This window comes from Pseudorca crassidens, chromosome 16 (genome assembly GCF_039906515.1).
Source record: "Pseudorca crassidens isolate mPseCra1 chromosome 16, mPseCra1.hap1, whole genome shotgun sequence".
In the NCBI taxonomy this organism is placed as follows: domain Eukaryota; kingdom Metazoa; phylum Chordata; class Mammalia; order Artiodactyla; family Delphinidae; genus Pseudorca; species Pseudorca crassidens.
In genome coordinates this window covers 74,258,409-74,399,375 of record NC_090311.1, presented here as the reverse complement: position 1 = coordinate 74,399,375, position 140,967 = coordinate 74,258,409, and the positions used below count along the sequence as shown (strand labels likewise).

The following is a 140,967-nucleotide window of genomic DNA, read 5'->3' as shown; positions in this document are numbered from 1 at the left end:
ATTTCTAAATATTTTTCTTTAATGAATCGCTTTTGTGTATAGAATATTTTATTCCATTATATCTTTTTTTTGCCATTTATGTATTGGATAGCCCCTGATATGTGTATATTATTTTTGTTAGTTGTAACTGTACAGAATTCTACTTTTAGATGATTCTTTCCGGTTTATTGGGCAACCAGTCATATCTGCATTAATGATCATTCTGCCCCCTCCCTTCTCCTGTGTCCCATTTCTCCCTCTTGATTGGCTGTGTCCTGGCCTCACCCCATTCAGTGGTCGTAAATCTATGATTCTGTTGCCTTTTGGGTTGGTGCATGTTTGCTGTATCCCCATCTATTCCCATCTTCTCAGAGTGATGGCTGTTGAATTGTATTCTATGCCTTTGTAGCATTTATTAAGGCTTATGTTTTCTAGTCTTCAGGGGTTAATTTCCATCATTTATATATTTTTAGAAAATCGTTCTTTTTATCTAGGTATTCAAATTTATTTGCATAGCAGTTTGCGAAGGAGGCTCTTTTAAATTTCTCTCGTCTTTGTTCCTTGTTTCATTTTATTTTATTAACTCTTTATTACGGAGAATCCCAAACATACATAAAAGTAGACAGAATTTTATAATGCACCCCTATGTACCATCATCTGGTACGTCGACCTACAGTCCTTCCTGCCCTCTCCACACCCCAACTAATTCCCCTTTTTGTTATTTTGAGGTGAATCCAAGATATCATATCATTTCATCCGTAAACATTGCGGTACATATCTTACCTCAAAAAAATAGACACTTTTAAAATATAACCACAATACTGTTATCACATCTGAAAAGTTAACCATAATTTCTTATTTTCATCAGATATCCAATCAGTGTTCAAATTTCCAGTTGTTCCCCAAAAGTTCTTTTTACAGTTTATTTGAACCAGATCCGAGAAAGGTCCACTCTTTTAATCTATCACTGCTGTCCCACCCCATCCTTTATTCTCTGTAATATTCGTTGAAGAAATGTTTGCCTGTAGAGCCCATCCCCCTGCCCGCACCTGCGTTTGGCTGGTTGCACGCGCATGGTGGTGCATGACATCTTACCCTGACCTGGGTATTTTCTGCAGATTGGCTGTTGGATCCACGGGCCACAGGACTTTTACGCCTATCACAGTGTGTGCTTCTAATTCGTGGAGCTGGTGAACTTTTCCTTGAAGGGACAGGCAGTAAATATTTTCAGCTTTGTGCACCACAGGGTCTCTGTTACAACTACTCAAGTGAAAGCAGCCACAGACAATGTACAAACAAGTGAGACTTTAGTTATACAGACTGGCAGCCCCCTGGACAAGGCCCATGGGTTGCAGTTTGCTGGCCCTTGACCATGGATCACAACAGCAGGAAAAGCCCCCTTGACTCTGCCCGATGTGGGCCCACGCCTCCTGGGACTGACGCCCAGTAGGAGGACACGAGGGCAGCATAGAGCGCAAGTGGAACCCTTACGGTGCTTCCCATTTCTTACATGAATCTGACGTCTGCCTGCTAGAAGGATCCCCAGGAAAAAAAGACTTCTTTCTCTGAATACATTCCAAGGGCAAAGCTAATGGCCTGGGCAAGGGGCTCTCTCTTGAGGAAGCTGGCGATGGTGACGGGAACAAGAGAGGGATTCCCTGGCCTTGTCACCTGCCTCCAGCTGCCACACAATCACTACTATGGCCCTGGCCTTCCCAGGGCCATCCTGCCAGTCCCAGGTGCCCAGGCCGAGGCAGCGTACCCCAGGGATGCTTGGGGCGCTGCCTGTTTGGGGCAGTGGTAAGCAGCTCCTCTGCTGGCTTAGTGGGACCTCTCCAGGTATCCTTCTCGGTATGGGGTCCTACTTTCCTACCACCTGTCTTTTAGGCTCCGCCCCCTCCACCAGCTGACAGGCCGCCCAGAGAGCCCACCTCTCCTTCCTCTGCAACATGGACCCCTACTGTCAGCGTGGGCGGTGGGGAGGTCTAGCTGCTCCAAGAGGCCCAAGGAGAGTCCCAGAGAGGCCACAGTGACGCTTCCAGTGAGTTGACCTCGGCAGGCCCCCGGGTGTTCCTGGGGTGGACCTGTCCAGGTGCAGAGGTTGACGAGGACCAGCAGGGTCCAGGTGGACACATGGTGGGCAGGCATCCACAGAGAAGCCAGGCTCAGAGGTGCTGGATGGGCAAGGCTGACCCATGTACTCGTCCACGCCCTGTACCCCTGCATCCTCTGGGGTCCCAAGGTGAGCGAGGCAGAGCTGGCTTCTAGGGAACCCTGGCCCCTCTTTGCTGGCACCCAGGGCTGTGGAGTGGACTAAGGGGAACAACTCAGAGACCAGGGGGACCCCAGGAGCCCCACTCACCTGGGGCTGGCAAATGTCCTCCAGACATCCCATCTCAGACAGCTCGGTGCACAGGAAGAGGCTTTGAACTTCACTTGTGAAGGCCTGGGAATCCTGAACCCTGTTCTCAGAGGACGTGGACGGTAGCACAGTCAGGTGCCATATACACATCCACACATCCACACACACCACACACACTGCATACACATATGTATACACACACCATATACATACCACACATCACACACACACACACACCCGCTAAATACTTATACTATGGCACACACAACATATGTACACACACACACCGTACACTTGTACATATATCACACGTGCCATACACACTGCACATGCCACATACAGACGTGTACACACATGCACACATATACACATGCACATACATGTACCACACTACACATGCCACACATACATACACCACACCTACCACATGTACACAGAAATCACACACACACATGTATACACACACCCCATATATACATATACACACACTACATGCACACAGCACACACATCTATGTACATACCACATACGTACACATACCACACACACACACCAAAAAATACACACACACACACACACACCATACATATACCTACCACATACCACACACACATGCACACCCCGAGAGGGAAGTCAGGACATCCCAGCACCATGGTCCCTCATGAGAAGAGGCCAGGCCGAGCAACAGGAGTCCTGGGGTCAGAGTTCCTGCGGTGATGCCTCACATCTCAGACCTGAGTCTTTTTTTAAAAACTGTATGGAAGTTGAGTTAATTTCTGCTGTACAGCAAAGTGACTCAGTTATATATATATATATTCTTTTCCATTATGGTTTATCACAGGATATTGAATATAGTTCCCTGTGCTATATAGTAGGACCTTGTTGTTTATCCATCCCATATATACTAGTTTACATCTGCTAACCCCAAACTCCCAGTCCTTCCCTCCCCCTTGGCAACCACCAGTCTGTTCTCTATATCCATGATTCTGTTTCTGTTTCAGAGATAGGTTCACTCGTGTCATATTTTAGATTCCACATATAAGTGATATCATAGATATTTGTCTTTCTCTTTCTGACTTACTTCAGTTAGTATGATAATCTCTAGGTCCATCTATGTTTCTGCAAATGGCACTATTTCATTCTTTTTTATGGCTGAGTAATATTCCATTTTCTATATATAGCACATCTTCTTTATTAATTCATCTGTTGATGGACATTTAGGTTGCTTCCATGTCCTGGCTATTGTAAATAGTACTGCTGTGAACATAGGGGTGTGTGTATCTTTTCGAATTATAGTTTTGTCTGGATACATGCCCAGGAGTGGGATTGCTGGACCGTATGGTAACTGTATTTTTAGTTTATTAAGGAACATCCATGCTGTTCTCCATAGTGGCTGCACCAATTTACATTCCCACCAACAGTGTAGGAGGGTTCCCTTTTCTCCACACTCTCTCCAGTCTATTTGTAGACTTTTTAATGATGACCATTCTGACCAGTGTGAGGTGGTACCTCACTGTAGCTTTGATTTGCATTTCTCTAGTGGTTAGTGATGATGAGCATCTTTTCATGTGCCTATTGGCCATCCGTATATCTTCTTTGGAGAAATGTCTATATAGATATCCTGCCCATTTTTTGATTCGGTTGTTTGTTTTTTATTATTGAGTTGTATGAGCTGTTTGTATATTTTGGAAATTAAGCCCTTGTCGGCTGCATCATTTGCAAATATTTTTTCCCAGTCCGTAGGTTGCCTTTTCATTTTGTTTATGGTTTCCTTTGCTGTGCAAAAGCTTATAAGTTTGATTGATCCCATTTGTTATTTTTGCTTTTATTTCTAAGAAATAAAACTGACCTAAGAAAACATTGCTATGATTTATGTCAGAGAATGTCTTGCCTATGTTCTCCTCTAGGAGTTTTATGGTGTCATGTCTTATATTTAAGTCTTTAAGCCACTTTGAGTTTATTTTTGTATATGGTGCGAGGGAGCGTTCTAACTTCGTTGATTTATATGCAGCTGTCCAACTTTCCCAACACCACTTGCTGAAGGGACTCTCTTTTCCCCATTGTATATTCTTGCCTCCTTTGTCGAAGATTAATTGACCATAGGTGTGTGGGTTTATTTCTGGGCTCTCTATTCTGTTCCATTGATCCATGTGTCAGACCTGAGTCTTTTACCTCTCCAAACCTCAGTTCCTTCACCTGTGAACTGGAGAGTGTCTGTCTTTGCCCCAAAGCCGTCATGAGGGTGAGTAGAATGGAAGTGTGCATGGTGACACTTCCTACCACGCATACCCACCCCCCTGCCAGGATGTACCAGGGAACGAGAGGCCCTCATCCTGGATGAGTCTGTGCCACTCAGCCTTCAACAGAGGAGGGAAGTGCTTCTCCAGAGAGGGGGACTGGCCCCAAGGCAAGGCCCAACATGGTGTGAGCCTCTTCCCTTTCGTCAGAGGCCTGGATTCAAGTGGCCTTGACCCCACTGTCACTGCTGGGCCTAACGGCAACCTGTGTGGGGAGAGTTCCAGACTTGGGGGTTAGAGCCCATCATACGGCAATTTTGCCGTGTTTTTGCAGGTCCAAGGTTGGGGCTCAGCTCCAAGTGTGCCCAACGGGAGGAGGTGGTCCTGTGCGGCTCAGGCCTGGGGTCCCCTCCAGGGACAGCTGGGTGGGCAGTCAGGGGACCCAGACCACAGGCTGCCACACCAGGGTCTGCTCTGCTGAGATCTGGATGGCGAGGTGTGTCCCCCAGTGCCCCCAGCAGCTCACGCCCTTCTCTCTGGCAGGGCCTTTCGGGGGCTCCTGTGTCCCACGTGAGCCCTGGTGGGTCACTATCTCACCTGGGGCGTGCTGTGCCAGGTGCTGGGTGCAGCCCTCTTCAGCCAACCCTCCTGAAAACCTACAGAAGCAATAAACGGGAGAGAGGCTCAGGGAGGTCTCTTGGGGTGATCGTAAACTGGGGTTTCCTCACCCTGACCTCGAGGAAGGGAGAGGTCAAGGGCATCTTTCTGGATCACCAGGAAACCAGGAAGCCTGCGCTTGGTGGTCTGTGTCCCTGCCGGGAAACGCAGCACCTCTGACTTTCTGTGCTGCCTGGAAGCCAGACTTTCCTCTTGGCCAAGGGGGAGCCCAGGGAGGCCGATGAGCTGCAAATGTGCCTGTGAATCAGGGTGAATGCTGACCCTGGAGAGGTGTGAGGGCCCGGGGCTCGGCATCCTCGGGTCTCAGGCTGGATGCGACTGCGGAGGGCTGGGCCAGGTTGCATGGGCCCTGCAGCAGACCACACACAGGCTGAGGAGCTGGTCGGGCAGTTCAGCGCCAGGATCTGGAACTCTCATTCCTTTATCAGAAAATTGCCACGTTCCCTATTAGGAAGGACTGGACATTATCAAATTTAGTTCTATTGACTTCTTTTCAGAACATATTTAATTTGTGCCAAATGAAAAATATCCTTGAATAGGGTGCTGTGTCCTGTGGAGCCGCTCTCGGGCCCTCCCAGGTGCTTTGCAGGGAAAGGAGCCGCAGCCCCAGGGCGCCCACCTTTCACCTCCTTGGCCACAAGGAGCTCCACCCTGGCAAGGGAGGAGGGGACAGCCTAGGTGGGCGTGTCCAGAGCCTAGAGGAACTGGGCTTTGCTGGCTCCAGGACACATCAAGGAAGCTTCATCAATGTGTGACCCAAACAGGCTGGGGCTTGGTCTTTAGAGCAGCATGGGAAGCATATGACCCAGGGTGGGAAATGAGTGATGCCCACGGTGTCCTGGGGTTGCCCGGACCAAGCCTGACCCAGGTCAGTGCAATCACATCGGTTTGGGGAAAGGACTGAAGCTAGCGAGAGGGAATGACTCCGTAGCTGGTGTTGGCTGCCCGCCCCCCACAGCATCCCCAGTCTCCCTCAGACCTCATCGCCGCCATCAGTGGTCCCCAGTCATCAGATTCTGGCCTGGCAGAGAGCAACCCAGTCACTCTGGCTTGATAAAGGCGACATCAAATGAGAAAGGACAGGACCATGTCACGGGGCCATGCCCACAGTGCGTAGCAGCCGGAAAAGGCTCCCTGGTGAAGGGATGCTTACAAGCATGAAGGGTGGAGTGGGGGTGAGGGAGGAGGGCTCCAGGCAGGAAAGAGCAGGGATGGGACTCCAAGGCCAAAGGCCCCTGCTGCCTAGGGCAGGACTGACAGGCCCGGCACGGCGGGTGGGGAAGTGAGAAGAGAGCAGACAAGCAGGGCCACCTGGCTTCGGCTGGAAGAAGAATGCCACCCAGGAACGGTGGCCAGAGGCACATGTCCTTGGAGAGAGAGCTTTGTGTCTGGCGGGGCTGGCCCACATGGCACTTTTGTACCCCACGTTTTATTACGAAAAATATCAAACACAGATGTTGGAAGAGTTGAAAGAGTAGCACGAGCCCACCTGGACTGAGCAGCTGTGAATACTGTTAACGCTTATTATCTCCTCTCTCCCTCCCTCTCTCTCCTTGCACACACACACATACACATACACATACACACCTGTACACACAGATGCACAGATAATTTTACTAAATGATTTGAAATTAAGTTGCAAATGTCATGACACTTCAGGCCTAGATATTGATATTTCAGCCTGCATCACACAAAAGGGAGGACATGTCCTTATATTCCATTATGAGACCTTAGAAAATTAAGAATGACTCCAAAATATCATGTAGTCTCCACTCAGATTTCCCAAACTGATCTAGGAATCTGTTTTATGTCCTTTTTTAAAAGTCCAAACCAATCTGGGACCATGCTGCCATTTGGTTTTGTCCCTGTGGTCTTTCTAGTTGAGAAGTGCCCTTGTTATGATGTTGTCTTTCCAAAGAATCCAGGGCCCATTGTCTCATGGAAGACCCACAGCCAGGATCTGCCTGTTTCCTCATGGTGTCACTGAACTTGTTCCTCTGTCCCCTATATTGCCTGTAAACTAGAAGTTAGGCCTGGTATCTTGATTAGATACTTCTTAGCCCATTTGAGGGAGACTGTCCTGCAGACAGGGCTTCCTTGGTGTGGACGAGGGGTTCCCAGTGAGGTCACCCACCGCCGGCCCCATTGCATGGTGAGGTGCTGACTGCCAGACCTCCTCATTGTAAGGGCTCAGTTTCCTTGAAGGAACATCTTCTGTCTGATCTCTTGGATTGACAGAGCTGGGGCCCCATAGGAGCTTCCAACTTGGGACGCCAGCATGCCTGCCTGGACCAGAGAGGACTTCCTTTTACAACTGCCCAAGATACCCCACCAAGGGAGAAGTAGAGGCTGAAATCCAGCCAGGTCCTGCTCTCCAAGTGGGCGCCTGGCTGAAGACTGGCTTGATCTAGGTAGGGCCGAGTCAGGAGGGAATGTCCTGTCAACTGTGGGCCATACTACTGGCTCTGACATCCTGGGGTCAGGAGAGGGGTGTCCCGAGTCCCCACCCCCACTTGCCAGGTCTCTTACACCATCCAGTGGACCCGCTACCACCCTGAGTCCGTGCTCTAAAAGTAGATGCCTTCCTCTGGGGTGGAGTGGAGGGGCAGGCAGCAGGGAGTCAGCGTTTATTACTGCTCCAAATCACCCCCTAATCTCCTGGAGGCTCTTGCACGGATGCACGCAGGGCTGGGCAGGGTGAACAAGGGGTGGGCTGGGTGGGAGCAGCAGGGGAAATCGAGGAAACAGGCCCTAGGCTGGGACACCCAGAGAAAAGGAGAGGTGGGTGGAGGCTGCAGTTTGCGCGGGGTCTTCTCTTTCTTGTTTCTACACTCTCCCCAACCCGTGTAAGAGCGGGAGTTGGCCACCAAGACCATGACTCTCTGTCTCTCTGTCTCTGTCCTCGACACACACAAACACACACATAAACAATACACCCATGTTCATGGGGACTTTCATCACTGGGAGGCGGGTGTTTCTTGGCAGGAGTAGGGGGCACAGAGCAGGTGGTGAGAGGGAGAGAGGGTCTCCCTGGGGCCCCTGGAGAGAGGGGGCTAGAAGCAGCAGCTGGTGGACTGGGAGAAAAGGAGGCCCTGCAGCTTCAGGCTGGGCCTGCTGGGGCCCCAGACATGACTGCAGAGCCCTGGGGAGAGGCTCAGAGCACGTTATCGAAGGGGTCGGTTCCTCAAGACAGCCCATTCTGAGGGTCTTTGCTCTTTAGCATTGCCCCTGCAGGACAGCTCTAGTCCCACTTTACGGAAGAGCCTGAGGTTCAGGGAAGGAGCCTCCTCGTGGCTCTGCCTCCATGCTCTGCCATCTCTGAGTTCCAAAACTCATGGCCTTCCCCTTGGCCTCCCACAGGCCTTTCCAGAAACCTTGCCCAAGGCCAGGACGCTGGGGCTCAGCCCGCACTCCTGAACAAGCGAAAGAGAAAGCTGAACACTGAGGGCCCGGTCCCCCATCCTCTCTGGGCTCTGAGTGCCTGGGGGTGAGGCGGACACCCCGGGAGGAGGGGGCTAGGCCCTGGCACACCTGCGACGGTGGGCAGCCTGCAATGGCCGCTGGACCTCCCCGCATGGTGAGGCCAGGCCTGAGAGGCTGTGTGGGACGGGGGGAGGCTGCTTCTCCAGCAGCGGTGCCGGCCTTCCTCCAAGCTGCCCTGGGCTGACCCTGAGCGATTTGAAAGGACCCCTGAGATTTCCCGCCAGCACGTGCCCTGGAGCTGAGCACAGCCCAGAGTAATCAAACAGGCCGTCAGTCTCAGGAGCCTGGAACCTCCCCTGCAGGCAGCCCGACCCTGCAGAGCCCCAGACACCCCCACGTCTCCTCCCTGAGGCTCTGCACCTCCCAGAACCTCCAACACCAGCTCAGAGCCACTCTGGAGGGGACAGGCGTGGGGCAAACAGGGAGAGGGACGGTCCTGGGGGCAGAGGGCAGAGGGAGGCAAAGGCAGGGAAGTGCCCTGACCTGCAGTGGGAGTCAAAGGTGTTTCCCACCTGCCCTGGGCCCAGTGAACCACCCACACGATCTACTTCCCCACACCAGTAACCCCGGGAGGGAACTGGAAGCATCAGGGCCAGCGACAGACAGACTGGCAGCCCTCGTCCCTCTGAAGTTCAGAGAAGAGACCACGGAGTCAGGAGCAGGATTTAAAGCCAGGACGCCCCCCGCCCCCACCCCCGCCCCAGTGCCAGTGGGCATGGGCTGATTCATCCCTGGGGACATGCACAGGGCCACCATTGACCACATCAGCGCCCTCAGTCCCAGCGTGAGCAGAGTAGAGGCGCTGACCAGATGTGAGCTCAGGCGTGCGGGACGCAGGGTTCCTGGGCAGAGGTACAGTCCGCGGCCCAAATATCCCATCTTCCAGAAGAACAAGGAACACGACACCTCCCATGAGTATAAGAAGACCGTTTTACCAGGCTGTGCGTTATGGATGGGGTCACAGATTGGACCTACTGATAAACACTCGCTTTGGGGACACATCATGGGCAGATGAGAAATTCCCGACGGCGTGATGGTCAGGGTCCCTGTGCCCCCGTATAGCAAGGGGAGGGAGATGGATTCCCCCACCAACCACCCGCCCACCCAAGGCCTGTGTATCGACAGCCGACAGTGTATCAGCCGCTGCTGAGGGCGATTGATGGGGTCTGTGGCTATCACTGCAGCCGCTTCGTGAGCACAGGGAGCATTTCAGGCGGCATCTGGGGTTAATGCAGCCTTCCTTATCTCCAGCTCCACTGGGAGAGAGGACGCTTTTCTGTGATTCAGCTGCCAGCTCTCCCTCGGGCTGGCAGATAAGACTGATAGAGTGAGGCTGTGCCCCTGAGAAGCAGAGCTTGTGGGCGTAGCTCTGAAGGGGACAGAGGCTGGGCCCCAGGCAGGGGCTGCCTCACTGTCTGGACGGAGGGCCAGGGGCAGGCTGGGGCCAGCGTGTGAGCATGGGGGCTGGGAGGCAGGGTGCCCCATTCAAATCCGCACTCCATCTTCCTGCCCTGGGCTCCTGGACAGGTTATTTATCCTCTCTGAGCCTCAGTTCTCTCATCCATGAAGTGAGGGTGGCGATGCTGATAATATCTCATGGGGATGGGTGCTAGCACTCCCTGCTAGCCACAGGGTGACGTTTTGTGGAAGTGCTTGTTATTAGGAGGCCTGAGGAAAGACCAGGGCATTTGGCTCAGTTCCTGAGAAGACCCCAAGAGGGCAGGCAGTGGAGCTTGGGGGTAGCGCCTCCCTGACTCAGATCCTTTGGTGGGAACTTCTGCTTCCTGCAGACCCCTGGAATCAGAGCACCTAGATGGACACTAGACGGGACTGAAGGCCACAGCAGGACATCATCCTGTCCTCTGAGCCCTCTATCTTGTGGGGAAGCACACTGCCCACTGGGGCTCTTCACATTTGGGGAGGCGGGAGTGCAAACTCCAGGTTCCACTTCCCTCTGTTTTTAACTTTAAAACTTTAGAACAAGTTGAGTGAATAAAGAGCTGGGCAAGTGCTCACTTGCATTAAACTCCTTACATGCTACTTCATGTTGATTCTCATACGTTACATAGAGTTTTATGGTTGACCAAGAGCTTGGTCATCCTCAACTTCCCTTTGCTTGCTTACCCTGGGAAGAAGACAGGGCAGAGACAGGCAAAATTACTTGCCACTGTTTTACAGAACACAGGCTGTCCAAACCACAAGGCCTTAGAGAGTACCTAGGTGCCCTGAGAACTAGAGGAGATAACTCCACCAGGGCCAGAGATCAGACCTGGAGGGACAGGGGTGGTGGGGGGCACCCAGGTGCCTGAGTTCTTAAAACAGGGTTTCTTCCTTCCTCGTCAATTTCATTAGTATTTTAAAAAACAGAAATAACGTTCAGCCTTATTTGTGCTTGTTTCTTCTTAATTTTTTTAAAGTTAATCTCTGCCTTTTAGCACTGCTTTACTTGCTTTTTCTGTTTTTTTAATTTAAAAACTTTAAGATATTTCTTGCTGTTCAATTAATGTATTCAAGGCTATATATTTTCCTCTAAATACCAATTTAGCCGCATTCCACAAGTTTTAATATATAGTAGTTTATGTATTATATCCTGCCCTACTATGCTAAATCGTTTGAAATTTCATCTTGAATTCAGTCATTTAGGAGCACATTTCTAAATTTCCAAGAACACTTTTATGTAAGTACTTCTTAGTTTTTGATTTCCAACTTACTGCACTGTGGTCAGAGTGTGGGCTGTATGGTATCGTTCTTCAAACGTTCATGAGACTTTCTTTCCTTTTATTTAACTAATTTTTTGTCACGTTGAGCTATCCATTTCTGATTTTGAAGTATTTTAAAGCTTCCACTGAGGGGTGAATTTGTTAGTTTTATGCGAATCTTGCAAATTTGCAAGATTGCATTACTAAGTGCACACAAGTTCATGGTCAGTGAGTCATATTGGTGGACATAATTGTAGTGTCTTTCTTTATCCTCATTAATGCTTTCTGCCTTGCATTCTGTTGCGTCTGAAATTACTATTGCCATGTGAACTTTTTTTGACATTTTGGTCTAGGACTTTCAGGATATATATTTTATCCCTTTACCTTTTTTTATGATCTGATTTTAAGTGCAGTCATGGGAACCAAGTTCTGCTCTGACGTAGGGACCTTAACTGGTCCTGAACCCTCAGGAATAAAGAGCCTAGAAGTGTCTGTGCTTCAGTTTGTGCTACACGCACACTCCTGCACATACACGCCTCACACACATCTACACACACACACACTCGAAGCAGTTTTAATTAACAGAAAATTTCCACTTAAAAATAGCTACTCGTTCCTTCCTGGGCATTATAGACCCTGGAGGAGATGAAGGAGATAACTGTAATTAGCACAATTCATTATACACAGAAGGAGCTTTGGTGTGACCCTTCTCTCTGGGGCCTTTGTTTTCCCTTCACTAAATGAGGCCCATCGGAGGGCATTTCCTGCTGAGCCGCTTCTAGCCACCCTGCTGGGGCCTGCTGGGAGGGGAAGTGCTCCCTGGGGGCTTTGGTTAGAAGGATGTTAACTGCGGGAGGAGGGGTGGGAGGGACTTTGGAGCAAGTGGCCAGTGAGGTCTGTGGCCCGCTTATCAGTCAGCCACTGGCCAGTGGGATCTGTGGCCCCCTTATCAGTCAGTCACACACACACTGTGCACGCATGGACACAGGGTTCTGCCTCCAGGTGTCAGACCAGGCAATTTAATTCAACAGAAATTGAGCAGCCAGCAATGTGACATCATGGTTCCTGGAAACTGAAATTGTAGCCATAACTCTAGCAACTTTTTATGTCCTTTAAGTGTTCTAAACAAATTTTTTTAATGTGTATCTTTTCGGTGCTCTGGGCTTTGTTTCGTTACCTTCACAGGGGCTGGCCTTCCTGGGTGAGGCCCACCTGCTTGTTAGCAGCCTCTCTCTGGCCTCACTGTGGTCCCACCAGTAATTAAGCCTTTTAAGAGATGTGGGAGCTTCAATATCAGTAATTCAATCTTCCCTGTTTACTGATCTCTGCCATTAGTAGAGTTGAAAGCAAAATGTTTTAATTAAAAAGATTGGCAATAAGTTGGTGTAATGCCGTAATTTGCACAGGGCCCTCTAGAAAATGACTTGTCCGGTCTGGGTTGCTATGACAACTAATGGACGTGATCGTTGCAGTGTGAGAAGCAGCAGGGTGCGGTGGGCACAGGGAGTGGGAAGAGGGCCTTCTGAGGGGACAGAGCCACAAGGTGAGAAGGCCAGGCCTCTCCGTGAGCTCCAAGGGAGTCTTTTTACTCAGAAATTCCTTCTGCCATCTTTGCTGCCATCCCATTTGGCTTGAAGAGTCCATGCCCCTGGCTTGGCGACTCACCAGAGTCTCTAGGTACCCAGGCTAATGCCGTCACTGACCAGTGCCATCTGGGCTGGACAGTCTAGCCCAGAGTGGAGGGTGACACCCGAAGCAGCTCACCTTTGAGCAAGCTGGGGGAGCCTCCCTGCCTCCGAGCTGGGCAAATACACAGAGGGGCAATGGCAGTTTCGGGGGAAGGCACTGTGTGCTGACCCCTCCCACACCCCTCTCCCACACAGGGGAAGTTCACGGCCACGTAAAGGGACACTGGTACTGGTACCTGGCCTCAGTTGCTGAACGGCAGCCGGGACAGCCGGGGCGCAGACATGGGAAGCCAACATACTGCAGGTCTCCCTCAGATGCTTGGAGGGCTGCACAGGAGACGCTCAGCGTCTTAACTGTGGGAGCAAAGCCCCTTGTGGGAGCAAAGGAGGAGAGGCCTCATGGAAAGGGACCAGGAGGGTCTGGATCTTAATTCCTTATCTGTGAAGTGGGAATAAATGTATCTCTCAGCGACACTCTAAGGATTGACCAAGACCCCACGTTGAGTTCGACAGCTCTGCGGGTGCATGCATGGGGGTGGGGGGAGGGACCAGGGGTCCTGCCAGTCACACTCTAAGGTCCCTGTCCTCCACTCAGCTCTGCATCGAGGGCCACAGGGAAAAGTGGGGGGCTCTGAGACAGCAGATGCAAACCATTGGAAGTCTTGGCTTGAGCACCAGGAGAGGGGCTCACGACCTGTCCATGAGGAGCAAAGAGGGTGGGGGAAGTGAAGGGTACACAGGTGAGATAGAGAATGGAAAGGGCTGGTCCTCGATGCCTTGAGCCACAGCTGAGAGGGGAGCAGGCACTGCTCTGTTCCAGACACCCTGATTTGCGCTGTGCCACACCTCCCCCTACCCTGCCAGGGCGGGGTGAGAGTGGGACTCTATTCTGACGGGTCCAGGCCAGGCAACACTCGCCAAGGGGCGGCCGTGAGCATGGTGAGGTCGTGATCTTGCGCACTGGGGGGATGACCCGTGGGCAGAGGCTGGGCCGTTTCTGCATGGTAAGCTTAGGTGTGGGCCCCAACGGTGGTGGGCGCCATGTGAGAGCAAGTGGCTCTCACTCAGGTGGCCTACGGTTGTCAGGCACCCCAGCGTCCTCCACCCTGACCAGGGCCACTTCATTCACAGACCAGCCCCAAATCAGGTGCCCAGGACTGCTGTGTCCCCACCCTGTGTTGCCCACCATAGGTGCTCCTGGACATTCACTTCCACTCCCTCCTGAGTCATCCCAGACTGGAGGGCAGGCTGGCGGAGGGCAGGGCTTTCTGGAGCTGGGGAGGTGGGGAGGCAAGGAGGCCGGGGTCCTCAGCTCCGGCGCCTGAAGCCTCGTCTGACCGAGCGGAGAGCCCTCCTTATCAGCAGCCAGGAGGGCGATCGATCATGCTCCGCCGCGCTGGTGTGGAAGGACAATAAAACAGATATTGACCGCGATCCTAATCTGGCAGGCGTGCGCCCCACAGAATAGAGCGCGCTGAATGATGGGCCCAGATGCAAGTGGAGGCAAGCCCACTTCTGAGCAGGAACGAGATAAGAAAATGCCGTGGTTTATTCAATTTAATGGAATAGCGTTCAGAGGGTCTACTCTTTGCTAAGTGCTATGGGGGTACAGAGACAAATGAGATAAAGTCCAGCTTTTTCTGTCCTGACAGGCAGGCACAGGGCCCCATCCTGGTGGGAGTCAGAGGAAGCAGGGTGACATGTGCTCTGGGGCCCGCCTGGGGTCCAGACTCAAGGCAGGGGTAGGAAGGGCAGCGTGTGTGCAGGGCGGGGGAGAGCTGTGTGCAGCTGTGTGAACTGGCAGGTCCCAGGTGGAGCCAGGCGGGTGAGCCAGAGCTGGCTGCAGACTTCGCCTTTCTCTCCATCGCTCACATCACATAAGTCGGGCACTTCGATTCCATCCCTGTCCCCTTGCCCGGCTATGGTCTCATTCAGCACCTCCACTCCGTTGCCACCTTGTGCTGGCTACTCGGACTCGTGCCCTGGGCCCTCCTCTCCCTGGGCCCCGCCTCTCTTCAGCTGGAGACTCGCCTGCCAGCTGCACGCTTTGCATCCCCTACAGCATCTGGTACCCAGGGCCCAGAACCAGACTAAGGTCCACCTCAGAGCTCCCTGCCTGAATTGACCTGTCCCTGCTACTCAGGTCAAACCCCTTTGAGTCCCCTCACCACTGTCCCCTCACCCCTACATCCAATCCAAGGAAGCTCTGTTGCCAACCTCCAGAACGCCTGATCACAGCCACCCTCACCTGGACGCACCTCACCTGAACCCCTCTCTCACGTGGACTCGTCTACCCTGTCACCTCGGCGGCTACCCTAGTCCAACCAGACTCTGCATACCCCCCTCCCACCCCCAACACCTGCAACACCAGGATCTTCCCAAGTGCATGCTGGTCCCGTTGCTTCTGGGCTTAACCCCGTCAGTAGCTGCCGATGCAGCCACGACAAACCCACCCACCTTGCTCCTACTCAGCCCTCTACCAGCTCTCGCTCACCTTCCAATTCCATCTCCTCTCCTACCTCAGCACCTGCATCAGATGCTCCAGCCACTGCTGCTCTTGTCAACCTCACCACGTCCGTCCAGCCTCTGGGTTTTGCTTGGCTGTACCTTCTGTTAGGAACGCTTTATCTCGTATCTCTGCAGGCCAGCTCCTTCCCTCCACTCAGATGTCCCCTCGGGGGCTTTCTCTCCAGCCCAGCCAGAACCCCTCCCTGGGGCCCCCTCTACTCACTCTTACCACCCCCTGAGCCGAGCTGCCTCGTGTATTCGTTTACACCCCGATGGCGAGTCTCCCCTTCCACCCTGACGTGTCAGCTGTTTGACTCTTCATCTCATTCGCCGTGATGCCCAGAGCAGGGCCTTGAAGGTGCTCAGTGCCCCAGATACGCTGACTGAACGGCCTCCTGTGCCTCTGTTTCCTCATCTGTAAAACGGGGGCAATTATAGTCGTGGGGATTAAATGAAGGCTGCATCTAGGGCTTTAGGCCAGCGTTTGGTCTGATTACTATTAATGCCATTAATGTTGAGCCGCTTCATCTGTTTGGGGCAGTGCAGTCAGGGAGCACAGGGAGAGCAGACAGCACAGGGCCATGAGGCCACCGTAGACTTGGCTTCACTCAGAGCAGAATACACCTTAAACAGAGTCCCTCTTTTTCGTGCTTCTTGTGTCTGCCTGCCATTTCCTCCCTCACTCAGCAGTGTCCTTGGTCAGCCTGCTCTGCTGGCTGGGGCTCCGATCTCTTTGGCTTGGGGCTGAGGAAATAACACGGGTGGCACAATTGAGCGTCCCGACGGTCCCCACGTACATATGTGCCGCGCAGACCCCAGTGCCAGACTCATCTCCAAAGAACCAGGTCCCCGATTTGATTTGGCTTTGGCCTCCCAGCACCTCTCGCCTGTAGCCCGGGGCCTGTCTTTTTAGAGGATAATTGTAGGAAGTAATTCTATTTGAGGAACAATCACTCCAGCAATATGATGGTGTACTCAAAGCTAATGGATCCAGCGTCCTTGCATACTAAGGACATGTTTCCACTGAGCACAGGGTGTTCTTCGAGAGAAAGGTCTCATTACCCATCAAGGCTCTGCCCTCTGAGCTATCACCAGGCAGGCTGAGAACAGGAGCGTCAATGGGAGGCGGGGGCTCAGAGGGGCTGTGTGTGCTCAGCCCCTTCCAAGGTCCGGGGCAGCCAGGGGCAGAAGCTCAGCCTGCAGGGGCCTGGGCTGTGGGCAGCTGCTCTGCACACCAACCTCATCTAACTTCAGTCTGCCCTTGAGAGATTCCCACTGTTAGCCCATTTTACAGGTGAGGACATTGAGGATGGGAAAATAAAGGAACATACCCAAGTCCACGCAGCTGGTGAACGGGGAAGCTGCGAACCCTCTAGAAAATTGCTCATACACCACCCCCCACCCCACTCCCACTCTCCTTTGGCCGACTCAGTTTCCCCCTTCCTGCCTGGCTCATGGTACTGCCCCCTCACTGTCCTCCCTGCATTTTCTCTCCCCTCCAATCCGTCCCGCCCACCACCAGCTTAAACTTCTAAATGCAAAATGTTCTCACTCCCTTCTTTTTTGGTGTCTTTTTAAAATTTATTTATTTTTATTGACGTATAGTTGATTTACAGTGAAAGTACTGCTGTACAGCAAAGTGATTCAGTTAAACATACATACACATTCTTTTTTCTTAATATATATTCTTTTCTATTATGGCTTATCATAGGATATTGAATATAGCTCTCTGTACTATACACTAGGACCTTGTTGTTTTTCCATTCTACAGTCTTTATAAAAGCTTACATCCGCTAATCCCAACCTCCCCCTCCATCCCTCCCCCAACCCCCTCCCCCTTGGCAACCACAAGTCTGTTTTCTATGTCCGTGATTCTGTTTCTGTTTCAGAGATAGGTTCGTTTGTGTCATAGTTTAGATTCCACATATAAGTGATATCACATGGTATTTGTCTTTGTCTGTCTGACTTACTTCACTTAGTATGATCATCTCTAGTTTCATCCATGTTGCTGCAAATGGCATTATTTCATTCTTTTTATGGCTGAGTGATATTCCATTGTATATATGTACCACATCTTCTTTATCCGTTCCTCCATCGATGGCCACTTAGGTTGCTTCCATGTCTTGCCTATTGTGAATAGCGCTGCTATGAACATACGTAGGCATGTATCTTCTTGAATTATAGTTTTGTCGGGATATATGCCCACTCACTCCCCCGGTTAAAATTCTTCCCTGCAATTCAAGAGGTGTTGGAGCTCCACGATGCTGTGCTTGCACCCCTGCAACTAGTCCCTGCCTGTCTTGAGTTCACATTCGCCAGCCCTCTCCTGGCCACACTGCACCCCAGGCAGTGTGCTATTCAGGCCTGGACACTTTCATTCAACAGTCATTGATTGAGGGCCCACTGTGTTTCAGGCCCGACTCTGGGCACTCGGACACCGCAGCGACAGGACAAACAAGAAACCTGCCCAAAGGACTGCATTGTTCACCGAGGACAGCCCGCATTGAGGAACCAAGCAGGACAAGCACCGGAGCTAGGGCCCTGGCCAGGCGTGGCCTGGAGGATTAGAGATGAGCACGGGGCCAGCGGAGGCAGGACCTGGAGGACGAGCAGGGCAAGGTCAAAGAAGTTGCTGTGGGGAGGAGGACGGCCACTGCTGGGTTCTGACTTAAGCCTCAGAAGGACTACTGTGGCTTCTGGGAGAGGACAGACTGTAGGGCAGGGAGGCACAGAAGAACAGGCATTGGCTAGTGCAGGAACTGAGTAAGAGACGTTAGGGCTTCGGTGGGGTGGGCAGGGAGGTGAGCAGAAGTCAGGTTCTGGTGTATTTGGAAGGTGCAGGCCACAGGATCTGCTGGAAGATGCACCGTGAGGGATGGGAGGAAAAGGCACTGGGAGACACCAGGACTTGTTACTTAAGAAACTGGAAGGTCGGAGCTGCCATCAGCTGGGGTGGGGGGAGGGGAGGCTTGCTGGGGAGGGAGACCAGGCAGGTGCCTTTTGAAAACCTACTGGGCACCCCAGTGGAAGTGTGTGTGACTGGACACTGGATCTGTGAGCCCGCCGTGACATCACCGCTCTGGGCCCTTGTCCCTGGCCTCCCACAGGGTCAGCACAGCACCAATGCAGCAAATCCCCTAGGGATCCTGGCGGATGTGATGGGACCTGGGTACCACACATGGGCCTGACACGCAGGGTTGCCTAGTGCCTATATTGTCCCTGAGGGCTGTCCCTGCCTTAGTGGACATTCTCTGGGAGCCAGTGCCCTGATGGTGGTGAGGTGAGGGACAGGTCTGTGCCTTGGACTGGAGCAGGGGGAGGGTAGCCTGGAAGCCATGGCCCTCAGACACCTGCTGGCCCCTGTGCATCCGAGCCCTCCACTCCCAGGATTGCTGCTGCATGCCTTCCCTGGGACCAGGCCCCTGGAGGTTGAACTCCTTGCCTGTCACTGTTGAGGGATGACTTTTCTTCTCTTCACAAGCGGGCAAATTAATTCATACCATCTATTTTCCCGACTCAGATCAAAGGTTGTCAAATTCCTTTACCCACTTAATGATCTGTAATATACCTTTCTATTTCCTGACCAGGCTATTAGATGCATTAGAATTCATAATAGCCTCCTGACAGCATCTGTGCACCTGTGTACATGTGCAGGGTCAGGCAGGACCCTAGGAGGCCCCTCAGCCAGGATACAGACTTTTTCAAGAGAGTCTTCAAACCAGGTCTCAAGCCATGTGGCATTCTTGGTACCAAACAGATTCTGTGGTTCATCGAAGCTAAAAATATATGACATAGATTTTTATGTTCCACCACTGCCTATTCCATGCCCATGGCAGACATTATTAATCAATTATAGGCACTCTTCACCCCAGAGTTCAGACATGGCTCCCCTACACAGCCATCAACAGATGATATTAGTGAGCATGGACAAGGAAACTTCTTGACCATCTAGACAAGAGAAGTTAATTAATGGCTCGTACCACCCTTCCTTCCTCCCTCCCTCCCTCCCTCCCTTCCTCCTTCCTTCTTTCCTTCCTTCCTTCCTTCTTTCCTTCCTTCCTTCCTTCCTTCCCTCCCTCCCTCCCTCCCTTCCTCCTTCCTTCTTTCCTTCCTTCCTTCCTCCCTCCCTCCCTCCTTCCTTCCTTCCTTCCTTCCTTCCTTCCTTCCTCCCTCCCTCCCTCCTTCCCTCCCTTCCTCCTTCCTTCTTTCCTTCCTTCCTTCCTTCCTCCCTCCCTTCCTCCCTTCCTTCCTTCATTACAACTTCTGAGCATGGATAACATTAGGTGACTGTGTTCCTCCAGCTGAACTTCCTCCAGGCTGTTAAAGTGGACCCAGCCCAGGACTGTATTCCAGGGTCAGGAAAGAGCAGCCCCAAGCCTGCCTACCTCCTGTCCTACAGGGCTGTTGTGTAGACCACCCCAGATGCTTGCTAGACAAGGCCGGGATTACTGGCAGTCACCAGCAAACAAGCTGTGCTCCGTTGGTTTATGATATTGGAGAGTGAACATCAAGGCCGACTGTCAAGGCTGAGGAAAGCCTATGGCCGCCTGTCCTGCCTCCTTCCCTGCGAGGAGGGGTTGCTCTCAGCCTGAGTGTGACAGCGGGTTGGGGCACAGATTCCCCACGAGCTCCCTGGTTGTTTGAGAACCGTGTCAGCACTGGCCCCTCTGCTGGCCTTGGCCCACATGGGCCTGCCCGCTCCCTCCCTTCTGTCCTGGCTCACAGGGCACGGCCTCCTCTCCCAGCTCGTCTCAGCTGGGCCCGAGGGACAGGCTGTTGGGAAGAGCAGAGGAGGCCAGGATGGGGGCCTGCAAGTGGGCTGAAGAGTTGCCTCCAGAGGAAGCCAGGACCTCACTGTCAGCCCGGCTCCGAGAAAAGGGCTTCAAGAAGAGGGGAGGACGGAGCTAGAGGGAAGTTTGGGGAATGGAGGTGACGCTGAACTGGCTGCCAGCTTTGCTACATGTCCCTTTGTCACCAGCCCCTTCTGGCCCCTGGTGGTTTCCGTCGACCACAGCGTGGTCTTCCTGGACCTGCAGCCATGCTCTCTGGAGCCGTGAGGCCCGCTTCCCTCACCCCTGCCTCGACCTGAGCCTTTTAAGCAAATCAGCAATGTAATTATTGATCCGTAAGAGAAAAGGAATTAATACGGCCGCCCACATCCTTTGTACAGAAGAGTATTTAACAATGAACTCTGCTTAAACTTCATAAGAGCCTCTTCAGCAAATCAGCGCACAAGTATTGATCTGGAAGCGCGCCTGTGAATCCCAGCTATCTGCCTCTCCCACTGAAGGGCCATTAGTTTGTCCTGCTGGACTCCTTTTTATGTTTATGGCCTGGCGCTTACCTCCCGGGACGTTTCTGCTGCCTCTCAGCAAGGGCTGCGCTGCCCTGTTTTGCTGACCCTCCCTTTTCCTGGAGTCCGGGCTATTGACTCAGGAGCGCCGGGCGGGTGCTCTCAGGCCGGGAGTCCTGCAGGCTCCTGCTGGCTCCGCACCCAGAGGCTCACCCCTGCCCCTCCCGCCCCACAGCTGGGGCACCTGAGCCCCTCTTCTCACTCAGCGTCCCATCAACCCCAGGCATTCTGGTCTCCACATTGCAGAGCAGAAAACCAAGGCTCGAGGTGTCCCCACCCTCCCAGGATTAAATAGATGGTGAGGGCCGGGCGCTGGAATTCAAGCCAATAGCCTGAACAACTTTCTTCTTGGAAATGGGAGTCCAGGGTTGGCATTGCCCACAGTAGAGCAAATTGGGCCAACTGTCCATGATACCACGGGCTGTAGGGCAGACGTGTCCCTCCCCAAGGAGGCCAAGGAGGCCAGCAGGGCTCAGCCTGGGCACCTGCTGAACCTGCCTCCAACAAGATGACTTTTTTTTTTTCTTTTTGATTCAGGGAACAATCTTTAATTGATGCTAAATCTAGAAGAAATTTTGATAAGGATCAGGATGTTTTTATCATCTTAAATGGTTCTCTCACAGATTGCTTAATTTTTTTTCAATATTTTCTTTTTTTAAATTGAAGTATAGCTGTTTTACAATGTTATATTAATAACTGCTGTACAGCAAAGTGATTCAGTTATACATATATATACCTTCTTTTTTTTTTTAACTGTATTCTTTTGCATCATGGTTTATCATAGGATATTGAATATAGTTCTCTGTGCTATACGGTAGGACCTTGTTGTTTATCCATTCTATATGTAAAAGCTTACGTCTGCTAACACCAACCTCCCACTCCATCCCTCCTCCAACCCCCTCGCCCTCGGCAACCACCAGTCTGTTATGTATGTCCATGAGTCTGTTTCTGTTTCACAGATAGGTTCATTTGTGTCATATGTTAGATTACACGTATAAGTGACATCATATGGTATTTGTCTTTCTCTTTCTGACGTACTTCACTAAGTATGGTAATCTCTAGTTGCATGCATGTTGCTGCAGATGGCATTATTTTGTTCTTTTTTACGGCTGAGTAGTGTTCCACTGTATATATGTACCACATTTTCTTTATCCATTCCTCGTCGATGAACATTTAGGTTGCTTCCACATCTTGTGTATTGTGAATAGCGCTGCTATGAACATAGGGGTGCATGTATCTTTTTGAATTATAGTTTTGTCCAGGTGTATGCCCAGGGGTGGGATTCCAGCAGGATGACTTTGACCCTTGACACTTCCTGTCCACCCTGGACACTTTCCTTTCCACCCTGGACCCAGCCTATCAGCCCACCCATGTGCCTATCACTGCATATTCATGGCCAGGGGGCCCCGTCCTGGCTAACTGGGAAGTGGCGGGGGCCACCTGTGGGGAGGGTCAGTCCTACCCTCCATGGCAGTGCTCTGAGCCCCTCATCTGCCCAGCCCCGGGAGCCAGGCCACCTGTGCCTCTTGGCCTTTTCATGTCCACCCTCTTAGCTTAGGCTTTGATTTGGGGGGGGGTGCCGGCGGGAGCCTGGGTGAGGAGTCTGGGTCTCTGGGTTTGGCCCAGCTCAGGGCTGACTTCTGGGGGGTCCAAAACCCATGCTTCTCTGGCCGCGGTGGCTGCCTCAGTGAAAGGGGCTCAGGCTGTGGTCTCTGAGACCCCTCCAGCCCTGGCACTCTGCACGGCAGCAGAGCAGGGGCCCAGAGAGCCCCACGCTAAGACCCCAAGTCACTGGCCCAGTCCCTCAGAAATGCTCAGCGCCTAAGTGTGCTGCCCCGGGAACTGGCTGCAGGATCGTCCTCCCCCTCCTCTCCATGAAACACCAGCTCCCTCCTGCCCTTGTCCTGGCTTCAGCCTCAGTGCCTCTCTTCCTTCTCTGGTCTCCTTCACACCGTCCTCTCTGTCTCTCTTTCTTCTGTCTTTGCCTCCCTGTCTGTCATTCTTTTTCCTTTCTCTTAGTCTCTTTCTTATTTTCCTCTGCTTCTCCTTCTGACATCCTGTCTGTCTGTCCAACCCATCCCCACAATGACCCATGTCCAGTTTTCCCTGGACCAGGATTGGTGATGTTCACGGCCAGGTCTCAGGAAGGCCCTCGGTGCTGGGATGCCTGAGCCTGGAACGGGTGATGGGCTGCCCTGCACGGGGGCCTCTGCCCCAGTGGCTCGGAGGTCTCCTCCTGCTGGGAGGCTCCTGCCCTGCCGCGGCATCACAGGGAACCGCGTTGGGTGGGCTCCCCTGAGGTGAGCTCACATGGTGCCCTCCCTGCCCCTGCAGGCCTCACTGTTCCCACCCACGTTTGCTGAGCCTTACAGGCCTGAACAGCCTGGAGGCCTGGGTCTGGGTTCTGGAGAATCTCCCCAGCATTCAGTGGATACCATGTTTCACAGCATCCCTTCCTCACGCCCCTCCACTCCTGGCTGCTGCTGGCAGGGAGAGGCAAGGTCAGGTTTGAGGGGTGACCAGGACTCTGCCTCTGTGTGGACCATCAGGGGCTGAGGGTCACTGCCAACCGCGGGCCAGGCTGGACGAGGTTCCAATCTCAGGCTCAGACAGCTTCCGTAGAACGCCGGTTCCCAACGGCATAGGCTCTGGTGAGAGAATATTTAGAGGCCCTTGACATGTGGGTACTGCACCCACTGGGAAGGGCGCCCTACTGGGCCATGGGCTGGATGCTTAGGCCTTAGTTGCCTGCACCCCTGGGGGAAAACTGGGGTGAGCCAGGCAGGGGCGGCCTGGGTGCCAGGCTCCATGCGTGTCCGCAGTTGCGGAAGAAGGGGCACCATGCCTCAGAGCACCCTGCCAGCTCAGAGGCTGGGACCCCAAGCTTCGTCAGGCCACCTTTAGGGCCTTCCTTAAATTCAGGCTGCATTAGGAGGGTGTTCAGACCTCGGCACAGGGGATCGGAGTAGCATCGGGTCCTCAGGTTTCTCAAGAAGGAAGCTGAGGTGTGGGCAGCTGAGGGTCCCTGCTGGCAGGGGCAGGTGGCCCAGAGGGGCCGTGCAGAGAGCATTTTGAGGAGCCGCCGTGCAGCTTGCTCACTTCAGCCTGTCTCCTGGAGGCTGTCACTTCTGCAAGGGCAGGGAGAGTTCCAAGAGGGGCTCTGGAAAAGGGTCGGCCCCACCCTCCCGGAGCTGCCAGCCCTCCTGGTTGGTCAAGGCATACTGGGGCCCGCTGAGCTCGCTCTGGAGCACCCTCCCCGGACCTCCCTAGGCTGGGCCCTTCCTCCGTGGACAGTTCCATCCAGGTCAGGGGCCTGCCCCGCAGAGCCCTGCCCTCCTGTCCCCTCACCTGCCACCCCCAAGTCCAGGACACTCAGAGAGCCGGTCAACAGTGGTGTGTGTCAGGAAGCGCAGCCCCCCTTCTTGACTACTCTGCATCCTGCCGCCCTGAGATCAAAGGGTGTCTCCCGGGTGGCAGTTCCTGTCATCAGCCTTAATGGAAGCTCTCCCTATTAGCACACGGGCCGGGACGAGAGGCAGCCAGGAGGGCAGTGCGAGCCTCAGACCTGGGCCCTGGCCTGGGAAGGAGCGAAGGGGAAGGCTCAACCCCCTCCGCCCCAGGTCCAGCACAGGATTTAAGAGTGCTCACGCCTGGGCCTTGCCAGAACACAGTCTGCAGGCGGGACTGCCCTGGGCCCCTGGTGTCTCAGAGCTGCCCACGTGGAGGGGACGTGGGGTGATAGGGTAGGGGACAGGTATATCCTGCCTCTGCTTTTCAAAATCTCAAAAGGGTGGCCATTCCCCACAACGACCCTCATGAGTGTGCAAAGAGCATGGGTGGGGCAACAGCCTGGGCCCGGGCCTGAGTCCTCTCTGCGGCCCGAGGCCTGAGGTCCCCCCTTCCTTAATCCATCTCCCCATGGGTGTAGCAAGGATGGGTCTCATGGCTGTCTTTGCCCTTGTCCTTCTGTGAGCCCCGTGCTCAGGCGGGGACAGCGTGTCACAGACAGCGGTCGAGGCCCTGCCCAGAAAAGCTTGTTGGGGGCCCACACCCGCATCCCTGGCAGAGTTCGATCTGGGCCGTGTCCTAGGCAGGGCACTCGGGGACAGCTCGCAGGAGGGCTGTGAAGACCTGGCAGTTGTCCGCGGGGAGAAGTGAGGACCCCTGACATTTCTGCTGCGCTCCAAAGGCCTCAGGGCCAGTGGTGCGTAAGACAAAGGACAGGAGGGGCGAAGGCTGGTAAGGAGGGTCTCTGGCCAGGCCCGGAAGGGCCCTGCATGCCCACTCTGAGACGAAGTGTCCTCAGCGGTCTCGGAGGTGAGGGACGGCCGCGCAGCACTGCCCCGCAGCCCTCACTTGACTCTCCTCACTGGGCCTCCAGCAGCACGCTGTCACCATTCCCACGGAAGCACCTGCTGACAGCAGCATCCCGAGGAGAACTTGTCACCTTGTGGCCAGTACAGGGCTTGGGCGATAAGCCCGCCCTCGTGGCACCACCACAACCAGCACCCCACTGGCTCCAGGCTGTGAAGCTGGAGGGCCGCCAGGCTGGCCCAAGGGCGCTAGAAGGCCCGTGAGACACACAAGCACCTGGACGTTGAGCCTGACCAGGGAGTGGAGCCCAGGGCGGGCAGCAGACGGACAGCTGGCTCACGACTCAGGGATCCGCAGCCTGGCCAGGCCCAGCTGGCTGTGCGGCCTTGAGCAGGCCCCTCCCTAGCAGTCAGGGCCTGAGGGTCGCGGCACAACCCCATCCTTCGGACACACTGTGGGCTCACTGGGGCCAGGGCCCCTTTGTCCCTCGTCCCTCCCAGGCTGGGTCCGCTGTCCGAGCCTTGGAGCCTCGCCAGGCCGGGAGGTTTGTGTCTGTCAGCTCCTAGCATTTAGCTGCCTCTAGCCAGGACCCCTCTGTAATTCAGTGCAGTGATATGTGGAGACACTGTTACTGACAACACGCCTATCGGGAGAGAGATGGGGGAGGGTGCTGACCAGCTGCACCTTCCTCCATGTTGCCTGGCCAGGGGCTGGCATCCCGTTTTCACAGACGGGAGGTGGTAACTCCAAAGACAGGGGGTTGATAGAAGCCCATGTGGTTATTGCGTGTGACCTCCTTTCATTCCCTGGGAGTGGGGGTGGCACAGGGGCAGTGGCTGGCCTCTGGGACTCCTGATTACAGAAAGTCTGGGTCCCTGCACTGGCCAGGCTGGAGGCTCAGGCCAAGGGGCCATGGGTAGGCTGCACCCTTGCACCCGGGGCCAGACCAGGCCAAGGAGCCGGAGGGCTTGTGCAAGGTGGTGAGGCAGCGGCTGTCAGGGCTTTGCTGTAGAGGGGAGGGGGCACCTGGGGGGGCTGGTCAGCCCCTTGGAGAAAGAGCCCACATCTCAGCCACATGAGCGGGTACCTTAGCTGTGGACCTCCTTCCCGCATCCCCAGCTCGCACCACTACCTGCTCTGGGCCGCAGGGTGAACCCCACGTGATTCAGAGGCCAACGTCACTTCCTCTGAAACACCAGCTCAGAGACAACAGCTTGTGGGCCTAACCCCCAAACTTTCAGCTCAGGAGGACGTGAACACTCCGGGGTGGACCCGAGAATGTCGTGAGGACCCCTTGTCACCTCTAGGCAGGGACAGGCCCAGAGGGGCTCACCGTGGGGGCAGATGCAGATCCCCAGGGAGGAAGGAACTCCTGCTCAATAGCAGGCCCATCACACCCAGTGGTCAGCCAGCCCAGACCAGCTCGTGGTGAGATGTTCCCCTCGGGGCCCGCCCTGCAGCCCTGCAGATCGCTCTCCGGTCTGCGTGGGACATGCACCCAGGGCCACCCGTGTCCACCACCTACGCTGGGGGCTGCTCCACAGAGATGACCGGAGGGCAGGCCTGAGGGGGCGGGTAGCAGGTGGCCAGGGACCCCCAGAACTGCCCGCGTCAGCACCAGGAGGCAAGCCCCACCTTGTCTCTTCATCCAAACAGGTCCAGGTAAAGGCCGTTTCCGTCCTGGGAAATGTGGCTGGTCAGGAGGCAGGAGAGAGCCTGCGCCGTCCTGCAGGCCACAGAGACCAACGGTGGGCAGCTCTGGACGGGACGAAGCCTGCAGGCCAGCACTCTCGTGAGAGCTCCCCTTACACAGGTGGGATCTGCCTGGCGTGTCAGCCACCCATGAGGACAGTCTGTGACACGTGTCACCTGAGCTCGCTCAGGGTGAAGGTGAGCTTCAGTGGCTAAAGGATCAGCCGACTGCAACAGCCGAGGCTGAGGCTGGGGAGTGGCACAGGTGGGGGTCCAGTCCCAGGCAGGGGAGGGTGAGGTGAGGCAGGTCAGAGAAGGTCATGGCGGCCTATGGCCGCCAGTCGGAGGGGCGGGGACTCAGAGCCAGCCCCCCACATTCACCGGGCTCTGGGCTGCCAGCTGGGCGCAGCTGTGGCCGGGGGTGGGAGGGAGACCTGCTCCTCCCAAAGCAAAGTGGTCAGGGAGGAACTCAGGCCCGGCCTGGCCTTTCCAAGGTGCAATCGACCCGACGACCAAGCTATTGGGACCTCTGGGCGTTGAGCTCAGGGGCGGGTTGCCTGTAAGCAAGAATCCCGCGTGCTTCATCAGCAGGCTGCCTCATGCAATAGGTAGCAGCTCGTTAACGCGCACTCCCAGGATGGAGCCCGAAGAGGCACAGGAGCAGGCCTAGGTGGTTCCCCGGTGCGCCAGGCGGGGACGAGGGGTCTGCGCCCCACGGCAGAGCCTGCGGGCCTCTCCTTCTTGCTGCCCTTCCATCGCTACCAGGCCTGCAGTCGAGGTGGGCAGCAAAGCTGGCACCAGCACCAGCACTGGGGGTCACTTACACCCCCATCCCTTCTGAACCCAGATGAGTCGTCAGGATCTTTCTCAACTGGGGGCCCCGGGGGCCTTAGGGGGGCTCGCAGCCCCTCCTCCTCAAAGCCACTTTGTGAACCTTGACGAGGACTTGAACATTCAACGGAAGATCCTTCACCGTCCGTTGAAGAGGCCGCAGGAGGCAGAGCCAGGATCAAATCTCAACTCCACCCCGTCTCTGTGCGACTGTTGTAGGGCAGGTCTCCTGCTGCGGGCCCCAGCTTCCCTGTCCCCAAAACGGGCACAGCAAACTCCATTCCAGCCATCCTGGAGACCTTGGAAATCCTCTCCCCTTACCCCACCCCGTCCACACGGGGCTTAGAAAAACTGGGCAACATATAACAAACAACATTTAAATGCACGACTGAGCTTTCGAGGCAGCGAGGGGCATTTCCAGAGACAGAGATGAAGAGCGAGAAAGCACAGCATGTGAACCCAGGCACTGATCTGATTCTGTGCCAATGAGAGCAGGGCCGGGGACGGCTGCCTAGCCCAGGACTGGGGCTTGAAGACACACACAAAAGACCGACTGCACCCCACAACCTCAGCATCCAGCTAGCTGGACCTGCCTTAGAGGGCTGCCAGCAGCTAAACCTTCACAGAAAGCTTTAGAAACTGTTAACAATTCTATCACCCAATAGCTGCACACTTCATTTTCATCAAGGAAACAAATGTTTCTTAAATTGGTAAGTTTGCCGTATTGGTCAGCTGGCAAAGCCTGTCTTCAGCAAATTGATTTTTTGAAAAACCGACTTTCAGCAAATTGACTTTCCATGAATTAGCCCTTTGGTGAATGTAGCCTCTTGGCCTGCTTCCAGTTTTAAAGGTCCTCACAGGAGAGGAGTCAAGAGCTTGGACCCTCTTCCCTGGTGGCACAGTGGTTGAGAGTCCGCCTGCCGATGCAGGGGACACGGGTTTGTGCCCAGGTCCGGGAAGATCCCACATGCCGCGGAGCGGCTGGGCCCGTGAGCCATGGCCACTGAGCCTGTGCGTCCAGAGCCTGTGCTCCGCAACGGGAGAGGCCACAACAGTGAGAGGCCCATGTACCGCAAAAAAAAAAAAAAAAAAAAAAAAGAAGAGCTTGGGCCCGTAAGAGAAGGTGGGAATGGATATACTGAGCAGCAAAGTCCAGCACACTCGCACGGAGCAGGGCAGAGATGCTGACTGTGTCTAAGAAGAGTCTGCATGTTCTAGTAGACAGGGAAAGAATTTCAGGGCAACTTATTAAAGTAGTAGAAGTAGAAAATATGACCTCTGTGTTAGTTTCCTGTGACTGCTACAACAAGTTACCACAAAATTGGTGGTTGACAGCAACAGAAACTTCTTCTACAGTTCTGGTGGCCGGAAGACAGAAACCAAGTGTCAAGAAGGCAGCGTAGTTCTCCCTCCTGAGGATTTATGGGAGAATCTTTCCTTGCCCCTTCCAGCTTCTGGTGGCTGCCCTAGCTTTCCTGGGCTTGTGGCCACATCACTGCAGTCTCTGCCAGTCTTTAAAAAGCCTTCTCGTCTGTGTAGGTTTGTGTAAGATCTCCCGCTGCTTCTCTCTTATAAGGATATATGTGATTGCATTTAGGGCCCACCCAGAGAACCCAGGATAAACTTCTGCTCTCGAGATCATTAATTTCAGGACATATTTGCATATAAGGTAATATTCTCAGGTTCTGGGAATTAGTGCGCGATTGTGTCTTTGGGAACTATTATCAGCCAACCACGACTTCCAAACCCTTAAGAAGAGGAAAAGGGAAGACAGAAAATTTAGTCACTCTGATAGGAGTTAGGAAGGAGAGGGAAAATAGAAGTCTAGAAAAATCCAGGACAAAAATTAAGAGCTGGAATGAAGTTCTCATAGATCAATAAAAACAATAACCACAAGTGTACTCCACAGAGACTGTCAGATTGGACACAAAAGCAAAATCTAGGCTTCTGTTGCTGACAAGTGTCACACTGAAGCATAGAAAGGTAGAAGGCAAGAGGTTAGGGGAATCCTGTCACATGAGCACTAAATGTGGATGTGTTCATCCCCAAACAATATGGACTTTCAGATACCAAGTGTCACGGGGATATATATGGCCACTGGGAGAAGACACAGGAGAAAGTGAAGCTCGCTTTCCTCTACTGAACCCTCACACCTATGAGGTCAAGTCAGTCATGGCATGTGGCCTGGCTTTGCAAAGAAAAAGGCATTTCCTTGAAGGTTGTGGTGTCATGGTCAAGATCCGCTCAGGACAGCCTGGCTCCCAGAGAACAGCCCGACCAACCCCGTCCTTCTAGGGACGGGGCCGTCCAATGAGAGGCTGCAGAGCAAAGCTTGACTCCTTAAGTCAGGAACTGCCTGAACCATCTTCATCTCTATGAGTCATTTTCATCGAGACAGTGTGTGGAGGGAAAAGAGACCCAAGTACGTTGAGAGACTGTTCGAAGGCTGACATTGCTTAGGATGAGACTAGGTTAAAAAGCGAGTTGATTTACAGGAAGTGATAACAAAGCTAAAGTGATTGTGGACAAGACACAAAGGGAGAAGGAGGGGCTGACCCCTGGGGTCCAGTGTGGGGCAGTGACCAAGCACCTGGCTGGCCTTGGCATGTGGGGCCTGGCAGGAACCTGCTCCTTTCCCTCAGGGGCCTCATCTGGAAGACAGAGGAGGGGTGTGCGGGTCTCTGAGGCCTGGCGGGTGTGAACTGTGTGGACCTGGGTCTCGCCGTGAGCGGCCGTAGGCCAGAGCTTTCCCTGCCAGGGATGCTCATTGTTTTTCTCAACAGCCTCCATCTCTGGGTCCTGAGCCCTCAAGGACCCTGTCAAAAGTGTGCCAGCCTTAAGCAGAACCCTGGATCCACCCTCCAGGACCTTGAAGGCCATCCTCTGTGGTTGGAAGCCTGCTTAGGGCCACACTCACCCCCATCACACACACACACACACACACACACACACACACACACACACACACACACACACACACACACACACACACACACACACACACACACACACACACACACCCCGGGACTTTGGACCCAGTTCTACAAATCTCAGCATGTACCAGAATTACTTCAGTATGTAATGGCCCATCCTGATTTTTAGAAGGAGCCGTTCTTAAACTGCATGTGAAGATCATTCTGTCTGGAATCTTACGGCCAGTCTAGGGGTTGCCATGTGGGGGTCATCTCACCATGGCATTGGGAGACTTGCCCCCTTCGAGGACATCCAGCCTCCCTAACTGCCTCTTCTGGACAATCCCCTGCGAGGCCAGCCCCTGGTGGGTTCAAGGGAGAGACATGGTTCTCTCTCGGCAGGAGAGAGTTGCCCTCTTCACCCTCGGGGTCCCCCACTCTGCATGCTTCCTCTTCACATCCCAAACTGTTCCGGGGACCCCAGGCTGGCAGGCCGCCCAACTTCAGAAACAGCCGTGAGCCCAGTGAGAGTGGGGAAACACACCATCCCCTAGCGGGAGGCAGGCAGCAGAATAGGCTGGGGCTGGGAGCCAGAGCACCTGGGTTCAGATCCCGGCAGCACCTCTGACTGACTGTGGGACCTCTCCGAATCCCAGTGCCCTGGTCTACACTGCATGGGTCACTGGTCATGGACAGTACACCCACGTACGGAGGAGGAAGGAGGTTCAGAGTGTGAAGGGCATGCCCAGGGGACGTGCTGTTAACTGATCTCATCCACATCCAGGCCCTACAGCCAAAGCCTGTCCCAGAGCAAGGTGTATGGCTGGGAGCTGGCGCGCACTCGGGGCTCCTGGGCCTGGAGTCTCAGAACCTGTGATAGTGAATTCTATGCGTCAGCATGACTAGGTCGGTGGGGTGCCGGGATATTTGCTCAAGCAGTATTCTGAGTGTTTCTGTGAGGGTGTTTCTGGATGACATTAGCATGTTTTAAATTGAAGTATAGTTGAGTTACAGTGTTGTGTTAGTGACATTAGCATTGAATCAGAAGACGATATAAAGCAGATTTCCCTCCCTGATGCGGGTGGGCCTCATCCAGTCAGTTGAAAACCTGAATAGCACAAAAGGCTGAGCCTCCCCAGAACAAAAGGGAACTCCTCCTGCCTGACTGTTGAACTGAGACATCGATCTTTTCTGACCTTCAGACTTGAAATACTGCGTCTCAAGCCTGTCAGACTAGAACTTATCCCATCAGCATTCCTGGGTCTCCAGCTGCCAACTGCAAATCTTGGGACTTCTCAGCCTCCACAATCAGGTGAGCCAATTCTTTATAATAAATCTCCCTAGATAGATGCATAGATAGATAGATGATAGATAGATGATAGATAGATGCATAGATAGATAGATGATAGATAGGTAAATAGGTAGGTAGATAGATAGATAGATAGATAGATAGATAGATAGATGGATAGAAAGGGTATCTTACCGGTTCTGTTTCTCTGGAGAACCCTAATACAGAGTCCAAGAGTGGGGGATGACCCTGGGCCCACTGTACCCAGAAAGGATCCACTCTTCTGTGCTTCCAGGAAGGGTCCCTCAAGTAGGGCAGGACCCCACTGCCTCAGCCAGCACTTCTGGGGTCTGTGAGGTCGGCAGCCATGGGCTGAGGGAACCGCCCCCAAGGTCAATGCTGCTGTGAAGAGAGGCAGCCTGGGCTGTGAAGTTCAGCGGGTTGAGGTGTAAACCTGACTCAGACCCTCAACCAGCTGTGGCCTGGGGCAAGCTACCTACCCTCAGTTACCTCTCTGTGAAATAGGGATGTGAGAGCTCTTGCCTCACAGGGTTGTAAATACCCAGTGTAGTGCTTGTCACACAGCTGACACTGGATAAGTATTAGCTGGTGGCAGAAAACCTGGAACGCAAACAGCTGGCCCCCATAAAAAGGCCAGACTTGTCCCATATCTAGCCGTGGACAGAGGGTTGAGCCCCATTGCTGAAGAGCCCAGGACTGCATGCCAAGAGGCACCTGGCCCAGGACACCTGCAACTGTCCATCAGATGCATCTACTGGGAGTGGGAGCCCCAGGGGAGACAGAAGGTGCAGCCCCCGAGACCCCGACCTTGAAATCCTTGTTCCTCTGTGGTTTGTGTGCCCAGCCCCTCTGGGAGTGCCCAGGAGGGTAAGCCCGTACTCCCCACTGGGAGGCATCCAGGGCCTGCATCTGTGCCATGGGTCATACCCTGGAGGTTGGACCTCATGGAAACCTCAGGTCCCCAGCCAAGAGTAACACCCGCAATATGCCTGTCCCATGACAGCTGGCCCAAGAGCTAACTTCCAGGGATGTGTTGGTCACCTTGCACTTTCAACCCTCAATGCCAATCTTGTCATCAGCTTGTCATCAGTGGTCTCAGACACCTTTGAGGACTGCTCAGCACCACGATCCAGCTCCACAGTGGGCCCAGTATGTCCCTGGCTTCAGAGGGGTTCTCCAGGGGAGGGGTCCTGTGAGCCCCAGTCCCTATAGGCCCCACTTCCAGGCACCTGTGCTGTCTGTGCCTCTTGCTGATCATAACCCTGCTGCCCCAGACTCACAGCCCAGAGCATCTTTCTCTGTACAACATTCCTACTGGGGCCATTGTATCAGTCAGCTAAGGCTGCTATCCAACAGAAATTTATTTCTCACAGTTCTGAAGGCAGGGTTGGTTTCTGGTGAGGCCTCTCTTCCTAGATTGTAGGCAGCCACCTTCTCCCATGTCCTTACATGGCCTGTCCTCCATGCATGTGGAAAGAGGGAGAGAAAGAGGTGGAGAGCTCTCTGAGGTCTCTTCCTCTTCTTATAAGGACACGAGTCCTGGGACTTCCCTGGCGGTCCAGTGGTTAAGACTTCGCCTTCCAATGCAGGGGGTGTGGGTTCGATCCCAGGTTGGGGAGCTAAGATCCCACATGCCTTGCGGCCAAAAAACCAAAACACAAAACTGAAGCAATATTGTAACAAATTCAATAAAGACTTTAAAAATGGTTCACATCAAAAAAAAATCTTAAAAAAAAAATAAGGACACCAGTCCTATCAGATTAGGGCCCCACCCTCATGACCCCATTTAACCTTAATTACCTCCCTTTAGGCCCGGTCTCCCAGTACAGTCACAGTAGGGGCTAGGGCTTCAACATATGCATTTGAGGAGGACACAGTTTAATTCATAACTGCTCTCACAGCATGTCCCCTGCCCAGCTGTGTGCTGGTGAACCCCAGGAGATCCAAGGCCCTCAGACAGAGCCGGGACAGGTCCAGGGCACCCCCAGGGGTCCTGCCTGCCCTCCCTGGAATCCAGAAACCCTGAACCAGCCTCCCTTTAGAGGGATGGAGGTCATCAGGTACCAAGGGCTGTTAGTCCCCAGTTCTCTCCCTGCTGATCCCACCACCACTGTGCTGACCCCATGCCTGTGAGCCCACCTGGTGACCCCGACAGGAGCTGGTGTTTCCATGAGACATGTGGGACTTGCCATGTCCTGGAGAAGGCAAGGCCCCGAAAGAAAGAGGGCCTGGGAATCTGCATCCCAACTCTGATGCTCCAGAGCAGGTCCAGGAGCCCCATGCAGTCCATCTCCAGACCTCTGGCCTTAGGCCCTCTGCTGAGAGCTCCTTTCTGCGCTCTGCAGCTTTGGGGCCTCACCCAGGAGTTCCTCAGGGCTCTCCCAAGTGGCGGTGCTCAGCGCTCACCCCTCCCTAGACTAGGCTCCAGGCTTCCTGGCCCAGTACGGACGTTCCTCAGGGGCTCCAGCTTGCAGCTTCAGGCTGAGGTGGGGGTGTGGGGTTGAGGGTGGCAGGGCCTGAGACCCAGAGCAGCCCGTACCTCCCAGGCCCCTGAGCCCTCATCCTGCTGGTGCTCTGCACCCTAGGGTCCCTTTGGGGGAAGACACCCATACTGTGCTCTCCTCAGCTGGGCATCTCTGATTGATCCACTTACGGGGGTGCAGATGAGAGAGCCCTATGGAAGGCCAGGTTGCAGAGCCATGGCCCTCTGTGTCCCCCAAGGCTCCTGCATGGGCAGAGACCATTACTTCCTTTTAGAAAGAGCTCTTTGAAGAGGGAGCGCTTTAGAAGGAGCGTTTCCCAGCAGAGATCTCATATCAGGCCCTGGTGTGGGATTCGTATCATTGATTTTATTGATACACAGAAAACACAGCTTGACAAAAAACAAGAAAGGGCTATTATAAATACATGAAGATGGAGCAGAGCCTGTTTTCTGGAGGGAGTGGAGTGGGGCTCTCAGACTTGCCCTGAGATGCACCTGACTGCCGCCTGCCTGCCTGGATCCGGCCCCTGCCTGGGGAGAGGTGGTGAGAGGCACTGGGGCCCCTGACATTTGGTGGTGACCTCCTCGGGTGGCCTCACCTGCCTCCCTGTGAGGCCCCCCAGGTCTGCTGCTCTGAGCTCTGCTCTCAGGGATCTCCTTCCCCGTGCGGGCAGCACCTGGCAGGGGTGATGGGTCTAGAGGTGAGGTCAGGGCTGGAATGCAGTGAGGAGGGCTGCGTTTAGGGCGTGGTGCCGGGGCCCCAGCAGGAGAGGGCACGCAGCAGAGGGGATGCTGAGGTCGGTCCCAGGAGGGCAGGGTGAGGGGTGGATGCTTGGGGGAGCTCCCCACCACCACAGGAGCTAAGCCTTGGTGGAGACATGGCTACTCACCCCTAGGAGGGGGCTGGGACCCCCACCCATCCCCAGGTAAATGGACCCGACCAGGTTGGCTGGAGGAGGCTTCGCTGGACTCTAGGGACTGAGTTAGACTGTGCAGGAGGGAACGTCCTGGGTACGCCAAGGCCTGCCTCAGCCTCCCAGCAGGGCTCCCAGGGCCGCAGAGCCAGTGGAGAGCAGTGCGGATCATGTCCACTTCCGTGCGGGCTGGAGGAGAAATGATGCAGTCCAGCTGCCAGGAGGTGAGAGCACCACACGGTTGTGGCATTTTCCATGCTGTGAGGTTGCTGGGAGGGGAAGGCCTTTCAGAGGGACATTCAGCCCAGCAAGGAAGGGACACCGCCTCAGACAGTCTCCCTGTATGGCAGGGGCAAGTCTCAGGCCAGCATCTCCTGGCCTGGTTGTCACCCCGAGTAAAACGAGGTGACACCAAGGCTGGTGGGCAACTGGGAGCAGAATCCCACACAGCATCCTCGTGGCTCCGGGGAGAGACAGAGCCCTGAGCAGCAGACTTCTAGAGGCAGCCTCTTAAGTTCTTTCCTGAAGCGTCACACCTCGTGTTCAGGCTACATTGGCCTGAGTGACGGTATTTAGCTTTCCTTTTGTGAGGAAAAACCCATGGAATTGACTTCCTTTTTATATTTCCACTGGGGCTGCAGCTTACACCTTAAATGTGAGTATGTCAGGATAACAGGGGGTCAGGGGACTTGCTGGGTGCAAGTCCAGTTCTCTGAGTTGTCCATCAGGGCAATGGGAGCATGCCCGAGCTCTGCTGGCCTACTTGGGGATGGAACAGGGTGCTGGCTGACTTCATGATGGTGACTCAGGCTCTGTTGAGAGGCTCCTGTGGGCCCCAGTGAGATCAGAGCTGCCACGGAATTCCCGAGCCACAGGCAGAAGCTGCCATCTACCCAGGCAAACTGATCCTCGGAGAAGCTCACCTGTATGGCCATATTTCCTTTGAGGTAATGGGGTTGTGGGTTTCCAAGGGAAACTGGGGCTTTAGGGAGATGGGGATTCTGACTTTGATCTTTCAGCTCAGATATTTTATCTGCCCATTTTCTGATTAGTTTTTGTCTGACAGGAGCCTCAGGGCCAGCACTCAGTCCCAGGGTCTTAGGGTAGGAAATGTCACGCCCTAATTTTCCTACAGAACATTTGATCATGGTGGAGGAACCATAAAACTTTCAGTTAAACTTGGCTGATTGAGCATCTCATTTATTTTCGCTCTCCCCAAATCCTACCAAAGTGACCATACATAAAAAGAGAAGTTTGAAACCTACAAAGACAGAATAAACAACAAGTCAATTAAAACACAGGGGAAGAGACAACTGAACAACTGATACCAACACACTGTGGGAACATGGAAAGCAGGTGATGTGGTGGAAACAGCCCTGAGTCCAATGGAGGGAAATGGATGAAAAGCAGTGACGGATCCCCAGTGTCAGGCCTCAAGACCCCCACCGCATGCCTGCAGGAGGTAGGAGGTGTGTTCCCAGGTGAGCCAGAGAGGTCCTACTGAAAAGGGGAGGCATCATGTTGGAAGTGAGGGGCAGGTGAGTTAACATCTGCCTTCTGAGCGATGACATGGGCTCCCCACCCCCTTCTGCCATGAAGCAGCAGCGCAAGTACCAGCAGCCTTTCTGTAGCCCCCAGACCAGAAATTAGAGGACTTTTCTCCAGGGAAATGAAATCATCCCAGAGAAAAGGCGTTTAGGGAAAGATCCTTTCCTTGAAATGCTGGCGCATCAATCACATCTCTCTATACAAAACTTCCAATCCATCTTTTAAGATAAAAATTTTATTTTAGAAGAGCGTTAGATTTACAGAACGATTGTGAAGATAGGACAGAGAGTTCTCCTATACCCCACACCCAGTTTCCCCTATTATTAGCATCTTATGTCAATATGGTACACTTGTCACAACTAAGGTACCGATATTAATACATTATCATTAATTAAACAGTACATCTTATTTGGATTTTCATGGTTTTACCTGATGTCCTTTTTCTGTGCCAGGACCCCATCCAGGATACCACATTACATGTAATCATCGTGTCTCCTTCAGCTCCACTTGGCCGTGACCGTTTCTCAGACTTTCCTTGTTTTTGATGACCTTGATAGTTTCAAGGAGTACTGGTCAGGTATTTTGTAGGGTATCCATCAGTTGGGATATGTCTGATGGTACATCATGATTAGACTGGAGTAATATGTTTTGGAGAGGAAGACCACAGAGAAAAAATGCCCTTCTCGGCTTCCCTGGTGGCGCAGTGGTTGAGAGTCCGCCTGCCGATGCAGGGGACACGGGTTCGTTCCCCGGTCTGGGAGGATCCCACATGCCGCGGAGCGGCTGGGCCCGTGAGCCATGGCCGCTGAGCCTGCGCGTCCGGAGCCTGTGCTCTGCAACGGGAGGGGCCACAGCAGTGAGAGGCCCGCGTACCGCAAAAAAAAAAAAAAAAAAAATGCCCTTCTCATCACATGACATTAAGTGTCTTTGCTGTTAATATGGCTAAGGATTGTCAATATTGACCTTGGTCACTTGGCTGAGATAGTATTTGTGAGGTTTCTCTACTATATAAAGTTACTCTTTTTTTTCTTTCTTTTCTTTATTTTTTTTTACAAAGTAGAATGTATTCTATAAAAGAAAATAACTGAGAATAGCCCACATTTAAGGAGTGGGAGTTATACTCTGCCTCTAAGTGTGGAGTATCTACAATTGTTTGGAATTCCTTTGCACAGGGTATTTGTCTATTCTGCCCATTTGTTTATTTATTTAGTAATTTTATTTACCTCAATATTTATTTTATACTTTGGGTTATAATCCAATACTAGTTTATTTTGTCACTCAAATTGAGAGCTCTTTCAGTTGACTCCTGTGTCCCTTTTAGCCCCATCATTATGTTTTGTTTTGTTTTGTTTTACCACTTTCTTACTTTCTGGTACTACAAGATGCTCCAGGCTCATCTTGTATATTTCCAACCCCAGCCTAGATTCAGCCGTTCTCCAAGGTGCTCTGGTTCCTTTTACTGGAGAATGGTTTTAGAAATCAAGATCTGGGGGCTGAGTGTGCTCATTGTTACCATGGTATGGTTGCTTCTAGGGTCTCTTAGCTGACAAAGCAAAGAAATTAGTGCCCATACTGCATGTGATGGTTAATTTTCTGTGTCAGCTTGGCTTGGCTATAGATCATTCTGCCTTTCCCCCCTTGTTCATCTGTAACCTCCTGCTCTGACAGTGAGAAACCTGGCTCTCACCATCAACCATCCTTATACTTAATTGTTCAGTTTCAGTATACATGTAGAATGGCTTCAGAATTGTGAACCCATACTTCTGGGAGGAACAACTATATCAACTAGAATACAGTGCTTATGTACAGTTCCTTTTGTCTTTAGTCTTACAAACTCCACTCATTTCTGAAGTTACTTAGGTCAGCACCTTTTTTCCCCATCCTCTTCAGTGAAATAATGTCTGACATTTTTAGTGCCGTTAGATTCTTTTGTCACGTTCTGCATTCCATTCTAGGATCCTCCATAAATGGTTTTTTTTAAAAATCAGGGCTCACTGCATATGAATAGCTCTACGCCTGAGGTGTTTGTTGACAGAAATGAGCAGCAGGTGTTCTACACTGTAGCTGTTTGAAGTAGCAATAGTAGTTGGGGCCAACAAGAGGCAGAACAAAAAAACTGCAAAAGAAAACCAAGGGAATGTGATGTCTATAGGGGGCTTTAAAAAGCTCTGACATATTTCTGGGAATCTAAAAGGTCATATGCAAGTGCAGGGCTATGCACATGCTCAGGAAAAACCTGTTAAGGACCTAATCTCTCACTTCTGGTGTAACTTGAGGCTCTCTGCAAGCAGAAAGTGAAAGTTAAGGCAAACTTGTAAACTGCATGCCTGAACATTGAAGGTGAGCTCCGACACACACACACACACACACACAGTCCCTCAGAAAAGGCTAGAGGATTTATTTGTTAAAAGCATTTAAGGAAATCTCTTCCCAATCATTAGCTGATCATTAATATGTTCATTGTTATCTGCAGGAACCCATTAAGAAAATAACTTTAAAAATACAGTAAAAGAGGGCTTCCCTGGTGGCACAGTGGTTGAGAGTCCGCCTGCCAATGCAGGGGACACGGGTTCGTGCCCTGGTCCGGGAAGATCCCGCATGCTACGGAGCGGCTGGGCCCGTGAGCCATGGCCGCTGAGCCTGCGCGTCCGGAGCCTGTGCTCCGCAACGGGAGAGGCCACAGCAGTGAGAGGCCCGCATACCTCAAAAAAAAAAAAAAAAAAAAAACAGTAAAAGAAACAACAAGGACACTAAAACAGTATGCTAGAAAATATAACACAAAAGAAGGAAGTAATGGAGAAATAGAGGAACAAACCTTAGGTAGACTGACTAGAGAAAGAGAAGACTCAAATTACTAAAATCAGAAATGGAATAAATAGGGAACATTACTACCAACCATACAGAAACAAAAAGGATTATAAAGGAATACTATGAATAATTGTGTGCCAACAAATTAGGTACCTAGATAGAGTATCTATTCCAGACTACTGAAATGGACTCAAGAATAAATAGAACTTCTGAATAGACTTATAATAAGTACAGAATTTGAATTAATAATCAAATTATTACTCATAAAGAAAAACCAAGGCCCTGATAGCTTCACTGGTGAATTATACCAAACATTTAAAGATAAGTTGCTACCAATTCTTCACACACTCTTCTAAAAAATAGAAGAGATCACTTCCCAGCTCATTCCATGAGGCCAATAATACCTTGAATCCAAAACTCGACAAAGACACCACAATAAAAGAATACTACAGACCAATATCCCTTATAAATATAGACACAAAAGTACTAGCAAATCAAATCCAGCAACATGTTTTTTTAAAAAGGATTACATACTATAATCAAGTGAGATTTATCCAGGAATGCAAAGTTGGTATAACATACAAAAAAGAATCAATGTAAAATACCACATTAAAGAGAATGAAGGGAAAAGATTCATACGATTATATCAGTAGATGTAGAAGAAGCGTTAGACAAAATACAACATATTTTCGTGTGAAAAACAATCCACAAACTAGGAATAGAAGGGAACATCCTTAATCTTCGGAAGGGCATCCATGAAAAGCCCACAAAATCATACTTAATGGTAAAAGACTGAGTACTTTCCCACTAAGATGAGGAAGAAGACAAAGATGGCTGCTTTCGCCACTTCTATTCAACACTGTACTGGAGGTTCGAACCAGGGCAATTAGACAAGAAAAAAAAGGAAGGGGGCTTCCCTGGTGGCGCAGTGGTTTAGAGTCCGCCTGCCGATGCAGGGGACGCAGGTTCGTGCCCCGGTCCAGGAAGATCCCACATGCCGCGGAGCGGCTGGGCCCGTGGGCCATGGCCGCTGAGCCTGCGCGTCCGGAGCCTGTGCTCCGCAACGGGAGAGGCCACGGCAGTGAGAGACCCGCGTACCGCAAAAAAAAAAAAAAGAAAAAAGAAGGAAGGAAGGGAGAGAGGGAGGAAGAAAGAAAAGGCATATAGCTTGGAAAGGCAGAAGTAAAACCATCACTATTTGTAATCTTGTGCCTAAAAAATTCTAAGGAATCCTTAAGAAAACTATTAAAACTAATACATGAGTTCAGCAATCAACAGACAAAAATCCATGTACTTCTATATACTTGCAAACAACAATTTGCAAATGAGATATTTCATAGAATCAAAAAGAATTAAATACTAAGAAAACATTTTGATAAAAGATGTGCAAGATTCGTTCACTGAAAACTACAAACCATTCCTGAATGACCTGAAAGAGGATCTAAATAAATGGAAAGGCATCCCTACTGCCCCTTGGTCACACATGAAGATCTGAGATGAAACATTGAAAATCCCTGACACAGAATCGGTGCTCTGAAAACAGCAGTTGCTCTAATGCAAACGGTTCACACAACTAACTCAACTGTTTTAATTTCACTTCTTGACACCAGGGTACTTTCTACCAACACCCTCAACCTCAGCATACTGGCAAGGAAGGAAGTCCCTCTCCTTCTGTCATCATTTTCATCCACTGATACTGATATAGGAAGTGACGCCAGAAAGAAAGGACATGATGGGCCCCTTGTTTGGGTTTTAAGAAACCCTGCCAGTGCCGAGAGCATCTGGATTCTACCAGAACGCACGGCCCCTTTGGTCTCACTGCCACCCTTACTCAGTCATCGACGTGACAAGCTTTCCTTGTCCTCACTGAGTCACACACCGTCCACCAGCACCCTGTGCTCATGAGGCTTCGTGAAGATAATGAGGATGGACCTGCACACGTATCCACATGTCTCCCCAGATCACGCGTGCTCCATTGTTCCAGAACCTCACTCAGAGAACACAAGTTCAAAGGTAAAATGTTAAGAATTTCAAGATGGCCATAGCCGAGATCGGCCATGCCTCCTGTCCCCTGCTCTCTGCCTGGGCTGATTCCGTGTCCACGTAATTGGGACTTCACAGGGCAGGGGTCCTCCCGTGCCCCGGGGCCTCTTCTCTCAGGGATGCCTCCTGCTGCCCAGGCTGCTCCGTTTATGGATCTGGTTCGCCCACTAGAACACGAGCTTCCAGGAGCAGGGCTGTGTCTGTCCTATCAGCCAGTGGCCCCAGTCCCACGCCTGGCACCTGTGCTAAATAACTATTTGCTGAATAAACGCATCAACTACCCACTGAGTATCTGTCAAGCACCTAGGATGGGACGGGCACCTCCAGGGCCCAGAGATAGAGACAACGCAACAGCTTCTGCCCCCAGGACCTCCCACCCTTATTCCCACCTGGATGGCTTCTAACTTGCAGCTCTATGAGGTGAGTGGGGTCCGCAGGGTTGACCCATCTTGCTGATGTACAATACAAGCCTGGTTGCCAGGAGCAGAGCCAGGCCATGTGACAGCTGCCCTTTTGGCCCCAGGACCTCAGGATGCAGACCCACAGGAGTCTGAGAATGAGAAGGGCTGGGCAGGGCCCTGGCCCAGCACCCAGCTGACCCAGGCCTCCCCCGCTGCCCTGGGCTACTGGGTTGGTGTCCGGAAGGAGACCTCCCCAACTTAGAGCCGACCTGCTCCACCTTCCACTTTCCACTGCAGAGCTTCCAAGCCTGTGCAAGACCAAACATGGGTCTTCACCCGGATTTTGCAAAACGATTTGCGTTTCCTGATAGAACACCTGCTGGTGTTCAGCTGCCCTGTTTTGTATACTTTTTCTTTTTAGCTCAACCTTGTTTTCCCAAAGATGATGATGACTATTTCTAATGAACTTGAGCATACTAACATGAATTTGTCAGATTTACTTCTCACAACTTTCCTCTGAGACACTGGGCATGTAAATGAGATGCCTTCTGAGATAGGAGAGTCGGCTTCCTGCAGGGGCAGTCAAACAAGCGGATGTCTGGGGGGATGTGGCCTCTGAGCAGGGCCTCTGGCTCAGAAGACAGCCATCCTGGGAAGGGGGACCTGCACGAGCACAGTGTGAAGGCGGGAATGAGCGCAGGTGGTCCAAGAAATGTTTGTAGGGGGCAGGGCAGGAGCTAATGCTGGACAGACGGAGGGTGCCAACCCCAGAAGGGCCTTGGCCACAACCAGGGCTCCCCGTCCAGCCGTGTGCTGGGGTCACGAGGCACAAACATGATACTGTGGCAAAAGCTCTCTGCACAGGGTCTCAGGGTGCTGATTGCATTACTATCCTTTCAGACTCTCCCAGCTCTGAGCCTCCCTCCCTGGGGTCCGCTGTGAGCAGACACCATGGCCAGCTTCTCAGGGGGGAGATAGGGGGTGCAGCCCAGAAAGGCAAGCCCAGCTCCATCACCACTGCACTCTGCTGTGCGAACATGGATGGGCTCCAGCAGGAAGAAACAGACGTGACCGCAGAATTCTTTGACTCTAAAGAGTGTCGTGGGCTGTGGAGAGCACGGCATGATGCTGGGTCCCTGGAACGTATTTCCGTTCATGCCGAGTGCTGGTTAGAAGTCAAGAGACCAGCTCCTGCTCACTCTAGGGGTGGTGCACCCCTGGCCCCCGCCCCTGAGACCTGAGTAGGCCAGCCGGGGGCAAGGGTCAGGTGAAGCCTCTGGGTGCCCACGCCGTGGGGCTGTGAGGAGGGACCAGAGCTGGAGGGCAAGGGGCCCAACAGGTGACACCCCAGGACACAGTGCAGTGCCTACCTCACTCAACAGTGCTGGCCTGGACCCTACCTCTCCTGACCGTAGGGCAACTCTGTCCCTCCCCCAGCCCTTCCTCCCAAGGCAGGAGGGAGCTCCCAAGCCTGGAAGGGCAGCCAGCGCTGGGAGACCACTCATTCTTATCACCACTCAGATATGAGCTCACCCTGACTTCCATGTGTCAGGAACAAAAACAAAAAATGTCAAAATAATAGTTTTCCAGCCTTTTCCCCTCTCCCTGTCTATTCTGAGTCCTTTCCTTGTTCCTGGGTCTTGATTGGGGTAAAAGGAACATGGATTTCCCTTGTGAGGGGTCCTGGTCTCCTGGTGGTTGTGAGGGATAGACCAGTGATAACAGTGGATTCTAAGCACAAGATAAATGTGGGCTGTTATCTTTATAGCTCTGTTATAAACCCGGCTTCTCCTCCGGGCCCAGACCAGGAGGGGCGTGTGGAGGGCTGCCTGGAGCTCTGAGCTGGTCTGAGCTCTGGAGTCTGGGGGTGGCTGGGAGTGGACAGGGCTGACCTCGGGCTGGGGCCACAGCCACCAGATCCCCAAGCAGCTTCCTGGAGGAGGGTGAGCTAGAGACCAGAGGAGCTGCCCAGAAGTCAGAGACTGAGGGCCTGCGTGGCCTGAGTGAGCAGTGACTAGTTCTATAATCCAGGGCACCCGTGGGCGCCGTCCTCTTAGGTCAGCCAGGAGCCTCTGCAAACACAGACCCAGTCATGGGCTGGGTGAGTTCATGAGTGTGAAGCCCTGAGATCCAGCCTGGCCAGGGGCCTGCGCTGTTCTGGAGTAGCAGCGGCTGCCACTTTCTCCAAATCCACCCACCTTCTTTTAATACTTGTTTTTTTTTTTTTTTCTAGTTAATTCCCTTGGTTTTCCTTTCTATTTATTTATTTATTTGTTTGTTTATTTATTTATTTATGGCTGCATTGGGTCTTCGCTGCTGCGCACGGGCTTTCTCTAGTTGTTGTAAGCGGGGACTACTCTTCGTTGCGGTGCGTGGGCTTCTCATTGTGGTCGCTTCTTTTTGTTGCGGAGCACGGGCTCTAGGCGTGCGGGCTCAGTGGTTGTGGCACATGGGCTCAGTAGTTGTGGCTTGCAGGCTCTAGAGCGCAGGCTCAGTAGCTGTGGCGCACGGGCTTAGTTGCTCCGTGGCATGTGGGATCTTCCTGGACCAGGGCTGAAACCTGTGTCCCCTGCATTGGCAGGTGGATTCTTAACCACTGTGCCACCAGGGAAGTCCCTGGGTTTTGTGTTTTTTTTCTGTTTAGAAAGTTTTAAAACTATAGAAAAGTACAGACTATAGCAGACACCAGTGTTGGAATTTATAAATGTTGAGACCTGGTCATGTTTACCTCAGAAGTTTTAAATTCATGTAAAAGCAACAAAATATTGCAGAATAACTTCCCTCCTGACTCAAGGTGCTTTCCATAATTTTGAGACATATAGACACACACATGCACACAGGGCCGATAAGCACATGTGGATGGTGAAGACATAAGTGCTTCAAAAATAGTGTCAAGCTATGAATTTTCTTCTAAACATGTTTAATGGCATCCTATAAAGTTTGATACGTTGTATTTTCCATGACATTTAATTAAAAATGGTTCTAATTTCAAAAAAAAATTACAATCTAAATTCGAGTTCATCCACATTGATATATACAGATCTAATTCACTCATTTTAACTTTTCCACGAGGATTCTATATCATAAATATCTCACAATTTGTCTACTTCTTTAATGATTTAAGTTATTTCCAGTTTTTTTTCTATAACAAACTATACCATAATGATAACATTCTTATTCAGCCTCCCAGTGGTACCCAAGGACGTGTACCCAGAGTGGAATTTCCACATCTTGAGGCATGCACTTTTTCAAATTCACACATTTCTGTCCAGTCCTCCACGTGGTTGAATTAATTTGCACCCCGTCTGTGGGTGTGAAATTTCTTACTATTCATCATTTCATCCCCACGTGGGATTATCAGACACCATTTTTACCCAAACTGATGCATACAAAATGGTATTCCATTTTTGTTCATTTGTATTTTCTCAATCGTTAGTGATGTTGAACATCTGATTTCATATTTTTTACTGGCCATTCATGTTTCCTCTTCAGCAAATTGTTCTTTTTTTATCCTTTGCCCTCTTTTCCGATAGGTTATTTGTATTTTTTCTTGTTGATGTTTAAGTTGCTAATCTTCAGTTTGCTGTATGTACAGCAAACATCTTCTCCCTGTTGGTTGCTTTTCTCACTGAATTGTTTTTGAAGTGTAGCACCACACAGAGACTGCGTAACTCCAAATATGCAGCTCCACAAATTCTCCAAACTGCATATGTCTGTGTCACCCACCCAGGTCAGAGCACTGCCAGGTCCTGAAGCCCCTCCGCACCCTTCCAATCGCTGTCTGCCGTCTGACCCATTAACGAGTGGACTCTGTTAATAGCCTTCCTTACAGTGTACAGCCTTACTCAACAGAGGGATGGCCTCCTGGTTGTGGCATATTATTCCATTTGCTAATAATTTATTTAAGGTTTTTGCATCTGTCTTCATAGAGGAGGGTGGTCAGTGGTCTGGTGATCTCCATTTTTTGCTGTTTATCGAGTTATGGTGTTCATGATGGGCTGGCTCTGTAATAACTATTTTTCAAATATGACTTCGTAATTAACCCTGGAACCTGTGTTAGGGGTAACAAAAAGCAGCAAACAAATGCCTATCTAACACTGGGCACAGAGTGAAGGATTCATCCCATCAGCAGAAGCCTGCAGCCCGGGGCAGGTCAGGCTGGGAGCTCAGGGACCTGGGACTGTCTGAGAGAAGAGCGTGACACATGCCTCCTGCCCATGGACTCGTGAACCGACCCATCCCCAGGCAGGGACCAGGAGCTTGGCCTGTTGGATGGAGTCTGTGATTCTGACTTTATCACCAGGTCTGTGACCCACTGGCCCAGCCCAGCAGGGCTTTGGAGAAGATGGAGGCCTGGCCACTGGGTACTCATTCATTTAACTTGCCAGCATGGGCCTGGGGGTGGGGCAGGTGACCTGCTGCCCTTCCCTGGAGCAGAACAGCCTGGAGACACAGAGAGGCAGGGAGCTGGCCCGCTCCCCAGTCCTGCAGTCACAGGAGGCCTCACAGAAGAGGCACATGTGGGGATACAGAAGGGACAGTGCAGACGATGCCTAAAGCCAGGACACACGCGAGGCTGAGAGAACGGGGTGCCCCAGGATTGCAGTGGGAGGGACCAGGGCCATGGCTGGCCACCGGGTGGAGGCTGTGTGTGGCATGATGGGGTGCTGATCCCCACCTCAGAGGGAGCTGGGGTGACCTCTCCAGTGTCTGCACCCTGCCTGTGTGACGACAGTCCCTCTGTGCAGAACCTCTGGGCCTCAGAGCTATGGTGAGAAGCACAAGGCCTCTGCCCAGTGCCCTGCGGTGCTGGGGGAGGAAGGGCTTAGAGGCTGGTGCCTGGTCTATGGTCCAGGCCTGCCTTCAAGGAGTCCCACCAAGCAGAGGGCATAGCCAGGTAGCCTCAGTTTGGCAGCTGGGCTGTCTCATGCTCTGGGGGATGTGCCCAGGCCATGGGAAACATGGGGTTCAGGGGTTCAGTGTCCTCCAGCTCCCATCCTCTGAGATGGCATGTACCCCTGGAGAGCTAGAACAATCCATGCCATGCCTCAGGGAAAGCCATCTTGGAAAGACCCCAGGGAACACAGGAAAAACACAGCTCAATTCAGAAAGGAAGAAAGCTCTGAGGCAACCCCATGCCAGTGCCCCAAATCCCAGGAGGAGAAACCGAGGTAGAGAGAGCGAGGCTCACCCACAGACCCACACGCAAGGCTTGGGGCCTGTCCTCCAGGCACAGACTGAGGCACCCTAAGCTGGGTTTCTGGTCGGCTGCACACAAAGGAATAAACTGTCCATCATCTCATTACAGGAGGCATTCAGCTCAGCCCAGAGCCAGCGGAGTCAGCGGAACAAGGACATGGAGGGCAAAATCATAACCTGCTGGCTTGTTTTTATCGTTTTTATTACCTCCATCCTTTCACACAACACTGCCACTTGGACCTCCGGTGGCCCTGGGAGCAGGCAGGGCAGGCCATACTCCCATGAAACAGCTGAGGTCTGGGAGGTGCAGGGACCTCCCCCGACCCTGGGTGGCTAGAGAGCCTTTCCCGCTACTGCTTCTTCTTCTTTGTTTTTTTTTTTAATTGGAGTAGAGTTGATTTACAATGTTTTGTTAGTTTCAGGTGTATAGCAAAGTGAATCAGTTATACATATACATACATCCACTCTTTTTTTAGATTCTTTTCCTGTTTAGGCCATTACAGAGCATTGAGTAGAATTCCCTGTGCTATACAGCAGGTCCCTATTATCTATTTTATATATAGTACATTGGGATTGACAGCTCTTGTTTTTCATCCTTCCCGCATGCCAAGTCCGGCTGCTGAAGGAGGAGAAGAGCACCTTGGAGAGCGACATGGACCCTGAGCCGCCAGCGGACGTGCCCTGCAGACCCGCCTACAGCCTCCAGAGGCCTGCTCTGCGGAGACCAAGGGGTCGGGGTGTGATCTCAGCTACTCCCCTGCCCCTGCCCCGGCAGCCCCACAAAACCCCTTGGCCTGGACGGAGGAGCTGGTGCACACACCCCCTGCAGCGGAGGGCAGGTTCTGAAGCTGGTGCTCTCCATCTTCCCAGGCTGGAAAATCTCAGGAGGTTCCAGGGAAAAAGGCAGTTCCCCCAGATATGCCCACACCCAGCAGCTGAGGCCTGAACAGAGCTCAGATTTCAGCCATGAGAGTAACTGTCTCTCTAACTCCTGGCACCAGGCTGGGCTGCTTGGGCCCGCCTCCTCAGGGACCTTCACAGCTGCTTCCTGAGTAGTTGGGGAAGAGGTCACCTCTGAGGTTACCGGCTTCCCTGAGGTCCCTCCACTAAGTGGGCTGAACCCCGAGGTCTCCCTCCTGCCCCACCCCAGTCCGCTCAGTGACATCTCCCAGCACCTTCTCCGGGCGGGTGTGGCCCTCAGCACTCGTCATGCATGTTCATCCTCACAGCGAGCCTGAGAAGGAGGTAGAGTTGTTACCCTGTTTTATGGAGGAATATTCTGAGAACCTTGAGAGGCTGAGCCACTTGTCAGGGTCGGGCACCAGGGAGCGGGGCCTCTGAGTTTCCAAAATGCTTAGACAGCCTGTGACACATTCTTTTTAACAAGAAGTCCGAACTGTGCTGCCTCTCCACCCCAGACCCCTCGGTCCCCGAGGATCAGCTCCACACACGCACGTGCACACGTGCATGCACACGCACACCTGCAGGGGAGCCCACCCTCCGCCCACCCACAGGCGGCCATTCCCCAGGCTCCGGGGAGCAAATTACATCACAGGAAATCGCAGTGTGAGGGACGTCCCCAGTGGAAGGTATGAGAACACATGTGGCAGAGCGGCGGGCCAGGCCCAGCTGCTGCAGATGTCTGCCACAGCTGGAGGGCCACCAGGCGCAGGGCCCGGTGCGTCTCGTCAGGGGCAGGGCCTCAGCTGAGGGTCCACAGAGCCATAGCTGCACAGGCCTTCCAGCCAGCATGGGCCCTGTTGCTTCTCCACTCGGGAGTGCCCCTCCAGGGCATGGGGGCTTCAAGGCAGTGTTTCCTCATCTGTACAATGGGGAGAAGACCAGCACCATGACCTTCAGTGAACGGAGCCCACGCAGGTAAGGGCCTCACGGTGCCTGGCTTGGAGGCGCGAGGAACGATGTCGATGACAACGGGAAACTCGGCCTCTGCCTTCAATGAGCTGACAGCCTGCGGAGGGGGGCGAAACTGACGTGCCTGAAGCCGCGACCACTCAGTGCCCGGGCCGGACAGGTGAGCCCCCACCTCTCTTAGCAGAGAGAAGGCGAACAAGTCAATAAGGAAGATACCGGCCGACGCTGAGGGGCAGGCACAGAGAAGGGGACGGACAGGCTAAGGGGACAGAGATTGCTGGGAGGCGTGATTCACACAGAATGGCCGGGAGTGCTCGGGGAGGGCCTCTCTGGAGAAGCGACAGCTGGGCTCAAGCTGAAGAGAGCGATAAAGCCAGAGGTGAGGAGAAAGGGGACCCGACAAAAGAAAAGTACAGGGGCCAGAGGCCAGAAGGACGGGCGGCAGTGTAGTCCCAGGGAAGGAAGTGGCTGAAGAAGGAGAGGGGCCAGGAGGCCACGAAGGGCCCTGGGGGCCAATGGAAGGAATGCGGAATTTATTCTACCGGCGACAGGAAGCTACTAAGAGACAGGCATGAAGGTGCATCAGGATCGGACTGTCTTTTGGAAAGTTAGCTCTGGCTAATGTGTGCGTGGGTGGGGGAGGCGCTGGGGGCGCCCAGAGGGGAGCAGGGAGGCCAGGGAGAGGCTTCCGCGCTGCTCTCGGACAGAGGTGGTGGTGCTGTCCCTTCCCTTTCTTCGCCCGCCCCCCTCCTGTGAGGATGCCAGAGTTGCCCGGGCCTGACCCCTCAGGCAGGCTCTCAGCACCTGGGACTCCGCCCCCACCCCCATATGCTGACAAGGCTAAAACTTTGTCCACAGGGGAGCTTCCTGGCAGTTGGGCTCATCCCCACCTCGGGCAGGTGGGCTCTGGGCTGCAGCAGGGAGGCATCCCCACCCCATCCCACCTACTCAGCCTGCATGGCCCCCTGGGCCGCCACAGGCCCAGCTCAGTCTCCTAATGGCAAACGTGTAGCCCTTTCCTGGTGACTGAGACAGAGGATCCCTAATTGTCAGCAGCTGATCTCAATTAAAATAGAACCGCCTCCCGTGATTTGCAGGTGGGAGCTGGAGTGGAGAGCTTGGGGATGTTTACACAGACTTGGAAGGATACTGCCCGAAATGGGTCCACAGGAGTGAAAGCAATTTATCTCGATGAGTTGGGCCCGTGGCTGATTTAATTAAGGCCAAACCAGTCCTGGGCTTTGGCCCTCCCTGCCGGGCGTTGCGGGATGACGGTGCTGAGCCGGCCCTTCTTTTCTCCTCTCCAGGACATGAAGGTAGGAACACAGTCCCGGCAAGTGCCGATGTTCCCACTGCTTACCAGCTCGGGTTCCAGGACCTCGTACCTAGACTGCATTCCAGGCATAGCGGGGAACACGGGGACCCCTAGGATGCTGCCCTGCGGAGGGTCAAGCATGTATGTACGGTAAGCACCCTAGGGCTTTCCACACGGCAACTGCGCACGAGGGCACAGCCAGTCAGGGGCAGGGCTGGGACCCACACCCCGGTCAGTGTGACTGACACCGCGGCCTAGTGCTGGGGAGGACGCAAGACCCGAGCGCAGTCACCTCCGAAGTGCCTGGGGGAGGGCTGAGGGAGAAGACTGTTCCTCAGGCCACAGGTGCGCCAGGCTGGGGAGGCCTCGGGGAGGAGATAGTCCTTGAGATGGATCCTGGAGAATAATTAGGACTGTTAGCTCAAAATGGAGCTCGCCAGCAGCCAACCCACCCCTTTGGCTACCAGGGCCCCTGGCAGACGCTGACAACAGAGACACAAAGGAGAGGACAGGGTACAGCACACCGAAGCCCAAGACAGGCTATGGCAGGGCACAGCCGATGGAGCTGGGTGACAGTCACTGAACCACTGCCCCACGGAGGAGGAAGCTGTGGTCTTACGTGGCCTGTCTGTCCTGCCCCTCAGAGCACAGCACAGGGCCAGGCAGAGACCTGGAGGGTCCCTGTGCCTGGGGTCCGGGGGGGCTGCCTACCACCCCTCCTTCTCAGGAAAGAAGGCCGGGGGAGAGGCCGGCACCCCTGTTGCCTCGCCTGCCCACTCAAGGTGTGCAGGCCCAGCCGCTCCGGGGCCCTGGGGACAAGAGGCGGAGGGTGTAAGCTCTGTGCAAACATCCTGCCTTCTCCCCAGGATATTTTCTGTAATAAAAGACCATGGAAATGTCAGCTAGTCTAAACAAATAGCCAGGTTTTACAGAGGATGAGCAGCCTGCGTACCAGCACCTCCAGGACCCGCTGCTTGAGGTGGCTTTGAAAAATTGTGCGCCAGGAAGGAAGCTCGGAATCCTTCCTGGCGGGGCAAGTATTTAGGGCCCAGAGAGGTAAGGCTTACAGGGTTCCTGGGGAGGAAGGGGCGGGTGGACCCTGGGCCTGGTGTGGGATGACTGTCTCAGGTGGCCCTGAGGAACTGGGCTCCCATCAGCCTGGGCTCCCTCCTGAGGACCCTCAGGCAGGGCTGGCCTGTGCCCTGCGGGCAAAGGGATGGGGGAGGGGCTGACAGCAGAAGACTCAGGCTCAGGGTCTCTCCCTTCCTCCCCTCCCCCTACAGGGGTCCCCTTCCTGGAGCCCCATCTTTCCTCCGTCCATCTCTGTGTTAGGGAAGGCACCCGGGGGTCTGATACTGAGGGACCTCCCAAGGTGAGCTGGGCCTCACTGCATCCACTGGACAGGGGGACAGGGAGGCCCAGAATGGGGGAAGAAACTTAATACCAGAGCCTGAACATACTGGGGCCTTCTGGTTGGGGTGCTGTGGGAGCCGCTAGTGCCTCAGCGCACACAGCATCCAGGGAGCTGGAGCCACTAGGGGCTGGGGGGTCCCCGAGACCCTGCCGCACACAGCGGGCCCTAGGTGCCCACACTCCTTGAGGGGCAGGTCCAGCTGCAGCCACTCACAGGGCGGGGACGGACTGGGCCCAGGCTATCACCACAGTCAAGGAAGGTTGTCAGGGTGCTGGGCCCATGCGGGTTCACACGACCCCTGTGCATTGTGTCCAGGCAAGAGCCACGTGCACGGAGAGCCGGCAAGTCGGCAGCGGCTCAGGACTGTGAGGCCGGCCTCTGGTGGGCGGGCTGGAGCTGCTCAGAGGGCCAGGAGGTCATTTTCAGGGCAGTGAAGGTGGGCCACCTGGCCCTGTGGCCTCATTGCAGACACTCACACCTCCTGTCACTGCTCAGGGAGGTTGAGCCCACCACAGGCAAGGCTGCCAAGACTGAGCAGGTGGGCAAGGAGCCAGGACCAAAGCCAGTGGTCAGCCCCCCGGCCAAGGCAAGGCCTCTGGGCCGGAGGCACGGGGAGAGGGGTGCAGACTCTAGAGCCCTGTGGGCCGGGCTAGAATCCCAGCTCTACTCCTGCGTTCCGGCAGGGGGACCTTGGACCAGTAAGTCACAGAGCCTCCCAGATCCCCATTCCTCATCTGCGGAGTGGGGAAGTCATTTCCACCGCACGTGCCATGAAGAGGAGACAGTAGGATAATTTGCTTGGTGCCGGGCACGGGGCAGGGCACTCAGTCAGTGGAGGTTCGTTCCCCTCTCATTATGCCTCTGAAGTGGGTGCCAAGGCGGGCGCTTCTCATGACGGAGGACACCATCTTTGGGCCTCTGGAGGAGGCGGTCCTGTGCAGCAGGTGAAATTTTCCAAAAATGGCCACAAAAGTATTTCTAGTTCCACACACTCTCTCAGAACCTTGCCACTTTCCGTCAAGAGGGAGTCTGTTTCCTCTCCCCTTGAACTCGAGGTGGGTGCCGAGCATGGGAGGCTGAGTGCCCACATCACCTGGTCCACCTCTGGTCAGATGAACCTGGGAGAGCCCTTGCCTGGTGCAGCCTGACTCAGGAGACAGGGCCCCAGTGACCGTTCTGTCCCTCTTAGCCCACGGCCCCAGGACCAGGCTAGACTTGGAGCCCAGAATTCCCCACCTGTCATGAACCAGAGGCTGGGCCACTCACCATTCACACTCTGTCTCATTTAATCCACAAGAGAATCCCATGCGGTCAGCCCTGTTATTTTTCATGTGAGAAAATGGAGGTTCCAAGATCAGCTGAGTCCCTTGTCTAATGTGTCCCGAGTTGACCTTGGAAGAGGCGCACTAGAAAATGATGTAAGAGCCCCCACTGTAGATCACTTCCCAGTGCCCCTGTGCCAGCCGCTGCCCCATATTGCTGGGGTGAAGCAGCAGCTCTCAGCCACAGGCGCTCCCATCAATCAATATTTTTAATTACTTACATGATTGACTAATAAAATTCTCCACTGACCAATTGATTTTGTGATCAAGCGAGAGCCTCTGTTTTTATTAAAAGGTTACTTAGATGATTTTTTTTCCCCACTGAAGTGGGAGGTTGTATTTCTTTTGGTCATTTCGGAAGAAGAAAAATGGGAGGGGCCAGGAACAGGAGGAGACCCAGAGGCCAAGAAGATTACAAGCCCAAACCAAGATACCCCGTGAATTGGCAGCCACTCGCCTATTTGTCCTGCCAAATACCCCGAGGCTCCGGCAGCGGGTCAGGCGCTGGCCAGAAGGACCCTCGGGCACACACTTTACCCAACCCAGGCTTAGCCAGAGCTGCTTCTATTGTTTTTAAAAGTCAACTGTAAACTTTCTTTTACATTTTAATGAAAGTATTGGCTTTTCAGTTCTAAAAGTAACTCACTCTGTGTGCACAGTTTGGAAAAGACAGGCAAAAACAACAAAGCAATGAGAGGGTTCTCAGCCTGGAGACTTGGCCTGAAAGGGCAGTTGATGGAGATGCTGTGAGAAGAACTGCAGGGCTGACTCCCACTTTTCCAGGGGTCCAAGGCCCCAAACAAGCATCACCATAGAAATCACCCAGGTCCCAGTGTCCAGAGAAAGCTACTCACGGTAGCTCATCAGCGGGCTTTTGGTTTTGGTTTTCTGCTTTACCACATTGGTTTTTGACGGGTTTGGTGATGTCCTATGACTTGCACTGACCTTTAAAACTGTGTTTGTAAATGACTCAGTGTGGCCTGTCCTGTGGAGGAGCTATTGCCTGTGACCTGTCCCTGTGGTACAGACCAAGGTCACCTTTCCTGGGGGGTGGCAGGCGTTGATGGGGCCAGGGGCATGGAATAGGCAGTTAGGGTGAGGGAGAGTGGGCCTAGGCCCTGGGAGAAGGGCACCACTCACGGGCCTGGGCAGCCCTTCCCTCTCCAGTCCTCAGATGCCTCACCCGGTGTGGCGATGCTTCTGCAAGGGGGCTCTCGGGCCTGGCCACGCCCAATTATCAACAGATCGGACTGCCGCACCAGCTCAGCTCTGGGCCCCAGGCCTGCCTCTGCCTGTCATGTCCACGGTCACGGCCATCCCACTGTCCCTGATCTCACTCTGCCCGCATCTCCTGTTAACTCCTACATACCCAGCGACCAGAACAGTGGACGGCACACGGTGGGCGCTCAGTGACTGTGTGACAGGTGAATGCTGAATAAATCCACGTTAACCATGAACACTCGCGATGGCTGCCAAACGGTCCTTCTGAGCCGACCTTGGAGCTGGGAGATGATGACCTCCACGCCTGCCTTCTTAGGAAGGTCACGGCAGGTGAACAGAATGACAGGCGACGACACGCCTCTGCCTCGTGCCAGCCCGGTGTGCAGAGGCCACTCTTCCGCCCTCGTGGACAGAGGCAGGAACAGCCAGAGAGGGGCCAAGGGACTCCCCAAGGCCCCACAGTCGGTCGGAAACGGGGGTCTGGTTCTCTGCAGCGGACGCTTCTCAGGATCACCCAGAAGTCCAGCCCCACTGAACCAAAGCCCAGGTGACCTGCCCTCACCTGGGTGTGAAGTCCCCAGACCCATGCGGGAGCCGTGAGGCTCTCACCAGCCCACCACCATGCCTATGGGATCCAGAACATCTCTGGAACCTAACTTACATTTAAATAAAGTAAAATTCATGTTTTTTTCCTTACAAAAAAATAACATCTATTCAAAGTGGAGAATTGAGAAATTAAAAAAACATAAAGAAAAAAAGGTCAGTTGTCCTCCTGCCCTGAGTGCTAATGACATGTCAGAGATGCAACGGCCCATGAAGGAGCTGGCCACCCCTCTCTGGATCTCAGGACGTCTGAGGGATGTGCTCACATCCAGGCCCGTTGCGACCTCCACGTTGCTGGCGGCCCTTGATGCGGTGAGTCACTCCCTCCTGGAAGCGCTTTCCTCCCTGGCCGGGACCCACGGAGCAGCAGCGGGTGGCCAAAGCAGAATCCCGGCCCACACAGATGGCCCTGGAGTCTCACCTCACCTGCCACCCACCCCCGCTGGTCCCCTGGCCGGCTCCGCCCTCTCATCCTGACGTGTGGACTTCGGAATGTCCCGGGAGCCTCCGTTCTTGGTCGTCTTCTCTCTCCCTACTCCCTCGTCGGTGAGCTCATCCAGGCCCTGGCTTCGTGCATCTGTGCACTGATGCCACCCACGAAGATCGCTCTGATTCTCTGAAAGGCACCTCCAGGGTGACTTGTAGCAACTCCTGCTCCGTCCCTGGCACTCACACTGCTCGGCCCAGGCCTCTCCTCCAGGGCAGCGGGTGGCAACCTCGTCCTTCCCAGTGCTCCATTCAAAAGCCTGGGGGCGAAGCCACAGTGACTCTGCTGTTGTCCCCCACCCTCCATCAGCAAACCCTCCCACCCCACCCAGGGGTCCCACCCATACTGGCCCTCAACTAGACCACAGCAATCGCTCCTGACTGGTCTCCCAAGACGCACGGCCTCCCTGGGGCCCCTGGAGCCCACCAAGCATGTTGCCTCAGTCCCCCAAAGCCTGGCCTGAGACAGGGACATGGGGTGGGTAGCTGGTTTGGAAGGCGAGGGCAGGAGGCAGGAGTGAGAGAGAGGAGAGGGGTGGCCATCAGTGGGGGCTGCTGGGCTCCCCCTGAGAAGCTTTCAGGATCATGCATGGGGAGGATGTGCAGCTGGAACACTGACCACCCCCACTCCCACACCCACACCCCACTGCATAAGGGCTGCCACGACTTTATCTCCCCAGACCCTGGTCTGCCCTGGGAAGGCCCCAAGTTACTACTTTTCCTTTTGTAATAAACAAGTCCAGTGATTCCACTCTTGCTGCTCAAATGTTCACCCACAAATTTAGCATCTGCTGATGACCCTTGTCTGATCAATTATTATTACAATTGTTGCCAAATGATAATTTTCCTAAATTCCATCTCCGTTTATTAGCTGACGTTCTACTACAAAGACTAGCTTTTGCTTTTCTATTTACTTATTTAATCCTGTTATAGATGCATGGAGTCTTAATTCTAGTGGTTATAATTCATCACTGTAATTATTGATACTTATTTTAATGCTCAAAATGTCCTGATTGGGTCAATGGGAGCCCCTTCAAGTTGTCTCCTGTGTCCCCTTGACACGTCCCCATCATAGTTTGATTACTTCCTTACTTTCTGTCACAGCAAGCTATCCTAAGCCCATTTTTAAGTTCCCTGTCCCAGCCCTGGAATCAGTCATTTCTCCAAGGAGCCTTGGTCCCTCGTTCCTTTTAGTGGAGACTGGACTTAGAAACCAAGGTTTGGGTACTGGATGTTGTGACTGGGGTGTTTGCAACATTTTTAAAGACTGAAAGTATCCAGGATTAGTGAGGCATGGCTGAGGAACACACTTGTCCTCAGTCAGTGAGAGAGTGACTAGAGAAGCAGTGAGGAAAGGCATTTGGCCCTACCTGTCAGATGGTGATAGGCGTGCACATGGACACAGCCGTGCCACTTGTAGGAGTCTCTTCAACCCAAACTGGAACACAAGTACACAAAAGCAACACATCAGAAACAACCAGTGTCCATGGACTCAAAGTTAACTAAGGAAATTGCAGTACTCCTTCCTAAAGAACACCCAGCATACACTGAAATCAATGAACCAAATTTAAGTCGATGAATTATTTTCAGAGAAGAAGCAACTTACAGAATGCCATGTATAGACTGATTTTTTAAAAAAATTAAGATCAGATGTGTGCCTCTTACATAGGTGAGTCTGTTTGTGTAGGGGAAACTGAAAGGACACCCTCTAACCTCCTAGGCGATGTTATCCCTCTGAATTGTGGGGGAAGGTTGTGGAAGTTGAAAACATGGGAGCAGAAAATTATACTTTTCATTTCACACACTTGTGAACTATCTGAAGGTTTTATAGCAGCCACGTATTACTTTCACAATTAAAAAAAAAAACTTTAAGTGATAGTAGGTGAAGAAGAGACAGCCAGCTCCCCAGCTATAGACTCTACAGAATTACTGAATACTCAAGTAGCTTTAAAAATAAAGAAGGGGCTTCCCTGGTGGCTCAGTGGTTAAGAATCGGCCTGCCAGTGCAGGGGACACGGGTTCGAGCCCTGGTCTGGGAAGATCCCACATACCGCGGATCAACTAAGCTTGTGCACCACAGCTACTGAGCCTGCTCTCTAGAGCCCACGAGCCACAACTACTAAAGCCCACGTACCTAGAGCCCGTGCTCCACAGCAAGAGAAGCACCGCAATGAGAAGCCTGTGCACTGCAACGAAGAGTAGCCCCCGCTCGCGGCAGCTAGAGAAAGCCCGCGCGCAGCAACAAAGACCCAACACAGCCAAAAATAGACAAATAAATTTATTTTTAAAAAATTTTTTAAATAAAGAAAATGATGTTCATCAGAAGTGAGGTCAATCAGCTTTGGAAACGGAAGAAGGAAGAGAAAATCTTGGCAGTGTTCGCTCATACATGCCCTGGAGCAGAGGAGGGGCCTTAGCCCAAAGTCTCTGTCCTCTGTGAGGAAGCCCCACAGGCTCCCCCAGGCTGAGGCTCTCAAACATTTTATTTTTTAAATTTTTTTAAAACTTTTTTTAAAAATTAATTAATTAATTAATTATTTTATTTTTTGGCTGCGTTGGGTCTCGGTTGCTGCGCGCGGGCTTTCTCAAGTTGCAGCGAGCGGGGACCACTCTTAATTGCGATGCGCGGGCTTCTCGTTGCAGTGGCTTCTCTTGTTGCGGAGCACAGGCTCTAGGCACGTGGGCTTCAGTAGTTGTGGCTCACGAGCTCTAGAGCGCAGGCTCAGTAGTTGAGGCACACGGGCTTAGTTGCTCTGCAGCATGTGGGATCTTCCCGGACCAAGGCTCGAACCCGTGTCCCCTGCATTGGCAGGTGGATTCTTAACCACTGCGCCACCAGGGAAGTCCCTCTCAAACATTTTAGATGGCACCGCCCCAGCTCTGATCCTGGCTCTCCACCCTCCTTTGGCAGGTAGCTGGCTTCCCCAGAGCAGTGCGTGGAGGGAGGGAATGAGGTGGCCGTGAAGCTCAGGACAAGACGCCTCATCAGGGCTGTGCTGTTCTTCCCTGCCTCCTGATCGTGGAGATACATGGTGAGTACCATCTGTGATTGTGAGGATGGATCCTAGAGCCAGACTTTCTGCATTCACATCTTGGCTCACTGCTTACCAACTTGAGCAAGTTCCCTCAACCTCTCTGTGCCTTGACACCTGTAAAATGTTCCCCCTCGGGTTACTGGAAGATCAGATGAGCCAATATGCCAAGTGCTTAGGATAGTTGCTAGCATGTAATGAACACTCAAAAATGTTATCTGTGTTATCATACCTAGTGGTTACAGTGGACACACCCTTGTCTCAAAATGCGATGGGAATGCAGCTAGGGTTTCACTGTCACATGTGATGCTGGCTGATAGTTACAGTGGTGTGCATTAGCCAGCAATGCTTGCAGCTGCAGAAATTCCAAACACAACAGCTTAAACTAATAAGGTTTCGTTTTACCTCAGTGTACAAGAGTGCTGCAAGTTGACAGCTGCTGGCCTGGGTTCAGCAGCTCAGCCATATCAGGGCCTGTCTCCACAAGTGCTTTGCCTCTTTTTCATGCATTCTGCCTCAGTGTTACATTATGGCTGCCTCAACTCCTGACATCACATCACCTGCAAGGCAGGAAGTAGAGAAATGGAGAGAAAACTGGAAATACCCGCCACATATGGCTCTTTTATCAAGAAAACAAGCCTTCCCAGAATCCCCCAGCTGACTGCCAATCATATCTCATTTACCAGAACAATGATATTTGACCACACTTAGTTCAAGACAGGCTGGGAATATAGTTAGCTTTTCAGCCTCAACAGTGCAGATCACAAGGGAGAGGAGGTTGGGAATGACCTTGCAGAGCCTGCCATTATTTTCTTTATCCCATGAAAGAAAAATCTGTGTGACCATGTTTAGTGAATTGGAAGTGGGTGGTGAGGTTCACCAAACATTTTCTCCTGCTCTTGGGGTCCACCTAAATAGAGGCCCACCCACTGTGAAACAAGAGGCAAATGTCCAGCTATGGGGACCAGCTGAGAGCTCACATTTTCTTGGGGACTTAGAATTTTCTTGGGGGCTGAGAGCCTTGCAGAGCAGGAGCCAGGGCTTCCAAAGCCCCCAGTTCCAACTTCCAAAGCCAGGCACCTCTCTGCCAGAAATGGCCATTGCTGCCAGCTCCAGGACAGTGAGGGAGCCAGAAGCAGTCTTTCTAGACCCAGCCCTTGGCAGCAAGGGCACCTCTACTCCTTTCCTCCTGGACTGTTAACCTGCTTTCCATCTTCTGGGCTATTGGGAGCACTGCGCAGGCCAGCCAGGGAGGAGGCGGCTCCCATGTGTGACCGCCGCAGCTTCCCTTCATGTCCGCTGGGCAGGCCAGGCTGATGGTATCTAGTTCCTGAGACCCTGCAGTGAACTCAGACCCCAGATACTGTTTCTTGATAACAGCTTCACCTTTTCCATCTCTTTTAACAAATATCAACTCCTGGCTGAAACCCAAACTCCTGGCTGAAGACCAACTCCTAGCTGAGGCCTCCTTGCTGCTTCCCAGAAAAAGCCTGGTCCGAGATGGCCGGGGGAGGAGAAGCAGGCTGGGCGCCCAGGACTCCCTGCGTGCCCCGGGCAACTCAGTGCCTTCTCTGGGCCCCAGTTCTGCAAAGCAAAGGGGGTGCATCAGATGCTTCCTGGGGTTGCTCTCCTCTGCACACCTCCTGCAGGTTCCCCTGGCTCACACATCATGGCACCTGGGCTCTGCCCCAGTGCCAGGTGCTGGCTCTGTGGCCAGGCACGGGCCACCTTCAGCCAGAGGGCCATGGCCACAGTCCCAGGCCTCAGCGGAAAGACAGTTCGATATTTCTGAGTTTGTGGGAAGTGCACTTTGAACACATTTGCATCAATGGAGGAAATAATATCTCTCCCAAGAGGCCAGAAAAGAAGGAAAATTCCATTTGTCAAGACATCCAGCCCTCGGGTCCTGATCTTACTACCTGCTTTCTTGGCCATGGAGAGGCACCAAATCCTCCTAGGCCCAGATGAAGAGGAAGGGAAACAGATGCTGTATCAAACAAGGGGTTTTTCCTCAATTCAGTGGCAAGTTTATACTTTCAGGGTGATTTTGGCCCCCAGGCAGAGCAATACTTTGACTCTCCAGGGCACTCTCCCCACCTGCTGGTGCCACCTTGGTCACTCTCCCAGAACTACACAGAGTCACTGCCCCCCAAGGGCTCCTGCTCACACAGCCTGCGAGGTGGTGCTCTCAGTCACTCCATTTGCCAGATGAAGAAACCGAGGCTTAAGAAGGCCAGCCCCACAGCGGGCACCTGGACCCGGGCCTGGTCTTGCAGCCCAGCATGCTCGGACCCCTGACTGCACCCTCAGCTCAGGCTCCCAGAGTGTCTGTCCTGTTCCCAGCACCTTAGAGCTCAGTCAAATGTGTCTTGGGTTGGCTGCAAAGCTTAGGAGCCCTTTTTTTCCCCCCAGTTTCTCACACGCCACAGGAGACAAGGCTGTAGATGCAATATGAGATTAAAAGCTGAACCTCATCCAGGTCAGGAAATTCCGAGGGCAGTCGCCCAGCTCGGCTCCAGCTCACTCCGTCACCCCCAGGGTCACTTGTCCGCCGCGGGAAGTCAGGGGCCGGGCGTGTGCTGCAGGGGCACCTGTGTCCTCCGGAACTTCCTGAGGACCAGACGCTCTGATTTCCCGACTGGCTCCCAGGGATGTTTCTCTCTCCCTCTCTCGGGCCTGGTTCCAGCCGCCTCCCTCCCTGCTGTGTCCTGGGTGTTTCCCTCTCCAGCTCGATCATTCCCATCAGGTCCGAATGTACTGTTATTTGCCCATCTTTCAGACATCCCTCTGTTGGACTCAGACCGTCAGGTTGCTAAGTCAGCACTCAGCCTCACCTTGTGGTCACTCAGCGCTCCGGTCCCGCTGCCCCACCCTGTCCTCAGCTGCGTTGCAGACTCCCTGCCCTGGCCTCCCCACCCCTCGGTCCTCTCCTCACCTCTCCCCACACTCATGCCTGTCCCGTGGCTACAAACACTCTACACACTGCCTGGCCTAACCGCCTCCTCAACCCTCCACCTCAAGGTCGGACGGGCATCTGGGGCCTGTGAACCCCGACCTCCAGGTTTCCCCAAACCTGCCCACCACCACCTGCCTTTAGATGCAGGAACGCCTCCCTCACACCCCACGTCTAATCCTGCGGTCACCTTTCAAGTAAACCCAGGATCTGACACCTCTGGCCATCTCCCTGCTGCTGCCCCCCACCTTCCCTAACACTTATCACCTGCCTGGACCCTGTTAAAATGTGCATCTGCTCAAAGTCTTAAAGGCTCCCTTTCCCCAAGTTCAGAGTTGAAGGTCAAATGCTAGTGTGACATCCCTCCACCCTCCCTGCCCTGCCCCTGCCTCTCGCCCCTCTCGCTCTGTTCCAGCCACCTTTGTCTCCTGAGCTCCCACCAATTCCTGTTCCGAATCTAACTCTGCCCGTGGGATCCTGGGGCTCAGTCTCTCCCTTCTTCAAGTCTTCTCAAATAACTCCTCCCCTCCCACTCTATTTTAAACTGCACCCCCTACCCTGGCACTCTCTACTCCTCTTTGTATGAGTTAGCTACTGCTGAGTGACAAATAAGCCCAAAATGTAGAGGCTTAAGACAACATTTGTACATTTATCTCGCAGGTTCTGTGGGTCAGGAATCTGGGTGTGGCTTAGCTGTTCCTCTGGGTCTCTCATAACTTCAGTCAAAGTGTTGGCTAGGCTGCGGTCCTCTCAGGGCTGGATCTGCATCAGGCTGTCTCATGAGGCTGTAGGCAGAAATAAGCTCCTCTTGGGCTGCCCTCAGTCCCTTGCACATGGGCCCACCTGGTGCCACTCGAAACATCAAAGTGAGCAAGGAGGAATGGGCTGGGATGCCAATAAGACAGACTCACGGTCATCTGTAACCGAGTCTTGGAAGTGCCAGCCCATCACTCTGCCTTTCCTGTTCATGAAAAGCAAGGTCCATGTCCAGCCCACACTCAGAGGGAGGGGATTGCACAAGAGTGTGAGCACCTGGAGGTGTGAACGCCTGAAGCCACTTCTGAAACTGGCGACCACACTGTTCCTCTGGTTTTCTCATGGTATTTCTTCTCATCCGACTTACCATTCTGTTCATTGTCTGTTTCCTCAAGTGAAAATGCAAGCTCTTTGAGGGCAGGGCTTTTCTATGTTGTTGCAGGCTGTATCCTCACCACCCACACCGTCACAGCACATAGCCGGCACTGAATAGATGCTTGTTGGGTTGGTGCTGGTAAACTTCAAGAAGTTCTTTACGATGCAGGAAAACAGCCACCCTCAGTGACTGTCCTTTTCCTGTGTTACAAAGTGATCCAGTGACAATCACTGAAGGTTGATTTCTGTAAGAGTGAAAGAGGCTGGGGTGTGAGACCCCAGTGCTGGAGCCATCCTGGTTACCATGCCCACAGTCAAGAAATCATAGACCTCACGCCCTCTCTGAGACTCAGCCTCACCCTTGTGAAATGACACTCGGTCCCTGAACCTGATCTCAGAGTCTCCAGGGCTTTATAAGGGAGTGATGCTAATTTCATTCTTTTAAATAGGTGTTTTCAAATATTTTAAAAATCATAATTTGTTAAAAATACTCTTGGGGGACAGTTTAGCACTATCTCTCAAAGCTTTAAACGCACATACTCCTTGACCCAGCAAGTCCAGAGCCTGGAATTATGGATTTTTCACTATATTCACACATGAATGTAAGGATAGGTATACAAAGATGTGCAATGCAACTTTGTTTATTATAGCAAAAGAATAAAAACACTCAGTGTCCTCAAGCAGGGGGCCAGTTAATTAAACGTGGGCTCATCCACATAATGGAATAGCACACAGCTATTGGGAAGACCCAGGGAAGCCACATGTCCTGATGTGGGTGCATCATCATCTCATTTATTTAATCAACAGCGATTTCTTTAGCCTCTACTGTGTTCCAAGCATTGTTCTAGGCACCAGGGACACAGAAGAGCAAACTCCCTGTTCTTGGAAGCTTACGTTATAGTGTAAAACCACACACACACACACACACACACACACACACGTGCAAATGAGCATGCAAAGAAATACAACAATGCAAATATAACAGGGTTCTAAGGAAAACAAAGTGGAGCGGGGAGAGCGTGGGAGTACTGCTTCATAGCGCGTAGCCACTGAGGAACATCTGAGCAGACATCTGGGCAAAGTAGGGAGAGGTCAAGGGCATGTGGCACTAGCACCTCCCAGATAGAGCAGACAGCCAGTGCAGAGGCCCGAGTACCAACAGACATGCTGTATTTAAGGACAAGCACAGCAGGCTGGAGGAGGCCAAGTGGAGTGAGAAGGAGGGAGAGCGGGAGGCGGGGGACGCTGAGGCCAGGAAGATGGGGTGAGCTCAGGGGGGGAAGCACCCACCCATCTGAGCAGGCTCTGGACCACTCATCTTGTAGGCTGCAGACTCAGGGGCAGGCAAACTGGTGCAGCTGCTGGGATATCGCCCCAGCTGGGTTGGGGCCTCAGCTGCCTCCTCCGTGTGATGGGCCTTGTTTTTTTCCCAGCATCACTCTGGGGCTGTGAGGAGGACAGAAGAGGTTGAGGACAAAGGTGGGAGCCCCACAGGAGGCCACTGCAACGGCCTGGGGAGGACTGCAGCTTGGACCAAGGTGGCCATGACCAACACAGGTGGGTGAGATTCTGAATGTGCTCTGGAGAACCAGCAGAACATGCTACTGGATCAGATTCACGGTATAAAAGCCAGAAGGGGGCTTCCCTGGTGGCGCAGTGGTTGAGAGTCCGCCTGCCGATGCAGGGGACACGGGTTTGTGCCCCGGTCTGGGAAGATCCCACATGCCGCGGAGCGGCTGGGCCCGTGAGCCATGGCCGCTGAGCCTGCGCGTCCGGAGCCTGTGCTCCGCAACGGGAGGGGCCACAACAGTGAGAGGCCCGCGTATCAGAAAAAAAAAAAAAAAAAAAGCCAGAAGGGAATCACTCGTGAGCTCTTTGTTCTCTGTCCTGAGAAACTGAGTGAATATGGCACCTTTTACTGAGATGGGAAAAACTGAAAGAGAAGCAAGATTTGGGGGTGGGAAAAGCAGAAATTAAGAGTTTGTTTTGGGGAGTTCCCTGGCGGTCCAGTGGTTAGGACTCCGCGTTTTCACTGACGAGGACCCGGGTTCAATCCCTGGTCGGGGAACTAAGATCCCGCCAGCTGCGCGGTGTGGCCAAAAAAAAAAAAAAGTTTGTTTTCGATGCATTAAACCTGAGTTGCCCACTGGAGGCCATGGAGGGCAGGCAGCTCAGTAAGTGGACTTCAAGGGAGAGGAGAGGCTGAGGGAGCAGAGGCGGGTTGGAGGGGAGCGTTGGGGGCAGGGTGGGCTGGCTTCAAAGCCAGGCCTGGATGAGGTCGCTCATCCAGGAGTGAGTGTGGGGTAAGCTGACGGCCCAGCGTGGGCATCCTTTGCGAACACATCCATGTTTAGAAATGGAGCCGAGGAAGGCACACGGATGAGCAAGAGGAGGGGCTGTGTCCGGGAAACCAAGCGAGGAGAGGTCCGGGGTGGGTGTGGGACGGCCGGCAGGCAGATGGGCACATCCAGGGCTGCCGGGCGCTGGGCGCATGTGGACAGTGGAGGGTCACCGCAGGCCAGTGGGGTGGAGGCCTTCAGCCTTCAGGCTTAGACAAGACTGGAGTCAGTGCTTCCGGCTGAGCCCTTTGACATATATTGCTGCGAGGTGGGTGTCACCTGTGCGCCAGGTGAGGAAGGAGGCCTCAGGTGAGCCGGTGAACACTGGCCCACACCAGGCAGTGGAAGAGCAGGGAGTGGGTCTGGGTCCTTGTGTGCAAACAGCTGTCCCTGCACCCGGCCAGCGGCCCCCTCGTGTTGGGGTCCAGGGGAGCCTGGCTCAGGGCGTTCTGTCACTCACAAAAGTGTCACAGGTATAGAGTGCAGGCTTGGTGAGGCTGCAGCCCTACCCCACCCAAATACCCTGGCTGGGAGGAGCCGGCCACCCAGGGTCCCCCTGAGGCAGGTGGGAAGAGGCAGCCCGGGCGTGGGTCACACGTCCCTGTCCCTCCCGTGTGCCCTTGATCAGAGCGTCCGCCCTGGCAGCATCACCTCGTGCTGGCTGTGTCGTTACTGATGGAATCACAGCTTGCCGGACGAAGCAACAAGATTCATAAAACGCCCCAGGCATGACACATCCTCCCTTTGAGTTGGTCATTTGCTGAAGGAGATTCCACCGATGACTCATTCCGTAGATTGGAGAGTCCTGGCATCACAGATGGCCGAAGCTGAGGAGCCTTGAGAGAAGATTACAAATGGTCTTTGGGCTGATGGCCCACGGGGCCAAAGGGGAACACAGGTGTTGCCTGTGGAGTATGGACTCAGACTCACTTCAGCGGCAGTAGGGAGGCATTTTTTGCACTGTGTCCCTAACTCCTGACGGTGAATCGTATCAGGCACCTGCCCCCTTGACCCAGACTCTCTGGTGTGACCTCTGGGCCATGATGTGGCAGCCTACATTTTCCCCAAATGACCACAGCAATATTTCTGCCCTACATGCTGTTCCAGAATCTTGCCATCCACCCCACCGCACCCATTCAGATTCTATTTCCCCTCTCCTTGAAACTGCACAGGGCTTCACGGCTGCCGTGATGAAGAGAACATGGCAGAGGGATGTAGGGTGACTTCTGAGGCTAGGACGCAGAAGGTGATATGACTTTGACCACCATGTTGTAAGCAAGCCCAGCTCCTACAGGGCTGTATGTCTGTGTCCTGGTGGACGGTTCCAGTGAAAGCAGAGGGTCTGGGCTGGCAGCCAGCACCCACCACAGTCACATGGGGGGGAACCCTGGGTGATTCCAGCCCTGCCTGCAAGCCACCCTAAGCTAAGCGGAGTGGAGCAGAGACAAGCTACCCCAGCTGAGCACTACCCATGTTACAGACTGACTCATAAGCAAAAGAAATAATGGGGTTGTTTTAAGACAGTTTGGGGATGGTTTGTTATTCAGCGATAGACTGAGCTATAGACCTGAGAACAGTGCCCTAGGTGATCCCTGATAGACTGAGCAATGGACCTGAGAACAGTGCCCTAGGTGATCCCTCGCCTTCCCTGCATTTCTCTGTCCCAGGGATGCAGCACTCGCTCTGTGGATGACCTACTGAGGACGTGTGTGGACCCAGGGCTCCTCGTCCTGGGAAGCTCTAATTGGTTTGGGTCTGTGAGAGCCACTCAAGGGGGTCTGGCACGCATGGGAGGGGAAGTGAATCATGCCTGGAAGCTTTGCCTGGGGGTTTCTATTCAATGGGAAATGTTTTCCTGGTAGCAAAATGTTAAGTATTAGCCTTCAGAATGAGATTTGGCCATTTTCCCAAAGGTTGTGAGGTCTCTGAATCCCTCCTGCGATCTTACAGCAAGCTGAGCTCTGGCCTGAGGAGAAATTGCTTTTTTTTTAAGCCTCCACTGAAAACCACCAGTGGCAGGGCTGCTGTGAGAGCAAAAGCACACTGAGCAGGGTGGGCCAACGGGGCATCAAACAACATGCTGAAATTCTCTGGAATAAGTTTCACCAAGTGGGGGTCTGTGATTTTGTTTAAAATACATATTGTGTGATCACGCCTACACCAGTAATGCCCGTGAAGTCCCTTTCATTAGAACAACACTGACCTGTTACTACGTGAAAGGGCAAGCAATCACTCAGTAGCCCATTCCTTCCATCTCTTTGGCTGGATGGAGGTGCCCTAGATGGGTCACCATGGGGTTTTGGATCCAAGGTCTCTGCCATCAGTGGGTACAGAAAACCACCAAGACAGCAGGAGATGTGGGCTATGGCTCTCTTGTCCACTCCAGGCCTCCCAAAGCCCACATCTCCAGCAATTCTCTGACCTCTACCCCAGCAACATCAGAGCCAACATCCCCAAAGGGCCTCGGCCCCTAGCATGCACCAGGCAGCCTTTTCCTTCAGCATCTCCTCCTGAACCTCTGGTCGGTAATAAATACATTCCAATTTGTGGATCCATAAAAACAAAACAAACTAAAAAATTAAAAGCACACCAAAAATCTGAAATACCAACACACACCCCCGCCAAAAAATTAAAAAACAAATAAAACTTCTAGTGCTGTAAGTTCATTACCAGAACCTTCCTTACGGTCTATCAGTTTCCCGTGACTGCGCGGCTTGAACAATAGAAGTTGATTATCTCACAGTTCTGGAGGCCAGAAGTCTGAAATGAGGGTTGGTTCCTCTGAGGACCGTGAGAGAAGGATCTGTCCGAGGCCTCTCTCCTCAGCTCATGTCTCTTCACCTCAACTTCCCTCTGTGCATGTTTCTGTCCAAATTTCCCTTGTTTATAAGGACACCAGTTATATTTGATTGAGGCCCACTGCAGTGACCTCATTGTAACTTGATCACATCTGTGAAGACCCTATGTCCAAATCAGGTGACATTCTGAGGTACAGGGAGTTAAAGACTCCAACATATGGATTTGGGGGGATGCAATTCAACTCCTAATGCAATGAAAAGAATAATAATATTAGGGTTTATGTTTGTCTCAGTAGGATTCAGGATGACTGCACGGTAGCCCAGACCAGCGACATGGGCGATTCGGTGGGCAGAGGGCACCGCCCTGGGGCCAGGAGGCCTGCTTTACTCTGTGGCCTCGGCCCATCTGTCTGGGGCCTCAGTTTCTCCATCTATATGATGAGGCTTAGATTGAGTGGTCCCTTTGGGCCTTTCTATCCCCGAGGTTGCTCAAGGTCACTAGTCCCTGGCTTTACGCCACATAAGGCATGGAAGCCTGCCCCGGGGCCACCCACTGTGACGGTGAGCAGAAGTGTGGGGATCACCCAGGGCACCCTGCCAGGCTGCGGCACGCAAAGGAGACACCAGTAGGCCTCCCTGGGAAGGGCCAGGCTCTTGTGTCGTCAAGAACAAGGGACCAAAATTTCCCTTCCCCCCAAAGTTTCCTCACTACTAGCTCTACAGGAGTTTTCCTTGGGGGCTGTATGGTCAGACTCCAGCAGCAGACGACGACACGTCTGAAGAGCAATGACTAGAGTTTAACGTAAGAGCAGAGGGCAGGGCAGGACGTGATGAGAGGCTGGCACAGTGGGGAGTTGGTGCCTCCCCCGGACAGAGTAGAGAGTGTGGCTGAGGGACAGTCGGGGCTTGGCGGGGAGGGGCTGTGGGATCAACACTTTGTCCTCCTTGCATCAGCCTCCTCTGGGGTCTCCACATCGAGGGCCATGACAGGATCTTCCTCTGCCCCGCTCCCCAGGAGCAGGTCCAAGGAAGACGGAGAGCAGGGAGCCAGCTGGGGGCAGCCTGGCTGGCCCTGACACTGGCTTGCCCACCCCCAACCCGGGTGTGGCTGGTGCGTAGTGGTGCAAATCTAAGCAAGTATGGCCCTCACCGTGGAGGAGCGAGGATAACTCACCGCTCACCTGGCACAGCAGGAAGGCCAGCCCTGCAGCTGCGGTGAAGCCCATCTGCTTCTGGGCATGAGCCCCAGCTCGAAGCTCCCTGCAGAGAAGCAGCCCGGGGACTGACCGGCAAGGGCTTCGACTTAAAGCTCCTCGACTGAAACAGCAGATCCTAAGTTTGTGATGGTGAGAATAAACAGTCGCTTAGGCAAGTTTCACCCTAAACCAAGAGTTTGGAGCGGTAATTCTTGCAGAGCAAAGATGGGTGAGTGAGTATTACCGTCAGGAGGTTCAGCTAAGCCCAGCTCCCAGTGGGGGTCCCACTGCTCTGGTCTCCGGCAGCACCTGGCCCAGTCTGCCCTGCCCTCTTCTCCCCCGGCCGTACCCCCTGTACCCCCAGAGGAGTCGGGCGCTGGGGTGAGGCCTCGTGAGATGGTGCCATGACCCAGACTTCCAGAAACCCATCAGCTGCAGGCCTGGGGCTCACCAGGGAGGTAGAGGAAGGGGGAGAAAGAGCGGATGGCTCAGATGGGCCCCTGCTCCCAGCAGCCTCCAGGGCAGCCCTAGCCCCCGGCCCCCCGGCTCCCTTCCCCAGCCCCATGGGTAGGTACGGCTGGGTGGCCCCATTTCTCATCCCTATCGATTATGCCAGCAGAGGCCTGTAGCACAGAATATAAATCATCGTCCCTGGGGTATTTAACCCAGGGAGGGTTAGTTGGAGGTGGCATCCCTTATAAGTCCCGCATCTGATGTTTTTATATTAATTCCTATAGTGGCCAGATTAATTTTTATTCCACTGACTGTTATCTCTCCTTCATTGAGTAGGAGACATTTCTGAGCAGTGCGTACATATCTCGTGGAGTATCAGTCATTTAGTGGGGTGCTTCCTCTGGCTGCAAGGTTTTCATTAATGAAAAAGGAATGAAAATTCCTTTGCTCCAAAGACTCAGCCTTTGGAAATAACAATGCACAGGCCAGCCAGAGTCACTGCCACCGTCACCACCGCCACCTATGTGTGCTGTCTGGAGGGGTCTATGAGACCCTGACTAAGGGTGCAGGGTCCCCTGGCCTCCCCTCTTCCCTCAGCTTCCCCAGTCCCCCCCTTGGCCATACACAGGTCCTGAGTCAGGCTCTACCAAGTGACCATGCCTTGCCAGAGACCAAGTCCCCTACAGCTGTGCATCTGGTCATCAGGAAGATGGCAATAGCCGTACTGCTCTGAGGGACCCAGTTGAAGAAATAGGTCCCCTGCAGGGGAGCAGAGCAGGCGTGTTCTGGGTGATGGCGACGGCGATAGCCCTCTTGCTCTGCAGACGGGGGAAATGCGTTTGCTGTAGCCTCCCTGAAGCTCAGTACTGTGCAAGGGTTGGGTCACAGGTCACAGTAGGATCCAGCCCAGTCACAGAAATGACCCCCCCTTTACCTACACAGTGAGGGTGCTGGGTCCCCCAGTGGGCTCCAACAGGCCTGAGTCTCACATGAGGGACCCAGCTAAAGAAATGGGTGTTAGGAGGAGACAGCTGTATGCAAACAGAGGTGAGTCCCTGCAGGGGAGTGAAGAAGGAGTGTTCTGGGTGGGCTCCCAGCAACGCCAGGACCACGGATGTAAGCCAGGGCCAGAAGGAGGCTGGGAATAGGGAGGAGACACAGAGGAGGAGAGGCTAACTGGGGACAGGGCGTGCTGGCGGGAGGGTGAAGCGGGTACCTTCCACCTTGAGACCCTTACCCGCATCTCTCCTATCCCATCATGCTCTGGGGCAGTGGATCCCACAGTGTGGACCCAGGACCAGCAGCATCAGGAACCCCTGGGAACTGGTCCTGAGGGCAGCCTTAGAATCTGCGGGGTGGGCTCACATAGTGTTTGACCAGCCCTGCCCTAGCATTTGAGAACCGGAAGCAGTGTGGAGTGAGGGAAAGAAGCCCAGAGAAAGAACCCCTGGGCTTGCACCTCACCTGTAAAATGGGATGCTGCTACCACCCGGGCAGGTGCTGTGACCCTGAATGAGTTAGAAGCTCCAGTCCAGGGCTGCCCCCAGGTGGGATGTCCATGGCCATTAGCTGTTCTCACTTGCGCCCACCCAGGACCTCCCTCCTTTTCTAGGAGAGATGATTCAGACCCCACAGTTTTGCCATCCAGGGTGACCTCACTCAGCCTTTCTTCTAGGGGTCAGACATGAATAATTAAGCCCCAAACCTTTAGGATTTTGAGAATGCTGATAAATTACAGATGCAAATGGGTAACCAATCAACCTCCGCACCCCCTGCCCCAGCCAGGGTATCCACCTGGGAAATAAAACAGAGGTCGTTCCCTCCTGCCCCCCACACAGGCAAGGTCATGAGAGACCCCAACAATGATATGTAGTTTATGGGCTGCTTTCAGTTTGTGGGCAGCTGCTTCCAAGACAACCGTGAAAAAAACAAAGGTTGTTGTGAATGGGGTTAAGAAATGGGCCGTATCCAAGTGTCTGGATCCTGTAAGGAAATAATTACGAGGCAGGAGCGAAGCTTTAGAAGATCATAGGTGCTCCATTCAAACTCTTCTCATCCATCCCTTACGCGGACTCCTGATGAGGGTCTTGACAAGTCCCAGGGGCTGAGGGGGTGACTTAGTGGCCTGGGGTGGGGGGCTGGGCGGGGGATAGGGAGGGCCGGCACCCAGGTCCCTGCTCAATCCCAGCCTCTCTGCATCCATCTCCTTGTGCATTCATTCCTGACACAGCCTGGGATAAAATGACCAGGACCAGGAGAGGGGTCTGGGGTGAGGAGAGGGTCTGAGACAGGCCAGGGCTAGTGGGGCGGGAGATGGAGGAGAAGGGTGGGAGGGCTGAATTATCCACAGAAATGGAAAAACTGAGGTCAGGTTTCTCAATTACAGCAGCTGGAGCTGTTGAAAATGTGGTTCCAGGTGTCCTCAGAAGGTCTCCCTTAGGTGTCACCTGAGGGGAACGAGGGGACCTCCTTGCAATCAATGTGGAGTCTCGGTGTACTGGTTGATGAGAACATTTCTCCTGCCCCCGGGAGATGTCCCGTCTGGACAACAGCACAGACACGACTGTCCCTTCCCTCCCATCCCCCACTACCCCAGTGCTCATCTCACAGCTGTGCTAGGAAGTGGCCTGCCCGTGCCCTTGAAGCCCGCGCCACCACTAAGTTCACTTGGGCTTCCTCTCAGTTCCATCTGTGTGTTTTCTGTGAGCCAGGTTCTGGATCTCAGTGGGCCCCTCCTTTTCCCGCCTGGTGCCGTGTGCCCCTGACCCACCCACACCCACTGTGCTGGGAGGACAAGCCCAAGGTCCGTCCACCTCGGCTAGGGGTCCTCCCCACGTGGCCCAGAGCCACAGCACAGATGACCTGGGGTGAGTTCTTCCACGCTGGCCTCATTCAAGGATGGGAGAGCTGGCATCCAGCCCCTGTCTTGGGGGGCAGGGAGAGGGCTAAGCAGCACGCACGGGGTACTAGAAGCAGCCCCACATGTGGCCACTTGGTGCTCAGGCAAGAGCTGGGCAGAAGGCGGCTGCAGGACCCGGGGCTCCCTGAAGGTCCTGGGACAGAGCCCAGGATGGGCAGGTGGGGGCCTGTCTCTAAGTCGGAAGGGAGAAGCTTCCAGACATGATTGCATCTGACCTTCTCCTTGTGTCTCCTCGCTGGCATAGGGCCTGTGGTGAGCTCAGATCCTTTGTACTCCTGGGCTTCAGCGTGAGGGATCTTTGTAAAGTTTCCAATCCACAGAAAATTGCCAACCTCCAGAGGCCTTAGGGACCCCCGTCCTCCATACAGAGCCCTTCTCATCCCTGAGGACCAGCCATCAGCCTCCTCTAGGTGGGGGGATTGGGGAGGAGAGGAGTTGCTCTGAGGGAGGAGGGTGCTTCTAAGCTTCTAAATCAGCTTCCCGAGAGACCCCCATCCTCCGCCCCCCATGGCCTGGAGCACTGAGGTCTTCAGAACCTCCCAGAACATTCCTCAGTTGAGCCATCCCAGCCCAGAGCCAACCCCCAGGGAACCGGGAGAAAGAGAAGCTTCCCTTGCTGAGGATCTCTGTATCCTTCTGTTTAAAGGGCCGGAGGGAAAAGAAGGATTCTGAGCTTTTAAGAGAAAGTCTCTCAACAAAACACTTCCTGATGCTCGTCTGACACTAAAAACCTATTAAAGTCATAAACGTCTCCTGCAGAACACGTCTCAAAAATGTATTTATCTAAAGGGCATCTGTGTTTGGTCTCAAACTCAAACGCTCCAAATGTCAGGCCCCAGATGATTTATTTGGGGTGCCTTGTTCCCTCCTTGTGAGTCATCTTCCGGCTCCAGCCCCTGCTCCTGTCGCCCCTTCTGCTGATGTTTATAGACCAGACGGGCTCCCATTCACACTGAGAGGGCAGCCCAGAGGAAGAAGGGGCGCAAAGGGGTGTGAGTGTGCACACGGGTGGCAAGCACTGATGCTGTCACCGCAGACGGCCACGCCCTTCCCTCCTGCCTCCTGAGCATACCTTGTGCCTCTGCCCAGGTTGTCCTCTTGGCCACGAGGGTCATTTCTCATGGCAGGTCACCCGACCGGCACTCTGAGTCCTCAGCAGGTCCCCACGCAGAGGGCTAGAGATAAATACAGCACAGTTAAACCAGGAAGCGGGACTTCCCTGGCGGTCCAGTGGTTAAGACTCTGCGCTTCCAATGCAGGGGGCGTGGGTTCCATCCCTGGCTGCGGAACTAAGATCCCGCATGCCTTGCAGCCAAAAAAACAAAAACCAGGACGCACACTGGGCCTCCTTCAGATTGTCTAGACGGAGCATTTGAGCACGGACTGGGGAGAGGGGTACTTTGGAGCCGAGACTTCTGAGCATTGAATAGGAGCTGAACAACAGAAGGGGCCAGGAGGAGGCATGAAGAGCTTCCCAGGCAGAAGGAACAGCCGGTGGAGGTCAGTGGCCAGAGAACACGTGGGGAGTCTGGGACCACGGAGGGGTGCTTAGGAGCAGAGGGACAAGGGCCCTGGAGAGGGGCCGGATGCTGAGCTCCCAGCACTAGCGAGCAGGCCCTTGGGTCTCAGGCTGTTGCACAGAGTCCCCTGACAGCCCTTCATCACCGCATCTTAATATGCACGAGCTCATCAGCCCCTTTCCAAAGAGGCCCCTGAGAGCAGGGCCCTGCAGGGCTCACTCTGCCTACAGGAAGCAGGGATTTCAGGAGGCATGGTCAGGCTCGGGGGCCAAGCCTGGAGGGGAACGGAAGATTCCCCAGGGCGAGTGAGAGAGCGTGCCCAGGGTGAACCCCAGCAATGCCACTGTCGTTCTGGGCAGGGGGGTGACTACGGCATCTTCAAACCACCAGGAAACAGAGCGGCAGCTGCTGGATCAGAGAGCCCACTGGGGCTGGCGAATCGGCAGGCTCTGATTTCTCCGTTCTCCCTCCAGTGGGGGAGCTTTGGGCTAGGAGCCTGCCCAGCGCCCAGAAGCCTCCAAGAGAGGCTGGGAAGGTGTTTCTTAGAGCATCAACGCCCAGCAAGTACACTAGCCACATATGACTATTCAATTTTAAGTTATTATAAATTCAGTTCCTCGGTCACACCAGCCACACTTGGCCAGTGGCCATCGTGTTGGAGAGCAGAGGGCAGGAAGTTACCACCACTGCAGAACGTTCCACTGCACAGCGCTAGGGGATGAAGGCCTGGCTGGCCGGCTTCTCAGCAAGCAGGGAGGGGCCCCATCCGGGCTGGGTGGGGGGTCTTCAGCAGGACTGGGAGCCCCCAGTGCGCCTAAGCTCAGGTAGCAACCCTAGGGAGGTGCTGGAGAGGAAGCAAGGAGGGCACCCTAGATCTACCTGAGAACAGCGCCCCCTCCCACCTGGGGCAGCTGCAACAGCTGAGCGAGGTCTTCGGGGCACTTCCGGGGTGGGGGTGGGGAGAAGGGGGCAAGTAAGTGCTCTGCTTCTCCTGGGCCTGTCTGCAAGCACAGGGGACTGGGGGAGCCACCCAGGCTGTGCCCTCACACCCTGGCCCCCCCCACAAGGGCAGGTGGCTGGCCCCCCTCTCCCCCTCTCCTCCAGCTCACAGCGCACCGCCTCATCACCCGCAGGCCTGAGATGGATGTGGAAGTTGCACACTGTGCCTGGAGCTGCAGCCCACACCATCCTGGGCAGGGAGGCTTTGGAAGACATCGTAGGGTGTTAAGTCAACGGACTTCCTATTTGTCAGCACACCAAGAGCACAGCACGTTTTTCCGGCTCCAAAAGACTGCCCAGGTCAGAGTCTTCACTCTGCAGATCCTGCAGGCTGTAACCCTCTCAGAGACCAGAGCTGCATCTTCCAGAGGGGTGAGCTGAGGCTGCTGAGAAGATGCTATCGTGAGGAGACAAAGGACGGCCCCCTGTCCCTGCTGGGGCAACGCAGGGAACTCCAGGGCACGTCCTGTCACCTCCCTGCTCCCTGCGGGCAGCGCTGTCCCCACAGCTCTGTCTTTGCCCAAAGTCAGCTCTCCAGGACATCCAGCCCTGATAAACACCCCGCCCCGCGTCTCACCCCATCTGGGGTCACTTCTGACTGGGCTGCATGTGTGCCTTACGTGTTGATGATTGTCCTTAAGAAGCACCCAGATTGCTTCGTTCACTGGACTTTGGAAAGGGTGCCTGGAATACAGTGAGTGCCCAGCAAATGTTTGTTAAATAAATGAACTTTTCAAGAAGAAGGGCAAATGGGAAATGTGCAGATGGGGTGAAATACAGACCCAAATATGGATTTTTAAGCAAAAACAAGTCTCAGCTTTATCCTAGTGGATCATTTTAGGTTCCATGACTGGGGAGGGGCATCCAGAGCTCCTCCCTGTGGACCCTGGTTGAACATCCCTCCCACAAAGCAGGCTCCCCTGCAGGGCTCCTGGCTCAGACCTCCCCAGCTTTGTGATTCCGCCCTCCCACAGAACATGCTATCTGTCACCAGTTTTGTTTTGGTTTTTTTCACTGTGGCCCGTAGACCAAATTGAGAAGCATCGTCCATCTTACCTGAAGGTTTTGCCATCTCAGTCTTGAAACCGGAGAAGTCGTAAATAGGTTTTACGATGGTAAAGGGGAAGCTTCATTCTTCATTCACCTCTAGCTAGTAACTGATGGGGAGGTCCTCCTTCGCTCCCAGAAGCAAAAGGGAAAAGAAAGGGCTTCCCAGGGACAGGATAATTTGTCAGAAAGTTATGAGAGAGCACAAGCAGGGCTGTATAGGAAGTGTGTATTGAATGATATGACACACTGGCTTCTAATTGCTGCTGCCTTTCTGATCAATAATACATGTTTTCAAAAAGCCTTCTGTTTGCATTTACACAATGGACTGTAACTACTGCAAAGGATCCATTAAGACCTATTTTAAAAAGTGCATTCGTAAAAACTTGTCTAAATCTGCATTACAAGGCAGATTATGAAACTGCCTTGGGAGATGCTTTTTCCAAAAAGCATTCAGGCCGTATCTGCCAGACTCGCCAATTCAAGCTCCCTGTTATTACCACGCTCACTCATGAGCCAGGATGGGCCTTCTTTGGTGTCCTTGAGGCAAGAGGCGGGCACTGCCAGGCCTGAGGCCCCATCAGGTTCCAGTGGTACCCTCGGGCTGGGGACTCGGTGTGAGCAAGCCCCCAAAAGCCTCAGTGAGGCGTCAGCATGAATCAACCCACTGCTCCTGAATGTGTAAGTATACGCCCAGATAAGTGCTGCTGTGGCTGAGAGGCCTCTGGGGCTCCAGGGTTCTCCCTCCTATCACTGAGAAAGCTGCAGGTCCTATGGGGAGGGCCAGAGACAGGTGTTGGCTCCTACAGGCCGGTCTCACTGGCTGCCGTCCCCATACAGGGTGTGATTCGTTACCTATACAGGTGGGGAGCCAGAGCTGAGGGCAGCAGACAGCTCGATGTAGGGACCACCTGCTTTCCGTGTCACCTTAGCAATGTCCACCGACCACTTTGGCCTCGGCCTCAGCGTCACAGCTGATGGGAATCAATGGTGACAGTGACAGCTCATGCTGATTGCCGGGGACTCACCTGTCTTCAGGCACCTGGGGGGATGGAGCTCCGCCTTCCTGAGGCCCAGAGACGTTGCAAACTTGCCGAGGTCACACAGATCAGAGACCCAGCCAGGATACAACTCAGAGCACACCTTCAACCTTCACACAATGTCACTGCCCCCAGCCTCCCACCCAGACATCTCCTTGGACTTCAGAGGACCCTGGAAGAAGAGAAGAAAAAAAAAATCTCATTTTCTGGGGAGCCAGAAACTGTGCTGATTCTGTCAATGCTTCATTTGGGTTCAGCCTCACAACACTGCAAGGCAGTTACTGTATCGTTATTTGCATGTTACAGATGAAGACGCTGAGGCCCCAGTGAGGCAGCTAGCCTGGTTCTTGTGCTGGGGCAAAGGAATGGAGAAGAGATTCTTGCAGAGAATGGGAGGGAAGGAGGGGAATGAGGAGAAGGGGAGAGCAGAGGAAGGAAGGGAGGAAAGGAAGGTGGGGCAGGAAATTGAGAGGAGAAAAACAACTCCATTGAAGAACCCATGGAAGGGTGAGTAGGGCAGAGTTGAGGTCAGGCCTTGTCTGAGTCTCACAGGGGTGTCTCTTATGGATATGCAGGACCCGAGGTCAGCAAGCCAAGCACTTCACCTCTGTGCTTTCCTGGATCCTCCTCTGGTCAGATCTCTGGGCATGCACGCGGGTGAGGGTATGCACCCATATCCCTGTACGTGAACACAGGTGTATGCACATGTGGGTACAGGGGTACAACATATGAGGGTACAGGGGTACACATATGAGGCTCCCCAGACCTTTTTCTAAGAAGAGGGCAGTGTCCCCAGCATAGTGTCAGATGTCCTCTCAAGACCCCCAAGGGTGGTGGAGGAGAGTGGAAGGGCCTGAGGACTGAAGAAGGGACACAGCCTCAAATGGGTCCTTGAGGTGGTCACACGGAGCACGACCAGACATCCAGCCTGACCCGTGTCAGCCAAGGCTTGGCCAGGGTGGTCCCTGGGGGGGCACAGGGGTGGGGCTGGTTGCAAGAATGGGCCAGGCCACCCCTCTTCCTTCTGCATTCTTCTGCCACAGGAGCCTGTTGGTAACAAAGAAGTTCCCCTCAGGCCCTCCCTTCCCACTCAGGTCCCTTCCCTGTGCACAGGCCTGAATGTGCAGCCTTGGTTGTTGTTACTAGCACCAGAGGTAGGGCCTGTCTACACCCAGGGGAGTCCCCCACGGCCAACTCCGGCCCCATAAATCCAAGGGCTTGGGGCTCGGGGAGCGTGAGGCAGGCAACACAAGGTCTGGTGGCCGCAGGGTGGCTCTCCCGAGCTGGCAGCACTGTGCCCTGGCCTCCAGCCAGCAGGCCGGCTTGGACATCTCAGCCGGCAGAGCCCCCAGCCAGCCTGTCTTGGCAGCTCCTCCTCATGCCTGCGAGGGTGACTTCACTTTGACTTCATATCTGCAGAGTGATGTGCAGAGAGCCCTTATTCAGCCCTGAGCTCAGCCAGGCAAGAGGGCGGGGCTCTGTGCACAGCCGGAAGAAGAGACACTGAAATAGGGGCACCCCAGGCCTAGGTACCCTGGACTCTCCCACCCCAAGGCCCCTTAGGCTTGCATTCCTCTGTGCCTAGGTGAGGGCCAGACCACAAAAGGCAGCTAGCAGGTGGGAGTAGAACAGTGGACTTTTCCCACAGAGGCCTAGAGCTCACCTCCAACCTCCAGGACCCCCCATGTTGGGGACCCAGAGTCTTCCCTTTTGAGTACTGGATGTGTTTATGGACATCATTTCTTGGGGCAAAAATTAAATTCTTTGGGGCTCCAGTTCCTCCTCGCTACTTGCTCTGCTACCCAGTCAGCCCCCCATCCTAAGAATTCTTCTGTTTGGTTGGGGAGAGGGAGTACCTACCCTCCAAGCACCCCATTAAAGCCAGCTCCAGAGTCAGTTTCCTGGTTTCATTGGTTGGACCAGTCCTAAAGAGGCAGGTTCACAAACTAACCCTAGGACACCCCTAGAGCGACCGCGGACATTGGAAGCCACAGGCCAGGCTCACCCCTGGCGTGCGCAGAAAGTGCCCAGGCTCCCCTTCCCCCACCCGGGCACTTCCCCTCCTCCCGCCTCCGGCCCCAAGAGAGGCCGCGCTCCCACCGCGCCTCCCCCCTCCGAGAAATGGCTGAGGATGCGCACCGCGCCCGGAGCCTGGAGGCGGGGCGCCTGCCTAGTCTCCACGTCCACTCGGGCGCACCCCCGCATCCCCGTGGTTTCCCTGCCCTCTCTGGGCGGCGGGGAAGGTCGAAGCGCACAGACCGAGAGCGAGCGCATAGAGTGAGGAAGAGTGGCTGTGCGTGCGGAGGTGCGCGGATTGGGGCTGCGGCTGGCGGGCCGGTACCCTGGGTCCCGCACCTCGCCCCTACTCGCGCCCCGCCCGGCCCGCACCCCGCGTCCGGCACTGGTCTCCTAAACCGCGCCCCGCGGGAACCGCACCAGGCATCGCCTGGGCGGGTACCCAGTGCCCCGCCCTTACTCCCGCACCCCGCCCGCACCCGGGCCCCGCCCGCCCCGCCCGCCCCGCCCCCTCACCGCCCCGCCCCACCCCGCCCCGCCTCGCCTCAGGCCCCGCGACCGGAGCCCGGCGCGCAGCTGCGGAGAGTACCGTGGAGCCCGTGCCCCGACGCTTTGCGCCCGCAGTGTTCATCTCGTCCACCGCGTCCCGGCCGGGCATGGGGCAGCCCGGCTGAGCGCCGCACCCCTCCGCCGAGACCCCCAGCCCAAGCCACCGTCCCTCTCGCCGCGGCCCCAGCGTGCACCGGCGATGGAGAAGGCGACGGCCGGCACCGTGGGGCTGCGGTTGCTGCTGCTGCTGCCGCTGCTCGGCGAAGGTGAGTCCTGCCGGGGACTGGTGCCCGCAGCGGCCGAGGCGAAGTTGGCACCGCGCGCCGAGCGGCTGAGTGGACGCATTCGGAAACGCCTTTCTGTTTGCGGTGGGCAGCGGGCTGCGCAGTTGCCGGCCGCCCGGGCTCGGCTGCGAGCGGGGTGGTGTGGTGGGCAGGGCGCCTCGGGCCCCGCGCACTGGGCGGGTCTCGGGCTGGAGCCGGACTCGGGTCGGAGCGGCACGCGGGCCGGGTGGCCGGGGTCGGTGCCCAGGGCCCTTGTCGCAGCCGCGCTCCCCAGCCTGGTGGCGCCTCGCACCACAGCGGCGTCTTGGAGCGAACCGAACGGAGCTTGTAGCCGTTTCGGTGCAGGTGGGGGAGGGCGGGTGAGGTAGCCCTAGAAAGTCTGCGACTTGGGCGGGGAGGAGTTGTGTTTCTGTAAAAGATTGCTCCGTCTTCGTTTCCTTGTCGCTCTACACGTCGGTGCATTCTTCCTCCAGCTCTGATACCCTGGCTAGCCGCGGGATGCGGAGGGGATCTGCTGTTTTGAAGAATGGTTGCTTTTCCCTTGTGCGTTTTTGCCGCTCTAGTCCTTAAAAAACCCAAAAGGCTGTGGTTTCTAGGGAGGCTGCCCTCGAGGGCCCGCTCGGACTGGCCCAGCACAGCCGGCTGAGGGCCCGCCGTGGCTCCACTCCCACGCGCGGCTTCCGAGTCCCGCGCTGATGCCAGGCGGGGACACCTGAAGGTGCGGCCTTTGGGACCATTTGACGGCTCTGGGCCGACCTGTACCAAGTGCTTTTGACCATCCTGCAGTGGAGTAGGGCTGTGTGCCGCCAACATCGGTGCTGGGAGGATTAGATGTGGCCTTGCAAAGGCTGGTCACTGCCGCCACCCCCAAAACCCTGACGGGATGAGTGAACCCCAAGGCTGTTGAATCTTTGCCCGCCCCCCTGCCCACACACCACGAGTTTTAGTTTCTCTCGAACTGTCCTTGACTTCCTCTTCTTCAGTACTCAGTATGCACCAAGTTTCCCTCTGAGAGAGGAGTTCCGGCCACCCTCCCCCTCTGCTTACAAAGGGCTTTCTCTCCCTGTGGCCTTTGGGAACAGAAGAGGTGGTGGTCCCCTGCGTCTGGCCCTGGGTCCTGCACAGACTCTGGGTTCCCAGGCCTGCCCAAGGCTTCATTTGTGTGACTGCATCTTGAGCTCACGAGGCAGATACTGAAGCTAGAACGGGCCCCCAGCCCATCATAGGGAAGGCAGGGGAGAAACCCTTTCTTTGACCTGGGGAAGAATGGGGGAAAGCATCGGGAGTCTGGGGGTCCAGTGCTGTGAGGGGAAAACAGGCAGGAGGAGGCTGCAGGCAGGGCAGAAGTAAACACAAGGTGTTCAGAAGACCTCTTGTAACTCGGGGTTGCAACTTTGTAGTTGTGGGCGGGTGATCAGGTGTGAGCCGGAAGCCAGGGCGTGCTGGGCAGCCTCCGAAGCTTGTGGAGGATTTCCTGTGCCTGTCCCACGCTTAGCCAGGGGTCCCAGCTGAGGCCGTGGGGGGCTGGAGTTGGGGGGTAGGGGTGCGAGGGCAGCCTGTGACACTTGGCGGGAATGCAGGTGGCTTCTTCACAGCCTGGACGCATGGAGTTGGGTGATCAGAGAAAGGCTCTCCAATCCAGGGAAAGCAAGTCCCCTGCCTCACCCACCCTCCCATGGGATGAGCAACAAACCACGATTGGTGGCACTGGGGGTTGAGAGGTGGCCCCGCGATACCCAAGAGGAGACAACGGGCCCGTGGAGAGGCCTCCGGGCACCCTCTACCCGGAGTAGCAGTGCTGGAGCTGTTGAGCCTGGCTCTCAGTGAGCTGCTGCAGACCGCCACCAGTGAGCTGGGCCGCTGCTCCCACCCAGACTCGACCAGGCTGGGAGCAGCTCGGCCCCGGGGCGCCCTCTTGTGGACGCAGCCCTCCTGTGGCCAGGCCTGTTGCCTGGGGGATGGGCCGGGTCTCCAGAGGAGGAAAGCCTTCCCGTGCTGGCCCAGACACCTCCCCGAGACGCGAAGCTCTCTTCTGTGCTGGGGGACTGATGAGAGGAGGGTAGGGAGGCAACCAGATGAAGAGGCAGCGGCCAGGGAAGGGAAGCACTGCCCCAGGGCTGGCAGGGGTGGGCTCGAGGGCCTAGGGATGCTCAGAGCAAGGTCCTGGGGCATAAACAGACCCTCACGGTGTGCCCCCCTCCTCGTGTACACACTCTCATTGTGTGTGAATGCACACATCTTCAGAAAAAGGTGCCAACCCAGACACAGACTCCCAGAGTAAGGCAGGACTCCTCACCCACACGCTGGTATCCGTGTGAGCGCACGCACGGCCCCCCCTCACACACACACTTGAATCCACGCTCACACACTGACACTCACTCTTGGTCATCACTAAGACACACTTCTGCCCTTTCTCAAGGATATGTGATCATGAGGCCTGTGGACACACACACACTCACGCAGCGTGGCTTGGCCCTTCCCACTCCACCCTCCCCCAGGGAACCCAGCCCCTCTCTCTGCCACTCACACACACTGGGACCCCCACATGTGTCCCCCCACAGGGACACCTGCCCCTCCCCGCTCATACTCAGGAGCACAGCCCATCAACCCTGGGTATCCTGGAACCAGAGCTAAAGAACTTCCATCTAAAAGTTGTTCTTAGAAGTTTCTGGCCTTTTGCTGCTCCAGCGCAGGTACAGGCATCCCCATGGCATGGATGAAGAAACTGAGCGCCGGCTTCTGGGGATCCCCCTGAATGTCTCAGGCTGACCCGTCACCCATCACCATCTCCCTGACCTCCAGCTGCTCCTCACCAGGCCTCACATCGCTCATCTTTCTGGCCTGGCTTCTTGGGTCCCTTTTTGCTCAGCACCTCTAGCCACAAGGAAAGACCTGCCCTCTCTGTGTGCACACCCTCTGGGCCTCTCACTCCCAGGTACTGAAGAAAGGAAAGCTGGCCACGACTTAGCAGCCCCCTCTCCAGGCTGCGGGGCCCACCCCTCTGCTGTTGGACCTGGGTTTGCCACTTTTGCCTGGACCGGCAGGTGCCCAGAGCAGCCCCTCAGCCAGGAGGGCTGCCCTGCTCACTTCTTTCTCTCCCTTTCAGCCCCTTCCCTCTTTGGCCAGAGATGAGTGGTGTCCTGCTCCACCGGGCTTGCCTGGGCCCAGCCTTCTCTCTCTTCCGCCCCAGCCCACTAAGCCACTCTGGCCTCTGGGAGCTGCCTGTGGCCCACACTGGCTGTCCTGGGCCCTAGCAGAGTCCAGCCTACTCAGGGGCCAAGGGGCTGGGTCAGCTGGTGGGCTCCTCAGGGTGGGGTCTGTGAGCAGAAAGCAAATGGGGAAGTTTATTGAGACCATTGCAAAATTGCCTTTATTCTGCAGAATTGCTTTAGGGACAGCTAAGTAAATCAGTTTCCTTGGTGGTGAGAAGAAAATGGGACGCATTCACCTAATGGGGAGCTAATGGCCTTTCAGCCAGGGGAGGAGAAAACTCATTTAAAATTATGGTATCTCTTAAACTGGAGCATGGGGTGCCAAGGGGAAGGGAGGGCCAGGAAGCTGCTGCTTCCTCTGAGGCCTTCCCGCCTCTGTGACTTGAGAGAGGACTCCTGCATCCCCTGGTCTTCACTGGATAAGGCTGATGCCAGCAGTAGCCACCCCCAGGGGGCTCATGGCCTGCCGGTCCCGTCCTGAGCACTGCCTGTCTGCTAGTGCACTGTATCCTCCCGAAACCCTGAAGGATGTAGCCTTATTTTCCCATTTCACAGGTAAGGAAACTGAGGCTCCCACAGCCTGTGAACTTGAATCCATGGAGAGGACTTTGTGTCTCCCCGCTCGGGTCCTCTGGGCCCCTTCTCTGGGCCAGTGGCGGTGGGGACCAGGAGGGGTCCTGGGAGAGGAAGGTGGCCCTGAGCCCACTCACCCACTGGTGACCCTCCTGCTCGGGGCTCCAGGGGCCCTGGGGACAGCCTGGCCCGGGTCTGGGAGGGAAGTGTGCCACTGTGCTTCAGCACCTGAATCAGGAGCCCCTCGGGGTCTGGCTGATGCTCAGGTGGGACCGCTGCTTTAGCTGATGTCTGGGAGTCCTGCAGGTCCGGGAACTGCCACCAGCTGGGGTCTGGTCATAGCCAGCCCCAGGGGAGGGGCGTGTGTCCTCTGGTGTGGCAGGAAGAGAGGCCTCTGTGCTGGTGGTGTAGGCTGGATGTGTGGCCCCTGCACCCACCCTCTGCCTGGGGACCCAGAACCCGACAGACGCTACTGTGCTGAGGAGGGGCTGGACTTCAGGGCACATGGGTACAACTGTGTCTCCTTGTCCAAGAAAGGGCCCTCCTGCCTGGGGCTCCAGGACAGACTGGGAGAAGAAAGTGCCCAACTGGGAAAAAGGCAGAGCTGGAGAAGCGCCCCCCCAAACAGTAGTGATGCCTTCTGTCCTATAGGAGCGGCTGCATTTCGGCTATGGAACCCCTCCCCCTTCCCGTGGGCGTGACAGGGCACGCTTCTTTGTGTGGGCACAGTGTTCAGGCTCAAGCCCCCGTGTCCTCTCCTCCTTCTCGTGTTTTCTTCCTTCTCCTCGTTTTTTTCTTCTTCCTTCTCATTTCTGCAGTTGTTTTTCTGAGTGACTCAACAGTAACAGTAATAGTGATGGGCCCACAAACACTCCCCGAGGGACCACCTGCCGCCTGGGGAGCTTCTCCGGGGCTAGGGATGCACTCCGGGAGACAATGGAAGGTCCCTTTGACCTCAGAGCTGTCTCCTTGTAGGGAGAGATGGGCAGTAAAGGAGGCCCTAAGTAGCCACTTATCTCAAATGTATGGGTGTGATTTCAGACTGAGGTACACGGCAGGAGGCCGGCTGAGGGGTAGGGTGGGAGGGGATGGTGGGCAGCCAGGCGGGGAAGTGGCCCTCCTGGCCCTGGGCCACAGGGGTGTGATGGCAGCGGGGGTCATCTTTTGCCATCCCCCCCCCATTTGCCTCCCCTGGGTTTTCAAGGGCCCATCTTCCGTGCTTTCTGGGTGGGGGTCCTTAACCCCTGGAAGGCTGGGGCATTGGTATGGCTCAGAGAGACCAGGCCCAGGATGTCCCTCTGAGGGCCGTGACCTGGGTGGCCTGGGGAGGGCGCTTCTGGGGGGCTTGAAGGGGTGGGAAGGCTCAGGCCTCCAGAACCCACACGGCTGTCCTCTCCCTGCCTCAGAGCAGCAGAGAGTTGCGGCGTGTTTAGGGGTTCAGGGGAGGCTGTAACTCCTGAGACAGGGCTCCATCGCACCTCAGAGGACCTTAGAGGATGGGGCCCTCTTCGGGCTGCAGCTCCAGGACACCTGGGAGCCCCTGTGGACGGGACCCTCGTCCTGCCCTCCTCCCCCTGCCTGGTCCTCCCACAGTCCACCTTCCCTGAGCTCTGGGGCCAGGTGACACCTGGGCTTCATCAAGCTCTGGCCTCACAGCTATGTAATTGTGGGAGCCCCTGGGACCCGCTTCTGTCCCTGAGGCTGGAGGATGTAAAGCCAGTGGCCCTCTGAGCTGTCCACTGGGCAAGGTGGGGGGCGGTGAGAGCAGCAGCGAGGTGCCACTGTTCCCTTAGCTCCTCCCCCACTGGAGCTGACACCCCCAAGAAAGCATGGTTGTGGGCGCATTGACGCCAGTGGGACCTTGGGGGAGGCAGTTCAGGCGCCACCTGGGCCCTCAAGGAGAGCAGGTGGCCGGGCCCGAGCAAACACCTCTGTTTGCTTTCGCCTTGTGAGTGGCTCCACAGAGTGTAGCAGCCAGGGCACCTCTGCAGAAAGGTCACCTGTGCACCTGCACAGGCGTGTGCCCACCTGGTGGTCCAGCTGGTGCAGGCTCTCCATGACATCAGCGAAGCCTGGTGGGCTCTGGCAGGCAGGGACCGGTTCTGGGACCTGCTCAGGGGAGATGCCCGTGGGGGCCCCAGCCCCCCTCCCAGATTTGGGTACCGGCGGTCGCACCTTATCACAGTCTTAAGCCTTCGCTCTTCTGACGTGGGCTGCTACTGTCTGGGTTCCGCAGGGCCCTGGGCTCCAGAGAAGTGCCTGAGGGGCAGGGTGGCAGGGAGAGGGAGGCAAAGCTCCGAGCTCTGCCCTGAGCACTGGCCCTGACCTGCGCTCTGATTGGAGAAAGGGTTCCGCTGCTAAAACAATCAGAAAGCCCCTGGCAAGACAGTGGATGTCAAAACTGGTTGCAGTCTCCCCCTCCCATGTGGCTATGGGATTGCCAGAAAATTCCGAGGGTTCTCACTCTTAACAAAAAGGGGAAAGGGAACAATGTAAGTTCCTAAACTTTAACTAACAGCCTGGAAAATGCTTGGGAAGATGTGCACTCTGTGTGCCAGGACCTGAGAGCGGGGTGAATGGGGGGTGACCTGGGGGCACACAGAGCGATGGTGGGAGTCCGAGTGGAGGGAAGGAGTTTACTCAGTTTCTTACTCAAACTTTCCTGCCTCTGAAACAGCCAAAGACACAGACAAAGTGAAGTGGTGGGAGACCCAGAAGCTGGGGGCAGCTCTTGGGTGGGCTTTCTCCTTGCCTGCTCCCCCATCCTGCCCTTCCAGCATTGCCTGTGGGCCGTCCACTGCTGTCTGTTCTCTTCTTTCTGGGAAGGAGAAAGGCTGGAGTTGAGAAGCAGGACTCTGTTCCAGCCGCCACTTAGCCATGAAGTGGGCGCAGCACCCGCTGCCTCCTCGCCTGTGGAAGCAGGGTTAACACGCACTTAGCTCTGTGAGCACTAGCTTTGCCCCTGGGAGGGGTTGAGCCTTGTCAGACGGGCACCTGCAGGTGGTCTCTAGGCGACTCATCCAGCAGGACCACACACGTGACTCCACAGGGCCTCGTAAAGTCGCCGCTGTGGACCCTCCCGAATCTTTGCTTCTGCAGCCTCCCACCCACCTGTATCTGTGAGCAGGAGAGACCGTGTACTTGGGGGCGACAGAAACCCCCAGTCTCAGCGTCTCAACACAGTCCGTTTGTCTCCTGTTCGTGGTGCCCCACCCCCCTGCCCCTGTCAGCCGCTCCACACCTGGCCGTGTGCACGGGGAGGGGCACAGAGCCCTGAGGAGCCAGACCTGGAGGGGCCTGGGGCACTTTGCCCATGTCCACGGGCTGGTCTGTCACAGGGTCCTTCTCTCTGCAAGGGAGGCTGGCGCCTAGGACATAACATAAAATTAACTGTTCTCAAGTGAATAATTCGGTGGCATTCAGTACATTCACAGTGTTGCATAGGCATCACCCCTGTGTGGTTCCAGAACATTTTCATCACCCCCAAAAGGAAACCCCATACCCATTAGGCAGTGTTGCCTAGTCCCCCCACCCCAGCCCCTGGCAGCTGCCCCTCTGCGTCTGTCTCTATGGACTTGTCCATCTTGGATATTTAGTATAAGTTGACCTTTGTGTTAGACTCCTTTTACTTAGTTTGACGTTTTCAAGGTGCGTCCACATTGCAGTATGTATCAGTGCTTCGTTCCTTTCAAGGCTGAGCGATATCCCATTGCGTGCATGTATCACATGTATTTATTCGTTCATCTCTTGGTGGACGTTTGGGTTGTTTACACCTTTTGGCTCTTGTGGATAGTGCTGCTGTGAGCATTTATGTGCAAATATCTGTTTGAGTCCCTGTTTTCAGTTCTCTTAGGTGTATACTTCGCAGTAGAATTGCTGAGTCATATGGTAATTCCAAGTCTCATCTTTTGAGGAACCGGCAAACTGTTTTCCACAACAACTGAAACATTTTACAGTCCCACCAGCAGTATGTGAGGGTTCCAGTTTCACCACATCCTCACCAATCCTTGTTATTTTCTATTTATATTTTTAAATTGTATCCATCCTCCTGGGTACAAAGTGGTATCTCATGTGGGTTTGATTTGCATTTCCTTAATTATTGGTGATGTTGAGCATCTTTTGTGTGCTTCTTGGCCGTTTGTATCTTCTTTGGAGAAGTGTCTATTCAGGTCCTTTGCCCATGTTTTAATTGGGTGGGTGTGTCTGTTTGTTGTTGACTTTGCTCTATCAAATTTCCACCAAGTGTTGCAGATCAGTTTTTGTCCAGGGACATTTCAGTGTCTGAGCCGGAGGTCCCTTTTGAAGAGGACATGGGTTCCTCCAGTGTCCTTCTGTGGGGGCTGAGTCACCATGACCCCACTGGGACCCTGAGGACATTCTCAGAAGACCCGGACCCTAAAGCCACATTGAGCTCCAGTGTCCCAGAAGCAGTGGTGTCACATCTTGTATGTGAGGTGCCAATGCCCAAAGACCATCCTGTGAAGGACCCAGGGGGTGGGAGGAAGGGAGGGGTTCTGGGAATCAGTGACCCATCCTGCCCACCTGACAAGGTGGGACTCAGCAGCAGGGGAACCCAGGGCTGCCCTGTCTTGCTAAACTCTCAGTCCAGACTCTAAAAATAACCAGGCGGATCTGGTATAAGTTGATTACCGTAATTGCAGCTGTGTGATGTCATGCTGCCAGTCCCTTGAGGCCGTTTTCCCGGGACAGCAGAACGTACCAAGGCAGTGCAGTCCACCCGCCACCGAGAAGCTTGCACTCAGAAGCTGCATGAGGGCTGGGGTTAGCAGGAAGCCTTTGTGGGCCCAGGCAGGTCTGATTCAAGAGTCAGGGAGGGAGAAAGGAGAACTGGCTCTAGCTTCTACCAGCAGGTGCTCTGTCCCAGCAGTGCTTCTAGGGAGGGGTTCCTATCCCAGTTCACAGCTGGGAACAGACCCAGAGAGGCTGAATGCCGAGCTGGCCATACAGCAGGGCGGTGAAGGAGCACGGCTCTGGCCTGCCTCTGCCCTTGTCTCTCTGCTTCCGCAAGTCATACTGAAATCTCTCCTTTGTATCTAGACCCACTTCTCAAGGTGGTACTAGGACCTGACAGGGGCAGAGTGAAGGACCCTCAAGGCTCTCTTCTGTGTCCAGCGGGCAAGGGCACGTCAGGCCCCCAGCATCCATGGGTGTCCGCGCACACAGCAGCCATGTCTGTGTCTGTACCTGTCAGGCGGGCGCTGGCTGAGCGCCACCTGGTCATGCCTTCCTGGGCCTTCGCCCTCTTTCACTGAGACGTGAAAGAGCAAATTTACATGAGGGGCTTATAGGGACTCCTGCCTTTTCGAGGAGGCTGAAGGAGGCTGTGGATGGTTATTTATGGTTGCATTTTCCGCCTGGTTAGCAAGCAGGTGGGTGGGTGGCCCGGAGTCCCAGGTCACGGTGCCCTGGCTTTTCCGCACACGTGTGCACGACCGTCACTGAGCAGAGGAGCCTGGTGGCCGCGTACACTGGGCTGGGTGGGACCCTTGGCTTAAGTCCTGGCTCACTCTCTGTGTGGCCTTGGGCAAGGTAGCCTTTCTCTGCCTTGGTTTCCCCTTCTGTAAGACAGGGAACAAAGTTGTCTTTGTTACCTCTGGCAGATGTCGCGTTGATTAAGTGGGACAACGTGCGTGAAGCGCTTAGAACAGGGCCTCTCGGGAAGAATGTGGAAGTCTCGCCGGTTAGTGTTGAATCAGGGCGAGAGGGGTGCTGGGGGAGGGGCAGAGATGGGCAGGACCACCTCTGTCTGAGGAGCCCTAGATAGGTGGGGTGACAGATTTAAGTCTGAATCGCAGTGCCCTGCTGGGTGGGAGAGGGGACGGTTGCCCAAGCAGTGGCACCAGGGTCCAGGCCGGGGATGTCCTGACCCATCACCCCCAAGCCGGGGCTGGCACTTCAGGGCACAAGAGCCCTGGAGCCGAGCGAGCCTGGTGACCCGCACAGTCATCAGCAGGCCACTTGGGTGGCCAGTCTTTTTCCAGCCAGGCCTTGCCCTGGGTAAGAAATTAATTGTAACCTAATTGGCAGTTTCCTTTGCACAGAAGCCGGAAAGAACTGCCAGTGAGGCTGGTGATTAACTCGGCATCAGCTGGGAAATCACATTTGGGCAGGAGCGTCCATCATCTGAGCGAGGCCTCTGCATCTGGCCTGGGCGGGTGGGGAAGCATGGGTGGTGGCCCCGGGTGCAGCCTGGGTGCAGCCTGGGCCCCAGGCCTCTGGGAGCAGAAGGCTGGGGCTTGTGTGCCGGGTATGAGTCTGGGCTGCTGGCACCCGGGCTGCCGGGCTGCAGACCTCGGGTGCACGCCTCACTCCCCCAAACTCCAGCCTCACCCTGACGCCTTCCCCACTCTCAGCAGAGGGCTGCGTGCATGGCGTGGTGGGGTGTCAGGGGACCCGGGCCTGGTTGCGGTTCCGCTCTGAGGGCAAGAGGTGAATTGTGTTTCCCAGTGTTGGATGGGGAGAGTGAGGTCTACAGCGAGAGCTCAGGCAAGGTGTGCATGGCAGAACTTTTCGCACGTGTGGAGGAGGGTGCCTGTCCGTGCAGGGCCGGTGGGGCCTCTGAGGCACGGGCTGGCCCTCAGGTCTCTCCTCCTCCGTCCAGCTGCTCTTACAGGCCGCCGGCCGCCCTGTCCAGCCAGGGCCCAGGAAGACGGGCGTCCGGGGAGACACTGCACCCCCACATGGGGTCCCCTGCCCTCCCCACCACGGACCACACAGAGAGGGCTCAGGCTGGAGGGATGATGGTGGGAAGGGCCCAGAGAGCTGTGCTGTGTGCGAAGCCGCAAACCAGACAGGCAGGCAGGAGCGCGGGCTCTGTACCAGGCAGAACTCTCAGGAGCGTGGAGAGCCCTGGGCACCCAGTGTGTGCCAGGATGGCTGCTTGCTCCTGCTTGTGTGTGGGCCCAAGCAACTGGCCCTTGCTGGGTGCCCAGACCAGACCAGGAAGGCCACTCAGACTTGTGGCCACCCTGGCACGTGCTGCCCACTGAGGGCTGCTGGCAGCATTTGGGGGAGAAGAAATTTACGACTGGAATCAAGGCTGCACTAGTGGTGACTGCTGTCGTCATTGGGCGTCAGGGCAGAAGATAGCCCTGGCATTTACTGAGCGCCCAGTGTATGCACTAAGCTGGCCATCTGTTGGGTACGCCTGCAGAGGCCAGAGTTTTCTCCATGATTTTGTAGACAAAGGCTTCAATTCGCAGCATCGGGACTGGGACAAGCTGTCAGATTCCCCCCCTCAGGGAGACATTGGCTTGTGACTGAGTACAGCTCAGCTGAGCCAGGGACGCATGGACAGAGGCAGCTGGCTCTCAAAGTGAGCTGTCTGGGCTTCCCTGGTGGTGCAGTGGTTGAGCATCCGCCTGCCAACGCAGGGGACACGGGTTCGAGCCCTGGTCCGAGAAGATCCCACATGCCGCAGAGCAGCTAAGCCCGTAGGCCACAGCTACTGAGCCTGTGCTGTAGAGTCCGCGAGCCACAACTACTGAAGCCCACACACCTGGAGCCCATGCTCCGCAACAAGAGAGGCCACCGCAATGAGAAGACCGCGCACCACAACAAAGAGTAGCCCCTGCTCGCCGCAACTAGAGAAAGCCCGTGAGCAGCAACAAAAACCCAGTGCAGCCAAAAATTAATTAATTAATTAATTATTTTTAAAAAAGGTGAGCTTCCTGTGGATGTCAAATTACTAGAGCCCACCCAGGCCTTCCCTTCACACCTCCTCTGTGCCAGGCATCAGGCAAGGTTGTGGGGATGCAGTGGTGAGCAAGACAGGCCCAGTGCTGGCCCTGTGGGTCTTTACAGTCTCTGCTTCTTTTAGCATCAGGTCGGTGCTCTGGGAGTGAAGGGGGGAAAGGCCAGCATGGCTGGGGGAACGCGGGGAGAGGGCTGAGCTGGGCAGGGGCTTGCCTAGGAGAGAAGACGGGGTGGGGGACCACATACCCGGGGGTCGTTGGCAAGGCTGGGAAGAGTGAGCACGAGGTCCGGAGCCAGGGTACCACAGTGGGACCTGCAGGCATCGGGCACAGGAAGCCCAGCGAAGGGCTCAGAAAGACACCTGGGAGCAGGCGTGTGTGGTGGCTGCCCGGGGCAGGCGGGAGGCCAGGAGCCCTCTGAACCCTGGGTGCAGGGAAGGCAGGAGGAAACTGAGTTGTTGGGCAGGGTGCACTGAGTGGTCACACAGGACTTCTGGGGTTGGCACCTTGGCACGTGTGGGGAGGAGGTGTGGCCACACAGGCAGAGGGAAGGGTTCTGAGCCAAACTCAGCTGGCCTGGGACTGGGCTCCGCCTTCTCTGTGGGGAGAGCCAGGGCCAGGGCCACGTCATGACTACTGGCTGTGGGTTCAGGCCCTGTGACCTCTGTGGGCCCCTTTCCCCATGAAAAAGTAGGATTATATTTCATGACTGTTAATATAAAGACAAATATAATCCAGGCTGCTTTATTGTTACACAGTCCTTATTATTACATTTTTTTCTTCCTTCTGACTTTAACGTCAACTAAAACATTTGTGTGGGCCCCTGGGCACTGTGCCCACTGTGTGCGCTGAGGCAGTTAGAGTGGGAAGCGCATGCCCCAGCATCTGCAGTGTCGGTGCCTATTGGAAATGGAGGACCCCTGGGACTCTGGCACTAAGGGTGGGCCCACATGGCCAGGCTTGTGTGTGCGCTCTCCCAGTGGATGGTGAGCCCCTCAGCCATTCAGGTCTCTCCTGTACCTGGGTACTGTGGTGCTGTGAGCCAAGGCAGGAACCACAGCAGAAACCTGCAGTGCATAGGCATTTACCTGGCTGGTGGCAGGCAGCCAGGGCAGCGTGGGTAGGATGCCAGATGGAGCCAGGAATTTACTGGTTCTGTTCTTACTCGGTTCTAAAGGAAGAGTTGTGGGCACATCTTTAAAACATACGTGACACCAAAGCACAGGCAGCAAAAGAAAAAATAGATAAATTGTATTGCGTCAAAATTTAAAACATCAAAGGACACAGTCAACAAAGTGAAAAGGCAGCCTGTGAAATGGGAGAAAATATTTGCAAATCAGCTGTCTGATAAAAGGTTACTATCCAGAACATATAAAGAACTACAACCCAACAACAACAACAAAACCCAATTCAAAAATGGGCAAAACGGGACTTCCCTGGCAGTCCACTGGTTAAGACTTCACCTTCCAATGCAGGGGGTGCAGGTTCCATCCCTGGTTGGGGAGCTAAGATCCCACGTGCCTTGCTGCCGCAAAACCAAAACACAAAACAGAAGCATTATTGTAACAAATTCAATAAAGACTTTAAAAAAAAATGGGCAAAGCACTTGAACAGACATTCCTCCTGAGAAGAAGTAGCCAGTAAGCACATGAAAAGGTGCTCAACATTACTGATCATTAGGGAAATGCAAATCAAAACCACAGTGTGATATAACCACACACCCATTAGGTTGGCTACTGTCAAAAAAAATGGCAATGAAATTGAGTTATTTGTAATGAGGTGGATGGACCTAGAGTCTGTCATACAGAGTGAAGTAAGTCAGAAAGAGAAAAACAAATACCTCATGCTAACACATACATATGGAATCTAAAGAAAAAAAAAAGGTTATGAAGAACCTAGGGGCAGGACAGGAATAAAGACACAGACGTAGAGAATGGACTTGAGGACATGGGGAGGGGGAAGGATAAGCTGGGACGAAGTGAGAGAGTGGCATGGACTTATATATACTACCAGAAGTAAAATAGGTAGCTAGTGGGAAACAGCCACATAGCACAGGGAGATCAGCTTGGTGCTTTGTGACTACATAGAGGGGTGGGATAGGGAGGGTGGGAGGGAGACACAAGAGGGAAGAGATATGGGGATATATGTATAGGTATAGCTAATTCACTTTGTTATAAAGCAGAAACTAACACACCACTGTAAAGCAGTTATACTCTAAAAAAGATGTTTTAAAAAATGGCAAATCACAAGTGTTGGCAAGGATGTGGAGAAATTAGAACCCTTTATTCACTGTTGGTGGGAATGTATAATGGTGCAGCCACTGTGAAAAACAGTGTGAATGTTCTTCAAAAACTCAAACATAAGATTACCATATGATCCAGCAATTCCACTTCTGAGTATACACTGAAAATCAAGGTCTCAAAGTGATATTTGTATGCCCATGTACATAGAAGAATTATTCGCAATAGCTAAAAGGTGGAAGCAACCCAACTGTCTATCAGTGGATGAATGGATAAACCAAATGTGGTATATCCATACAACAGAATACTATTCAACCTTCAGAAAGGAAGGAAATTCTGATACATGCTACAACATAGATAAACCTTGAGGACATTATGGTAAATGAAATTAAGCCAGTGACAGAAAGCCAAATGCTGTATGATTCCACTCATATGAGGTACCTGGAGTAGTCAGATTCAGAGGCAAAATGTCACATGGTGGTTGCCAGGGGCTGGAGGAGGTGGGGAATGGGAGTTAGTGTTTAATAGGTGTAGAGTTTCAGTTTTGCAAGATGAAAGAGTTCTGGAGATGATGGATGGTGATGATGGTTGAAAAACAATGTGAATTTATTTTAATGACACTGAAATGTACACTTAATGGTTAAGATGGTACGTTATGTTATGTGTATTTTACCACAATTAATTTTAAAAACTAGGATCCTCTTTACCCCCAAATTCATTATGCTCAGTAGAGCCTTCCCTCATCTGTGCTTTTTTCCTAAGAGCAAAATTACATTACAATCCCTTGCAAAGCCAGCCTCCAGCTGGGACAAAGCATCGAGATGATGGTGTGTGAACATAGTGCAGGGTGACCCTGCCTGAGAGTGCACACACGTGTGTGTGTGTGTGCGCGTGTGCACGTGCACATGTGTGAATGAGCACACATGTTCTGCCTAACGTCTCCAAGTGACAGTGTTCCTCAGTTACCAGTATGTCATTTCCTGAGCCAGGGTCAGTGATTTTGTTCTCAGCTGTTCTCATGGCTATTTGCTCAACACCAACTGCTGGCCTCACTAAGGCGGCTAGTGCGCTAAAGGGCGCCTGCGTGCTCCACGAGAGCCTTGTGAGCACAGGAGGGGCATCCACGAGGCTCCATCCAGCTCATCCTGCTGCTGACCATCCACCTATGGCTCCCAGACCAAGCCAGAGTGTCATAGCCAAGTCTGATCTGATCTGAACCACCTCCCTGGCCCCACCCCCTCTCCTATCCCCAATTCTGACCATTTCCCAAATGTGCCCAGCCGTTACCCACATGTGTTCATGAAACCATTTATGTATCAGTTTGTTGCTTCCTTGATTCATTCATTGGTTCACTTATTAGTTTGTTCTGTCAGACAGTTCTTTCAGGCAGAGGGTGACATGATTTGACTGACCCTGGCTGCTCTGGGGCAAGTGGGCTGTGGGGTCAAGAGTGGGCTCAGGGAGACTGGTTGGCATCATGGTGTTGTCCAGGTGAGCGAGGTGAGGGTGCACAGCAGCTTGGGCAGGGGGTGGCAGAGGGCAGTCTGTGGGCTGGTGTAAGGGATGGAAGAGGGAAGGGCTCAGAGCGAGTCTGAGGTGCATGGCGCCTAGACTGGGGTGGGGAGGCTGTGTGGTTCTCTAAGCTGGACTGAGACAAGGGAGAGGATGGAGCAAGTTGGTAGGGGTGCATCTAGCACTCAGGAGGAGGTCAGGGCTGGTGAACGTGGCAGTCCTCAGCCCAGAGGCAGTCATTTGAGCCATGGGACTGGCTGCCGTTTGCTAGAGGAGAATCTGGAGAGAGAGCACCCGGAGGATAAGCTGAGAAGGAGGAAAGGCACATGGGGGTGAGCAGGCTGGCTAATAGGAGTGAAACTGGAGAGCACCAAACACAGGAGGTCCTAGAAGCAACCAGAGAGAAGAGAGAACACCAAGGAGGGACAATTAGAATAAGCACAGAGCTTTCAGAAGCAGGGCAGCAGAAACATGCCTTTGAAGGACAGAATAACAGTCCTGCAGAATTCTCTACCCAGCAAAAGTGCCTTCCAAGAATGAGGTAAAAGGAGATAGGCAACATTCCAGAAAAAATTCAGAATAATGATAGTGAAGATGATTCAGGACCGCGGAAAAAGAATGGAGGCAAAGATCAAGAAGATGCAAGAAATGTTTAACAAACACCTACAAGAATTAAAGAACAAACAAACAGAGATGAACAACACAATAACTGAAATGAAAAATACACTAGAAGGAATCAATAGCAGAATAACTGAGTCAGAAGAACGGATAAGTGACCTGGAAGACAGAATGGTGGAATTCACTACCACGGAACAGAATAAAGAAAAAAGAATGAAAAGAAATGAAGACAGCTTAAGAGACCTCTGGGACAACATTAAATGCAACAACATTCGCATTATAGGGGTCCAAGAAGGAGAAGAGAGAGAGAAAGGACCAGAGAAAATATTTGAAGAGATTATAGTCAAAAACTTCCCTAACATGGGAGAGGAAAGCCACCCAAGTTGAGGAAGCACAGAGAGTCCCAGGCAGGATAAACCCAAGAAGAAACATGCTGAGACACACAGTAATCAAATTGACAAAAATTAAAGACTAAGAAGAATTATTGAAATCAACAAGGGAAAAATGACAAATAACATACAAGGGAACTCACATAAGGTTAACAGCTGCTTTCTCAGCAGAAACTCTACAAGCCAGAAGGGAGTGGCAAGATATATTTAAAGTGATGAAAGGGAAGAACCTACAACCAAGATGACTCTAACCGGCAAGGATCTCATTCAGATTCAATGGAGAAATCAAAAGCTTTACAGACGATCAAAAGCTAAGAGAATTCAACACCACCAAACCAGCTCTACAACAAATGCTAAAGGAACTTCTCTAAGTGGGAAACACAAGAGAAGAAAAGGACCTACATAAACAAACCCATAACCATTAAGAAAATGGAGTAGTAACATACATATCGAAAATTACCTTAAACATGAATGAATTAAATGCTCCAACCAAAAGACACAGGCTCGCTGAATGAATACAAAAACAAGACCCATATATATGCTGTCCACAAGAGACCCACCTAGGGACAAATACAGACTGAAAATGAGGGGATGGAAAAAGATATTCCATGCAAATGGAAATCAAAAGAAAGCTGGAGTAGCAATACTCATATCAGATAAAATAGACTTTAAAATAAAGACTGTTACGAGAGACAAGGAAGGACACTACATAATGATCAAGGGATCAATCCAAGAAGAAGATATAACAATTATAAATATATATGCACCCAACATAGGAGCACCTCAGTACATAAGGCAACTGCTCACAGCTCTAAAAGAGGAAATCAACAGTAACACAATAATAGTGGGGGACTTTAGCACCTCACTTAACCAATGGACAGATCATCCAAACAGAAAATTAATAGGGAAACACAGGTTTTAAATGACACAATAGACCAGATAGATTTAATGGATATTTATAGGACATTCCATCCAAAAACAGCAGATTACACTTTCTTCTCAAGTGCACACAGAACAGTCTCCAGGAGAGATCACATCTTGGGTCACAAATCAAGCCTCAGTAAATTTAAGAAAATTGAAATCATATCAAGCATCTTTTCTGACCACAACACTATGAGATTAGAAATCAGTTACAGGGAATAAAACATAAAAAACACAAACACATGGAGGCTAAGCAATACGTTACTAAATAACCAAGAGATCACTGAAGAAATCAAAGAGGAAATCAAAACATACCTAGAGACAACGAAAACACGACGTTCCAAAGCCTATGGGATGCAGCAAAAGCAGTTTTAGGAGGGAAGTTTATAGCTATACAAGCCTACCTCAAGAAACAAGAAAAATCTCAGTCTAACCTTACACCTAAAGGAACTAGAGAAAGAAGAACAAACAAAACCCAAAGTTAGCAGAAGGAAAGAAATCATAAAGATCAGAGCAGAAATAAATGAAACAGAAACAAAGAAAACGATAGCAAAGATCAATAAAACTAAAAGCTGGTTCTTTGAGAAGATAAACAAAATTGATAAACCATTAGCCAGACTCATCAAGAAAAAGAGGGAGAGGACTCAAATCAATAAAATTAGAAATGAAAAAGGATAAGTTACAACAAACACCACAGAAATACAAAGCATCCTAAGAGACTACTGCAAGCAACTCTATGCCAGTAAAATGGACAATCTGGAAGACATGGACAAATTCTTAGAAAGGTATAACCTTCCAAGGCTGAACCAGGAAGAAATAGAAAATATGAACAGACCAATCAAAAGCAATGAAATTGAAACTGTGATTAAAAATCTTCCAACAAACAAAAGTCCAGGACCAGATGGCTTCACATGTGAATTCTATCAAACATTTAGAGAAGAGCTAACACTTATCCTTCTCAAACTCTTCCAAAAAATTGCAGAGGAAGGAACACTCCCAAACTCATTCTGTGAGGGCCACCATCACCCTGATACCAAAACCAGACAAAGATACTACAAAAAAAAAAAAAATTACGGACCAATATCAGTGATGAATACAGATGCAAAAATCCTCAACAAAATACTAGCAAACAGAATCCAACAACACATTAGAGGGATCATACACCATGATCAAGTGGGATTTATCCCAGGGATGCAAGCATTCTTCAAATCAATCAATGTGATACACCATATTAACAAATTGAAGAATAAAAACCATCTGATCATCTCAACAGATGCAGAAAAAGCTTTTGAGAAAGCTTTTGTCATACATCCATGTATGACAAAAACTCTCCAGAAAGTGGGCATAGAGGAAACCTACCTCAACATAATAAAGGCCATATATGACAGACCCACAGCAAACACCATTCTCAATGGTGAAAAACTGAAACCATTTCCTCTAAGATCAGGAACAAGACAAGGATGTCCACTCTTGCCACTGTTATTCAACAAAGTTTTGGAAGTCCTAGCCATGGCAATCAGAGAAGAAAAAGAAATAAAAGGAATCCAAATTGGAAAAGAAGAAGTAAAACTGTCACTGCTTGCAGATGACGTGATACTACACGTAGGGAATCCTAAAGATGCCACCAGAAAACTACTAGAGCTGATCAATGAATTTGGTAAAGTTGCAGGATACAAAATTAACGCATAGAAATCTCTTGCATTCCTGTACACTAATGATGAAAAATCTGAAAGAGAAATTAAGGAAACACTCCCATTTACCATTGCAACAAAAAGAATAAAATACCTAGGAATAAACCTACCTAGGGAGACAAAAGACCTGTATTCAGAAAAGTATAAGACACTGATGAGAGAAATTAAAGATAATACAAACAGATGGAGAGATACATACAATGTTCTTGGATTGAAAGAATCAATATTGTGAAAATGACTATACTACCCAAAGCAATCTACAGATTCGATGCAATCCCTATCAAATTACGAATGGCATTTTTTTGCAGAACTAGAACAAAAAAATCTTAAAATTTTGATGGAAACACAAAAGACCCTGAATAGCCAAATTAGTCTTGAGGGAAAAAAACAGAGCTGGAGGAATCAGACTCCCTGACTTCAGACTATACTACAAAGCTAATCAAGACAATATGGAACTGGCAGAAAAACAGAAATATAGATCAACGGAACAGGATAGAAAGCCCAGAGATAAACCCACACACCTATGGTCAACTAATCTATGACAAAGGAGGCAAGGATATACAATGGAGAAAAGACAGTATATTCAATAAGTGGTGCTGGGAAAACTGGACAGCTACATGTAAAAGAATGAAATTAGAACACTCCCTAACACCATACACAAAAATAAACTCAAAATGGATTAGAGACCTAAATGTAAGACCGGACATTATAATGCTCTTAGAGGAAAACAGAGGAAGAACACTCTTTGACATAAATCACAGCAAGATCTTTTTGATCCACCTCCTAGAGTAATGGAAATAAAAACAAAAATAAACAAATGGGACCTAATGAAACTTCAAAGCTTTTGTAAAGCAAAGGAAACTACAAACAAGATGAAAAGACAGCCTTCAGAATGGGAGAAAATATTTGCAAATGAATCAACAGACAAAGGATTAACCTCCAAAATATATAAACAGCTTGTGCAGCTCAATATTAAAAACACAGGGCTTCCCTGGTGGCGCAGTGGTTGAGGGTCCGCCTGTGGATGCAGGGGACACGGGTTTGTGCCCCGGTCCGGGAAGATCCCACATGCCATGGAGCGGCTGGGCCCGTGAGCCATGGCTGCTGAGCCTGCGCGTCCGGAGCCTGTGCTTCGTGACGGGAGAGGCCACAGTAGTGAGAGGCCCGCGTACCGCAAAAAAAAAAAAAACATAAAAACAATCCAAATCCAAAAGTGGGCAGAAGACCTAAATAGACATTTCTCCAAAGAAGATATACAGATGGCCAAGAAGCACAACATCACTAATTATTAGAGAAATGCAAATCAAAATTACAATGAGATGTCACCTCACACCAGTTAGAATGGGCATCATCAGAAAATCTGCAAACCACAAATGCTGGAGAGGGTGTGAAGAAAAGTGAACCCTCTTGCACTGTTGGTGGGAATGTAATTGATACAGCCACTATGGAGAACAGTATGGAGGTTCCTTAAAAAACTAAAAATAGAATTACCATACAACCCAGCAATCGCACTACTGGGCATATACCCAGAGAAAACCATAATTCAAAAAGACACATGTACCCCAGTGTTCATTGCAGCACTATTTATAATAGCCAGGTCATAGAAGCAACCTAAATGCCCATCAACAGATGAATGCATAAAGAAGATGTGGCACATATATGCAATGGAATTTTACTCAGCCATAAAAAGGAACGAAATTGGATCTTTTGTAGAGATGTGGATGCATCTAGAGACTGGCATACAGAGTGAAGTAAGTCAGAAAGAGAAAAACAAATATTGTATATTAACGCATATATGTGGAACCTAGAAAAATGGTACAGATGAACCAGTTTGCAGGGCAGAAATAGAGACACAGATTAGAGAACAAACACGTGGACACCAAGGGGGGAAAGCGGCGGGGCTGGGGTGTGATGAATTGGGAGGTTGGGATTGACATATATAGGCTAATATGTATAAAATGGATAACTAATAAGAACCTGCTATATAAAAAAATAAATAAAATAAAATTCAAAAACAAAAAGAATGAGGTAAAAGTTTTAAAATGGAGGGGGATAAGAAAAACACAGACACAGATTCACGTTGGCTGTGAATGGATGAGGTGGAAGGTGAGGGCGTGGGAGGGGCAGCAGTGTTGCCAAGTGTCCAGTTACGTCAGCCATGGGTTCATGGATGTTTGTCACAGAATATACTTTTGGCATAAATGTTTTGCAAAATATATTCTGTACATATCAAATATAGAACTGGAATAAAGAGAAAACGTGAACGGGATATGGGAGGAGGGGCGTGAGGTGGATGAGGAAAGGGTGATGGTGCCAAGCACCCTTGTCTGGGCCTTGGGGCTGGAGGGACCCCCCACAGGGACAGCTGGCCCGCAGGGGGAGGGGCCGCCCCCGGGGAGGAGCCCACAAGATCTGGTTCCCATTCCCAGTGAAGATGATGGCATTAGGAAACCGTCTGTTAAGGAGGTTCTGCTGGACCATAATAAGACTCATCTGCATGATCTGGTGCTCATCAAGGGCAGGAGCGGGGCTGCCTGGTGAGTGGATTCTGCAGGAAGGGCCTGCCTTGCACACAGATTCAGGCGCTGCTGTAACCCCACACGGTTCTCAGATCATACCGTCTCACAATGTTTTTTCTTTCTTGAGAGCCCCAAATTCTGGCTTTCAAGGTATAGTCCTAGGACATTTCTAGTTGTCTGGGGCCCTGGGTGTGTCCATGACCACAGTGAGTGTGACTCACCCTGGTTAGCCAAGGGCACCCGGTTAGGAAGTAACTGCCTAGATCTGGCCTGGCATGGTCAGATGGCAGCACATCCTCCACTGAGGGTGGCGAGGAGGTCGAGGGAACCTCAGGGGAGCTGTGTGTGGCCCCTGATGGCCAGGGCTGATCAGGAGAGCTGGTGAGGTGAGCCTACGGTCAGGGCTGGGCAGGCTCAGTGTGTCTCACTAAATGAACGAGAGAATGGGGAAGGGGGGGTGAGTGTGCAACAATGTGAGAGTGTGGAACCACGTGCGTGTGAGATAAGAAGTGTATATGTAAGAGGGAGATGTGTGTGTATCAGTCTGCGTCCAGTCAGGAGACAGTACCCACACAGCAAAGGAACCAGGAGAGGTTAACGTAAGAGTTGGTCAGCAGTGGTGAGTGTAGGAGAGCTCTGTGGGCCACCCTCAGGCTAAGGGCGGACACCCAGGGAAGGGGCCCCCTCCCCAGGCTGGGGTCACAGCCCACTGCACGTGGAGAAGTTGGCTAGGTTGTGCAGGCTAGCAGGAGGCCACCGTCCAGGCACAGGGGAATTGAGGCTGTCAGCGGGCGTACAGAGGCGTCCGGTCTGGGAAGCTGTGGGAAGGTGATCGCGGGGTAAGGGCGTGGGCTGTGCTGGCACCGAGGCACGGTGTGCGTCTGGCACGTGACTGAGGTGGAGCCCAGGGGATGTCCCCACACCCTGTGCCGCAGAAGCAAGGGGTGACAACCAGAAACTCTTGTCCACCTGCGGTGTCCTCCACTGCAAAGAAGGGTGCTCAGAGCATCCCATGCATGTCTGAGAACGTATGCCCCTGTGACCAGTGTGGGTAAGAGTGCCTGTGTGAGTGTGCACGCACGTCTGAGCTTGTGGAGAGTTAAATGAGCGAGAGTGAGGTGGGGATTTGGGCCTGGTTCTGTCTGCATCCAAATACAAGTAAATGACACATCCCAGCCAGGTATGGAACATTGAAAGCTGCCCTTCCGGGGTAGAAGAAGGCTGGTGACTGCATGCGCCGCATGAGACCGTCAGCGCCCGGGTCGCTCTACTTGTAAAGATGTTGAAGGAGGCCCTGCTCGGAGCAGAGCGGCACCTCACCCCCACTGAACCTTAGTTCCACATCTTCTCCCTGCAGGGGTGGGGCAGGGTGGGAGCAGATGGGGTCTTGGACTGATGCACCTCTGCCACCTCCTGCATGCCCGGGCACACACACAAACACACACACACACACACACACACACGCCGTGAAGTTTCTTGGGGTCTCTCCAAACGTGAGCAGCGACTTGGGCCTTTGGCAGTTGTGTCCTGAGCAGTGCGGGACCCGCTCCTCCTGTGTGAGCAAAAACCAGCTCCTTACCCCTTGCTGTGGTGCCGGGGCAGCCTAAGGAACCAGAACCTCGAGGTGATTTCATGTTCTATCCAGGCAGAAACATGAAACTGTGTGGGGGGAGAATTCTGTCACCCGGTGGCATTCAGGGATGGAAGGCATGGATGGGACAGGCTTTGCAAGTCCTGCTGTGTTGACCTGCCCGAAGTTCCAGGGGAGACTCTCACCAGAGGCAGGTCTGAGCTTACAGGCCGGGAAGCTCTTCCTGGCAAAACGATGCCGGCAGGGAGGGGCGGTCAACCGGCAGGGCCCTGGGCTTCTCAGCGGGACCAGCGTCTGCCCTGATACTGACTTCCACCACCACTTTGTTAGCCATTGTACCAAACCCCGAGATGCAGAATCTCCAGCTGTTTGACCTTGGGAAAGCTTCTCACCTCCCAGCCTCAGTGTTCCTACCTGTGAAATGGGGCAGTGAAGGGATTTGCGCATGGTGATTGTGAATCCGAAGTGAGAGCTTTGTACAATATGAACCTGTGCAAAGGCTGCTCCTCCTCTCCCCAGCCTGCCCTTCTCTTGTTCACAGTTGAAGAAAGCGAGGTCCAGAGGAGGCCACCACTCTGCAGAGGCTGCACAGCCCCACGAAACTGGACACCAGCGACGGCCCGTCCCAGGCTCTCCTCATTCACCCACCGGGATTGGCCACATCATTTGTGGGGCCCAGCGTGGAATGAAGATGTGGGCCCCTTGTTCTAGAATTTTGAAGGGTTTCAGGACAGTGACAGCAGGGCATTAAACCAAGCACGGGGCCCTGTGGTCTCCCCAGGCTATACCCCCTTGAGGCCAGCCCTGCACCCACGTCCTCATTCCCCACCTCGGACCATGTGTTTTTCCATCTGAAAGTGTTTGTGACAAGGAGGAGATTAAGGCAGCCGTGCCCTGAGCAGGGACCACCTGGGAGGCATTTTACATGCATTTAAGTCTGTTTCTGCTCACAAGCATTGCCCAGCCCACAAATCCCTTTAGGCGGCAACAGACTGAGCCCCACACAGATCCCGTAGGGCTTGGCTCTGTGAGATGAGAGCGGGCAAGGCCCATTCTCTCCTGCACATGTGGTCTGTATGGTGGGGACTGGACCCGCTTGGAGGTAGGGGCTCCCGGGAGCTCGGGCCCCTCCTACCTCCCAGACCCCGGACCATTGAAAGTGCATGCACCCCAGGGGGCCCCGGAGGAGGAGCCCTGTTCTGGATCTGTTCCTCCCTACCTGGCAGGCGGGGCAGGCCTCTCCCCCCCGCCACAGAAGACCCATCTGTAAGGTCCCCCCACTGGTGGCTCCAAGGGCAGCTGGTTCTTGCACAGCTGACCGGGGCCGGGGACGGGGTGTGTGCGTGTGTGTGTCCCCAGAGGATGAGCCGGCAGAAGCTGTGTTCCTCTCCTGACACAGGCTCAGTCGTCACACAGCATACTCTCGCTGGTACTCCGGGGGCCAGGAACGCAGACCTCACCTCTCCACGGAGGGGTCTGGCAGACCACGGAGAGCTGGTGGCCTAGCGGGCTGGCAGACACAGGCTGCCCTTGGCGGTGTGCTGTCTTGTGGACCAACATCCACCCTGGGCTCCCCACCAGCAGAGTTGCCTGCAGCTCTGTGAGACGGGACCCGCTGGCAGCATCCCAGATCACTAGCGGTCGGTGCGCGCCTGTCTGCCAGGATGAGGAGGATGCTGGCGGCCCTGGCCCTGGCTGAGCCCCTTCCCACCCAGCGTGGTGTCACGAGCCTGGGCTGCCACCAGGCCACCACCACCCTGTCAACCACTGGGAATTACAGTCTCTCAACCTCTTTGTTGCCGGGAATGCAAGCTTCCCAAGAGAAGGTGAGCCCTTGGGGACCACCTTCTTTGCAGGCTGGTGTTGCTGACTTGCGGTCACCACGCAGGGCTCAGCGGGGCAGCGGGCACGGTGGCGGCAGGGCCCGGCCCGCTGTGAAGTGGGGTTGAGCAGGCCGGAGAGGGGTGTGCTGCTGGAGGGACTGCCGTCCGAATCCCAGTTCTCTGGCTGGCTGTGTGTGTGCCCTTGAGTGTGCAGACAGCTTTCTTTTGTTCCCGCCTCAGTGTCTGTTTGCAAAGCAGTGGTCCCGTTGGCACCCCCGTCTGGGATTGCGAAGAAAATGGAGGGTCGGTGTGTGTGTGTGAGGGCCGGGGGGGCTTGGCCTTGCACTCTGTCGGTCCAGCCGGCTGCGCTCACTGCACACCACACCGCTGTGAGGCAGCGGGCCAGGTCCTCTGGAGAAGGCGGCGGTAGAGGGAAGGGAGACCCACCCTTCTCCTGTGCGCGGGGCAGTGAGCAGCAGCGTCCTTCCCCCTGCCTGGCCACCCGCCACCCCAGAGCTCCCGCTAGAGCCTCTGACTCGCAGCCTTCATGGACCGTTGGTTGGAGGGAAAGGAAGCCTGGCTGCTGCTCGTGATTCGGGCCCTTGTCTTGTGGCAGCAGAGCTGTGGCTGGTTCTCATCCCCCTTCTGAGCCTGCCTTCCCAGACTCGGCCAGGCCGGGCCGGGCAGAGTACTGCTGTAGGCTGGGAGCCCATCTGATTTCTGTGAGGAGCACAGACTGGGGCTTACTCTGCCAGGCGGCGCGGTGGGGCTCCGGCACGCTCCTAGTGGGGGACGAGCCCCATCAGGGACCCCTCTGCGGCTGTCCTTCCCCTCCCATTGGGTGACTCTCCTCTCCTGTTGGGTGAGGAGACACCACAGGAAGTACTCCTGCCTTTGTCTCAAGAGCAGTGATGAAGATGTTAAAAAAAAAAAAAAAATCAATATATAAGTCATAAATTGGAAGAAGATATTTTCAAATGAAGAAAAAAGAAAAAAAAAAGCAGTGATGAGCAGTGTTGTAGGATCCTCTTTGGAACCCCAAACTGTGAGCTTCTCCTGGGAAGCTCGAGCCTGTGGAGTGAATCCTAGCTGTGTGGGAGGACCTGTCAGCCGTGGCCCATCACTCGGCCCAGCTTGCACAAGGTCTGCTCCGAGGCGGTGCCACTGGCTGCCCTTTAACAGGAGCAGGGAAGAGTCCAGTCCTGTGGCCGTTTGGGGCTGACACAGCCCTCTGAGCTGCCTGCCTGTCTGTGGGCATCAGCTACTAAATCCCAAAGAAGTCAGCCCTGAGTGCATCTGCGGGGCAGCCTGTGTCTTCTTGGGCCAGTAGGGAGGGTGTGGGGACAGGAGGGTGGCGTTCAGCCACATGTGGGCAGCTCCTGCCGGTGGTCTCTGCCCACGAGACCCCAGGGTGGGGGAAGCAGTGTCTCAGCTCTCCCTCCCCAGAGTTCCCCAGCATGACTTCTTTCTGCGGCTCCTCGAGCGGCCTCCGCCTTGGATGGCAGGCAGTGTGATGCTCTGGGGTGGATCCTCCCCCAAGAGGCTGCAGGGCAGGAAGGCCACGGCATAGAGCCTCTCTCAGGGCACGGGGCTGGCTCCTGGAGGTCCTAGCCTGCCCTTCCCTGTACCGCACCTGCAGAGGCCCAGGAACCTTGGGTCCCACTCCAGGGACAGCACTCCTAGGGAGCAGATTCCTGAAGGTCTAGTAGGTCAGCACCAGGCGGGCAGCCCCCTTCCCTCCACCTCTGTCTTTAGTGTGGGGTGTGCAGGGCCAGGCCTTTGGCTCTAGCCAGAGCATCGCTCTTTCCCCCCCTTCCTCTCCCCCTTTCACCTGATCCCCTTTCTCTTTCCACTCCTTCCCTCTCTCTCCCTCTGTTTCTCTCCTGCTCTCACCCTCTCACCCTTGCTCTGTGGTCCAGGCCTGTCTGGCAGGGCAGCACCCACACTGGGCACTGGGCTGGCAGGACCGAATGCACACTTCCCTCCAAGTTGGCATTCCCAGCCTGGCTGCCTTCGAGGTCATCCTTGGGAAACCTCCCTCAGTGCAAGCAGCCTTCTAGTTTTCTTACTGTTTTACCACTTTGGGATGCAAAAGGTCTCACCTGTTCTCTTCACCCGACTTCACCTGGCACTTGGTTGTTTCCCACACCCAAGGGAGTCCTCAAGGGCCCAGGCAGACCCAGGGTTCCTCTGCTCGTGCGGAGTGGACCGGCCACTCACCCCCATGGCTGCAAGGGAAGCGGGATGTAGGTGGAAACAAACCGATGGAAAGGAGAAACCGGTTACACAAAAGTACAGTGTTTCTCATGTTTGCTTTGTGCGTTGGTACTTTTTTGTGCTTCGTAGAGTAGGTTTTTAAGCACTTGCAGGTTTTTTAACCATTGCTTGCCCATTTATCCACCTTTTAAAAAATTCTTACTATTTTATAAAACTTCTTGTGATGAAAAATGCTGAACATACACAAAGTCAACAGAGTTAGTAGGATGAGGGCTCCCGTGGGCTCACCCAGCGCAGCCACGGTCAGCATCCGCCTTCCTTGTGGCATTTACAGCTCTACCCCCAGTCCCTTGGTGATCAATTTCGGCAGAATCTACATAGGTTGAAGCATAAATCTTGGCTGTACACTGTTAACCAGTGGATGTGCCTGTGTGAGCCACGCCCGTATCGGGATACAAAGCCTTTATGTTCCCCAGAACATGCCTCCTGCCCTTCCTGGTCTGGTGCCTCCCCCCGCCACCAGCAGGTAGCCGGTCTGATTTCTGTCGCTTAAAATCAGTCTGGAGCCATGACGTGTGATTCTTTCATGCTGCCCCTTCTACTTGGCAGGATGTCTGTGAGATCCGTCCAGGCTGTCATGTGTATCAGTGGCCCTGATGGACCACCGTTTGCTTATCTCTTCACCCGCTGGAGCACATCTGGACTCTTTCCAGTTCTTGGCTCTGAGAATAACCCCAGCATTTGTGAATAAGTCATTTGATGGACTATGTTTTCATTTCTCTTGGATAAATGGAGTGGAATTTCTGGGTCATATGGTAGGAGAGTGATTGACTTTAGCTAAAGATTTATTAGTGCTCTGTTCGTCTTTGGTGACTCCTGCCTGCCCTGCTTGTCTGGCAGCATCTTGTACCCTTGAAAACTCTGGCTCCAGGTGATTTGTTCAGAAGCCTGGGTGAACTCCCCGCTGAGTGGTTCACCTGCTTATCAAACTTGGGTAATTGAGAGCGATTTTGCAACGGTTTTAAGCTGCCTCACTTCCTCCTTTTTCTGTTTTAAAGCGGTGTCCTTTCAGCTAGTGTTTTTTATTTAATATTTATTTAGTTAGTTCGTTAGTTATTTAGTTGCGCTGGGTCTTAGTTGCAGCTTCCAGGCTCCTTATTTGTGGCTCGCAGTTCTCCTTAGTTGCGGCTCACCAGCTTCTTAGTTGTAGCAGGTGGGCTCCTTAGTTGTGGGATGCGAACTCTTAGTTGCAGCATGCATGTTCCCTGACCAGGGAGCAAACCCGGGCCCCCTGCTTTGGGAGCACAGAGTCTTAACCACTGCACCACCAGGGAGGTCCCTCAGCTAGTGTTTAGCTACATAGATAATTGTGTGTTGATGTACTTAGGACTGCAGATGAGAAAGACCTACTAAGATCAGAATTTTAAATTAGTGAAGTTTTCTTTTCTGGTCCACAAAGAATCTACTAATAAAATGTAAAGTGGGGGATGATGGGATGAATTGGGAGATTGGGATTGACATATATACACTTTGCATACTATGTATAAAATAGGTAAGTAATGAGAACCTATTCTATAGCTCAGGGAACTCTACTCAGTGCTATGTGGTGACCTAAATGGGAAGGAAATTCAAACAGGAGGGGATATATGTATACATATAGCTGATTCACTTTGCTGTACAGCAGCAACTAATGCAACATTGTAAAGCAACTATACTCCAATTTAAAATACTGTGAAATAAAGCCGCTGGGGAATACTGGTCCGCCTAGGAGGCCTGCTCTGGGCTCTGTCATCACTGTCATCACCCCTCCCTCCCTCCCTCCCTCCCTCATGTGCTTCCCTGCTTCCTGCAGCCCCACTGGGACTCTACTTCTCAAGGGATGCTTACTGGGAGAGGCTGTACGTGGACCAGCCGGCCGGCATGCCCCTGCTCTACGTCCACGCCCTGCAGGACGTCCCCGAGGAGGTGCCCAGCTTCCGCCTGGGCCAGCACCTCTACGGCGCCTACCGCACACGGCTGCACGAGAACGACTGGGTCCGTATCCAGGAGGACACGGGGCTTCTCTACCTTAACCGGAGCCTGGACCACAGCTCCTGGGAGAAGCTCAGCATCCGCAGTAAGGGAGCAGCCCTGACCCCTACGCACCTCACCGCCCCCACCCCCGCCCTCGCCTTAGCCCCACACAGCACACATCACACCGAGGGTGGCTTCCCCTATGGCTCCTGCTGTGTGAGAGCGGAGAGAGTGAGATGAGGCTGGCCTGCCCCTGTGCGCAGCCAGCGAGAGAGCCAGGGTGAGCTTGGGGACCACTGATGACCCTTAGGCTTTCTGAGGCTGTTTGGATTTTGGAGAACCCACGTGAAGGATTTGGGTGCTCTGTCCATGCAGGATCCAGATGCCTTTTCCAGTTGGGTTAACAAGGATTTGGGGTTGTGAGAGAGGAGTTAAGAGGAGAAAAATCCCAAGATCTTGCTTTAGCAAATGGTCTGCAACTTGCTGGAGAAGCAGCAGTTCCCACGGAAGGTGTGGCTCGCAGTTCTCCTTAGTTGCAGCTCACCAGCTCCTTAGTTGTAGCAGGCGGGCTCCTTAGTTGTGGGATGCGAACTCTTAGTTGCAGCATGCATGTGGGATCTAGTTCCCTGACCGGGGAGCAAACCCGGGCCCCCTGCTTTGGGAGCACAGAGTCTTAACCACTGCGCCACTTGCCAGGGACTTGGGCCTGGAGCCAGAGATGGAAGTGAAGCAGGGAGGGAGGCCTGGCCAACTCCTCAGAGCAGAGGTCCCAGCTGGAGCGTAGGCCACGTGGGACCCTGGGACTTGAGGGGAGCAGGGGTCGTGGAGCAGAGTTGTGCCTCGTGGCACTAAATGGTGATCACACACCCAGTAGTGCCCCCCTCTGAGCCCCTCCACCGTAGACATGGCCTCCCTGGACCCTCACGCCAGCCCTGAGCCCCCGTGTGTGCTGAGACAGCCGGCATGCCTGGGAACACGGAGTGGGCGGCACCACCTGGCAGGGGCAGAATGACCACACCATCTGCCAAGTGAAGCCAGGGTCCACAAGTAGAGATGCCCCCCGTCAGGGCACCCCAGGCGGCTCCTGGAGGAGGTAGCACCTGACGTAGGTCTTGGTTCCGCGCACACTTAGTTGCCGCCGTCTGCATCTCGAGCCCCCAGTGGGGAACTTGAAGCACCAGGGCCACTGGGGTGGAGGCCAGAGTGGAACCTGCTGAGGGTCTGAGTTTCGTAGGAGGCCTGTTCTGTTCGTGACTGGAGAGTGACCTCGGGTACCTGTCGGGTCCAGTCAGGGGAGAAATCAGTAATTTGAACAGGGAAAGTTTGTATAGAGAATTTTTAACCACAGCAGGAGATTGGAGCAATGGAGGACAGGCTAGTAAGAAGCACAGAGAACGAATGAATACGGGAGGAGCAGATGTGAGGGGCAGCCGCTTCCCCAGGGCTGAGATAGAGGGCCCTGGAAGAGCCCCCGACCCGAGCTGAGATCCAGACCAGTTGGAGGGGGAGCTGCTGTGGTGCCTCCATGCTGGAACTTGCCAGAAATCCCCTCCCGGGTGCTGGGGAAGTCTGTGTCTCCGAAGACAGTGAAACTGCCTGGGGGGCGGGGGTGGGGACGTGGATTCCCTGGCAGTCCAGTGCTTAGGGCTCTCTGTGCTTTCACTCCCGAGGGCCCGGGTCCAATCCCTGGTCGGGGAACTAAGATCCCACAAGCGGCGTAGCCAAAGATAGGAAAATAGAATAGAATAAATGAAAGTGTTTTTAAAAAAAAAAAAAGAACTGCCTTGGGGAAAGGGGCGGGGCAAGAGCCCTCCCTGGGGAAGCTCTCCACTTGGTGTTAGACCCGGGGCTCAGGGCACCTCCCTGAGGAAGGGTATTTGAGCTGAGACCTAAAAAACAAGGGAGGTGGGCCGGTGAGGCACCCTGAGGAGGTGGCGGCCGGGCCAGAGAGCCCAGAGGAGCCCTGTGGACCCCGGTGAGGACTGGGCTTTGCCCCAGCCCCGAGCTCCTGCCCCCTCCCCTCCCTGTTCCGTTCCCCACCGCTGGGCAGGTGTGACTGACACCCCGGCGGGCCTGACGACTTCTCTCTCTGCAGACGGTGGCTTCCCGCTGCTCACCGTCTACCTCCAGGTCTTCCTGTCGCCCGCGTCCCTTCGTGAGGGCGAGTGCCAGTGGCCGGGCTGTGCCCGAGTGTACTTCTCCATCATCAACGCCTCCTTCCCGGCTTGCGGTGCCCTCAAACCCCGGGACCTCTGCTTCCCCGAGATGGGCCTGTCCTTCCGCATTCGGGAGAACAGGCCTCCCGGCACCTTCCACCAATTCCGCCTGCTGCCTGTGCAGTTCCTCTGCCCCAACGTCAGCGCAGCCTACAGGCTTCTGGGAGGTGAGTGCCCGCCACGTGGAGCCTTCCTCGGTGCCTGCTGGGTGCTAGGCATGGCGCTGCGGTCCCTCTGCACAAGCCGTCGAGTTTGCTCTGCACCACCCCATCATCCGTTCATTCAGAAGTCCACAAGTATCTCATGTAAGCCTGCCATGGGCCAGGCACTGTTCTGGGGACCAAGGATGAGAGAGCGAACGCATCAGGCCAAAATCCCACCTGCCTGGAGCTTCCATCCCGTGGGAGATGGAGACCACACACACGTGCTAAGGAAATCGGGTGGCCTCTGAAGGGACTAGGTGGGACGTAAAGCTGAGAGGGTGTGGAGTGGTGAAGACCACTGTCTCAAATCAGATGGCTGGGAAAAGGGGACACTGGAGCAAAGGGGAGGGGTGCGGGGCAAGCGGGGCGAACCCCTTCAAGAGCACCAAGGTGGGAGCCCCATGTAGCTGGAGTGCAGGGAACCGCAGGGCAGGGCGGAGGCTGCTGAGGCAGAGCAGTTCCAAGTGGGGGGCAGGGCTTCCTGCCGAGGGACTGGGGAGCCATGGAAGGTGTTTGGGAGGGGGCGTCATTGACAGGACATACCTTACCGTTAAGAGCTTAGTCTAGCTGCTGTGCTAGAAATGATTGGGGGTGGGTGGTTTAGGGGCAAGCAGAGAAACAAATTAGGAGGCAGGAGAAATCCTTGAGTGAGAGGATGAGGTCTGGGGTGAGGGTGGAAACCTTTGGGCAACAAGAAGCAGGCGAGTTGTGGGCTTGTTTGGAAGAAGGATCCTGCAGGATATCCTGGTGAGTTGGACGTGGGGTGTCGAAAGAAAGAAGGGACCAAGCATGGTTCCAGGATTCTGCCTGAGCAGCCGCAAGGACAGTGGACCTTGCCACAAGATGGTCCTGCCACAAGATGGCCCTGGGGAGGCCAAGAGCACGGATGTGGGGAGGGGAAGGGAATTGGATCCCGGTGGAGATGAGAGAAGGCAGCTGAGGTGCCATTAAACCATTTAAAGGCGAGGAACTGGGACTCAAAAGGGACACTTACAAGCTGGACTTACTAGTAAGTAGAACCTGGATTCACACCAGGTTGATGGCACACACACGGTAATAATGTTGAAGAAAATCTCAGTAGCGTAAGGAAAGTAGTCACTCACATTGTCCCAGCATCTTTTCATTTATCCTGCAGCAGGGATAGATGTCTTTGTGCAGAATTGCCGGCCAAGTGTATGATTTAGCGAGCTGCCTTTTTCGCAGAAAAGGGTTTTTTGTAACCGTGAACAATAGAGGGACATGTTTGCATGATAAGCATTTCCCACATGTGTAATTCACATGTAATGTGTGGCTCTGATGTGATTTCCCACTGAGTGGAGTTGACAGCCCTCCCGTGCTTGGCTGTGGGGTGGTCAGTGTTGCCCTTCAAGCCTTCAGCCTTTCCCCTTTTCTGGGTCATTTCTGGAGGATGAATTCCAGGACAGGCTTGGCTTGAAGAGTGTATTGTTGTTACTGGTCCTCCCTCACTGGGTTGTGGGAAGACACGTGAGTCACTGAACGTACAGCAGTGTCTGGCAGGGAACAGACACTTTTGTCTTCATCATCTCCTCTTCTGGTGAGGAAACTGAGGCACAGAGAGACAGAACCACCAGCCTTGGGCCACACAGCCAGAAGGTGTATAGGACAGGGATTCAAACCAGGCAGTCAGAAATACTTGTGTGTTAATATAAAATCACACCAGATGTCCACCATGTTTGTTTCCAAGTGGTGGAATAGCTTTATTTCTCACATTCTCTAAAACAGGCACATATCACTTCCATAATTTAAAAAAAAAAAAAAAAAATCCTAAATCTTTTTTTTTCAGAAACCAGCAAATGCTGGGAGCTGAATCTCTGGGCTGAGCTGGTGCCAGCCCTCCCCACAGCAGAGGCAAGGTGTGTGAAGGGGTGTGCCCAGCCCTCCTAGGTGATCAGGCTGAGGTCCTGATGCAGGCATCCTGGTCCCGGTCCCTCTGTTTCCCATTAGCACCAGTGCAGGCTGCAGCCACAGTGAAACTCAGAGCACAGTCTTCACTGCAAACTGTGCTTGGAGCGCCGTGCCCCACTGTGGAGCCGAGGAGGAGCCAGGGCCTGGGGCCAGCATGCACCCCAGCTCCATCCACAGGGCCCCCTCCCGTGCCGCCACTCCCGGTGGGCCCCTGAGGAAGGCAGCTCACCCTTTCCCCAGCCCGGGGGTCAGCCCAGGGTTCCTGGTCTGCTTGGTGCGCAGGTGAGAGTCTGCCCTTCCGCTGCACTGTGGACAGCCTGGAGGTGAGCACGCGCTGGGCCCTGGACCGCGAGAAGCGGGAGAAGTATGAGCTGGTGGCTACGTGCACGGTGCGTGTCGGCACGCGTGAGGAGGAGGTGATGGTGCCCTTCCCCGTGACCGTGTACGACGAAGATGACTCTGCGCCCAGCTTCCTCGGGGGCGTCGACACCGCCAGCGCCGTGGTGGAGTTCAAGCGGAAGGAGGTGCCTGTCCGTTTGTCTGGTGCTTGTCTGGTGTCTCTCTGTTCCGTGTCTGGATTCCTCAATCCGCCATTTATTCCTCGGTCTGTTCAGCGGTTCGTCTAGCCATCCAGACATGTGGCTGACCGTCCATCTATCTATTCGTCTTTCATTTGTCCATCAGTCTGACGGGGTTTTCTGTCAGTGTCCAGGACAGCTGAGGAGGAGGGAGGAGGCCAGCCCCACCGGCACCCAGCTGACCACTGCCTTGGGAGGCCGGGGGCCCTGAGTGCCCAGTCTGTGTCTGACGCTGTGGGCTGGGGGCCCCAGGGCTCACATCGGCAGGGATCTCCCTGCACCCCATCCAGGCCCCACCCTTTTCTGGTCCACGCAGGTGGAGCGTGACTGCCACCTGCTGGGCCTCGGGCTGTCCTGCAGCTGGCAGGCCAGCAGGAGCAATGGAGGGTGGGGACGTAGTATGTTGTCACTGCCTGCTTCTCTGGGCACCCCAAGAGCAGGTTTGGCGGATAAGCCGGGGAGAGGAAAGCACATGACACGGGGAATGTCTCATGAGCCTGGCAGGACCCCCTGGTGGTGACATTGGGGAGCCTGGTTAGCAGTGAGAGCAGAGATGCCCTGTGACTTTGCTCAGAACCTTCCTCGTGACCCTTTCCAGCCTGGTATACAGAAGAGACTTGGAGAAGAGCATTAAGATGCTTGGAGGAGGGCTTCCCTGGTGGCGCAGTGGTTGAGAGTCCGCCTGCCGATGCAGGGGACATGGGTTCGTGCCCCGCTCTGGGAAGATCCCACATGCCGCGGAGTGGCTGGGCCCGTGAGCCATGGCCGCTGAGCCTGCGCGTCCAGAGCCTGTGCTCCGCAACGGGAGAGGCCACAACAGTGAGAGGCCCGCGTACCGCAAAAAAAAAAATGCTTGGAGGAGAGCATTCTTGTGGATACCTGGGCTTGGATCCCAGGTCTGCCGTCTGTCACTCTATGGCACTGAGCTAACTCCTCCACCTTGTGGGGCCTGGTTTCCTCAGGGAAGAGTAGGAGTGCTTGCTCTGCTCTGTGGGGACCTGAATGAGGTCTTCAGCAGAGCACCAGGGCATGTGCTCTCATCCATCCTTATGGGGCATCTGTAGATGCCTGTCACACCTGCTGCGCAGGTGAGCTGCAGTGGCCCAGGAAGGGTGACCGGGGCAGGCTGACTAGGGGCCCCAGGGAACTTGAACCCAGGTCAGTCTGTCCCTAGAGCCAGCTCTGACTGCACACACCTGGTCCACTCGTGGGGCACGTGCCTTCCCACGGTCTCTGGCTTTAAGGGCCCTAACTGGCACCCCCTGTTCTCTGCAGGGCACTGTTGTGGCCACACTACGCGTCTTCGATGCAGATGTGGTACCAGCATCCGGGGAGCTCCTGAGACGGTACACAAGCACGCTGCTCTCCGGGGACGCCTGGGCCCTCCAGACCTTCCGAGTAGAGCACTCGCCCAACGAGACCTTGGCCCAGGCCAACGGCAGCTTTGTGCGGGCAACCGTGCATGACTACAGTAAGAGAGGCCAGATGCGGCCTGGCTGGGCCCCCTGGGGAACCGACGGCCCACTCTCCTTGGACGGGGCAGCACCCTGCACACACAGACGCCTGTCCTGGCCCTCTGAGCACCAGGCAGCCGCCCCTTCCACTCCTCCTCCCAGCCTTTGTCTCTGCTGGGCTTGCCTGGGCCACCTTGGTGGGTGTTCGCAGGCTGTCCTCTCCATGAACTGTCCTGAGGCCGACCCTGGCAGGACACCACAACACCTCCCCGTGCTGGCCACGCCAGGACTCACTGCAACACGTATGTCGTCACCGAGCCTCCCTCTGGCTCCTGGCACCTGCTTTGCCACCTCCCAGGTGCCCGAGTGCCCAGGGGTTATTATTGCCCCCTCCCCCCACCAGCAACTCTCTACTCACAAGGGGTTGATGTATCCATACAATAGCAGCTCAGTGTCCTAGAGTCGGAGGGTTCCCCGATGATTGTCCTGTCTGGCTCCTGGAATGCGCCCACCCTCAGGGCTGAGCTCCAGGTTCCCGCATTGCTCACCTGCCGGACGGGGCATACTCATCCTCAAGCTTCCCCGCCTCCCTCCCCTGCCCTCCTGCCCGTGTTTTCTAGCATCACCTTTCAAATACCGCACTTGCACTTGGGTCCTTGTTTGGGGGTCTGCTCTGGGGAACCCAGGATCACTGGTGCCTTTACCCCTTTCTGGCTGGCCTGATCCTATTTGTTTCTCATCCTCCCCTCCCCCACCAGGCCTCTGAAGCCGTCTGTCCTGTGAGGGAAAACGTCATCCTTGCCCCTGCATGCTCACTCTGGTGCCATGTGCACCAGAGCCTTCCCTCCCCTTTCTGTCTCCACTAAACTAAAACCTTAGCCTTGGCACACGGCAGGTGCTCAGAAGCGTGGAAGCTCCCGGATGCTGGAGGCCTGTGGAATCCAAGGGTCCACGGGGCTGCTGCTGTTGAGAGTTCCCAGGGGCTAGCACTGCCTTCCCAGGGCCTGGGTGGTGGCGGTTCTTTACCTTGTGTGGCCTACCCCACACTCACATCACACACACACACACACACACACACCCCCAAGGTTACCTCCCAGCTGAGAAGGGTCTTCTGGGCTCCCAGCTCAGCACAGCGACTCACTACTTTTAAATAGTAGCGCTACCTTAATGCCTCCCGCCAGGTCTGTTATCTGTGTCCGTGTGGGTGGAGGTACCTGTTTCCACGTGTGTGGGGGGAGTGCGTTGGGGAGGAGGCATGCAGCGGCGTGGGACAGTGGTCCCAACCCGCAGGGCCCCCGCCCATCATCACCGTGTGCCGTCCACACAGACACACCCCCTCCCCCACCCTCCTCAGGGCTGGTTCTCAACCGGAGCCTCCCCATCTCAGAGAGCCGGGCCGTGCAGCTGGCCGTGCTGGTCAACGACTCGGACTTCCAGGGCCCGGGGGAGGGCGTCATCCTCCTCCACTTCAACGTGTCTGTGCTACCCGTCAGCCTGCGCCTGCCCAGCACCTACTCCTTTGCCGCGAGCAGGCGGGCCCGCCGCTTCGCCCAGGTGAGACCCCAGCCTGCTGCCTGCCTGGGGAGGGGTGTGGAGGGGCAGGAGACCCCCAGGGTGGCGTGCTCCGTCGAGCAGATTTCAAGCAGGGCTGGGGGGTGGGTGACACCCCCTCCCTGAGCTAAGTAGTGCACGGAGTGGCCCCAGGGAGCTGCAGGCACGGGGCCAGGAGGGCTGGGGCCATGGAAGAGTCATGAGCAGGGCTCGTAGGTTTTGTGGGCCCCTCTTCTTTGCTGTCTCCTTTCTTGGCATCTTTAAAACATTTTGTACTCATGAAAGAGCAGCGCCAGGTAAATCTATGCATGCAGACTTGGAAAGACGTTCCTGGTGAATTAAGTGAAAAAGTGGTTTGCGTAAGTGTTGGTCTCAGGTGGCTCCCTAGGTTCAAAACGAAGTCCTCATTGCTGGGAGTTTGCAAGAGTGCAAATGCAGGCAGCGATGAACGGTGGCGCCCTCTGCAGGGAGAGATAGGGAGCGCTTCTACTTTCCACTTTTCTGCAAGTCTGTTTACTAGAGCTTATTTTGCATTTGTCGTTGGAAAATAACGATTAGAAGTGGAAAAAATAAAAGTAAAAAGTATTCGTCAAAGAGATAAGGGATAGACAGGGGTGATCTCTTTTTCTCATATTAGCCAGTGTGTAACATTTTGGTGCAGTTCTTCCGAGAATGTGTCTCTTAAGCGCTTTTTAAAGTCCACTTGTGGTTACAGCAAGCATATGACTTAACGTACTGCGTTCTCCTAGTGGGGCAGCTGTGGCCACATCCTCTTTAGAACATCCCGTTTAGGGCCATCTCCTATTTTCCAGTGGTTTTGCCAGTTTCTGTGGTTGGTTCCCTTACCTCCTGGCAGCCACCCGGGGCCAGCAAACGAAGAACCCCACCCTTGGACACATCCAGGCTCCCCAACCTGCCACCCGACCTCGGGCCTTGCCTGGAGGCAGGGGTCAAGGGTGGTGGGAGGTGACAAAGCAGAGGGGCCTGAGGGGTGTCTGGGGGTCTGAGCTGGAGCAGGCATTGCTGGAGGTGGGTCGCCTGTGCTCCGGCAGACTCAGGAGGGCACAGGGACCCGAGTCCCAGTGCAGCCTCAGACGCACTGTGGCCTCTCACCGGCTCCCCAGTTTTTATGATTGTAAATTGAGGGTGATGACCTTGGGCAATTTTGAGGGTCACTGGAGAGAGTGGAAGTGAGCCCAGTTTGTACAGGGAAGTGCTTGGAGTCCAGCAGGTGGTTTTATTGTGGCATCGAGCGTGGGCTTGGAGGAGCCTGGCTCTGCCCTGGGCCTGAGTCGGGCTGAGCAAGGGCATGGTGTGTGGCTGCAGGCAGGGCCCTATCCCCGCTCGCCCCACCAGGCCCCCAACCCTCAGCCTTGACTAGTCAGAGCTTCTGATCTCAAGCCACGCGCAACCCTTACGGTAACTCAAGTGGCTGAGGGGGTAAAAAGGAGAGTTCAACTGACCAGCTCCAGGCCCCAGGCCACAGCTGCCAGCATAGCATCCCTGGGAGAAGCATCCCTTCTCTCCCAGGGGTTCCAGCCCAAGTCCCAGGAAGGCCCCCTGGGTCCCATGTGGGACAGACAACCATGTTGCATGAATCATGGCCCGAGTGCCATGTTCTGACTAACCAGGCAAGTGACCTGGCTCGCGCGTGGACCACCCCAGGTGGGAACTTTGCTTTGCTCCCAGAGCGAAATTGGCCTGGCCAGAAGAGAGGGAGGTGTGTAGGTAGGAGGCATACAGGCTGCCTTTGTGCCTGAATGAGTGAGCAAGTGAGGGATGAGCTGGGCAGGCCAGCAGCACCTCCCTGGAGGGCCAGCCCCCAAAACCAACCCCAGTGCCCCGTGTTCCTTCACCTCCGGCTCTGAGGGGTAGGTATGGGTGGTGGTCCCATGTTCTGGGCAGGGCAGGACCAGGCAGGCGGATGGTCTGCAGGTTCCGGGGGCGTGCGAGATGGGGGGATGGGGAGCTACCGTCCTGGGCTGAGTAGGAAACTGTCCTGGGACTCAGGCTGCCAGGGAGCCCCTCCAGCCACCCTCACAGGTGGTCCAGCCACCCAGCTAAGGATTCCCTGTGTCCCATGCCTAGATTGGGAAAGTCTGTGTGGAAAACTGCCAGGAGTTCAGTGGCATCCACGTGCAGTATAAGCTGCAGCTCTCCAGCGCCAACTGCAGCGCCCTGGGGGTGGTCACCTCGGCCGAGGACACCACGGGGACCCTGTTCGTGAACGACACGGAGGCCCTGCAGCGGCCCGAGTGTGCCCAACTCCAGTACACGGTAGTGGCCGTCGAACGGCCAACCCGCCGGCAAGCCCAGGCCCCACTGCTCGTCACACTGGAGGGGACATGTGAGTGCCAGGGCTGCGGGGAGGGTCGGGCTTCTCCCACAGAAGGGCCCCCGGTCCCGCTCCCCCTCACTAACTGGTGGCTTCCCTGAGCCTGAGCCTTCTTCCCTGTAAGATGAGAAAACGGTGCACGCTGCACAGTCAAGCTGGAAGGATGACAGGGGGAAAGTGTGAAACGGTTTAGCCCAGAGTGACAGCATTGTGGACAGTCACTGCTGCCCACCACCTCTGTCAATGCGTCCTACCTATGCACTTGCTTTAGGGCTGCCAGATACAATAGAGGACCCTGGTTAAACGTGAATTTCAGGCAAACAACAAGCAATTTTTTTGGTGTAAGTACGTCTCGTGCAACTTTTGCAGTGTCTCTTAGAAGACAAACTTCCAAGTGTGTCACCGTGATATTAGGGACATATTTACACAAAGCAGGTGTTCACCGTTATCTGAAGGTCAGGTTTAACTGGGTGTCCTGTGTGTCACTGGCCGAGTCTGGCCACCTCACACCCTCCCTCCATACTTATCTCAGCCCAGTAGCTGTCCCCGCTTTGTGACTGTGGTACCACCCCTTCCTCAGCAGCCCCCTCACTGCCCTGTGCCCCGGTGCTTAGTTACTACCTCCCCTCTGGGCTCAACCCGTGGGGACAGCTAAGCCACTGCTGCCCTCGCCCGTGGGTGCTGGCGGCTGGACACAGGGCCCAGGCTGGCCCCCTGTGACTTGCTTTCTGCCACCCCCAGATGTGGCAGAGGAGCCAGGCTGCCCCTTGTCCTGCGCGGTCAGCAAGAGGCGGCCCGAGTGTGAGGAATGCGGCGGCCTGGGCTCTCTGACGGGCAGGTGCGAGTGGAGACAGGGAGACGGCAAAGGTAGGCCCCGTGCAGAGCCGGGTGTTCGGGAGGGTGATGACGGCTGAGTGGAGAGGGCGTCTGTGTGGGCCCTGCCAGCCTCTGCGATGCCCCCCACCCCCGTCCACGCTGAGTCTCTTCCCCAGCTTCTTGTCCCCTGCTGTGACTCCTGATGCCAGGAGAGGGTGGACATTAGTGCAGGGTGGCATGAGGACACTGGGACTGTTTATCACCGTGGGATCACAGGTGCCTGAGGCTGGACTCGCTCTGGGCTTGGGAGGGTCTGGGCCAAAGTTGGGATGTGCGTGTTTTCTTTTTATTTTATTTTATTTTCTAAATTTCTGTATATGTATTTGTCCCTAAACTAGATGTGAATTGGCATCTGTGTCTCCATTTCTCCACCCATATACACATAAATTACATGTGCAGTTGTGAACGTATTCACCCAATGCCTTTATTTTTTTTAAACTTTTTATTTTATATTGGAGCATAGTTGATTAACAACGTTGTGTTAGTTTCAGGTGCACAGTATAGTGAGTCAGTTATACACATACACGTATCTATTCTTTTCCGAATTCTTTTCCCGATTAGGTTGGATGTAATATTGAGCAGAGTTCCCTGTGCTCTACAGTAGGTCCTTGTTGGTTATCCATTTAAAATATAGCAGAGTGTACATGTCAATCCCAAACTCTCTAACTATCCCTCCCCCTAACCTTCCCCCATTCCCCCTCTGCTTTTATTTTTTTTTATTTCTTATAAATTTATTTTATTTTATTTATTTATTTTTGGCTGCATTGGGTCTTCGTTGCTGTGCACGGGCTTTTCTCTAGTTGTGGCGAGCAGGGGCTACTCTTCGTTGTGGTATGCGGGCTTCTCACTGCGGTGGCTTCTCTTGTTGGCAGAGCACGGGCTCTAGGCGCGCAAGCATCAATAGTTGTGGCACATGGGCTCAGTAGTTGTGGCTCGTGGGCTCTAGAGTGCAGGCTCAGTAGTTACAGCACACGGGTTTAGTTGTTCTGCGGCATGTGGGATCTTCCCGGACCAGGGCTCGAACCCGTGTCCCCTGCACTGGCAGACGGATTCTTAACCACTGCGCCACCAGGGAAGCCCTCACCCACTGCTTTTAGACACATAGTTCACAGACCCTTTTCAAAGATCCAAAAGGTGGATGAGTATAAGGTAGGTTACACTGTGCACATCATTCATAGTTGGCTTTAGTTCATAAAAACACAAACCTTAAAAAAAATTCAAAATATCCAAGACAATCTTCAGAGAAGCTCTACCTGGGAGATCCCAGCCCAGGGAGCGTGGCCTCAAGCAGGAGGGGCCTGCACATCCTTGGGCTTAGCCCACTGCTGGCTCCAAGCCTCGCCCACCGGTGTGAGGGTCCCGCCTTGTCTGGTCTCTTCTGGCCTCCTTGATGTGAGCCCGGGCACAGCCCTGGGACTGCCCAGCCCTCACTGGGCTTCCCTGTACACCCCAGACCCCCAAGCTCTCCCCAGGGATGGGCTCCACGTGTGGTTTTTCTTGGCTCAGGCCTCGGTTTGCTTCTCCTTGCGGGGGCGGTGCAGGCTTGGCCTGGGAGGCCCTGGGGTGCGGCCCTCCCGGCTCTGGCAGTCTGACCAGGATGGGTGCTCCCTCGTGGTAGTAACTGCCTGCTGTGTGCCATAGGGATCACCAGGAACTTCTCCACCTGCTCCCCCAGCATCAAGACCTGCCCCGACGGCCACTGTGACGCCGTGGAAAGCAGAGACGCCAACATCTGCCCCCAGGACTGCCTCCGTAAGCACCGAGCCTGCGCGTGTACCTGAGCCAGGGCAGGGCCTGGGAAGGGGGTGTAGGTAGCAAGCTGATGGGGCTCGGACTCCCACCTGCACTTCAGCCAGGCCAGCCGACTTCCTGGGTTGCATGTGCTGAGCCTTTTTCTAACATTTCATTTGAACAAAGGGCTCTCCTCCCCCAAGACTAGCACCTGCTGGCCTGACCCACCCTCTCCAGTGTTGTCCTGGCCGACTCACGGGGGTGCAGCGCCCTGTCCCCCATTCCGCTGGCTCCAGGCTGCCCCTGCTGCCCGTGCTCTGCTTCTGAAAAGTAACCATGTGTGGACCTCAGCAAGGGCCCTGGGCAGCCTGTGGGTTCCTCCTCGCACCCGCTGTGGCCAGGGGACTGGTTTGGGGGCCTGTCGTGCTGAGACTCCTGCCTGGGTGACACAGACTTCTGAGCTCACCGCGCTCCCTGGGCCTGAGAGTGCTGACCTCAGGTGGGGAGGGGCCTCTCACGCTCCTGTCTGGGTGGTCTGGCTGGTCAGGTCCCCCCGAGGCTGAGTGGGCTGCTGAGTGAGTTGTGTCCATCATCAGGGGGCGGCAGCATCATTGGTGGGCATGAGCCTGGGGAGCGCCGGGGGATTAAAGCCGGCTTCGGTATCTGCAACTGCTTCCCGGAGGAGAAGAAGTGTTTCTGTGAGCCGGAAGACAGCCAAGGTGAGCTGGCTGGGGCCACGCGGGCAGGGATCCCCACACCTCCCTGAGCCCCGAGGAGCGAGGGAGGAAATTGCAGGAAGGCGCAGAAACCCAGGAGACCTTTTTCCTTCCCTCAGGGTCTTGGTTCCCCCATCTGTGCAGACTGGTAGCTGGGTCAGGGCCTCTAAGACTGCCTTCTGGCCTGAAGTTTGGTGGTGTTTTGGGGGTTTTTTTGGCGTGCCATGCAGCTTGTAGGATCTTAGTTCCCCAGCCAGGGAATTTTTTTTTTTTTAACATCTTTATTGGAGTACAATTGCTTTACAATGGTGTGTTAATTTCTGCTTTATAACAAGGTGAATCAGCTATACATGTATCCCCATATCCCCTCCCTCTTGCGTCTCCCTCCCATCCTCCCTATCCCACCCCTCTAGGTGGTCACAAAGCACCGAGCTGATCTCCCTGTGCTATGCGGCTGCTTCTCACTAGCTATCTATGTTACATTTGGTAGTGTGTATATGTCCATGCCACTCTCTCCCTTCTTCCCAGCTTACCCTTCCCCCTCCCCATGTCCTCAAGTCCATTCTCTACGTCTGTGTCTTTATTCCTCTCCTGCCCCTACGTTCTTCAGAACCTTTTTTTGTTTGTTTTTTTAGATTCCATATATATGTGTTAGCATGCGGCATTTGTTTTTCTCTTTCTGACTTACTTCACTCTGTATGACAGACTGTAGGTCCGTCCACCTCACTACAAATAACTCAATATCGTTTCTTTTCATGGCTGAGTAGTATTCCCTGGTATATAGGTGCCACATTGTCTTTATCCATTCACCTGTCAATGGACACTTAGGTTGCTTCCATTTCCAGCCAGGGATTATAGAACCCGTGCCCTTGGCAGTGAAAGCACAGATCCCTAACCAGGGAATCACCAGGGAACTCCCTGGCCCAAAGTTCTGTGGTAAGGGTTGGGCTGGAAAATTATTTCTTTCACCAGATAACTCAGTGTCTGCTCGGACTGTCCCTGTGCAGGGCCTTTGCTGGGCCCATGGCATTGGCCAAATGGGTCCCCATCCTCCTAGCCAGAGCCTCTAGGTGCTTCTTCTGGGACAGCAGGTGCCCCACTGAGCACATGCGGATGTGCTGAGCCCAGGGATGCTTTTCTGGTATTTGGGTTGTTATTGCACAGCCCTAGGTCCTGGGCCAGTTTTCTTTCCTCCTTCCTTTATACTGACTATAAAGAAAATACAAAAGACATCAGGAACACAGGGGAAGAGCTGCACCTCCCCACCAGCGCCCCTGGGCCTCTGGCTTCAGTGCAGCATTCTAGGGTGGGTGGGTGCAGGTGTGCATGACATCCGTTGTGTGACCTTAGGCAGGCTGCTTATAAACTCTCATTCCTTCTGGAAAAGGGTGGTAACAGTCTCCAACAGCAAGAACGTACAGACCAGTTCCTCCTGTGGGCCGCTTGTGTTGGAGGGCTGGCAATTACTCTCAGACCTTCACACCAGCAGTGCTCTCCAGGGTGCTCAAAGCTGGTCACAGCAGACACTTTCCGGCTATCCTGGGCGTGGCGGGCTGGAGAGCTGCTCTGTACCAGCTCCTGAGGGTATTCGGGGTCCCCCTCCCGGGGTGTCATCTCTCACGGCCCACCCCTGCTGCCCGCAGACCCTCTGTGTGACGAGCTTTGCCGCACAGTGATCGCGGCAGCCGTGCTCTTCTCCTTCATCGTGTCCGTGCTGCTGTCCACCTTCTGCATCCACCGCTACCACAAGAACGCCCACAAGCCGCCCATCGCCTCAGCTGAGATGACCTTCCGCCGGCCTGCCCAGGCCTTTCCGGTCAGCTACTCCTCATCCAGTGCCCGCCGGCCCTCGCTGGACTCCGTGGAGAACCAGGTCTCTGTGGACACCTTCAAGATCCCGGTAAGGTTCCCCGTGTGGCCTCGGGGCTGGGGAGGCAGCCACCCCCGGGGGGAGGGGGCCTGCAGGTGGCGCCGGGCCTCTGGTCTCAGGCAGCTGGGAGGGGAGGAGGGGACGGGTCACCTGGGGCTAATACGTTCTCACCCACCGGGAGGACACCCTGAGCATTCCAGCAGCCCCCTGTCTTCACTGAGCGGCCTTCCAGGGAGCGGCGGAGAGTGTGGAGCAGGGTGGAAAATGATGGGTGCTGATTTATATGGACTGAGATCTGGGCCGTTAGGATATGGGGAGGGTGGGCCGTGCTGAACCTGACCGGGAGCTATCCTGCAGATGCCCCAAGCGCTGGGAGGAGGAAGGCTTGGGGGAGGCGCTGAGGAGGACCGTGGATTTTATTCTCAGAGGGTGGGACCCCTGGGGGTGGGGCCCATGTTCTGCCTTCATTTCCGTAGGCCGCTCTGTTGGGAGTCTGTGGGGTGGGAGCCCCGTGATGAGGCACTGTCTCCATCCAGGCAAGAGAGGCTGGCAGGCGGGGGCTTTGTCAGGGTGGCAGCAGCAGAGAGGGGAGTCTGTCTCTGGCCCCGAGGGAGGGGGCACTGAGGGGCCTCTAGGGCACCTGTGGGGGAGCCTGGCCAGGGCCTGTGGCTGGCCGATCGATGAAGAGTGCCACCCAGAGCCAGCAGGCTTCCCGAGCCCCTCCTGCATGGCAGAGCCTGGGCCTGCGGTCAGCGTGTGCGCATCAGACACCACCCCGACCTGGCCAGGCCACTCCTCTGCCTGCCGTGCCCTTCAGCGTGCTTGCTGGGAGCACCCAAGTTGCTGGCAGCCGGGTGCTGGGAGGGGCTGAGGGAGGTGGCCAGAGCCGAGGGTGCGTGGGAACAGAAGTTCCCCCCACGAGGCTGGGTAGGGAGCGTTGCGCCGTGTGCAGGAAGCTCGGCACCCGGGGGCCACCGTCCGCAGCCCAGGGTAGGAGGTAGCCAGGATTCATAGGAGGTGCCACCCAAGGGGTGCTGGCCCCTCGGTGAGGGTCTGGGCCGTGAGGGCTATTCCCCGACGTGGTGGCCACAGAGGCCTCCCTCCTGACTTCCCTAGTTCCCATCGCTCCGCAGGTGGGGTTCTCCGGCCCCAGCGGCATCTCAGCCTCCACAGCAGGCGTGTGGGACGAGCCGTTTGATTCCTTTAAATGCCCTGGCAGTTTGGGGCTGAGACGCACAGTGAGAGTGGTGCTGGTAGGTGCATGCGCAGGGGGAACTCCTCCGCAAAAACCACCCTCGGCCCGTGTTGCCTCCAGCCCAGAGCCCAGAGCAACTCAGAGCCGGGCCCAAGGTCCGGGGGCCCCGCTGACCAGCTCCGAGGTCTTCGATGTGCTACGCAATCTTTTGGCCTTTGTTTTGTCTCATGTAAAGTGGGGAATGGTTTTTGACATTTTTAAGAGGATCAAATCAGTGATATCCACCTTAGCGCAGTCTCTGTGAGCAGTAAACTGTTATCCAGTGCAGTGTGGACGCCAGGGCGGTGGTGACCGTGTTGTCAGCACTGACCCTGACTATGGGTTCTTGGGGAACCCGAGATACCAGGACGCCCGGGAACTGGCTGGAAGGCGCCCCTGGCCATGGTGTTGAGAGGAGACTGCCTTGCTCCCAGATGTCAGAACACAAGGCTCTGTTCACTGGGGGGCATTGCATCCCCAGTGGTGTCATCTCCGTGTGTTAGGCGAGCCTGGCAGGGCACGGCGTAAACAGCACCTGAAGCCACACCCACTCACCACCCAATTGCAGCGAGGCTTGGGGGTAAAGGATGCCCAGTGCTGGCACAGGAGGGCAGGTTCCAGACTGGATTCAGCATCCCCAGAATTCAAGTACATGAGCCAGGCTGGGGGTCTGGGAAGCTGCCCTGGTGCGGTCTTGAGTGGGCATGGCATGTGGATGGGACTTCGGTGGGAAGGCGGGGGGGGTGCAGGTTCAGGGTAATGACTGGGCCTATGGGAGGAGCAGGCTCTTCCACGCGTTGGGGTGGAGGTTCCCGAGGAACATAGTGGCACCTTTCCAGGGGCTGCCACACAGGGAAGGTGTCCTTGACACTCCCACCAGTAGCCAGGGGTCCTGGGCTGGCTGGTAGGCAACTTGGGCCACTGGTGCCAGTTCGGTTCTCTTGGGAGTCCTGGGGGGGGGGCGGGTCTCTAGAAAGGGCACCTGAAGATCTGGGCTGCTGGCCAGTCAGTGCCTTGTGGCCTGGTGTCCAAAGCGGAGACGGTGCTGAGCAGCTTGGGCCTGACTGCCAGGGCAGAGGCCATGCTCCCCTGTGAGCACCTGTGGGTGCTGAGTAAGCCCCGAATCCCTCATTGGACAGACAAGGACATGGGCCTGGGTGGCACAGGGCATCTTCGGTAGACAGGGGCCAGCAAGGGTACGGACATGACGGAGTCCAGGCTGGTTTGTGGCAACACCTGCCTTCCCATGCGGGAAACACATCATGTCACGGCACCTCAGGGCCTGACTGTGGGGTCCTGCCCTTGTACATGGTGACTGTCACGGGCTGGTTCAGGTGACAGTCAGTTGTCTGCACACTGGAGCTGTCCACCACGTCTTGCCTTCTTTCTTTTCTCACCATCTTTCTTCCCTCTCTTCTTGTCTCCCTTCCTTCACACCCAACCTAGGAGGATCCAAAGTGGGAATTCCCTCGGAAGAACTTGGTTCTTGGAAAAACTCTGGGAGAAGGAGAATTTGGAAAAGTGGTCAAGGCAACGGCCTTCCGGCTGAAAGGCAAAGCAGGGTACACGACTGTGGCTGTAAAGATGCTGAAAGGTATCTGTCCAGGCAGTACACAATGATGGTTCTGCCACGCACACCTGCGGGCGCCCCAAGGGATGGGTGAAGCCATGCGACAGCCAGGGTTCTGGCAGCTGGCCTGCTGCCTCCTGAAGAGGCCCCCCCGTTGCTCTTCCTGAGTGGCTGCAGTCTGGGGATTCCCCACCATGGATGATGTGGGCTGGCGTGGTCCCTGGAGAAGCAGGGTGAGGATGTTCCTCCCTTGGAAGGTTCTGGAGTGGTGCTACTTCTGTACCAGTGTTGGGTAAAGATCCGAGTTTAAATTAAAAGCCCTTTGGGTTTTGGACTGACAGCTCTCCCCAACCCAGTCTGCTGCATTCATTTCTCTCAGCCAAGCATCCACCAGAGTCCTGGTGAAGAGACCACCTGTAAGGACCAGTCCCTGCCCCCTAGGGCCCTGCCTTGCCCAATCCCCACTGGTCCTCAGCGGGTCTGCCCCGCCCCAGGCTTGCCGCAAGCTAGGCATCCTCACTGGAGTTTCTCAGCAGAGACTGGGCACAGCCGGGCTCTGCCCCAGGTGGACCGACTGAGGGCCCAGCGGCCGTGCAGTGGACACAGTCGACCACTGCACACGTGGGTTCAGCAGTCGGGGGGCCGTGCAGTGCAGAGTGCTTCTGGATACTTGCCCAGGCCCTCAGACTGGGGTCGCCCCTTGCCCATGAGATCCCAGGCCCTAAGGGGCACAGTGAGACTGGCCCTGGGTCACCTACATGTGGTCCAGAGAGTCCCAGTGCCCCATCTCCCAGCTGTCTTCTCATCTCCAGACAAGTCTGCACCCAGAGGAGGTGACACAGCTGGGCACTGGGCTGTGGGGCCACCGACCCAGGAGAACTGGGTCTCAGAATACCTCCACACCCAAGCTTCTGGTGGGAGCCCGAGCATGCTCTGTCCACCCTTGGGACACGCGTGCTCAGCGTGGCTGGAGGACTTCTGTGATGTCTGGCGGTCTTCACCTTTCTGCAGGGCCTCACCCGCCACTGTTGAGCGCTTGGTCAGCAGGTGTTTGGGGACAACAGGGAGTCCCTTTACCTTCCCAGAAGGGTTAACGAGGGGGTCTCTGTGCACCACTGTCTTTGAGAGGTGGTGATTGCAGGGAAATAATGCCATTTGTGCGTACAGCCCAGCCCTGGGAGGCTTTCCATGGAAAGATCCGCTCGTGTGGAAGTGTGCTTCTCGGGTTCTTACTCCCCGGAGGCACACGAGGCTGCTGGTGACTCTCCCACGGGCTGAGAGTAGCTCCAAGCAGTGGGACCCTTGCAGGCCTCGTCTGAACCTGGGTAGGATGTCTCTGAAGGGGATAATGGGTCTGTGCAGACCGCCCCCGCCCCCCCGCTGTGGGTGTCGTGACCCAGCAGGGCTGCAGAAGGGGCTAACAGAAGGGACTGCTTTGCAACCTGCTGTGTTTACGTGCATTTCAGAGAACGCCTCGGCGAGCGAGCTGCGGGACCTGCTGTCAGAGTTCAACCTCCTGACGCAGGTCAGCCACCCGCAAGTCATCAAGCTATACGGGGCCTGCAGCCAGGACGGTAAGGCCAGCCAGGGACGAGCAGCCGCCAGGCGCAGGCCAGGGGGCTCTGGGCCGCTCCATTCTGCCTCCTTCCCCTTCCCCATCCTTTCCTCCTTGGGCGCCTGTTCTCTCTCCTCCCGGAAGCAGGGGCTCTGGCTCCTGCCTGGAGCGTGCGTGTCAGTGAGAGGGCCGGAAGGGGTGCAGCAGGAGTGCTTGTGTGAGGCCTTCCCCGCAGTGTGTTCCCTCGGCCTGCCAGGGCTGCCATGAGGTCTCTGGGGACATCCTGGTTGTCAGCCCCCTGCTCCAGGCAGAGCCCCCAAGGCAGGGAGCTCCAGAAACGAGCACTGCCTCCTGGGCACGGGGAACCAGACATGCCATAAGCTCCGGGTGACCCCAACTGCAGCCCTGTGTGGCAAAGGCGTTGTCACCATCTCTCACATAAAAGCATCCTGCTCTGCTGGTTTTCCAAACCTGCTGTACCACCCAAGGGACCTCCCACTGTGTGCGTGTGTGCGTGTGTGTGTGTGTGTGTGTGTTTGGGGTGTGAGGGAGACGGGGCTGACAGGGAGAGGGCAGCAGGGACACTGGTCAGAGCCAGCAGAACTCAGGGCTGGGCCTCGGGCAGGACTGCAGCCCAGAGCTGCTGAGAGCAGACAGGAGCAGGGAGCAGGTGGCCACGGGCAGATCCAGACCCTGCCTCTGTCAGCCGTCCCCAGGCCATGCTGTGGCAGGACCGAGGATGCAGAAAGGCCTGACATTCTAGCAGCAGAGAGTGCCTCCCAGGACAGTCCTGAATGTAGTGACCGCCTGCCTGGGGCACCCAGGGAAGAGGTCACGCTCGACCACCCAGGCAGCTGGCTTTGGCATGGCCCCCGCAAGGCGGAGAGCCAGTGATGTGAGAGTGAGCTGGGGCTTAAGTCCTCAGGCTGCCAGAACGCAGGCACTTGCCCCCCAGAGCAGGGCTGGGTCTGTCTGCCCGGGTGCAGAGCCTGCCCAGGGGCCCTGCGGCCTGGCCCGTGCTCTGGGAAGCAGTTGCCCAGAGCTGGCCTGACTTCGCCTGCCCGGGGCACTGCAGGCAGCCAGCCCACAGCCCCCTCTGCCCCCAGGGCCGCTGCTCCTCATTGTGGAGTATGCCAAGTACGGCTCCCTGCGGGGCTTCCTCCGAGAGAGCCGCAAGGCGGGGCCCGGCTACGTGGGCAGCAGAGACAGCCGCAACTCCAGCTACCTGGACAACCCGGAGGAGCGGGCCCTGACCATGGGCGACCTCATCTCCTTCGCCTGGCAGATCTCGCGGGGGATGCAGTACCTGGCCGAGATGAAGGTGTGTGCCGTCCCAGCCCTGCCCTCCCCTCCGCCTGCCATGGGCCCGGGTGTCAGGGGTCCCTGCCGTTGTCTCCCTTGCAGCTCGTCCATCGGGACTTGGCAGCCAGAAATGTCCTAGTAGCCGAGGGGCGCAGGATGAAGATCTCGGATTTTGGTCTGTCCCGAGATGTTTATGAAGAGGATTCCTACGTGAAGAGGAGCAAGGTACCGGGTCCTGGGGCTCCCGGGCTGGGTGTGGGCAACCGTCAGGGTACCCACAGGGCAGGGGCAAGATTTTTATCTGGAGAAGATAAAGCAGGTTTTTAGAGTATAAATTTCCAGCCCTCATCCCTAAACCCTTCCGCAGTCCTGGGTCCCCAGAGACCCAGCTCAGGACTCAGCCCCAAGTCTGTTTCTTCTCTTCCTCAGGGCCACACGTGGTCTTGCGGAGCTGCCCACTGGGTAGTGGGGACCCTGCAGCTTCTCTTGCTTTTGATCACTATCCTTTTTGAAGGTCACCTAACACTGCAGAAATAACAACCTTCTTCTCTGCAGTTGTTCCTCTTGATTCTACAGGGCGAAGGTCACTGTTTCCTTTAGTCCTTTGCTTAGAGGAGAGAAATGAAATAAACCCAAGCTTGCTATTCATTCCTTGCAGAAGGGAATGAATCGCTTTACAGGTGGGGATTCTCCTGGGACGAGGGCCTGGGAACCCCTGCCTAAGAGAGTTTGGAAGATGCACCAGGAGGCCCTGGAGACAGGGTCTGGAGTCGCAATGTAGGGATTTCAGAAGCTTTTTCCGAGTCACTGAAACAGGTGGTCAGGGCCCCTTCTCGGGAAATCTGGTTCCCTGGCGCGGTCCAGTTCTCTGTGGCATTGGTCTTGACCCTCTAGTTCTGTTGCCCTCTCAGCCCCTCTCCTGCAGCCTCCCTGTGACAGACTGGACAGGGCCAGCTCACGGGTACCTTCAAGACACACGGCTAGCCTGGCATTCAGAACATATGCTGCTCAAAAAGAAAAACACAAAAAGTGACGGCATACACCTCAGCTTTGCTCTGAGGGTCAGGAGAAGACCTGGTGTTGCCAGGGGCCGTGAGGGTGATGTTTAATTTCTTCTGGGGTGTCTGTTGTGACAGCACATCTCAGAAGTGCTGAAGGGGAAGTGGAGAGGGGCTGCTCCCTGCCCTGTGGAGGGCGGTGGACAGAGCTTTCCTGTTGACACATAGGTCCTCAGGAAGGCCCCGTGTCATGAAGCAAGAAGCACAATGTGGCCAAGCACGTCCCCCAAGAGCACAGGCTGTAGGCAGCATTGTTAGGAACACACCCCCCCGAAACAGTCACACTTCATTAAGGATATAAATCCTAAAGAAAATTTTTTTTCATTTATTTAATTTTTATTTTTGGCTGCGCTGGGTTTTCGTTGCTGTGTGCGGGCTTTCTCCATTTGCGGCGAGTGGGGACTGCTCTTCATCGCAGCCCGTGGGCTTCTCATTGCAGTGGCTTCTCTTTTTGCGGAGCATGGGCTCTAGGTGCGTGGGCTCAGTAGCTGTGGCTCGCGGGCTCTAGAGTGCAGGCTCAGTAGTTGTGGCGCACAGGCTTCATTGCACTGCGGCATGTGGGATCTTCCCGGACCAGGCTCAATGTCCCCTGCATTGGGAGGCGGATTCCTAACCACTGCACCACCAGGAAAGCCCAAGAATACTTTTTTAAAAAAGAATTATAGTAAACGTTGCATTGAAGTCTAATGCATGCCTTTTAAAAAAAAAATTGATTTCTGCCTTAAGGCTGACCTATTTGTACTGAAAAGCTATTTCTCGAGTTGCATTAGAAAGGATTTGTTAGGTCTGACCCCAGCACCTCTGTGGTAGGGGGCACTCTTTCAGAGGATGCTGAAAGGGCCCTGGGATAAAATAAGAGGTGAAAACCAGCCCGAAGGCACACACACTGATTTCTTCCCTCAGAGCTTCTCAGAAGAGCCTTTAGTGTGTTTGTTTGCATCCGAAGTCCCCAAGATGGAAAATGCTGGATGTCAGTTTCCCAAACTCGTTCACCCTCAGAAATCAAGGGAGACGTCGCTGCATGGTATTCCTGGCCCACCCACTAGGCGGCAGCAGCCAGGGAAGCGGCCATAGTGGGACCTGGCTTGTGCTCAATATCAACTTCTTGGGTTTCTTCTCAACAGGGCTGTGGTGCGTGACAGGCACACGTTGCGTAGATGTGGGCAGGCCAGCTGACTCCCTCTGATGTCTCAGCCAAGCCTGGGAGGGCCAGGCTGGGGCTCCGGCCCCTGCGAGGCGCCAATCCTGTACCCAGGAACACTCTGGTGTCATTACTCAGCATCCCCTCAGAGCTGGAAGAGCCTGGGACGTGGCCCCCCTTCCCCCCACCCGCCGCCAGTTCCCAGGATGTCAGAGCTACGTTAATGCCTTGCTTTCACACCCTCTTTAGGGTCGGATCCCAGTCAAGTGGATGGCCATCGAGTCCCTCTTCGATCACATCTACACCACCCAGAGTGACGTGTGAGTGGGTGTTGCCTTCCCGGGAGCGGGGGAGGTTACATGTGTATAGGGCCATGCCGCCTGTCTCAGCACCTCCACTGGGGAACAGTGCTGGCCCTGAGTGCCTGCCAGCTCATGCCAACCATCCAGAGTAAACCCTCCAAGCTGCTGGGGCTTTGTGTATTCCCTCAGCAATTGGTGAGGGCCCAGGCAGTAATTCTGAAAGCTGCTTCTTTCAGAGTGTAAGGGTGGAGGGTAAGGGTGTGAGCCATAGCTGCAGACCCCCTCGCTTCCCTCCCTCTCCCCTCCCCTCTCCTCTCTGGGTGTCTCTGACACACAGGCTTAGCCAAACAGTTCCCCTCCTGTGGGCCTGAGCACAGGCTGGGCTCAAGCAGGTCCCTGGGGACTGGTCCCCGCCCATAGGCAGAGGTGGTCTTGAGTGAGTTTCTAGGCAGGTGCCCCAAACTACTCCAAGTTGGGGACCAAAACTCAGTCTTCCAGGTCCAATTACATTTTTTTTTTTTGGCTGTACGCGGGCCTCTCACTGTTGTGGCCTCTCCTGTTGCGGAGCACAGGCTCCGGACGCGCAGGCTCAGTGGCCATGGCTCACGGGCCCAGCCGGTCCGCGGCATGTGGGATCTTCCCGGACCGGGGCACGAACCCGTGTCCCCTGCATCGGCAGGTGGACTCTCAACCACTGCACCACCAGGAAAGCCCCCAATTACATTTTTGATAGTTTTCAAAAATACAACAGACTTGTTTCCAAGTGTTCTGCTCTGAACAGGCTTGCATATTTTGAATAATGTGGGCTGTGAAAAGGCAGTTCTTAGACAGTTTTAACAACTGTGTTCTGATTACAAAGTTGACCGTAAGAAAATAAGAAATGCAGGGGAAAGCAAAATGAAGAGACTAAAAGCCACTAGGATCCCACCACCCCTAAGTAACTACTGCTGGCCCTCGCAGGCGTGGCCTGGAGTTTTCTGTGGTGTGCAGGTATATGCTTTTTGTTACTGTAAGTGGGCTCATGTGATAATACTGTTTTGTGATATGATTTTGTCCCCACTTCACAGTAAATTTTCTCTCACAGTTAAGTATGTTTTCTATAGCAGTGCTTTATTTTCTTCTAAGATCTTACTAAAATTTGCAAGCACAAGAAAAGGTGAAGGAACTGTGCAGGGAGCCCTCTGCCCTGTGACCTAGGTCCCGCCTACGTTTTGACGTGCTTGCTTGGCTGCCCTGTGCCATCTCTGATGCTTCAGAGCATCACCTCAGGGGCCAGCCGTGTGCCCTTTCGGGTGAGGGGGCTGAGCTTGGGCAGCGGCGTGGCAGGGGTGGGGGCAGGGCAGGCAGATGGCTCATCCCCACCTCTATTCCCCACCCCATCTGTTAGGTCAGCACAGGCTGAAGCTGTGAGCACTTGGGCCTCTCTCTGTACTGGGGACTCGGGGTCAGACGCTGCTGGGGGGATGAGTGTCTGGTGCACAGAGGGCACTGCAGACCCAGTGCAACCACTCACTGGTCCTCTTGTTCCCTGCAGGTGGTCCTTCGGTGTCCTGCTGTGGGAGATTGTGACCCTGGGGGGCAACCCCTACCCTGGGATTCCTCCAGAGCGGCTCTTCAACCTTCTGAAGACAGGCTACCGGATGGAGAGGCCAGACAACTGCAGCGAGGAGATGTGAGCAGGCTTTGCTCCGGCCCAGCCTTCCTCAGACACAGACACACCGGACTTTGATGGGGATGAGACACATGCACTCATTCCTTCCCGCTCCTGGGCAGCCCTGGGTGCCAGCCCAGGGCGAGCTCGGTGGCGGGTAGTGACAGGCAGGGCATGACGGGGAAGAAGTCAGAGAACCACCCTTGGGTGTGACGGCAGATGCTGGGGACCCTTGACTCCACTGGGGGCTGGGTCGGCCTCCTGGAGGGACTTACAGGGGTGAGGGGGGGGAGCAGGACCTGGGGAAAGGTGGTGGAAGGATGAGAGGGTGCTTCAGACCGAGGGATCAGCTTGAGCCAGAAGCCAGAGACCTGTCCCAGGATGCTTGGAGAGGGGTGGGTAATTCAGAATGGCCCCAAGGGCACATACAGGGGAGCACACAAGTGGCGGCACAAAGGCAGGCAAGGAGTGGGCAGGGGGAGCCTGGACTCTAGCCCTAGGGCACCGGAATCTTCTCATCTGATGGTGGTTCCATCAGACGATTCTCAGAGGACAGGTTGAGAACACATGAGAAGGGGTCATATGCAGGCACAGAGACACTGGTCCATTCATTCTATGAAGTCTGTTATGCGCCTGCCACGTGCTTGGCTCGAGGCTAGATGGGGGAGCGCAAGGGTGAGTAGGTTCCACCTCCCTGGACGGCCTGGGCTGGCAGGCAGGGGCCCAGCGCACACCCACACAGTAGCTCTGGAAGCCCTGCAACCAGGCCAGGGCCCCAGGGGAGGGAGGAAGGTACAAGTCAGAGTGTGATTGGCAGGTGTTTGTGTTCATACCCGGTTCGTCCTTCATAAGAGTTTTAACGACCAGCATTTCTGCCTTAGCCATCATAGCGCCAGGCGCTGTGAGCCCCTGCTGACCCTTCAAACTCTGGCCCACCTCAGAGAAGGATGTCAGTGACACAAAAACAGCTTTGAGGTTCAGGAACAGAGCCCGCGGGGCCCAGGGCACTGTACTGAGTTTGGTGGCCATGACCGGGCAGTCCTTGCTGGATCGTCACCGCCCACCTGTGTGTCCCATCAGGTACAGTCTGATGCTGCAGTGCTGGAAGGAGGAGCCAGACAAGAGGCCAGTGTTCGCTGACATCAGCAAAGACCTGGATAAGATGATGGTTAAGAGCAGAGTGAGTACCCCGAGACGATTCCTGGTGCCAGCTTCCCGTGGGCCTCCCGCCCTCCGGTCAGTGGAGTTCCCAGCGCGGAAGGCAGAGCGAGGCTGCCTGGAGGGAGTTGGTCGTGCTGCCCCCAGGGGGAGCCAGCGACTGAACCCTTGTCCTTAATCCAGGCCTTTTGGGCTTCTTTTAAATCAGGAAGAAACCAAGATTTTTACCTTGACCCTTAGGAAGGAAAATTTCCTTCCTTAGGAAGGAAAATATTCCAAAGCCAAACAGAATCATTTTCAATAACAGAACATGAGGAAGTAGAGTTGAAATGACTGTGTCCTAAATTCATATGCTGTCAGGGGCCCGGCTGGGGGTGGGAAGTGACTAGAGACCAGCAGAGACTGTGACAGACAGGAGCCCACCAGCTGCCCCTGAAAGGCCCCTCACTGTGGACACTTGTAACCTGTATGAACATGAGTGCCGGCATGCCAGGTCTTCTGAATTTTAAGGGATATTTATTTTGTTTCCCAGTTTTTTTGTTTTTTTGTTTGTTTGCGGTATGCGGGCCTCTCACTGTTGTGGCCTCTCCCGTTGCAGAGCACAGGCTCCGGACGCGCAGGCTCAGTGGCCATGGCTCACGGGCTCAGCCGCTCTGCGGCATGTGGGATCTTCCCAGGCCGGGGCACGAACCCATGTCCCCTGCATCGGCAGGCGGACTCTCAACCACTGCGCCACCAGGAAAGCCCTGTTTCCCAGTTTTTAATAGCCACTCATTTAAAGTTCCAAAACCTCTGTGTGGGCCAAACAGTCATATCCGTGTGCCTCCAAATTTACAACTCCAGGTGACTGAGGAAGTCAACAAAGTTTCCACTAACATTGATTAAGCAATTGCTGACTCCCATGTTCTGTGTTAGATGCTGGGCACGCAAGTAAACAAAACAGGCACAGACCTTGCCATCGTGGTTTTGTCCTTCCATTGACACATTTACTAAAAGTTATTTCTTCAGAGCAAGATGCATGGACTCGGCCACTTGTAATAAAACTCAGCATCAGAGCATCAGTGTACCGTTTGGGTGAACCCTGTGAGTGCAGGGTTGTCCCAAACAAAGGCGATAGCTGATGCCAAGAGATGGCCTTCTTAGAACAGTGCCGAGAACCAGCCAGCAAAACGCTGGAACCATTCTTTACACGTTTAACCAGGGAAGTGGAAATAGCGGGTATTCAAGAATCGTCATGCTTGGGAGCTGAAGCCTATCTATAGCAGTGTCCTCTGCAAAACCCACATCAGTGCCTCAGATTTCTGAGTCCTGACATGATGTTCGAGATGCTTGGAGGGAAGCCGGAGAGTGCTTCTTGGCATTCCTGCAATGAGTCATGGAACTGCAGCGAGCTCTCTCAGAGCCCTGGGTTTTGTAAACAGGCTGATTCTGCAGTGCTGGGCCTGGTGCCCCAGTGCTGCAGAGAGAGAACGAGGACAGTGAGGGAGCACATTTGTGCCCCCAAGGAGGTGATTTTCGAAGGGGGAGCGATGAGGACCATGGAGCAGGGCCAGGCGAGGCAGGGGCTGGAGGAGCTCAGTGCTGGCACCCTGGCGAGGGGCTCCGGTCTCACAAGAGGCCAGTAGGCATGGGGTGGGACTCTGCTGGGGCTTCTGCTCTTGGGCAGGGAGTGGCGGGCGTGTCCAGTAGTGGCCTGCGCCGGGGTGACCAGCCCTCTCTCCCTTCCAGGACTACTTGGACCTGGCCGCGTCCACCCCATCTGATTCCCTGCTGTACGACGACGGCCTGTCGGAGGAGGAGATGCCCCTGGTGGACTGTAATAACGCTCCCCTCCCTCGAACCCTCCCCTCCACGTGGATTGAAAACAAACTCTATGGTAGAATTTCACATGCATTTACTAGATTCTAGCCACGTTGTTCCTCTCTGCACTGTCCTTACTCTCTGTAATGCTTTTTAAGAGTGTTTCTGGTCTGAATGAAGCCAAAGTCTGCTCTGAACCTTTTTGTTTGTAACTGTCTGACTTTGCATCCGTTTACATTCAGGCATTTTTACTATTATGTTTTTTTAAAAGGATGTGAAAATATGTGTAATTACCACACTGCCCAGCAACTTAGGACGATAGAGAAGAAAGAGAGCAGGGCAGAACTCTCAGGGGATATTGAGAAAATGATGACTAAGTCATTTCCTGGGTGGGTATCAAGTCATAGTACTTCTAATTTAACTACTGGGATAAATTTACCTGATCCGGGGAGGCATTTAATTTAGAAAGGAGGAGCCAGCACCACTCTGCCTGCACTAAGAGCACAGCCAGTGGCCGCTCCCCCAGACCCTGCCTGGGTGGAAGGCAGCTCTTGGAGGCCACCTGGTGCTGGAGACCACAATGGCGGGGGGAGGGGAATGGGAGGACACACGCAGACTGCTGTTTTCACATCCTTTGCGTTACAAACTGTCATGACAGTTGTCACTTATGAAGTCAGTGCAAAAAGCTGGAGCAAAATGCTTTTTGAAAGAACGTAGTCTGTGGTGCTGTGGTCTTGCAATGGACAGTAAATATGGTTCTTGCCAAAACTCCTTCTTTTGTCTTCGATTCAGTACTTGAAATTTTTTCCTGTTTCCTAACTTCATCATGGATTGTTTTGAAATCTTGGGAGTTTCAGGCATTTTTCTGCCGAGATTGTTCCTTTTGCATGCCTCCTGGGTCACTGATTCCTTACTGGCTAGTGCTGCTTGCCATTTGTCCTGTCGACGCTGTGGGGCTCGCCTGCGTGCACCCTTGGTTTGGAAGATTCTCCTCCGTGGTAGGCTGGGATGGAAGACAAGTAGGCTCCTTTACGTTAGAGAACTTTTTATAGAAAGTTTCCTGCTGCAGTAAGCCATGTAGTACAGCAAGGTGCTGATGCCTCATGCTGCCTTAGAAAAAGAGTTAAACAGGTCAACAAGTATTTATCAGATTTGAGAGTCTGAAGCTTATAAAAGTCCAAATTGGTAGTTTCTGGTAAGCTGCAGTTACCAGAGAGCACGTGATGTTTCCGCCCAGATGTTACCCATGTTTTGGAAACCTGGAGCACGAAACTCTGCAGGCAGTTGGCCCAGAAACCAGAAGTTTGGTTTGAACCTCAAAGGGAGTTTTGCCAAGGCCTTACTGTCTGCACGTGGAGTTTGGGTTCTTCAGTGCAGAACAAATGATCTGTTTTCATTTTTAGGCATGTCAGACCCGAACTGGCCTGAAGAGAGTCCTGTACCACTCACGAGAGCCGATGGCACCAACACTGGGTGTCCAAGATATGCAAATGATAGTGTATATGCTAACTGGATGGTTTCACCCTCCGCGGCACAATTAATGGACACGTTTGATAGTTAACAGTTCTTTGTGAAAGGTAATGGACTCACAGGGGAAGAAACATACCGAGAACAGAGAGTCTGCTGGCCCCTCCTTGCACATTTCACACTGGCTGGTGATTTTCCCTCCCAGCAGACTTAGCGCTCTGGACCAGTGTTCTGAGTCCAGCATGTAGGTGTCCCTTCCTCTTCAGTCCACGGCAGCACCCAGCGCTGGTCTGGGTTCAGCAGTGAGCGCCACATACTCCGTGCTCACACGTGTGGGTCCCTCACGCACTCTCCGAACTGTTTGATTTTTCCGGTTGCCGCCAAACGAGGCCACACGATTTAAACATGAAGCACACACACCAAAAAGGCAGCAGGAAAAAAAAACTGGCCCAGACGACCTGTCCTTGTTCAGAATGAGAGCCCGGCCAGGCCTCATAGGGTTGTCAAAGCCCAGCCAGGGCTGGAGAGGGAGAGGGGACCTCGGGACAGGCCTCGGCTCAGCCTTCGAGATCCTGAGAATGTTTTTTTTTTTTTAAATCGTGGAACCTTTTCTTAGGGAGACATTTGATTTTTATCATGATTAAAATGATTCTTAGATTTAGCACAGTGGAGAGACATGATGCCGCATTTGCTGTGTAGGTAGGTGGTGTGAGGGGAGAGGGCTCCCAGGACACAGTTGTTCCCATCGCTGAGTAATCACTAACCCCCTGACGAGAAGTGTGTGGAGGAGTGGGGCCGTTGAGTGGAGTGGCCTCATGTCCAAGGACTGCTGACCGCAGAGACTTGTGGTGAATCCCTGCACCCCACAGCCTTCAGCGTCCCCCCGTCCAGTGCTGAAAAGTGGCGGAGGCTCATCTCACACGTTAGTGGGGTGGAACTTGTGCCCAGTTTCAAAGGGACAGTTCAGCTAGTTAGGTTAGAAGTAGCATCGACAGTGACACCTCTGATTACGATTCTGATGGAAAAGACAGTGTTTTGGCTCTTATAGAGCTTGTGTGAAAAGGTACATGTGTCCACTCTTCCTGTGTTTGTAACATAATGCTGCTATGGGAAGACCTTTTTGTTTTTTAGGTTCTGACCGTGACTCGTAAGCTTCTTGTCATTCTTCACTGCTTGTTTGTGGTCACAGACACTCAGCACTCCTCCCATCCTGCCGGGGTGGCTTTCAGGAAGTCCCGGCAGCTCTTCTTTCTGTCCCAGCGCTGTCACTTTGCAGGAGAGGGTCAGTTACCAAAACACTGCCTGGGCTTCATACTTAAACCACTGTGAAAGGACTTAATGTCGTCTCATTAAAATACTGGATTTTATAACCATTTCACGAAAGCAGTAAAATTATGGCATTTTTGTGGCCAGGAAGGCTTGGATGAGTATGTGGAGGAGCTGTGTGTGTGTGTGTGTGTGTGTGTGTGTGTGTGTGTGTGCGCGCGCGCATGCCCATGTGTGTGCACACACCCAGGAAGAGCGCTGGAGAAACACTTAACTGCAGATGCATTGCGGCTTTAGTTTGGGCCGTTGTTCAGACACGCTGTGTGATACGTTCTTTTACAAATATCTAGTTGTGGTAAATTTTGGGGTTTCAGCTGTGCTTAATGATAATCTTGTTAAATGCAGAAGTGGGGATAAACTTTCTCAAGTTATTAAGAATGCCTACTCAGTGTGAGTGGGTGCAGCAGGTTGTCCTCGGCAGGGTGAGAACTCCAGGTCTAACTGGCTGACCCAGTGATGGGGAATTAACCCTTGATTCATAATCTAATTGTCTATTCCTAAGTTATAAAGGTACTCATACTTATTAGCCCTATCAGACAGAGTTTTCATATGCATATACGCAGAGATGACTAACTATTAAGCATTACTGAGTATTAAGTAGCAATCTGTCCGTTATTAAAATTTGTTAAATCTATTTATGAAAGGTTATTAAACCATACCATGTTAATTTGCTTTTGTAATCAAGGTGACTAAGAAAATAATCTCAGTTATGTAAATAAAATCGTGTATCTTAAAATGTGTAAACTTCTTTTCTCTTTTTAACTTCCTGGTTGGGTTTCTGATTTTGAAGTTTCAGTGTAAGGAGTAAGGCGTCACAAGGGAATCTGTTGTGGTGACCACCGGGGAAGTGATACTGATTGAAGGACTAGGAGGTTCTTGGTGATACTGTTGACTTGTCTTGCATAATATGTACACGAACAGCCACATTTATAGTCATTGTTAAAACTCAGCTCATCCTGCTAT

General features: G+C 54.2%; 1 protein-coding gene and 2 long non-coding RNA genes across 6 annotated transcripts; 1 reads left to right on the top strand and 2 right to left on the bottom strand.

Annotated features, from left to right (window-relative positions):
- Positions 1-27,003: 27,003 nt before the first annotated feature.
- RET (ret proto-oncogene) lies at positions 27,004-140,734 on the top strand. 4 transcript variants are annotated; one of them, XM_067710964.1, is made up of 24 exons: positions 27,004-27,191; positions 31,939-32,048; positions 48,052-50,777; positions 58,585-58,705; positions 64,223-64,346; positions 108,824-109,087; positions 111,080-111,367; positions 113,612-113,853; positions 115,183-115,378; positions 116,716-116,915; positions 119,001-119,259; positions 119,989-120,114; positions 121,765-121,875; positions 122,451-122,573; positions 124,214-124,470; positions 127,121-127,268; positions 128,711-128,818; positions 129,906-130,120; positions 130,204-130,326; positions 132,550-132,620; positions 134,137-134,274; positions 135,334-135,433; positions 137,140-137,287; positions 138,615-140,734. In XM_067710964.1, exons 4-24 carry the CDS (start codon positions 58,703-58,705, stop codon positions 138,770-138,772), a joined length of 3,402 nt encoding a protein of 1,133 aa, XP_067567065.1. In that variant the 5' UTR covers positions 27,004-27,191; positions 31,939-32,048; positions 48,052-50,777; positions 58,585-58,702; the 3' UTR covers positions 138,773-140,734. The 4 variants fall into 4 exon arrangements, with proteins under 4 accessions (XP_067567065.1, XP_067567066.1, XP_067567067.1 ...); XM_067710965.1 differs by lacking the exons at positions 27,004-27,191; positions 31,939-32,048 and having other exon boundaries at positions 47,735-50,777; XM_067710966.1 differs by lacking the exons at positions 27,004-27,191; positions 31,939-32,048; positions 48,052-50,777; positions 58,585-58,705; positions 64,223-64,346 and adding an exon at positions 79,667-79,932.
- On the bottom strand, positions 63,427-69,438 carry LOC137209353 (uncharacterized). The gene is made up of 3 exons (XR_010935998.1): positions 69,108-69,438; positions 65,780-65,964; positions 63,427-64,235 (listed from the first exon to the last, which is right to left on the bottom strand). It is a non-coding gene; the product is annotated as an uncharacterized lncRNA (long non-coding RNA).
- Positions 73,577-79,972, bottom strand: LOC137209354 (uncharacterized). The gene is made up of 3 exons (XR_010935999.1): positions 79,707-79,972; positions 77,090-77,273; positions 73,577-73,670 (listed from the first exon to the last, which is right to left on the bottom strand). It is a non-coding gene; the product is annotated as an uncharacterized lncRNA (long non-coding RNA).
- Positions 140,735-140,967: the final 233 nt, after the last annotated feature.

Excerpts from the sequence above, each read along its gene's own strand:
- RET (XM_067710964.1), top strand. Across the intron at positions 109,088-111,079 it reads GGAGAAGCTCAGCATCCGCA|ACGGTGGCTTCCCGCTGCTC; the intron begins GTAAGGGAGCAG and ends CTCTCTCTGCAG. Across the intron at positions 115,379-116,715 it reads GGCAACCGTGCATGACTACA|GGCTGGTTCTCAACCGGAGC; the intron begins GTAAGAGAGGCC and ends CACCCTCCTCAG.